Source organism: Lithobates pipiens, unplaced genomic scaffold (genome assembly GCF_037356315.1).
Source record: "Lithobates pipiens isolate NorthernLeopardFrog02 unplaced genomic scaffold, aLitPip1_a1.2 Scaffold_52, whole genome shotgun sequence".
NCBI lineage: Eukaryota > Metazoa > Chordata > Amphibia > Anura > Ranidae > Lithobates > Lithobates pipiens.
In genome coordinates, this window is record NW_027507875.1 from 3,888,877 (window position 1) to 4,031,979 (window position 143,103).

Below are 143,103 nucleotides of genomic sequence, written 5' to 3' on the forward strand. Positions count from 1 at the left end.
GGCCTCGGCACGGGAGGAAACTTTCAAAGGCTGTCCAGCCCGTGGAAGGCTAAAAGTAGTTCCATAAGCCTTCCACTTCCGGATGATGCTCCCAACAGTGGAGACAGGTAGGCCCAACTCCTTGGAAAGGGTTTTGTACCCCTTGCCAGCCTTGTGACCCTCCACGATCTTGTCTCTGATGGCCTTGGAATGCTCCTTTGTCTTTCCCATGTTGACCATGTATGAGTGCTGTTCACAAGTTTGGGGAGGGTCTTAAATAGTCAGAAAAGGCTGGAAAAACAGATAATTAATCCAAACATGTGAAGCTCATTGTTCTTTGTGCCTGAACTACTTCTTAATACTTTAGGGGAACCAAACAGAATTCTGTTGAATTGAGGGGTTGAATAATAATTGACCCTCTGAATAAACTTTTCACTATTTAAAAAAAAATTAAACAAAGAAATAACATTCTTTTTTGCTGCAGTGCATTTCACACTTCCAGGCTGATCTACAGTCCAAATGTCACAATGCCAAGTTAATTCCGAATGTGTAAACCTGCTAAATCTGCAGGGGGTTGAATACTACTTGTAGGCACTGTATATAGAAAACCCCACCCCAGAGAAACAAAAAATATGGATAGAGAAACAACGGGAACACAAGGTAGTGATCACCAGGAAAATAGAGAATAAAAGATTGTTCCAAAAACAAGTGGAGTATGGGGAAGGGGAAAAAGTTGGAAAGATGTTGGCACAGATTGTAAGAAGTAACTCCTCGCCATCCACCGTCCCAGTGATTAGGACTGAGAAGGGTGAAATCACAGCACAGAGATCAGTGATTATAGAAACCTTCAGGGGATTTTATGCTAAACTGTATACCTCACAGGGGACGGGAGAGGGCGAGGATATGGATAGGTTCTTTGCGAGTATTAAAATACCGTCCCTAACTAAGGAGGAGAGTGAGATAATGGAAGCCCCATTAACAATTGAGGAAATTCAATGCGCAGTGTCAGAAATGGCCAATAAGAAATCCCCAGGACCAGATGGTCTTCCTGTGGAAACCTATAAATATTACGGTAGAATATTGCTTCCAGAGCTCCTTAAAGTATTTAACTGGGCGAAAAAGGAGGGGAGATTGCCTACCTCAATGACTGAAGCAACAATAATAGTCTTGCACAAGGAGGGGAAAGATCCATTGGAAACTCAGTCTTACCGACCCATTTCCCTTCTATGTGCGGACGCTAAAATATTAGCCAAAGTATTAGCCATCAGATTGAATAAAATTATATCCAGGTTGATACATCCCGACCAAACAGGTTTTATCCCAGGCAGATCTACAAGTACGAACATAAGAAGATTATACCTTAACATGCAGGTACCAACTGAAAACGAAGGTAATAAGGCAATAATGGCTTTGGATGTAATCAATGCCTTCGATAGTTTAGAATGGAGTTACATCTGGCGGGTACTGGGGGAATTTGGGTTTGGCCCTAATTTTATTGCATGGGTAAAAACCCTGTATAACGGCCCCAGTGCCAGAATTAGGGTTAACAACGAATATTCAGATAGGATCTTATTAGAGAGGGGGACAAGACAGGGGTGCCCTTTGTCACCCCTGATCTTCGCCCTGGCAATAGAACCACTAGCTATTGCAATTAGATCCAATATGAATATGGTTGGTTTTCAAAGGAGGATGAGGGAAGAGAGGATAGCGCTATACGCGGACGATATTCTCCTCTTTCTGGGGGACACAGAGCAGTCCCTCAGACAAGGGATGAAACTTATTACGGATTTCGGGAGGTTTTCAGGCCTGGATATAAACTGGGAAAAATCAGCTTTAATGTTATTGGATAAAAGTAGGGCTCAAAGCCCAGTGATAGGTGTGCAGCTGGAAGTAGTGGAGCGCATGAGATATCTGGGGATACATATACAAAGAGATCCTAATAAATATATAAGTGACAATATGGTTCCATTAATAGCTAAATTTAAAAATAAAATCGAAATTTGGAAAAGACTTCCATTATCGACTGCAGGGAGATGTAATTTGATTAAAATGGTATGGATGCCCCAGTTATTGTATGTGTTACACAACTCCCCGATATGGGTAGATATAACGTGGTTCAGGAAAATGGAGGTATTATTTCGAGAGCTTATATGGAGAGGGGGAGTATCAAGGATTGCTTTACAAACTTTGCAATCACCAACAAGAAAAGGAGGAATGGCAGTTCCACACCCAAGGAGCTACTTTTTAGCTGCTCAACTACAACACTTGGGAATGAGCGAGGAGATAGGTGGTGGAAATAACAGGGCCCTAATGTTAATAGAGACACCCCATAAGAATATGGTAGACGCTCTGGAGGCAAATTTATTTCCCAAAAAAAAAATTCCTACAACAAAATTAGTAGTAAAAGTGTGGAAGGCAGTTAAGGCGATTAAAGGTCTGGGAGGCTTAACTCAATATACCCCTCTGTGGGATAATCGGAACCTGCAGGAAATGGAAGAAATAGGGGGATATAAAGAATGGGAAGTAAAGGGGATAAATAAGCTGGCCCAGTTATATACAGGGAAAATATTAAAGACATTTAGTGCTTTAAGATCAGAGTTTGACATATCAAAACAATCATTTTATAAATACCTTCAAATTAGACATGCTCTAGAGAAACAATTCAATAGGCAAGGCCCAGTGTGGAATAACTCCCCTATTTTTGGCAGATTAAATGCTCCAGTAAGGACAAAAGGATTTATAGCGGATGTATATCCAGCTATATGCGAAGGAAGTATAGGGAGTCCAGAAGGGTTTAAATGCAGAGGGAAATGGGAGGAGGAATTTGGAATCCTTACAGATGTACAGTGGATGAAAATACTGGAGGATGGATATTCAATTTCAGTTTCGCCTGCCCAGAAGATGTCACATTTAATGCTGCTTCATAGAGCCTATTATACACCAAAAAGACTGTTTAGCTTTGGATGCAGAGCAGATGACAAATGCCCTAGATGCCAAGAGTCTGGAGACCTGGCACACATGTTCTGGCGATGCCCAAAATTGTTCCGCTACTGGTCAGAGATTGTTACCACTCTGAATGAAACATTTAGAGTGGCGATCAAGGGGGATCCCAGGATATGTGTGCTGGGCCTGAGAGAAGTAATGGGAAGTTTGCGATATACAAATAAAGCAATACTGAGGTGTTTGTTCCAGGCAAGAAAATTGTTAGCACAAAGGTGGCAAGCAAAAAATGCCCCTTCAGTAGCGGACTGGCAGCTAGTAATTATGGAAACAATATGGAAAGAGAGGGTGATATACTTAAGGAGAGGAAATTTTAAAGAATTTAAAAAGATGTGGAAACCCTGGTTGGATAGAATGGGCCACCCAGTGTGAGGCATGGGAGAGGAGGAGGATGAGTAGAGAGAGTGGAAGGAAAAAGGGGAAGGAAGAATACCTGGGTAGTGAGTGAAAAGGGGGGCCAGACAGAATAATTATTGACACACTATGGATAGGAACGCTTCCTAAAGGCTTTATTCTGATCCATAGAACTACTGTATTTGTTAGGGTGAAATAAGTGTAATACGTGTTATAGAGAATGTTTCTCTTGCTTTTATTATGTAAAACAATGATGAAAATGAATAAAGATTATGAAATTTAAAAAAAAGACGTGAGTGTGTTTTGGGTAGCGATCAGGTGACTGACTTTCAACTAAGCCCCTATAGTGGGATGTGACATAAATTCTGTGGGTAAATACTTAGAGCACCACATGGCGCTTCTTAGCGGAATTCGGGAGTGAGCTTAGAAAGTTTGTTTCGATTCCAGTCCAATACACTCCCCAGATGGGAGGCCAGGTAGTAGCGTCGCAAGTCAGGGAGAACCAACCCTCCCTGTTGTTTAGACAATGTCAGCTGTGACCGCTTAAGTCTGGGATTTTTGTGGGCCCAGTTAAATTGAGTGAGCAAGGATTGAGCTTGCTTAAAAAACAGGACTGGAATCTGGATCGGGAGAGCTTGGAAAAGATAAGTAAATTTAGGGAGTATGTTCATTTTAATGAGATTGCATCTCCTGAACCAGGAATGGAGGCCAGAATGCCACCCGTGAAGCAAACTGCGGATCTTAGTGACAAGGGGTGCGGGGAAGTTCAACATAAACGTACGCACGATGTCCGGTGGAATGTTAGTACCTAAGTACTTAAGGGCTGTATGGGTCCATTTAAATCGAAAATTGGACTGCAAGTCTATTAACGTTTGCGGGGGGACTGCAACCCCCATGGCCTTTGATCTCAAGAAGTATCCCGTATATCTGGAATTCCCGAAGGAGATTTGGCAAGGAAACTCTGGGATTCGTCAGCGAGAACAGCATGTCATCCGCGTAGGCAGATATCTTGCACTCAATAGTACCCATTTGGAGTCCCGTTATGTCTGAGTTTTGTCTAATTTTGGAGAGAAAGGGTTCCAATGACAGTGCGAATAATAGGGGCGACAGGGGGCAACCCTGTCTGGTCCCATTCCCGATGTCAAGGGGAGATGAGAGAACCCCATTCGCTTTGACTTGAGCTGAAGGGCGTGAGTATATCTTACTTATCCATGCCAGCATCCGTTCACTCAGACCTATATGGCGAAGGACCGAGAACATTAATGTCCATTTGACTCGATCAAAAGCCTTCTCGGCATCAGTACTCATGAAAAGACAAGGGGTCCCAGATGACTTTGCTTTATGGATCAGGGTAAGCACCTTAATGGTGTTGTCCCTATCTTCCCTGGTGGGAATAAAACCTAACTGGTCAATATGTATAAGGGACTGCAAGTGATGTGCCAATCACGTGGCGAGGATTTTAGAGAATAGTTTTAGGACCAAATTTAGGAGGGAAATGGGTATGTAGCTCCCACATAGGCCCGGGTCTTTGCCCTCCTTAGGTATCAACGAGATGTGGGCTCTAAGGGTATCCTCAGGAAAATCCCCATTCGAGCTCAGAGTATTAAATAAATTCACCAAGCGCGGGCCGAGAATAGGGAGGAAGGTCTTAAAGTATTGTGCGGTATATCCATCAGGGCCCGGAGCCTTACCCACCTTCGGAGGTCCCACGGCCATCTGGATTTCTTCCAGTGTGATCGGGTCCTCCAAGTACTCCCGTGATTCCGATGAGAGGGTTGGTAGACCAGAACCGGTTACATATCTGTCTATATTGTCCTGTCCAGACCCTGAATCGGGCAGGTTGTAGAGATCAGAGTAACATTTTTCAAAGACTTCGGCTATTTGGGTTGGGGTAGAGGCCCTCTGGCCATTCTCACCTATCAACTGTGGTATGTAAGAGCCAGATTTCAACTCCTTTACCGACCTGGCTAAGATTTTTCCGCATTTGTCCCCGGACTCCTACGTCAGTTTACGACAAAACTGGAGTGCCGCTTTCGCTTTATAATGGAGTAGGTCAGCAATATGGGTACGGAGTGTCCCCAATTCAATCTCTAAGGTCCGTTAGGGGGTATGTTTATGTTTCGCTTCCACAGAGGCAAGTTCACGAAACAGATTAGCAAGCTGTTCCTTCCGTGTTCGTTTGATGCGCGCCCCGTGCCTGATAAGTACCCTGCGGAGTACTGACTTGTGAGCCTCCCAAATTATCCCCGGGTCACAGTCCTGCGTTTAGTTTTCTTGGAAATAAAGGTCCAATTCCCTGGTCACATCTGCTAAAACTTCCGGTATCTGGAGGAGGCTCTCATTAAGGTGCCAGAATAGGGACCTAGGTGAGGGATTCCTAGAGAGGGTGTAGGTACTAATTGGTCATTCAGTAAACACTTAGTAATCCGCTTTCTCAAGGAAATGAGGAGTGAGGAGCAAGAGGCAGAAGTGTCAACCGATGGCGAAAGGGGACATTAAAGTCCCCACCTAATATCAACTGGCCCTCCCGAAAGTCACATAATCTGTGCAGGGTAGTTCTGAGGAACGTGTCTTGGTGATCATTGGGAGCGTACACAGTGGCAAATGTAAAAAGGCGCTCTCCAATGTGGCCCCTAAGAAAAAGATATCGGCCCCCAGGGTCCACCAGAGAATCCTGAAGAACCCAGGGGAGCCTGCTAGAGATCAGAATGGAGACTCCCTTGGTCTTAGAGGAGGGGTTAGTAGAGTGGTAGACCTTAGGGAAGGATCTCGGCCATAGAAAGGGGAGGCTAGTATTTTTAAAATGTGTTTCTTGTATAAAGGCCACATCAGTACAGGAAGTCTTCAGTTCTCACAGGAGGATCCACCGTTTTTCAGGGGAGTTCAGTCCCTTAACGTTTAGAGAGGTGACCTTGACTGAGTCTGCCATCGCTCCTCGGGGAGGGGGGCGTCAGAGAAAAGCAAAGAAAGTTGAACCAAGGTAGGTTTTGGGTAGGTAATGCATGGCGGGAACTAAGGGGGAGAAAGGAAGGGCAAATGGAAGGAAAGGTAAAGGGAAAAAGAGGCCGGGCACCTCAACCCCAGGGGGAGAGGGAAATTAAGGGTTGTCCGCACTCAACAGTACAGGAAGGGTATACTAAAACAGCACAATTATGCTATAGCGCTTACCAGATGTACACTGGGTTTAAAGCGCTGTCTTACTTGGGTTGGTGGGTAGACAGGTCGGAGAGGGAGCCCCCGAATCCTAGTCCCCCCAGTCCCGGCAGTGGTAAATGTCACGTCTGATACCGGTATGCAAATAAAAGACAATCAGTAACATCATAGAACAAAAAAAACAATAGTATAACCAAAACAGAGGTAGAGCATATAACTCTGGGGGGAAAAGGGGCAGGGAAGGGGGGAAAGGGGGAGTGGAAGGGGGAAAGGGGGAGGGAAAGGAGGGAAGGGAAGGGTGGGAAGGGGGGGAAGGGAGGGGGGAAACAGGGGAGAGGGGACAAAAGTGCGGAAATGTCAAGTCCTTTAGCGCACTCCCACCAGCAAACACCCGGACCCCATAAATTTCAACTCCTCCCCTCCATGGTCACCACATCAAGATGAAAGAGGAGCAGCCCTGGTCGGTGCATGGAAAATCCGGCAGGCAAGGGGCTGGGGCCACCATCCCTCCATCCAACGGGAGACTTCACCCGAGCAGCAGTCCTGGGGCCCGCCAATTAGTGTCTCTCCTGCATCGCCATCGGGGGCTGTGTAGAGCATCCAGAGGGAGGCTGGGACCGCCCAAACAGTAAGGGGTAAATCCTCCAGGGGGTTCCAGAGTCACCCTGGAGGGAAGCAGTGTCTCGTACCAATAGGCTCGATAAATAAGTCATCCAGGGTCCCCGAAAGCTGCAGAAGGCAATGTCGGCAAAGAGTAGGTGGGAGCCAGAGGGGGGGACGAGGGGCGCAACCAGGGGGAGGGGACACATATGCGGGAATGTCAAGCCCTTCCAGTACAGCGCACTAGGTATCACTCAGCCCCCCCAAAGTGGCACTCTCAACCCTCTTGACAAATGCCAAGATGGTCACCTTGGGAAACAAGCGAAAAAAAAAAAAAACGAATCAACGCCAACAACATAAAAAGAAGCCTACAATAACTGGTATTCCCAGGTTGTCTCCCATCCAGGTACTAACCAGGCCTGACTCTTCTTAGCCTCCAAGATCAGACGAGATTGGGTGCTTTCAGAGTGCTCGGACTCTTTCCCCATCACTAATGGGACGAGGCGGGGGTTCCCTCTGTCTCCCCTAATTTTTATTCTGACACTGGAACCACTTATGTGTCACGTTCGGAATGACCCGAATATTACTGGCATATCCAAACCTTCGGCACACCACAAAATTGTGGCGTACGCTAACGATCTAATTTTTTTCGTCTCCAATCCACACATTTCGCTTCCCAATATACTCGCGGCTCTCCGGCGATACGGCAGCCTATCAAACTATAAAATCAATTGCACCGTCGGCTGTATTGAATATATCGGTCCCGGATGGTGAGGCCAAGAGGCTACGCTCCGCTTTTCCATTCTACTGAGCTGAAAAATCTATACGTTACCTGGGCGTTGACATCGCAGCGGATTTGGCGCAATTGTACCCGCTTAATTTTGTCCCTCTCCTGAATAGCCTGAAATCTGATTTGGGAAACTGGCATGCTTTAACACTGACCTGGTTCGGGCGCTGTAATGCATTCAAAATGACGGCCCTCCCACGGATCTTATACTTGTTCCAGACATTACCGATCCGGTTACCCCCAATTTTTTTCAGACAACTGCAGGTGCTGCTCCGGGACTTTATTTGGGCGCGCAAACCGCCCAGAGCCCGTTTGCAATTGCTTGCCAGACCAAAGGACAAGGGCGGTCTGGGTCTCCCAGATCTGAGACAATACTACAGAGCGACTCTGCTAGCGAGAGTCGTTGATTGGCATTGTAATGGCCCACACAAGCAGTGGGTGGAGATGGAGATTGAGGATAGATCCATTCCCCTATTGGCTCCTGTCCTCCCTACCAAAAGACCTCAGAGATCACCCCGTAGTGGGAGCTACATTGGCTGTTGTGCGGAGGTTGTTCCGCTGCACACACATTGCTCCCCTGCCGTCACCAATGACTCCGGTTATAGGTAATTAAGACTTCCCACCAGGATTTACCAACAAGAAACTGCGACAGTTGACAGTGGTGGGGAAACAGCGTCTGGGAGAGGTGTGGCCCTCGGGAGGGCTCCCGACCACGCAAACTGTCGCCGAGCTTTCTGACCCTCCGCTTGACTTGTTTAGTGCTTATCAACTTCGTCACTTTCTTCTGGCCATACAAAGGGCCCCCTACACTCCTAGAGACCTGACGCCCTATGAATCCATCTGTCACAAAAAGGAACCTGTGCGACACACCCTCTCCCTCCTGTACAACCTATTAAGTAGTCAGGAGGAGGAGTCGACCCCACCATTTATCCACAAATGGGAGAGGGACTTTGGCATCACATTTACCCCACAACAGATAGGGAAGATCCTGACATTAGTACATAAAGCTTCCATCGCAAACCAATATCAAGAATCAGGATACAAGATAGTCTCACGCTGGTATAGAGTTCCATACCTTCTGAATAAAATGAATAGATCGATCCCGGATGTTTGTTGGAGGTGCAATTCAGATACGGGGACCATGGGACACATTTTCTGGGCATGCCCGGCCTTGAGGAACTTTTGGATGGAGGTGACCGGGACGATAAAAACTCTCCGAAATTTAGATATCGCAGACAACCCAGCAGCGTGCCTTCTACACTTGACCGAACAGCCTGTTCGAAAATACAAAAAAACCCTCACGATGCAACTCCTGAACACCGCCCGGGCCTGCATTCCCACTCTGTGGAGGCAGCCTCAGCCCCCATCCAAGGTGCTGTGGTATTCCAAAGTCAATTATATTCTCAGGATGGAAGAATTGACCGCCACCCTTCACAACACTGAAGAGGCATTTAGTGTAACATGGAGGCCCTGGAGGTATTTTACTGATACTTGAGACTACATTCGGGAGGTGAGCAGCGCCCCTGTCCCAGAAAAAGACTGAACATCTAACGTTTACCTACGTAGGCCATGTCTGCCATTGGTGGCATTCCCCCCCCCCCCCCCCTCCTTTTTGTCTTTATTTTTCTATTTTTCCCCGCCGCCATCCCCCCCCTCCTCTCAATCCGTCTTTGCACTCTCTTCTTCCCCCGTCCTCCCTTTTGACTATGCCTTGTCTCCTTACTAGCCTTTGGGACCCAGAAGAACCCCAGGGTTCTGGACACGACCGGCTCATATTTTACTCTGGTTCACATAGGTCATGAAAAGCTGGCTCGCTGTGGTCCCAGTTGTTCTCCATGATTACATTTGTCCGAACGGAGCTGCATTAGTTATACTGTACTACATGTCCGAGGTGGGGTTTCTCTTTTTTCTGCATGAAACTGTAGGACTCCCCTCTGAGAACCCAGAGTTATTTGGCTGCCTATTTTTTGTTACCATGTAATTGTGACCCTGGGTCATGCTGTATGGTTGACTGTTATATTTATGTTGTTCTACTTATACTTAATAAAAGAATAAAACAAAAAAAAAAAATAAGTCAATGCCAACAACTTAAAAAAAAAGCCTATGGCATAGAGAAATCCCAGGCAGTCTCCCATCCAGGTACTAACCAGGTCCCAACCCTGCTTAGCCTCTGAGATCAAATGAGATTTGCCTCTTTCAGGTTGATGCACCCATAGTAGATTTTTTCAGGCACGCTCAACCCTCTTGACAAACACCAAGATGGTCACCTTGGGAAACAAACAAAAAAAACAAGTCAATGCCAACAACATAAAAAGAAGCCTACCGCACCTAGTATTTCCAGGCGGTCTCCCATCCAGGTATTAACAAGGCGCGACCCTTTCTAGCCTCTGAGATCAGCGGAGATTGGGCGCTTTCAGGGTGTTGTGCTCGTAGGCAATTTCTTTGTGCACTCTCAACCCTCTTGACACATGCCAAGATGGTCACCTTGGGAAACAAGGGAAAATAAAACAGGTCAACGCCGACAACATAATGAGAAGCCTACAGCACCTGGTATTCCCAAGCTGTCTCCCATCCAGGTACTAACCAGGCCCATCGCTGCGTAGCCTCCGAGATCAGATGAGATTGGGCTCTTTCAGGGTGATTTGGCCGTAGGCACTCTCTTTGGACACTCTGAAGCCTCTTGACAAAGGCCAAGATGGTCACCTTGGGAAACAAGCTAAAAAAAACAGGTCAAAGCCAACAACATAAAAAGAAGCCTACGGCATCCAGTATTCCCAGGCGATCTCCCAATCAAGACACTAACCAGACCAGATCCTTCAATGCACCTGGTCTTCCCAGGCAGTCTCCCATCCAGGTACTAACCAGGCCTGACACTGCTTAGCCTCTGAAATCAGACGAGATCGGGTGCTTTCAGGTTGATGTGGCCCGTAAGCGTTCTCCTCAAGACACGCCCAACCCTCTTGACAAACGCCAAGATGGTCGCCTTGAGAAACAAGCAAAAAAAGCAGGTCAAAGCCAACAACATAAAAAGAAGCCTATGGGCTTACAGCGAACCTTAAAAGATGGGACCCACTAGCTCTGTCATGGTTCGGACGCTGTAATGTGTTGAAGATGAACGCGATGCCACGACTTCTGTATCTACTACAAGCCTTACCTATCAAAATACCCCAGACTTTCTTTCATGCGGTTCGCTCAATCTTTATCAAGTTCCTCTGGCGCGGAAAACATATGCGTATTGGTAGGGCAATGCTATTGCGACCGAAATTGCGGGGAGGTATTGGCTTCCCGGACCCTGCTCTATATTACACAGCGACGCACATGACACCGGTGGTTGACTGGTGTCGGTGTTCTGCCATATACTGTCCGGCCATGATATACTGTCCGCACCGTACTGCGCATGCGCAGTACGGAGCAGACGAAGCTTCGGAAAATATCCGAAGCTGAACGGCGCCTGCGCGGTGAGTGGAGGTGATAGCCCCACCATCCAAGCGGACATAGGGTTGTGAATATTAGAGGGCCCCTCGCAGGCGAGCTTTGCTCGCCACGCTTCGGGCTCGGCCTCGCTGCGCTCGGCTCTTTTATATTTTTACTCTATGTCCACTTGGATAGTGGGGATAGAACATGGACTCAGTGTGCAGGCGCCATTCATGCTCGGCAATTTTCGGAATCTGTGTTGCTGTGTACTGCGCACGCGCAGTACACAGCGGACACTATCCGATGGGGGACCATATGTGATAAGACACCGGCATGGGGAACTGAAGCTATGGGTCAAGCTAGAGCAGGAGATGGCGCGGGTTCCACTGGCTGGTCTGCCTTGGGCGGGGAGGCCATTGGAGCCCTGTGTGACTACTCACCCGTTAATTGGCCCCTCGCTCGCCGAGATGGATAGTTTTTTTCACCTTTCCCACCTGACTAACTTCCCTTCTCCTATGACCCCAATTATTGGACATCCTAGATTCCCTCCGGGCCTGTCTGACCAGGCCTTTACCAGGCAAGCCCCGAAAGGGCTTCTGAGAGCAGCCCTATTTCTTGGACCCACGGGCTTGATTCCCATGGGGACCATACTGCTAGAGCAAGTAGCTGTTGCATTGGATAGCTGGAGAGCTAGACAGCTAATCCATTTCCTCAGATCACTACCTAACCATTCGTTCTTCTCTAGACACTTCCACCCCTTCGAGGAACTTTGCCTGGATGATGGCCCAATTCGTGGTTCCCTCTCTAGGTCCTACCAAATCCTGACAGACGCACAATCCTCCACGGATCCACCCTTCCTAGCTGAATGGAAAAGGGACTTACAAACTACATTCGCCAAACCACAGAAGGACAGAATACTCTTTTTCGCCCATAAGTCGTCACTCTGCAGTAAATATCAGGAGATCTCATATCAGCTGATCACACGCTGGTATCATACACCGGTGGTGTTGGCCAAAATATTCCCCGGTCAATCTGACCGCTGCTGTCGCTGTGGGTAACAGGCTGGCACCATTTTCCACATTTTCGGGGAATGTCCTTAATTACAAACATTCCGGCAGCCTGTCCTGAGACTCATCCACAAGTTCACAGACATTTCCTTAGCCAATGATCCTGCAGCAGTTGTTTTCAATCTAACTCCTATGTCGAGAAAGCGTTATCATAAGTCCTTATTTAAACATCTCCTCAATGCAGCTAGGGCCTGCATCCCAAGTCAGTGGAAAGAGCAATCTGCTCCAATGGTGACCCAGTGGTTCGCAAGGGTAAATGATATTGAACAAATGGAAGACCTGACTGCCACAATGAGGGATAAAACGGAGGAGCATGGGAACAGATGGTTCTACTGGACCCAGTTTTGCTTTTCGGAAGAATACCTTCGCGAGACATAGTAAGCTCATGGTGATCGTTGGAGATCGCTGTTCCAAACGTTGGACAGCTGATGAGCTGGTGAGCCGAGGGCGTCTCTTGCTCCCTGGGAGAGGACCCCACCCTATCCATTCTCTACCCACGACACCCCCTTACTCCTTCTTTTCCTTTTCTGCCATTTCCTTCCCCAATCTTCTCTTTCCCCTTCTCCCTCCTTTCAGTTCTACTATTTCCCTTCTTAACTCAAAAAAGGGAAAAGAAAATGGTATGTTCCGACCCCATTTGACTACTACACAATACTCTTCCCCTATCTATGGATATCTTAACTCTTCGAGGGTAGCAGGGCTAGTATCAATAATATTTTAAGTGGTAGAGGATCCCAACGAGATGGAGCTTTAATCTCATCTTGATATGACCGCAAAGCTGTACACGTGATATTCTCCTCGGACTTCTTACCATTGGCTCTGATATCCATGCAATATGATCGTTTGTTTGTAACTATTTGTATCACACAATCTGTGAAGTTGCCTTTGCATTGTATGTCGCATACTACTAAATAAAAAAAAAAAAAAAAAAAGAAGCCTATGGCACCTGGTATTCCCAGGCAGTCTCCCATCCAGGTACTAACCAGGCCTGACACTGTTTAGCATCCGAGATCAGACGAGATTGGGCGCTTTCAGGGTGATGGGGCCGTATGTGATCTCTTTGGGCACTCTCAACCCTCTTGACAAATGCCAAGATGGTCACCTTGAGATACAAGCGAAAAAAAAACAGGTCAATGTCAACAACGTAAAAAGAAGAATACGGCACCTGGTATTCCAACACCATCTCCCATCCAGGTACTAACTAGGCCCAACCCTTCTTAGCCTAAGAGAAGAGATAGGGATCTTTCAGGGTGATGCTGCTGTAAGCGATCTCTTTGGGCACTCTCAACCCTCTTGACAAATGCCAAGATGGTCACCTTGAGAAACAAGCAAAAAAAAAAACGAATCAACGCCAACAACATAAAAAGAAGCCTACAATAACTGGTATTCCCAGGTGGTCTCCCATCCAGGTACTAACCAGGCCCGACTCTTCTTAGCCTCCAAGATCAGATGAGATTGGGTGCTTTCAGAGTGATGTGGCCATAGGCAATCTCTTCAGGCACTCTCAACCCTCTTGACAAACACCAAGATGGTCACTTTGGGAAATAAGCGAAGAAAAAAACAGGTCAACGCCAACAACATAAAAAGAAGTCTACGACACCTGGTATTCCCAGGCAGTCTCCCATCCAGGTACTAACAAGGCCCGACTCTTCTTAGCCTCCAACATCAAACGAGATCGGGTGCTTTCAGGGTGATGTGCCCGTAGGCAATCTCTTCACGCACTTTCAACCCTCTTGACAAACGCCAAGATGGTCACCTTGGGAAACAAGCAAAAAGATAAAAATAAGTCGGAAGCTAGAGACAATACGGCCCGAGTCCTCAATTTAATCCATGCGGCGCATGTACAGGGAAGGCCCTTGCTTATGTTGTCAACGGACGCGGAGAAGGCCTTTGACAGGGTGGCCTGGCACTTTATGCAGGCCACCCTGGAACATATAGGTCTTGGCCCCAACATGATGAGCTGGGTAATGTCGTTTTACTCCACGCCGTCGGCAGCGGTACGGGTGACCGAGTGGTGCTCGGACTCTTTCCCCATCACTAATGGGACGAGGCAGGGGTGCCCTCTGTCTCCCCTAATTTTAATTCTGACACTGGAACCACTTATGTGTCACGTTCGGAATGACCCGAATATTACTGGCATATCCAAACCCTCGGCACACCACAAAATTGCGGCGTACGCTGACGATCTAATTTTTTCCGTCTCCAATCCACACATTTTGCTTCCCAAAATACTTGCGTCTCTACAGCAACACGGCAGCCTATCAAACTATAAAAACAATCGCGCCAAGTCGGCTGTATTGATATATCGGTCCCCGATGGTGAGGCCAAGAGGCTCTGCTCCGCTTTTCCATTCTACTGGGCTGAAAAATCTATACGTTACCTGGGCGTTGACATCGCAGCGGATTTAGCGCAATTGTACCCGCTTAATTTTGTCCCTCTCCTGGATAGACTGAAATCTGATTTGGGAAACTGGCATGCTTTAACACTGACCTGGTTCGGGCGCTGTAATGCATTCAAAATGACGGCCCTCCCTCGGATCTTATACATGTTAAAGACATTACCGATCCGGTTACCCCCAATTTTTTTCAGACAACTGCAGGTGCTGCTCCGGGCCTTTATTTGGGCGCGCAAACCGCCCAGAGCCCATTTGCAATTGCTTGCCAGACCAAAGGACAAGGGGGGTCTGGGTCTCCCAGATCTCATACAATACTACAGAGTGACTCTGCCAGCGAGAGTCATTGATTGGCATTGTAATGGCCCACACAAGCAGTGGGTGGAGATGGAGATTGAGGATGGATCCATTCCCCTATTGACCTCCCCTCCCTTCTGTCCTCCCTACCAAAAGACCTCAGAGGTCACCCTGTAGTGGGAGCTACGTTGGCTGTTGTGCGGAGGTTGTTCCGCTGCACACACATTGCTCCCCTGCCATCACCAATGACTCCGGTTATAGGTAATCCAGACTTCCCACCGGGATTTACCAACAAGAAACTGCGACAGTTGACAGTGGTGGGGAAACAGCGTCTTGGAGAGGTGTGGCCCTCAGGAGGGCTCCTGACCACGCAAACTGTCGCCGAGCTTTCTGACCCTCCGCTTGACTTGTTTAGTGCTTATCAACTTCGTCACTTTCTTCTGGCCATACAACGGGCCCCCTACACTCCTAGAGACCTGACACCCTATGAATCCATCTGTCACAAAAGGGAACCTGGGTGACACACCCTCTACCTCCTGTACAACCTATTGAGTAGTCAGGAGGAGGGACACAAATGGGAGAGGGACTTAGGCATCACATTTACCCCACAACAGATAGGGAAGATCCTGACCTTAGTACATAAAGCAGACCAATATCAAGAATCAGGATACAAGATAGTCTCACGCTGGTATAGAGTCCCATACCTTCTGAATAAAATGGATAGATCGATCCCGGATGTTTGTTGGAGGTGAAATTCAGATACGGGGACCATGGGACACCTTTTCTGGGCATGCCCGGCCTTGAGGAACTTTTGGATTCCAAGCAGCGTGCCTTCTACACTTGACCGAACAGCCTGTTCGAAAATACAAAAAAACCCTCACGATGCAACTCCTGAATGCCGCCCGGGCCTGCATTCCCGCACTGTGGAGGCAGCCTCAGCCCCCATCCAAGGTCCTGTGGTATTCCAAAGTCAATCATATTCTCCGGATGGAAGAATTGACCGCCACCCTTCACAACACTGAAGAGGCATTTAGTGTTACATGGAGGCCCTGGAGGTATTTTACTGGTACTCGTGAGTACATTCGGGAGGTGAGCAGTGCCTTTGTCCCAGAAAACGACTGAACATCTAACGTTTACCTACGTAGGCCATGTCTGCCCTGGGTGGCCTTCCCCCCTCCCTTTTTGTCTTTATTTTTCTTTTTTTCCCCGCCGCCATCCCCCCACCTCCTCTCTCTCCGTCTTTGCACTCTCTTCTTCCCCCGTCCTCCCTTTTGACTATGCCTTGTCTCCTTACTAGCCTTCGGGACCCAGAAGAACCCCAGGGTTCTGGACATGACCGGCTCATATTTTACTCTGGTTCACATAGGTCATGATAAGCTGGCTCGCTGTGGTCCCAGTTGTTCTCCATGATTACATTTGTCCGAACGGAGCTGCACTAGTTATACTGTACTACATGTCGGAGGTGGGGTTTCTCTCTTTTCTGCATGAAACTGTAGGACTCCCCTCTGAGAACCCAGAGTTATTTGGCTGCCTATTTTTTGTTAGCATGTAATTGTGACCCTGGGTCATGCTGTATGGTTGACTGTTATATTTATGTTGTTCTACTTAATAAAAGAATAATAAAAATAAAAAAAATAAGTCAATGCCAACAACTTAAAACTAAAGCCTATGGCATCGAGAAATCCCAGGCGGTCTCCCATCCAGGTACTAACCATGTCCCAACCCTGCTTAGCCTCTGAGATCAAATGCACGCTCAACCCTCTTGACAAACGCAAAGATGGGAAACAAACAAAAAAAACAAGTCAATGCCAACAACATAAAAAGAAGCCTGCGGCATCTGGAAAACCCAGGCGGTCTCCCATCCAGGTACAAACCAGGCCCAGCCCTGCTTAGCCTCTGAGACCAAACGAGATTGGGTGCTTTCAGGGTGTTGTGCAATTTCTTTGTGCACTCTCAACCCTCTTGACAAATGCCAAGATGGTCACCTTGGGAAACAAGGGAAAAAAAACAGGTCAAAGCCAACAACATAAAAAGAATCCTACGGCATCCGGTATTCCCAGGCGATCTCCCAATCAAGACACTAACCAGGCCAGATCCTTCTATGTCACCTGGTCTTCCCAGGCAGTCTCCCATCCAGGTACTAACCAGGCCTGATGCTGCTAAGCCTCTGAAATCAGACAAGATCGGGTGCTTTCAGGGTGATGTGGCCGTAAGCGTTCTCTTCAAGACACGCCCAACCCTCTTGACAAACGCCAAGATGGTCGCCTTGAGAAACAAGCGAAAAAAACAGTTCAAAGCCAACAACAAAAAAAGAAGCCTATGGCACCTGGTATTTCCAGGCGGTCTCCCATCCAGGTACTAACCAGGTCCGACTCTGTTTAGCCTCTGAGATCAGATGAGATTGGGCGCTTTCAGGGTGATGGGGCTGTAGGTGATCTCTTTGGCCACTCTCAACCCTCTTGTTAAACGGCAAGATGGTCACCTTGGGAAACAAGCGAAAATAAACAGGTAAACGCAAACAACATAAAAAGAAGCCTACGGCACCTGGTATTCACAGATGGTCTCCCATACAGGTATTAACCAGGCCGTACACTGCTAGGCCTCTGAGATCAGATGAGATTGTGCGCTTTCAGGGTGATGTGGCCATAGGTGTTCTATTTAGACACTCTCAACCCTCTTGACAAATACCAAGATGGTTATCTTGGGAAACAAGTGAAAAAAAACAGGTCAACGCCAACAACATAGAGCCTGTTGGTCTCCCATCTGACCCAGACCCTGCTTAGCCTCTGAGATCGGGCGCTTTCACGGTGATGTGACCTCAGGCTAACACTTTGGGACATATTCAAAACTCTTGACTGATGCTAAAATGGTCACCTTGGGAAACAAGCGAAAGAAAAACAGGTCAAAGCCAACAATATGAAAAGATTCCTACGGCACCTTTAATTAGGTACTATCCAGGCCGGACCCTGCTTAGCCTCTGAGATCAGATGAGATCGGGCTCTTTCAGGGGGATGTGGCCGTAGGAGATTTCTTTGGGATCTCTCAGCCCTCTTGACAAATGCCAAGATGATCACCTTGGTAAACAAGCGGAAAAAAAAACCATGTCAACGCCAACAGCATAAAAAGAATCCTACGGCACCTGGTATTCCCAGTTGGTCTCCCATCCAGTTACTAATCAGGCCTGACAATGCTTAGCCTCCGAGATCAGACAAGATCAGGCACTTTCAAGGTGATGGGGCCATAGGCGATCTCTTCGGGCCCTCTCAACCATCTTGACAAACGCCAACATGGTCATCTTGGGAAACAAGCGAAAAAAACCAAGTCATTGCCAACATTGAAGGCTAAGCAGGGTTGGGCAATCAGTTTCCTTGCCTGAAATAGGCATCTCAGAACTGCCATCTGGCTACTTCCCGGGTTTTCAACTACTTCAACTAATCCCAGGAGACAATACTTTGCCTCCATCCTGGTGGAGGTTCCAAACACCCGATCAATGGTTCCTGTCACCTCTGTCCAGTAGCGGATCAACTTCGGGCATCTCCAAAACATGTGCATCATGTCTCCCCCCATGTTCCCGCACCGGGGGCAACTTGCGTCCGGCCGTTCGGCCAAACTGAAAAAGTTTACGAGGAGCATAATAGGTTCTATATAATAAGAACAGATGTGACATCCTCTGTGAGGAGAGCCACAATTCACCACAGGCAGGATTCCTGTGGCCAATTATAGCTCAGGGGGGTTTAGTACACACCCCACACTATATAAGGCCGCCAGTGTGGCGGCCTTGTATAGTGTGTTGCGGTGGTCAGGGAAAGAGGACGATAGGCAGGGACAGTGTCTTTACTGCTTGGGAACCTAGCACTGTTACAGTGGGTGTTATGTGCCTCCTGCACAGTACACACCTGAAGCTACCCTTTATTACTGGTGTTCAATTTCTGCAATACATGCATCTGCAGTGCAGAAGTTAGAGTGGGTGTTGTGTGCCTCCTGCACAGTATACACCTTGTTGCTGGTGTTCTGTTTCTGTAATACAGGAACCTAGCACTGTTACAGTGCTAGGGTGTACAGAAAAGCTGGTATATATAGAAGACTACAGCATACAGAAGAAAGGCTAGTGAATACAGAATAAAGACTCGTGTATGTAGATAGGCTTGAGTATACAGAGATGCTAGAGTAAACAGTGAGGCTGGGGTACACAGAGAGGCTAATTTAAAGAGAGGCTAGTATATACAAAGATGTTAGTGTATATAGAGAGGTTAATGTATAGAGAGGGTCGAGAGTATACAAAACGGACAGTGCATATAGAGAAACTAGTGTATACAGAAGACAGGCTTGGGTATACATCAAAGCTGACAGTGTATACAGAAGACTGGGTAGTGCATACAGAGAGTCTAGTGGGTAGTGTATTACAGAGATGCAAGGGTGTACAGAGAAGCTAGGTATAGAAGACTACAGCATACAGAAGAAAGGCTAGTGAATACAGAATAAAGGCTGGCTTCTACGGAGAGGCTACCACTACGGAGATGCAGAACACTATCTAGAGTATATAGAGAGGCTAGATTATACAGAGAGGCTAGTGCATAGAGTGAAGCTATTGTATATAGAAGCCTGGTTAGTGTATACAGAGAAGCTAGTGTGTACAGAAGAAAGGCTAGAAGGGCTATAAAGAGAGACAAGTTTTTACAGAAGACAGTTTGGGGTATACAGAGATGCTAGTTTATACAGAGAGACTAATGTATACAGAAGACAGGCTAGGGCATACAGAAGACAGAAGACGGGCTAGTGTATTCAGAACATAGGCTAGTGTATATCGAAGACCGGCTATTGTATGCAGAAGACCGGCTAGTGTAAACATGCTGGTGTATATAGAGAGGCTAGTGAATTTAGAGGGTAGGCTAAGTGATAACAGAAGACAATCTGGGCTATACAGAGACATTTCATCATTTCATCTAGCTCACATCTCTAATGGAGTTTGTCTCATTGCCATGTTATGCCTTTTCATTCTTATGCTAAATATAGATCACTACACGATTTTAATCATCCACATCAAGCATGCAATAAAACTATCATACATATAAATAAACCATGTACTCTTTTGCTCTATTTTGCATATTTGTAATTCTCCACATCAACTGTCACATTGAGTATGTGACAGTCCTGACACACCATCCTGACTTATTTTATTAGAAATAGAGAGTACTATCTCAAAATCCGGTTACATCTATTCACTTCGATGAGTTCTACCGCTAATTGTACGGTAATGCAAAATGTTCACAAAACCATCCATTTGCTACCAGACATGCTGCACATACTAAGAGTTATGTAACTATCGCTCGCTAACGATGTAAACAGTTTTATTGCTTTTCTGATATTAACCGAGTATCTCTGACATTAACTGAGTATCTCTCTGCACTATGATCTTAATAATAATAATAATAATAGGATTGTGTAATGCAAAGATCAACTAGTCTAATATAAGCTTTCTCATTGGTACCGGCATATCCTTTAAATTTAGACTAACGCAACTATTTCTCGGCCATTTTCAAGCTAATCTTTCAATCTCTTACCTTTGAACAGCGATACTTCCTCCCTACAATATTAAGCCATTTAAATGTCCTATTGGTCGCCTATATTATACAACTCTCTGAAAAGTCTATATGTAGAGAATAAAACTAGTCTTACATCTTAATAAAACAGTTTTATTGCTCAACCAGTATCAGTTGTCATGACAAATAAACGTTTCCATTGTTTGCAACACATTTTTTAACAGCAGCAAAATGTGAGAAAAGCAGTGGGACGGTTTACTTGACTGAGAAGTGGTTGCAGTAGCAAAGCATAGCAATACAGTTTGATTACATTAATAACACATAATGCAACTATTTTACATTCACATCATGCATACATCCTAATGTAAGCTGTCTATCACTATTAATGTTCATGGTTACTGATACATTATGCCGATGACCAGTGGAAACGGAAAACAGTCCGTGTAAGCCGTCTTCGTGCGTAACATAATTAATGGAACGATTTACACGTTGGAATTTTCAAGCTACGTCAATTTACTCTTAAATACCCTTTTGCTGCTTAGCTCACACTTTGCTGTATGTAGCCGCGTTTACATGTAAGTAACCAATGGGGATTGACATTTCATGTCCATCTCACATATCTAATGCAATTTGTCTCTTTGCCATGTCATACTTTGCCAGTTATTATACTTTCTCATCCGATAGAAACCTAGTCGTTGCTGATATTTCATGATTACAGCAATCATCTCATCTAATTGCTATTCCGACATTCTGCCTTGGTATTACTTTGCAACGCTCTATTGAACAATGTGAGCTAGATATTTTGTGTATTTCCACTTAAACTCGACCTGTATATACTGTCTCAATATTATCCTTTCTAATTTTGCTGAATTAGATTATAGAGTTTGCTATGTCTAAATCCAGGTTACCTACTCACCTTTATTACGTATACTGCTAATTTTACGATAATACAAAACCATCTTATTGCTTCGTTACACGCTGCACATATTAAGAGTAATACAATGCTACCGATGTGAACAGTTTAATTGCTCTTCTCACATTTAGCTGGTATCTCTCTGCTATAGGAAACTGAATTGGTACCACAACGATCACTCATCTAATATCAGTCCACTCAGTGCTACCGGGATATCTTTTACATTTAGAGTAATGAAATGATTTCTCAGTCATTTTGAAGCTACTGCAACCAACGCTTCCGATCTCTTTTCAACTGCAATACTTAATCTCTGCAATATTAAGTAATATTTAGCTGCTTAGCTCACACTTTGCTGTACGTAGCCGTGTTAACTATATTAATGGTAACCTGTAAGTAACCAATTGTGATTGACATTTCATCTCTAATTCACATTCACATTCCTAATGCAGTTTGTCTCTTTGCCATATCATACTTTGCCAGTTATTATACGTTCTCATCCTTAAAGACACGTAAGGATCATCAAAACGATAGAAACCTTGTTACGTCGTTGCTGATATTTCATGATTACAGCAATCATCTCATCTAATTGCTATTCCGACATTCTGCCTTGGTATTACTTTGCAACGCTCTATTGAACAATGTAAAGGTAAGCTATATATTTTGTGTATTTCCACTTAAACTCGACCTGTATATACTGTCTCAATATTATCCTTTCTAATTTTGCTAAATTAGATTATAGAGTTTGCTATGTCTAAATCCAGGCTCTCCTTTATTACGTATACTGCTAATTTTAGGATAATACAAAACCATCTTATTGCTTCTTTGAACGCTGCACATATTAAGAGTAATGCAATGCTACCGTGAACAGTTTAATTGCTCGTCTCACATTTAGCTGGTATCTCTCTGCTATAGGAAACTGAATTTGTACTACAACGATCACTCATCTAATATCAGTCCACTCAGTGCTACCGGGATAACTTTTACATTTAGTAATGAAATGATTTCTCAGTCATTTTGGAGCTACTGCCACTAACGCTTCCGATCTCATTTCGACTGCAATACTTAATCTCTGCTATTGCAGAATATTTAGCTGCTTTGCTCACACTTTGCTGAACGTAGCCGTGGGGATTGGCATTTCATCTCTAATTCATATTCACATTTCTAATGCAGTTTGTCTTTTTGCCATGTCATCCTCTGCCAGTTATTATCCTTTCTCATCCTTATGCTATACACTTTTTAACAGCACCAAAATATGAAAAAAGCACTTTACATGTTTCAGAAGTAGTTGCATTAGCAAAAAATAAAGTCCTGTCTTCTTTACACGCTAGCTTTTCTGTATACATTAATCTCTCTGTGTATATAGACTAGCCTCTCTGTCTTCTGTATACACGTGCCCGTAATCTATATACACTAGCCTGCCTTCTTTTTACAATAGTCTCGGTGTCCCAGCCTCTCTGCATACACTAGCCTCACTGTTTACCCCAGACTGCCTTCTGTATACACAAGCCTATCTGTAAAAAAAATAGCCGGTCTTCTGCATACTCTAGCCTCTCTGTGTAACACAGTCTCTCTCTGGATTCCCTAGCCTCCATCTCTGCATATCCAGGTCCTTCCTCTGTATAATCTAGCCTATCTGTATACACTAGCCTGTCTTTTGTACAAATTAGCCTCTCTGTAGCCGGTCTTCTGTATACACGAGCCTCACTGTCTACTCTTGGTTGTCTTTTGTATACACTAACATCTCTTTATACATTAGCTCTCTGTATACCCAAGCCTCTCTGTATACACTAGTCCACCGGTATACACTAGCAAGTCTGCATACACTAGCCTCTCTTTGTAACCCAACTTCTCTCTCTGTATACCTTAGCCTCCATCTCTGCATACCCAGGATGTTCTTCTCTATAATCCAGCCTATGTGTATACACTAGCCGGTCTTCTGTAGACATTAGCCTCCCTGTATAAACTAGCTGGTCTACTGTATACACTACTCCGTCTGTATACACTAGCAAGCTTGTATACACTAGCCTCTCTGTGTAACCCAGCCTCCATCTCTGCATACCCAGGACGTTCTTCTCTATAATCTAGCCTATTTGTATACACTAGCCTGTCTTTTGTAGACATTAGCCTCTCTGTATAAACTAGCCGGTCCTCTGTATACACTAGCAAGTATGCGTACTCTAGCCTCTCTCTCTGTATACCTTAGCCTCCATCTCTGCATAGCCAGGACGTTCTTCTGTATAATCTAGCCTATCTGTATAATCTAGCCTATCTGTATACACTAGCCTGTCTTTTGTACACATTTGCCTCTCTGTATAAACTAACCGGTCTTCTGTATATACTAGTCTGCCTGTATACACTAGCAAGTATGCATACTCTAGCCTCTCTCTCTGTATACCCTAGCCTCCATCTCTGCATACCCAGGACGTTCTTCTGTATAATCTAGCCTATCTGTATACACTAGCCTGTCTTTTGTACACATTTGCCTCTCTGTATAAACTAACCGGTCTTCTGTATACACTAGTCCGCCTGTATACACTAGCAAGTATGCATACTCTAGCCTCTCTCTCTGTATACCCTAGCCTCCATCTCTTGCATAAACCAGGACCTTCTTCTGTATAATCTAGCCTATCTGTATACACTAGCCTGTCTTTTGTACACATTAGCCTCTCTGTGTAAACTAGCCGGTCTACTGTATACACTAGTCCATCTGTATAGACTAGCAAGTCTGCATACACCTGCCTCTCTGTGTAACCCAGCCTCTCTCTCTCTGTATACCCTAGCCTCCATCTCTGCATACCCAGGACGTTCTTCTGTATAATCTAGCCTATCTGTATAAACTAGCCTGTCTTTTGTACACATTAGCCTCTCTGTATAAACTAGCTGGTCTTCTGTATACACTAGTCCATCAGTATACACTAGCAAGTCTGCATACTCTAGCCTCTCTGTGTAACACAGTGTCTCTCTCTGTATACCCTAGCCTCCATCTCTGCATACCCAGGACATTCTTCTGTATAATCTAGCCTATCTATATACACTAGCCTGTGTTTTGTACACTTTAGCCTCTCTGTATAAACTAGCCGGTCTTCTGCATACACCAGTCTCTCTGTATACCCTTGGATGTCTTTTGTATACACTAGCTGCTCTTTATACATTAGCTCTCTGTATACCCAAGCCTCTCTGTATACACTAGCAAGTCTGCATACACCAGCCTCTCTGTGTAACCCAGCCTCTCTCTCTGCATACCAGGTGCCGTATTCTTCTTTTTATGTTGTTGACATTGACCTGTTTTTTTTCACTTGTATCTCAAGGTGACTATCTTGGCATTTGTCAAGAGGGTTGAGAATGCCCAATGAGATTGCCTATGGGCACATAACCCTGAAAGCGCCCTATCTCCTCTGATCTCAGAAGCTAAACATGGTTGGGCCTTGCTAGTACCTGGATTGGAGACCACCTGGGAATACTAGGTGCTGTAGGCTTCCTTTTATGTTGTTGGCCTTGACCTGTTTTTTTTTTCACTTGTTTCCCAAGGTGACCATCTTGGCGTTTGTCAAGAGGGTTGAAAGTGCCTGAAGAGATTGCCTACGGGCACATCACCCTGAAAGCACCCGATCTCGTTTGATGTTGGAGGCTAAGAAGAGTCGGGCCTTGTTAGTACCTGGATGGGAGACCGCCTGGGAATACCAGGTGTCATAGACTTCTTTTTATGTTGTTGGCGTTGACCTGTTTTTTTTTTTCGCTTGTTTCCCAAAGTGACCATCTTTGTGGTTGTCAAGAGGGTTGAGAGTGCCTGAAGAGATTGCCTATGGCCACATCACTCTGAAAGCACCTAATCTCGTCTGATCTTGGAGGCTAAGAAAAGTCGGGCCTGGTTAGTACCTGGATGGGAGACCACCTGGGAATACCAGTTATTGTAGGCTTCTTTTTTTTTTTTTCAAATAACTTTTTTATTATTATAAGATGAAACATTACATATCATTCACTTCAATACAGCAGTGGCGGAGCCAAAGGAGAAAAAAGGGAACATACAATAAGAGCTTATCGGCCTACAGAATATAGCCACTTGGAGTAGGTACAAACCAGGCCAGGTAGAGCTATCCACAGGCAGTATGTTCTGCAACATATGTAAGTCAGGGATAAAGTCCAACCAATAATAAACTAGTCCTCAAAACTCTACAGCCAGTGAAGAGTGGCATTCCGAGGATACAGGTATCGACTAAAAGTGTAAGATACTTGTACTACAAATTAACCCAGTCAAACACCCTCCCTTGGGGGGGTTTGGAAGAAAGATAGAAATAAGAGAGGAGAAAAAAGGGAAAAAGAAAAAGAAGAAGGGGGGAAGAGGGGGCGAAAAGAGGGGGATACCAAAAAGGGTAGAAAGAAAGGTAGGGAGGAAAAGGGGGGAATAGAGATGGGTAGTCATCCGAAATATTCTGCTTGCCTGTCAGGGTCGATCGCCCTTAAGAGTCCAGGGATTCCAAACCACGTCATGCGCTTCCAGCCGGTCCTGTATCCTGGCGGTCATCCTCTCCATAAGCTCCACGTCTCTAATTCGAGCGTATAATGCGTCCGGGGTAGGGGGGTGCGTCCTTTTCCAATGAAGTGCAACAAGACACCGCGCTGCGGTCAGGATATGTCGGGATAGTTTCTGTAGGGATCTGGACAGTTTTGGGAAAGGGACTCCCAATAAAAAGTGCTTGGGGTTCAAGTCCAGGGGTTGGTCCAGGACACTGGCCAGGAGAGTACGGACTTCTGACCAGAAGGGGACTATACGGGGGCATTGCCAGTATATGTGCAGGAGGGTGCCCTTATGCTCCACACAGCGCCAGCACCGGTCTGTTGTAGAAGGGTAAATAGCGTGTAGGACATCCGGGGTCATGTACCAGAAGAATACAATTTTGTATGCATTCTCCTGGTAGAGCGTACACATGGAGCTCTTGAATGCCTGTGACCAAATCACCTGCCATTGCTCCTCCGTGAACACTTCACCCAGAGCTTCCTCCCATTTAAGCATATATGTATGTTTGCCTTTAAGACCCATAGGAAAGGCTTTAAGTATTTTATAAATATCTGAGATCATCCCTCTCTGTGCCGTACCTGCTGAAACAACTATTTCAAATGAGGTAGGCGGGGAGAAACGGAGGTCTGATGAGATGGTCTGGGCAAAGTGACGGATTTGTAAATAACTACAGAAGCTCTGCCGGGGAGGTCAAACCGAGATTGGAGTTCAGTGTAAGTCAGTAGTCTCCTAGATCTGGGGTCCACCAGAGATCTCAGATGGAAGAGGTTCCGGGAGGACCAAGGGTGTTGCATCTGGCGGGATAGGCTATCTGGCACTTGAGGGTTGGATATAAAAGAGGTCAGGAGCGATTTATCCGAGGTCAGGCCAAACGCCTTGGAGGACCTACGCCATAGGCTCTGCAGATGGGACATGGGGCCCAACAGTTGGGACTGGGGAACCAATGCCGCCGCACTCCAGAGCATACTGTTAGGGTGTATAGGGGCCAACCACCAGGATTCAATTTCCGACCAGCGGTTGTGAGACCTCTGGGTAAACCAAGAAGCAACCGCGCGGAGTTGGGCAGCCTGATAGTACCTGACTAGATCCAGGAACGCTAACCCCCATCCGATCGGGAGGCGGTCATGACCGAGCGAGGTATTCTGTGCCTTTTATAGTTCCACGTGAATCGAAGTAGGTCCCTTTGCAATTTTTTCAGGTGGGAAGAGGGTATGGGAATGGGGAGGGTCTGAAAAAGATAGAGGAGTTTCGGGGAGGATTGCCATTTTCACAGAGGCTATCCTACCAAGAAGAGAAATTTGGTGTTTCCGCCATTGTAAAAGCAGACGCCTAATATCTCCATAAAGGGATGGATAGTTTGCCTGATAGAGGGAGGTATAGGTTGGGGTGATGTTTACCCCCAGGTACCGAAGGGAAGTGGACTTCCAGTGGTAGGGAAAGTTAGATCGTAGATGGTCCACCTCCAGCGGTGGGATGTTAATTGGAAGGGCTTCTGACTTCGACGCGTTAAGTTTGTAGCCCGATAGTGCACTGTAACGATCTAATTCCATATGCAGGTTGGGCAGGGATATCCTGGGTTGGGTAAGGGTAAGAATTACGTCGTCCGCAAATAGCGAAATCTTAAATTCCTGGCCTCGCACCGGAACCCCTCTAATAGCTTGGTTCCGCCTAATGGACGCCGCCAGGGGTTCGATACAGAGGGCGAATAGCAAGGGTGACAGCGGGCATCCCTGACGCGTACCGTTAGAGATGGAAAAGGGTGAAGAGGTGGCAAAGGGGGTCTTTACTTGAGAAGATGGGTTGGAGTAAAGATGTTGTATGGCCCGCAAAAAAGGTCCCTCCATCCCTATGTGGGTCAGCGTGGCGAACAGGAAGGGCCACCCCAATCTATCAAATGCCTTTTCTGCGTCCAAACTTAGGAGCAAGGACGACACTCCCTCCCTGTTCGCCACGTCGACCAGGTCTATTACCTTCCGGGTGTTATCCCCTGCTTGGCAGAGGGGGACAAAACCCACTTGGTCCTTGTGGATCAGGGAGGGTAGGACCCTGTTAAGGCGCAGAGATAACAATTTAGTAAAAATTTTCAGGTCTGCGTTCAACAGCGCAATGGGTCTATAATTCGCGCAAAGGCTGGGGTCCTTATCTGGCTTGGGGATTAAGGTAAGGAAGGAGCGTTGCATATCCGAGGGAACGAGTGTATTCTGTAGAAAAGCGTTAAAGAGGCTACTCATGTGCGGGGTCAGGAGGGGGGAAAATGCCTTATAGTATTTGTAGGGCAGACCGTCCGGACCCGGGGATTTATGTGCGGGGAGGGATTTGATGGTCCGTTCCACTTCTTCCTCCGTGATGGACATGTTCAAAATGAGCAAGTCCGATTCACTAATATTGGGGATGGTGCTGTCGGACAGGTACTGCTGTATACGCTGCAAAATCTCCACCGACACAGGGTTACTAGGGATGTCAGGACTATTATAGAGCTCCGCATAAAAGCCTGCAAACGTATCAACTATGTCTTTGGGGTGGGAAACAACCGCTTTAGTTTTAGTTTTGATCTGGTGCGGGGTGGAGAGAAGAGTTTTGTCTTTGAGCTTCCTAGCTAAGAGGGAGTGTGCCTTATTGCCCCTATCATAGTACGTCTGTTTGATCCTCAGCAGAGCTTTCTCAACCCGGCGAAGCGCCAGGTCCGCAAGCGCCATGCGCAAATTGACAATTTTCCTAAGAAGTGGCACTGTCGGTGAGGCCTGCAGTTTCTGTTCTAACTGTCTACGTTCCTTCTCGGTGTTTAGCTTGGTGGCCGCGACATCCCGCTTCAAGGCCGAGGAAAGCGCAATGCATCTACCACGCATTACCGCCTTGTGGGCTTCCCACACAGTGGGGAGGGGGACGTCTGGGGTCAAATTCTCAACAAAATAGTGGCGCAGGGTCGAGGCTAATTCCGATTGGGAGGGAAGGTGCTGCAGAAGGAAAGTGTTCAGCTTCCAGTTATATGGCCGAGTTACCGGGGGGCCAGGAGATCGGCAGGATAGACGCGCCACGCGTCGCTCTCAACGTAGCATTATTGGTAAAGAAATAATCAATACGAGAGTGCATATGGTGGGGGGCTGAGTAGTATGTGTACTGCCGATCCCCAGGACGGAGAGCTCGCCAGGCGTCAAACAGTGCATAACGGCGAGTAAGCTGCCGAAAAAGCCTCGAGTCCCGGAGGGCTCTGGGCGAGGACACGCGGGTGGGCGCCATCTGACGATCAGCCATGGCCGAGTGAGCCAAATTAAAGTCTCCCCCCACCACCAGATAGCCATGGTCCTCTTTAAATAAACGTGCAAAAACCCTGGAGAGGAAGCTATGCTGATGGACATTATGAGCGTATAGCGTACACAGGGTAATCGGTCGTGACTGCCACGTACCCTTAAGTATCAGGAAGCCCCCCCGGGGATCGCTGTAATGATCAGTATAAGTAAATGGTGCTCCTTGTCGGATCAGGATAGCCACCCCTGCTCTCTTATGGGACCCCGAGGATTGATACGCAAGCGGGAAGCTCCTGGAGGCGAAGGCAAAAGATCCCCCCCTGTCAAAATGTGTCTCCTGAACCAGGACAATATCTGCCCCCGACTGTTTAAACTCCCTTAGTGCCAGATGCCGTTTCCGGTTTGAATTTAGGCCATGGACATTCATGGATAGAATCTTAGCCATCAGTCAAGTCTGGGGGGGGGGGGGGGTAGGAGTGCGGTCTGTGTCTAATAAATCTTACCCGGTAGCAACGTCCAAGAGGGACCGCCAGGAGCCAGGAGCAGACGTTTTCCGGCCGTAGGGCCCCGCCACTACGTTTCCAGTCCCTGCAGACAGCGGAATGATGACAGAGGAGAGAAGAGAGGGGGAGATAGAAAGAGAGAGAAGGGAGAAAAACGTTAGAACAACAAGAAAGGTATCGCAAAGAAAACATGGGCCCATAATTGGACCAAACATAGGGCAATATTCGACCCCGGTTAAAAAGGTCATCCGGGTCTGCACGGATTCCCAGGGGGCCACCCGACCCAGCGCACGAGACGTGGGCCCGGCGGTCACATAGGAGTCCAGGTCTCCTCATTCAGGCCAGGGCCCTGTCGCTTAGACTTGTTTTGCGTTTCCCAGTTTCTGGGTCATTGGCGTGAAGGAACCTTCTGCCACAGCGTCGGAGGTGTGGGTTGAGTAGCGATAAGGTCCCAATCGGGGATCCGGGGGGGCGGATGCCCAGATCTTCACTGAAAGTCGGCAGATCTTCAGGATACCGCAGAGAGGCCGATTTGCCCTGATGTTTGGCAGTGAGGCTAAATGGGAAACCCCATCGGTAAGGGATCTGGGCGTCTTGCAAGGTACGGAGCAAGGGTTGGAGAAGTCTACGTTTTTGCAGCGTAATCCAGGAGAGGTCCGGAAAAAGTTGCATTGGGTGGTTCCGGAAAGTCACCTCACGGACTAAACGGGCTTGTCTCAGAATATCTTCTTTAAGGTGGAACGAGTTGACTCTACAGATAATGTCCCTGGGGCCAGAGTTAGCATTTTTGGGGCGTAGGGCCCTATGAGCTCTGTCCATCTCAATAAATTTAGTGGGGGGTTCTCCAAGGAGAGTGTTAAATAATTCCTGCAAGATAATCTGAGCGTCCTCCGGGCCCTCAGACTCCGGGACCCCTCGCACTCTGATGTTATGCCGGCGCCCCCTGTTATCCAAGTCCTCCACATGATGCTGCATATCTCTCAGGAACAGATGGTGTTCAGCCCCTTGCGTTTGGGTCTTGTGGACCGATATCTTGGCCTCTTGTATCTCCTCCTCAGCCATCTCCACCCGGTCCGCAAGGTGCTTAAGGCCAGAGTGGAGCATTTGTATTTCCGCCCGACACGTGGATTTGACATCTTCAATCAATTGTTTAAAATCCTCTTTGGTAGGGATCGCTTGTAAGTATAACTGCCATTGAGGGTGCAGTGGTGGCGTGGTTAAGTCTCCCGGATCGTCCCGAACCATGTGATGACGTGGCGACAGTGGTCTAGGGTCCACAGGTCCAGCAGTGCAGGAGGAGGGAGCATGCTCAGGGGGAGAATCCCACACCCCCGTCCACTCAGAGGTATGGACCAAGAGAGGTGGCCGGTATCGTCCCCTGTCATCCTGGGGAGGAAGGGCTACGGGTCCCCCAGGGTATGCTGACACCCCTGGTTGTCCCCTGCGGCCGCGGCGGGGGGGGAGGGGGGCCCCGAGGGACCCATTTTCTGAGTCTTAGAAGGGGGCGACCCCGAGACAGGGTTCAGCAGGGGTCCGTCCATTCCCCCGGGCCCCTGGTACGCCCAGGATAGTGGCTCCTCGGGGGGGGGGGGGGAAGTCCTCAGCAGCAAAAGAGAGGGGGGACCCCTCGGATACAGCACAGGTGTCTGGGGGCGTCCGGAGCATCCTAGGCAGAGCCGGAGAGCACTGAGTGTCCGGAGGAAGGGGGGACCTACTTCCAGAGGGCCCCAGGCCTAGTCCACCCCCCTCCCTGATCCGTCCGGTCTCGCACGGGACCCCCCGCTGGCGTCCAGAGCTGCAGGCGGGCGGGGGGGGGGGACTGTGGTGCCGAGCAGCATGGGGATAGAGAGGATCCCAGGAGGGGCCTGGTCGTGTGCCCTGGTGGCGGCGTGGGTGGCGTGGTAGGCCACAGGCCTAGCTGGACGGCCTCAGAGGCGGGGGGGACCGGGGATCGACTCACCGCACCGGAGGCCTCCGGGGCCGGGGATGTCTGCCGCGGTGTCCCTCGATCCCCCGGTCCGTGCTGGTGGCTCGGATGGGCCCTGCGGGCCGGAGAAGGAGCCCGCGACAGGGCGGTTGTGGCCGCCGGCGCCATTTTGGGAGGTCTATCGGTCGGGACCTCCGTCATTAAAAAGAAGGACCGGAGGTCCGTGGCGGTGCCCAACGAGGTAGCGAGAGGTCCCCTGGAGCTGGAGGACCTTGTGGCCCTGGATTTCCCCATCGGATGGGGCTGGATTATCCCCGTAGGTGCAGTAGAGCGGAGGCTGGAGGGAGAGCGAGAGGATTAGGCTGCCATCCGGGTCGACTTCCGGTCACGCCCCGTAGGCTTCTTTTTATGTTGTTGGCGTTGATTCGTTTTTTTTTTTGCTTGTTTCCCAAGGTGACCATCTTGGCATTGATCAAGAGGGTTGAGAGTGCCCAAAGAGATCGCTTAAAGCAGCATCACCCTGAAAGAGCCCTATCTCTTCTCTTCTCTGAGGCTAAGAAGGGTTGGGCCTAGTTAGTACCTGGATGGGAGATGGCGTTGGAATACCAGGTGCCGTATTCTTCTTTTTATGTTGTTGACATTGACCTGTTTTTATTCGCTTGTATCTCAAGGTGACTATCTTGGCATTTGTCAAGAGGGTTGAGAATGCCCAAAGAGATTGCCTATGGGCACATAACCCTGAATGCGCCCGATCTCCTCTGATCTCAGAAGCTAAACAGGGTTGGGCCTTGCTAATACCTGGATTGGAGACCACCTGGGAATACTAGGTTCTGTAGGCTTCCTTTTATGTTGTTGGCCTTGACCTGGTTTTTTTTTCACTTGTTTCCCAAAGTGACCATCTTGGCGTTTGTCAAGAGGGTTGAAAGTGCCTGAAGAGATTGCCTACGCGCACATCACCCTGAAAGCACCCGGTCTCGTTTGATGTTGGAGGCTAAGAAGAGTCGGGCCTTGTTAGTACCTGGATGGGAGACCGCCTGGGAATACCAGGTGTCGTAGACTTCTTTTTATGTTGTTGGCGTTGATTCGTTTTTTTTTTTTTGCTTGTTTCCCAAGGTGACCATCTTGGCATTTGTCAAGAGGGTTGAGAGTGCCCAAAGAGATCGCTTACAGCAGCATCACCCTGAAAGAGCCCTATCTCTTCTCTTCTCTGAGGCTAAGAAGGGTTGGGCCTAGTTAGTACCTGGATGGGAGATGGCGTTGGAATACCAGGTGCCGTATTCTTCTTTTTATGCTGTTGACATTGACCTGTTTTTTTTATCTTGTATCTCAAGGTGACTATCTTGGCATTTGTCAAGAGGGTTGAGAATGCCCAAAGAGATTGCCTATGGGCACATAACCCTGAAAGCACCCGATCTCCTCTGATCTCAGAAGCTAATCTGATCTCGAAGGCTAAGCAGCGATGGGCCTGGTTAGTTCCTGGATGGGAGACAGCTTGGGAATACCAGGTGCCGTAGGCTTCTCATTATGTTGTCGGCGTTGACCTGTTTTATTTTGCCTTGTTTCCCAAGGTGACCATCTTGGCATGTGTCAAGAGGGTTGAGAGTGCACAAAGAAATTGCCTACGAGCACAACAACCTGAAAGCGCCCAATCTCACTTGGTCTCAGAGGCTAAGCAGGGTTGGGCCTGGTTTGTACCTGGATGGGAGACCGCCTGGGTTTTCCAGATGCCGCAGGCTTCTTTTTATGTTGTTGGTGTTGACCTGTTTTTTTCGCTTGTTTCCCAAAGTGATCATCTTGGCATTTGTCAAGAGGGTTGAGAGTGCCTAAAGAGATCGCTTACAGCCACATCACCCTGAAAGCACCCTATCTCTTCTGATCTCAGAGGCTAAGAAGGGTTGGGCCTAGTTAGTACTTGAATGGGAGACGGCCTTGGAATACCAGGTGCCGTATTCTTCTTCTTATGTTCTTGGCGTTGACCTGTTTTTTTTCGCTTGTTTCCCAGGGTTTTGGCATTTTTCAAGAGGGATGAGAGTGCCCAAAGAGATTGCCTATGGACACATCACCCTGAAAGCGCCCAATCTCCACTGATCTCAGAGGCTAGAAAGGGACGCGCCTTGTTAATACCTGGATGGGAGACCGCATGGAAATACTAGGTGCGGTAGGCTTCTTTTTATGTTGTTGGCATTGACTTGTTTTTTTTGTTTGTTTCCCAAGGTGACCATCTTGGCGTTTGTCAAGAGGGTTGAGCGTGCCTGAAAAAATCTACTATGGCTGCATCACCCTGAAAGAGCCAAATCTCATTTGATCTCAGAGGCTAAGCAGGTTTGGGACCTGGTTAGTACCTGGATGGGAGACCGCCTGGGATTTCTCGATGCCATAGGCTTTTTTTTTAAGTTGTTGGCATTGACTTATTTTTTATTTTTTGTTTTATTCTTTTACTAAGTATAAGTAGAACAACATAAATATAACAGTCAACCATACAGCATGACCCAGGGTCACAATTACATGGTAACAAAAAATAGGCAGCCAAATAACTCTGGGTTCTCAGAGGGGAGTCCTAGAGTTTCATGCAGAAAAGAGAGAAACCCCACCTCCGACATGTAGTACAGTATAACTAATGCAGCTCCGTTCGGACAAATGTAATCATGGAGAACAACTGGGACCACAGCGAGCCAGCTTATCATGACCTACGTGAACCAGAGTAAAATATGAGCCGGTCGTGTCCAGAACCCTGGGGTTCTTCTGGGTCCCAAAGGCTAGTAAGGAGACAAGGCATAGTCAAAAGGGAGGACGGGGGAAGAAGAGAGTGCAAAGACGGAGAGAGAGGAGGGGGGGGATGGCGGCGGGGAAAAATAGAAAAATAAAGACAAAAAGGGAGGGGGGGAATGCCACCCAGGGCAGACATGGCCTACGTAGGTAAACGTTAAATGTTCAGTCGTTTTCTGGGACAGGGGCGCTGCTCACCTCCCGAATGTAGTCTCAAGTACCAGTAAAATACCTCCAGGGCCTCCATGTAACACTAAATGCCTCTTCAGTGTTGTGAAGGGTGGCGGTCAATTCTTCCATCCGGAGAATATGATTGACTTTGGAATACCACAGCACCTTGGATGGGGGCTGAGGCTGCCTCCACAGTGTGGGAATGCAGACCCGGGCGGCGTTCAGGAGTTGCATCGTGAGGGTTTTTTTGTATTTTCGAACAGGCTTTTCGGTCTTAAGTGTAGAAGGCACGCTGCTGGGTTGTCTGCGATATCTACATTTCTGAGAGTTTTTATCGTCCCGGTCACCTCCACCCAAAAGTTCCTCAAGGCCGGGCATGCCCAGAAAATGTGTCCCATGGTCCCCGTATCTGAATTGCACCTCCAACAAACATCCGGGATCGATCTATTCATTTTATTCAGAAGGTATGGGACTCTATACCAGCGTGAGACTATCTTGTATCCTGATTCTTGATATTGGTTTGCGATGGAAGCTTTATGTAGTAATGTCAGGATATTCCCTATCTGTTGTGGGGTAAATGTGATGCCAAATGCAATCTCCCATTTGTGGATAAATGGTGGGGTCGACTCTTCCTCCTGACTACTTAATAGGTTGTACAGGAGGGAGAGGGTGTGTCGCACAGGTTCCTTTTTGTGACAGATGGACTCATAGGGCGTCAGGTCTCTAGGAGTGTAGGGGGCCCTTTGTATGGCCAGAAGAAAGTGACGAAGTTGATAAGCATTAAACAAGTCAAGCGGAGGGTCAGAAAGCTCGGCGACAGTTTGCGTGGTCGGGAGCCCTCCCGAGGGCCACACCTCTCCACGACGCTGTTTCCCCACCACTGTCAACTGTCGCAGTTTCTTGTTGGTAAATCCCGGTGGGAAGTCTGGATTACCTATAACCGGAGTCATTGGTGACGGCAGGGGAGCAATGTGTGTGCAGCGGAACAACCTCCGCACAACAGCCAACGTAGCTCCCACTACGGGGTGATCTCTCAGGTCTTTTGGTAGGGAGGACAGGAGCCACGGGGAGGTCAATAGGGGAATGGATCCATCCTCAATCTCCATCTCCACCCACTGCTTGTGTGGGCCATTACAATGCCAATCAACGACTCTCGCTAGCAGAGTCGCTCTGTTGTATTGTCTCAGATCTGGGAGACCCAGACCCCCCTTGTCCTTTGGTCTGGCAAGCAATTGCAAACGGGCTCTGGGCGGTTTGCGTGCCCAAATAAAGTCCCGGAGCAGCATCTGCAGTTGTCTGAAAAAAATTGGGGGTAACCGGATCGGTAATGTCTGGAACAAGTATAAGATCCGCGGGAGGGCCGTCATTTTGAATGCATTACAGCGCCCGAACCGGGTCAGTGTTAAAGCATGCCAGTTTCCCAAATCAGATTTCAGTCTATTCAGGAGAGGGACAAAATTAAGCGGGTACAATTGCGCCAAATCCGCTGCGATGTCAACGCCCAGGTAACGTATAGATTTTTCAGCTCAGTAGAATGGAAAAGCGGAGCGTAGCCTCCTGGCCTCACCATCCGGGACCGATATATTCAATACAGCCGACGGTGCAATTGATTTTATAGTTTGATGGGTTGTCTGCGATATCTACATTTCTGAGAGTTTTTATCGTCCCGGTCACCTCCACCCAAAAGTTCCTCAAGGCCGGGCATGCCCAGAAAATGTGTCCCATGGTCCCCGTATCTGAATTGCACCTCCAACAAACATCCGGGATCGATCTATTCATTTTATTCAGAAGGTATGGGACTCTATACCAGCGTGAGACTATCTTGTATCCTGATTCTTGATATTGGTTTGCGATGGAAGCTTTATGTAGTAATGTCAGGATATTCCCTATCTGTTGTGGGGTAAATGTGATGCCAAATGCAATCTCCCATTTGTGGATAAATGGTGGGGTCGACTCTTCCTCCTGACTACTTAATAGGTTGTACAGGAGGGAGAGGGTGTGTCGCACAGGTTCCTTTTTGTGACAGATGGACTCATAGGGCGTCAGGTCTCTAGGAGTGTAGGGGGCCCTTTGTATGGCCAGAAGAAAGTGACGAAGTTGATAAGCATTAAACAAGTCAAGCGGAGGGTCAGAAAGCTCGGCGACAGTTTGCGTGGTCGGGAGCCCTCCCGAGGGCCACACCTCTCCACGACGCTGTTTCCCCACCACTGTCAACTGTCGCAGTTTCTTGTTGGTAAATCCCGGTGGGAAGTCTGGATTACCTATAACCGGAGTCATTGGTGACGGCAGGGGAGCAATGTGTGTGCAGCGGAACAACCTCCGCACAACAGCCAACGTAGCTCCCACTACGGGGTGATCTCTCAGGTCTTTTGGTAGGGAGGACAGGAGCCACGGGGAGGTCAATAGGGGAATGGATCCATCCTCAATCTCCATCTCCACCCACTGCTTGTGTGGGCCATTACAATGCCAATCAACGACTCTCGCTAGCAGAGTCGCTCTGTTGTATTGTCTCAGATCTGGGAGACCCAGACCCCCCTTGTCCTTTGGTCTGGCAAGCAATTGCAAACGGGCTCTGGGCGGTTTGCGTGCCCAAATAAAGTCCCGGAGCAGCATCTGCAGTTGTCTGAAAAAAATTGGGGGTAACCGGATCGGTAATGTCTGGAACAAGTATAAGATCCGCGGGAGGGCCGTCATTTTGAATGCATTACAGCGCCCGAACCGGGTCAGTGTTAAAGCATGCCAGTTTCCCAAATCAGATTTCAGTCTATTCAGGAGAGGGACAAAATTAAGCGGGTACAATTGCGCCAAATCCGCTGCGATGTCAACGCCCAGGTAACGTATAGATTTTTCAGCTCAGTAGAATGGAAAAGCGGAGCGTAGCCTCCTGGCCTCACCATCCGGGACCGATATATTCAATACAGCCGACGGTGCAATTGATTTTATAGTTTGATGGGCTGCCGTATCGCCGGAGAGCCGCAAGTATATTGGGAAGTGAAATGTGTGGATTGGAGAGGAAAAAAATTAGATCGTCAGCGCATGCCGCAATTTTGTGGTGTGCCGAGGGTTTGGATATGCCAGTAATATTCGGGTCATTCCAAACGTGACACATAAGTGGTTCCAGTGTCAGAATAAAAATTAGGGGAGACAGAGGGCACCCCTGCCTCGTCCCATTAGTGATGGGGAAAGAGTCCGAGCACTCTGAAAGCACCCAATCTCGTTTGATCTTGGAGGCTAAGAAGAGTCAGGCCTGGTTAGCACCTGGATGGGAGACCACCTGGGACAACCAGTTATTGTAGGCTTCTTTTTATGTTATTGGCGTTGATTCGTTTTTTTTTTTTTTGCTTGTTTCTAAAGGTGACCATCTTGGCATTTGTCAAGAGGGTTGAGAGTGCCCAAAGAGATCGCTTACAGCAGCATCACCCTAAAAGAGCCCTATCTCTTCTCTTCTCTGAGGCAAAGAAGGGTTGGGCCTAGTTAGTACCTGGATGGGAGATGGCGTAGGAATACCAGGTGCCGTATTCTTCTTTTTATGTTGTTGACATTGACCTGTTTTTTTTCGCTTGTATCTCAAGGGGATTATCTTGGCATTTGTCAAGAGGGTTGAGAGTGCCCAAAGAGATTGCCTATGGGCACATCAGCCTGAAAGCACCCGATCTCCTCTGATCTCAGAGGCTAAACAGGGTTGGGCCTTGCTAGTACCTGGATTGGAGACCACCTGGGAATACTAGGTGCTGAAGGCTTCTTTTTATGTTGTTGGCGTTGACTTGTTTGTTTTTTTTGTTTGTTTACCAAGGTGACCATCTTGGTGTTTGTCAAGAGGGTTGAGAGTGCCTGAAGAGCTCGCCTATGGCCACATAACCCTGAAAGCACCAGATCTCGTCTGATCTCAGAGACTAAACAGGGTCGGGCCTTGTTAATACCTGGATGGGAGACCACCTGGGAATACTAGGTGCTGTAGACTTCTTCTCATGTTGTTGGCGTTGACTTGATTTTTTTGTTTGTTTCCCAAGGTGACCATATTGGCGTTAGTCAAGGTTGAGAGTGCCTGAAGAAATCTCCTACGGCCACATCACCCTGAAAGAGCCCAATCTCATCTGATCTCAGAGGCTAAGCAGGGTTGGGACCAGTTTAGTACCTGGATGGGAGACCGCCTGGGATGTCCAGATGCCGTAGGCTTCTTTTTATGTTGTTGCCGTTGACCAATTTTTTTCCGCTTGTTTCCAAGGTGACCATCTTGGTGTTTGTCAAGAGAGTTGAGAGTGCCTGAAGATATTGGCTACAGCCACATCACCCTGAATCTGTTCCATCTTGTCTGATCTTGGAGGCTAAGCAGGGTCAGGCCTGGTTAATGCCTGGATGGGAGACGGCCTGGGAATACCAGGTGTCGTAGGCTTCTTTTTTTTTTCAAATAGGGGAAGACGGTCCCCCGAGTACATAATGCAACAGAGAAATACAGAGCAAAAAGCAGCTGAACAATACTTGATACAGGTATATTCGCAACTGTGAGTCTGCCTTCCATCAATCACAATGATTCTAGGCACGGATAAAGTACTGTACCAAGATCCAGGGTCACACAAACCCCAGGTCCCTCCAGCATAATCCATCCAGAGGGGGGTGTGGGGCTGTCATTCCCAATTTTCCACTTTTTCCAAAAGAGAGAGGGGGTGGAGGGGGTGAGAGATAGGGGAGGAAGGCAGAAAAGAGAAGGATGGAAAGATCAGGAAAGGAGAAGAGGGGACGAGACACGATGGCAGCCACTGTCCAAGGGGACAGTCAAGGAAAGCTCAGAGCACTAAGGCGATAGCAGGCGACATCCTTCCAGCGAGAATATAAAGGTATTCCAGATGTTTTAGGTTTGTTTTAAAAATTCTTGCTTACCTTGTGATGTGAGGATCAAGTCCTCCATTTTTTTAATGTCCTCTATTTTCCTAAGCCAGTGAGTAATGAAAGGGGGGCAACATTTTTCCAATAGAGAGGGATGCAGGATTTCGCCGCATTTATCACATGCCGTAAAATTTATTTTTTTTGTACTTCTTAATGGGAATCTGTGAATGGTGCAAGAGAAAGAATGCAGCCTCTTCCTGGATGGAGAAGTCTGTGAATTTTTGTGTTATGCATCGGATCTCTGTCCAGAAGTCCACCAAGCTGGGGCAGGACCAAAAAATGTGCAGCAACATGCCCTCTTCTTCTCCACACCTCCAGCATATGTTCGAGGAAGAGGGGAAACATTTCTGCAGCTTTGATGGTGTCAAATACCACCTGGTGAGAAGTTTAAAATTCGTCTCCTGTATCTTCGTGCACAGCGACATTTTGAGAGCCAAAGTGATAATGCGTTGTCTCTGTGCTGGGGAAAATGAGCAATTAAGGTCCTTTTCCCAGTTGGACAGACATGTTAAGTGTGGGTAATCTGTTTGAGCGAGAATGTGGGCCAAAGGGCCTTCGCTCCTGCATAGAGTCTCAAACTCCGTCTGAGGGCGGGCAAATGTTTGAGGATTGGGGATGGAATGGAGAAAATGATGTCGTTGCGCCGCTCTCCAAAAAGGCAGTTGGAAAAGCTCTGTCGGATCTGTTAGGGTTGAGAAAGAAGGCCATTTTCCATCAATGACGAATTTAGACGCATTGTCTAGGTTGGAATTTCTAAGTGGGTCCCCAGTTCAAAGGTTGGATGGCCACGTATAGGGAATAGGGGGGAAGTCAAAGACGTGAGTGTGTTTTGGGTAGCGATCAGGTGACTGACTTTCAACTAAGCCCCTATAGTGGGATGTGACATAAATTCTGTGGGTAAATACTTATAGCACCACATGGCGCTTCTTAGCGGAATTCGGGAGTGAGCTTACAAAGTTTGTTTCGATTCCAGTCCAGGAGCGTGGTCGGACCAAGTAATATGGCCAATGGAGGAAGAGCTCACCAAGTGCAGTTGGTCATGTGGATTCTAGAAGAAGTCTATCCTCAAGTATGATTTGTGAGGGGAAGAGCAAAAAGAGTAGTCCCTTTCCCCAGAGTGTTGCAGACGACAGACATCAACTAATTGGTCATTCAGTAAACACTTAGTAATCCGCTTTCTAGAGGAAATGAGGAGCGAGGAGCAAGAGGCAGAAGTGTCAACCGATGGCGAAAGGGGACATTAAAGTCCCCAACTAATATCAACTGGCCCTCCCAAAAGTCACATAATCTGTGCAGGGTAGTTCTGAGGAACGTGTCTTGGTGATCATTGGGAGCGTACACAGTGGCAAATGTAAAAAGGCGCTCTCCAATGTGGCCCCTAAGAAAAAGATATCGGCCCCCAGGGTCCACCAGAGAATCCTGGAGAACCCAGGGGAGCCTGCTAGAGATCAGAATGGAGACTCCTTTGGTCTTAGAGGAGGGGTTAGTAGAGTGGTAGACCTTAGGGAAGGATCTCGACCATAGAAAGGGGAGGCTAGTATTTTTAAAATGTGTTTCTTGTATAAAGGCCACATCAGTACAGGAAGTCTTCAGTTCTCACAGGAGGATCCACCGTTTTTCAGGGGAGTTCAGTCCCTTAACGTTTAGAGAGGCGACCTTGACTGAGTCTGCCATCGCTCCTCGGGGAGGGGGAGGGGGACGTCAGAGAAAAGCAAAGAAAGTTGAACCAAGGTAGGTTTTGGGTAGGTAATGCATGGTGGGAACTAAGGGGGAGAAAGGAAGGGCTAATGGAAGGAAAGGTAAAGGGAAAAAGAGGCCGGGCACCTCAACCCCAGGGGGAGAGGGAAATTAAGGGTTGTCCGCACTCAACAGTACAGGAAGGGTATACTAAAACAGCACAATTATGCTATAGCGCTTACCAGATGTACACTGGGTTTAAAGCGCTGTCCTACTTGGGTTGGTGGGTAGACAGGTCGGAGAGGGAGCCCCCGAATCCTAGTCCCCCCAGTCCCGGCAGTGGTAAATGTCACGTCTGATACCGGTATGCAAATAAAAAGACAATCAGTAACATCATAGAACCAAAAAACAATAGTATAACCAAAACAGAGGTAGAGCATATAACTGTCAGCACTGAGGGGTCTCCTCGGCTCGCCCTAAACATAGGTATGCACGAGGGAGCCCGTCACAACAGAAAAGGCATCACAGAATTGGATCCACCACCCCCCATCCCATACCCCTAAAGTACATGCAGTCCCCGAACAAATGCATTTCTCCCTTTGGCAGATTGTCCTCTCCTTACCCCCTCACCCCCGCCCACGCCCTGGGGGGAAAAGGGGCAGGTAAGGGGGGAAGAAGGAGTGGAAGGGGGAAAAGGGGGAGTGGAAGGGGGAAAAGGGGGAGTGGAAGGGGGGAAAGGGGGAGTGGAAGGGGGGAAAGAGGGAGGGAAAGGAGGGAAGGGTGGGAAGGGGGGGAAGGGAGGGGGGAAACAGGGGAGAGGGGACAAACATGCGGAAATGTCAAGTCCTTTAGCGCACTCCCACCAGCAAACACCTGGACCCCATAAATTTAAACTCCTCCCCTCCATGGTCACCACATCAAGATGAAAGAGGAGCAGCCCTGGTCAGTGCATGGAAAATCCGGCAGGCAAGGGGCTGGGGCCACCATCCCTCCATCCAACGGGAGACTTCACCCGAGCAGCAGTCCTGGGGCCCGCCAATTAGTGTCTCTCCTGCATCGCCATCGGGGGCTGTGTAGAGCATCCAGTAAGGGGTAAATCCTCCAGGGGGGTCCAGAGTCACCCTGGAGGGAAGCAGTGTCTCGTACCAATAGGCTCAATAAATAAGTCATCCAGGGTCCCCGAAAGCTGCAGAAGGCAATGTCGGCAAAGAGTAGATGGGAGCCAGAGGGGGGGACGAGGGGCGCAACCAGGGGGAGGGGACACATATGCGGGAATGTCAAGCCCTTCCAGTACAGCGCACTAGGTATCACTCAGACCCCCAAAGTGCAACTCCCCCATCTAAGGTCAAGACTCCAGAAGGGAAGATGAGCCGCCCTGGTCTGTACATGAAAGAACCTGCTGCCAAGGGGTTGGGGCCATCATCCCTTCCTCCAATGGGAGATGCCACCGTCATGACAGCCCCGTGTGCTGTCAAGTGGTGCCCCTCTGACAATGTCGTTATGGTATATGCGGAGCATCCAGGGAGAGGCAGGGACCACCTAAACAGTGAGGGCCTCCAAGGGGGACCGGTGTCAGACAGGAGGATAGCGGTGTCTTGTTAATTAGACAAGTCATCCAGTGTGTTCCTGTGAGCAGCGGAAGGAAAGGTCGGTAAGGATTATGAATGGGTGGGGGCCCGGGTGTGCATAAAACTGCCACCAGATGACCGGGGCAGAGAGGGCAAGGGGATGAAAGTCAGATCTGGTAGGTGGGGGCGGGGGTGAGGAGTGTCCCTCATATTACTCACGTTGGCCATACCTTGAAGCTGAGCACTCTGCATACCCAGGACGTTCTTCTGTATAATCTAGCCTATCTGTATACATTAGCCTGTCTTTTGTACACATTAGTCGGTCCTCTGTATACACTAGTCTGTCTGTATACACTAGTGTATACAGATAGGCTAGATTATACAGAAGAAAGTCCTGGGTATGCAGAGATGGAGGCTAGGGTATACAGAGAGAGAGGCTAGAGTATGCATACTTGCTAGTGTATACAGACGGACTAGTGTATACAGAAGACCGGCTAGTTTATATAGGGAGGCTAATGTGTGCAAAAGACAGGCTAGTGTATACAAATAGGCTAGATTATAGAGAAGAACATCTTGGTTATGCAGAGAGAGAGGCTGGGTTACACAGAGAGGCTGGTGTATGCAGACTTGCTAGTGTATACAGACGGACTAGTGTATACAGAGAGGCTTGGGTATACAGAGAGCTAATGTATAAAGAGAGAGAGAGAGGCTGGGTTACACAGAGAGGCAGAAGTATGCAGACTTGCTAGTGTATACAGATGGACTAGTGTATACAGTAGACCGGCTAGTTTATACAGAGAGGCTAATGTGTACAAAAGACAGGCTAGTGTATACAGATAGGCTAGATTATACCGAAGAAGGTCCTGGTTATGCAAGAGATGGAGGCTAGGGTATGCAGAGAGACTTGCTAGTGTATACAGACGGACTAGTGTATACAGAGGACCGGCTAGTTTATACAGAGAGGCTAATGTGTACAAAAGACAGGCTAGTGTATACAGATAGGCTAGATTATACAGAAGAACGTCCTGGGTATGCAGAGATGGAGGCTAGGGTATACAGAGAGAGAGGCTACAGTATGCATACTTGCTAGCGTATACAGGCGGACTAGTGTATACAAAAGACCGGTTAGTTTATACAGAGAGGCAAATGTGTACAAAAGACAGGCTAGTGTATACATATAGGCTAGATTATACAGATAGGCTAGATTATTCAGAAGAACGTCCTGGGTATGCAGAGATGGAGGCTAAGGTATACAGAGAGAGAGGCTAGAGTACGCATACTTGCTAGTGTATACAGATGGACTAGTGTATACAGAAGACCGGTTAGTTTATACAGAGAGGCAAATGTGTACAAAAGACAGGCTAGTGTATACAGATAGGCTAGATTATACAGATAGGCTAGATTATACAGAAGAACGTCCTGGGTATGCAGAGATGGAGGCTAAGGTATACAGAGAGAGAGGCTAGAGTACGCATACTTGCTAGTGTATACAGATGGACTCGTGTATACAGAGGACCGGCTAGTTTATACAGAGAGGCTAATGTGTACAAAAGACAGGCTAGTGTATACAAATAGGCTAGATTATAGAGAAGAACGTCCTGGGTATGCAGAGATGGAGGCTAAGGTATACAGAGAGAGAAGTTGGGTTACAAAGAGAGGCTAGTGTATGCAGACTTGCTAGTGTATACCGGTGGACTAATGTATACAGAGAGGCTTGGGTATACAGAGAGCTAATGTATAAAGAGATGCTAGTGTATACAAAAGACAACCAAGAGTAGACAGTGATACAGAAGACCGGCTACAGAGAGGCTAATTTGTACAAAAGACAGGCTAGTGTATACAAATAGGCTAGATTATACAGAGGAAGGTCCTGGGAATGCAGAGATGGAGGCTAGGGAATCCAGAGAGAGACTGTGTTACACAGAGAGGCTAGAGTATGCAGAAGACCGGCTATTTTTTTTTTTACAGATAGGCTTGTGTATACAGAAGACAGTCTGGGGAATTCAGTGAGGCTAGTGTATGCAGAGAGGCTGGGACACCGAGACTAAAAAGGAGGCAGGCTAGTGTATATAGATTATGGGCACGTGTATACAGAAGACAGAGAGGCTAGTCTATATAGAGTGGCAGGTGTACACAGAGAGATTAATGTATACAGAAAAGCTAGCGTGTAAAGAAGACAGGACTTTATTTTTTGCTAATGCAACTACTTCTGAAACATGTAAAGTGCTTTTTTCATATTTTGGTGCTGTTAAAAAGTGTATAGCATCAGGATGAGAAAGGATAATAACTGACAGAGGATGACATGGCAAAAAGACAAACTGCATTAGAAATGTGAATTATGAAGTAGAGATGAAATGCCAATCCCCACGGCTACGTACAGCAAAGTGTGAGCTAAGCAGCTAAATATTCTGCAATAGCAGAGATTAAGTATTGCAGTCGAAATGAGATCGGAAGCGTTAGTTGCAGTAGCTCCAAAATGACTGAGAAATCATTTCATTACTCTAAATGTAAAAGTTATCCCGGTAGCACTGAGTGGACTGATACAAATTCAGTTTCCTATAGCAGAGAAATACCAGCTAAATGTGAGACGAGCAATTAAACTGTTCACGGTAGCATTGCATTACTCTTAATATGTGCAGCGTTCAAAGAAGCAATAAGATGGTTTTGTATTATCCTAAAATTAGCAGTATACGTAATAAAGGAGAGTAGGTAACCTGGATTTAGACATAGCAAACTTTTTAATCTAATTTAGCAAAATTAGAAAGGATAATATTGAGACAGTATATACAGGTCGAGTTTAAGTGGAAATACACAAAATATATAGCTTACCTTTACATTGTTCAATAGAGCGTTGCAAAGTAATACCAAGGCAGAATGTCGGAATAGCAATTAGATGAGATGATTGCTGTAATCATGAAATATCAGCAACGACGTGACAAGGTTTCTATCGTTTTCAGGATCCTTACGTGTCTTTAAGGATGAGAACGTATAATAACTGGCAAAGTATGACATGGCAAAGAGACAAACTGCATTGGAAATGTGAATGTGAATTAGAGATGAAATGTCAATCCCCATTGGTTACTTACAGGTTACCATTAATACAGTTATCACGGCTACGTACAGCAAAGTGTGAGCTAAGCAGCTAAATATTACTTAATATTGCAGAGATATTGAAAAGAGATCGGAAGCGTTCGTTGCAGTAGCTTCAAAATGACTGAGACATCATTTCATTACTCTAAATGTAAAAGTTATCCCGGTAGCACTGAGTGGACTGATATTAGATGAGTGATCGTTGTGGTACCAATTCAGTTTCCAATAAGCAGAGAGATACCAGCTAAATGTGAGAAGAGCAATTAAACTGTTCACATAGGTAGCATTGTATTACTATTAATATGTTCAGCGTGTAACGAAGCAATAAGATGGTTTTGTATTATCCTAAAATTAGCAGTATACGTAATAAAGGTCAGTAGGTAACCTGGATTTAGACATAGCAAACTCTATAATCTAATTTAGCAAAATTAAAAAGGATGATATTGAGACAGTATATACAGGTCGAGTTTAAGTGGAAATACACAAAATATCTAGCTTACCTTTACATTGTTCAATAGAGCGTTGCAAAGTATTCCAAGGCAGAATGTCGGAATAGCAATTAGATGAGATGATTGCTGTAATCATGAAATATCAGCAACGACTAGGTTTCTATCGGATTAGAAAGTGTAATAACTGGCAAAGTATGACATGGCAAAGAGACAAATTGCATTAGAGATGTGAGATGGACATGAAATGTCAATCCCCATTGGTTACTTACATGTAAACGCGGCTACATACAGCAAAGTGTGAACTAAGCAGCTAAAGGGTATTTAATAGTAAATTGACGTAGCTTGAAAATTCCAACGTGAAAATTGTTCCATTAATTTTGTTACGCACGAAGACGGCTTACACTGACTGTTTTCCGTATCCACTGGTTATCGGCATAATATATCAGTAACCATGAACATTAATAGTGATAGACAGCTTACATTAGGATGTATGCATGATGTGAATGTAAAATAGTTGCATTATGTGTTATTAATGTAATCAAACTGTATTGCTATGCTTTGCTACTGCAACCACTTTTCAATCAAGTAAACCGTCCCACTGCTTTTCTCACATATTGCTGCTGTTAAAAAATGTGTTGCAAGTGTTATGTGTTACAAATGGTTATCAGTGTGATAGTTAATGTGGAGAAGAAGTAATACACAAAATAGAGTCAGAAAGAGAATCCTATTGCATAGAGGTAGCGAGAGATGGTTGCATTACTCTTAATGTGCAGTGTGTAAAAGGTTTTAAAAAGATGGTTTTGTGTGACTTTTGCTTTAACGTAAAATTAGCTGTAGACATTATAACTTGTTACAATGATTTAGAGATAGTAATCTCTATAAAATAATAATAATAAGTATAGCAAAACAAATTAGGAAAATATTGAGGCAGTAAGTATAGGTCGAGATATAGTGAATACACAAAAGGGATCAAGGGATAGTTGCAAAGTCAAGGGATAAATGCAAAGGTCCATTATTTAGGAGTAAATTGACGTAGCTTGCAAATTCCAACGTGTAAATCGTTCCATTAATTTTGTTACGAACGAAGACGGCTTACACTGACTGTTTTCCGTTTCCACTGGAAAGAGAATCCTATATCCTCTATGCAAGAAGTAGCGAGAGATGGTTGCATTACTCTTAATGTGTAAAGGTTTTAAAAAGATGGTTTTGTGTGAATTTTGTTTTAACGTAAAATTAGCTGTAGACATTATGGTTAGGTTTACAATGATTTAGAGTTAGTAATCTCTATAATATAATAATAATAAGTATGGAGGCAGTATATTTAGGTCGAGAAAAAGGGAATACACAAAAGGGATCAAGGGATAGTTGCAAAGTAATATCCTCATTAAGGCAGAATGTCGGAATAGCAATGAGATTCGATAGTTGCAACATAAAACGAAATATGAGAACGGCTAAAATACAGAACAACAGTACATAATTTAAGAGTACTGTAGAATATAGTATAAATTATTTAAGATTAAATAGACTTAGATTGAAAAAAAAATCTAAGTTTAAATCATTGAGTAAATCGATGAGTAAATCGTAAATTTATCAGCTAAGTTAACGCTGAGATTATGATTAATTTCACAGTTCCATTACGCGGTCCTTTTCCACTGGTATAGTCATAATGTAATATCAGTAATTGCTATCAGTAAATGATAAAATTGTAAGACGGTTCACGGTTATGTGGAATTGATATGGATTTAAAAGCGGTACATTAATTTTCTGAAGCATAAGGCAGAAAGACGGCTTACACTGCTTTTCTCACATTTTGCTGCGGTAAAAAGAATTGTTTTGTCACTGTGTTTTAACTGTGACAGTTAAGGTGGAGAAAAAGAAGTAATACAGAAAATAGAGTCAAACAGTGGAAACGTTTATTTGTCATGACAAGGTGATACTGATTGAGCAATAAAACTGTTTTATTAAGATGTAAGACTAGTTTTATTCTCTACATATAGGCTTTTCAGAGAGTTGTATAATATAGACGACCAATAGGACATTTAAGTGGCTTAATATTGTAGGGAGGAAGAATGGCTGTTCAAAGGTAAGAGATTGAAAGCTTAGTTTAAAAATGGCCGAGAAATAGTTGCGTTAGTCTAAATTTAAAGGATATGCCGGTTCCAATGAGAAAGCTTATATTAGACTAGTTGATCTTTGCATGACACAATCCTATTATTATTATTATTAAGATCATAGTTCAGAGACATACTCAGTTAATGTCAGAGATACTCGGTTAATGTCAGAAAAGCAATAAAACTGTTTACATCGTTATCGAGCGATAGTTACATTACTCTTACTATGTGCAGCATGTCTGGTAGCAAATGGATGGTTTTGTGAACATTTTGCATTACCGTACAATTAGCGGTAGAACTCATCGAAGTGAATAGATTTAACCGGATTTTGCGATAGTACTCTCTATTTCTAATAAGAAATAAAGAAAAATAAGTCAGGATGGTGTGTCAGGACTGTCACATACTCATTATGACAGTTGATGTGGAGAACTACAAATATGCAAATTAGAGCAAAAGAGTACACGGTTTATTTATATGTATGATAGTTTTATTGCATGCTTGATGTGGATGATTAAAATCGTGTAGTGAGTATAATCTATATTTAGCATAAGAATGAAAAGGCATAACATGGCAATGAGACAAACTCCATTAGAGATGTGAGCTAGATGAAATGATAAAATGTCTCTGTATAGCCCAGATTGTCTTTTGTTATCACTTAGCCTACCCTCTAAATTCACTAGCCTCTCTATATACACCAGCATGTTTACACTAGCCGGTCTTCTGCATACAATAGCCTGTCTTCGATATACACTAGCCTATGTTCTAAATACACTAGCCCATCTTCTGTCTTCTGTATGCCCTAGCCTGTCTTCTGTATACATTAGTCTCTCTGTATAAACTAGCATCTCTGTGTACCCCAAACTGTCTTCTGTAAAAACTTGTCTCTCTTTATAGCCTGTCTAGCCTTTCTTCTGTACACACTAGCTTCTCTGTATACACTAACCAGGCTTCTATATATACAATAGCTTCACTCTATGCACTAGCCTCTCTGTATAATCTAGCCTCTCTATATACCCTAGATAGTGTTCTGCATACACTAGCCTCTCCGTAGAAGCCAGCCTTTATTCTGTATTCACTAGCCTTTCTTCTGTATGCTGTATATATATATATATATATATGTATATATACTAGCTTCTCTGTACACCCTTGCATCTCTGTAATACACTAAACCCTCTGTATACCACAGCCTGTCTTCTGTATACACGAGACTGTAAAAACTAGCTAGAATACACCAGCTACCCACTAGTACCCACTAGAATCTCTGTATACACTACCCAGTCTTCGGTATACACTGTCAGCTTGACAGAGAGAGGAGGTGGGGGGATGGCGGCGGGGAAAAAAAAGAAAAATAAAGACAAAAAGGGAGGGGGGGAATGCCACCCAGGGCAGACATGGCCTACGTAGGTAAACGTTAGATGTTCAGTCGTTTTCTGGGACGGAGGCACTGCTCACCTCCCGAATGTAGTCTCGAGTAACAGTAAAATACCTCCAGGGCCTCCATGTAGCACTAAATGCCTCTTCAGTGTTGTGAAGGGTGGCGGTCAATTCTTCCATCCGGAGAATATGATTGACTTTGGAATACCACAGCACCTTGGATGGGGGCTGAGGCTGCCTCCACAGTGCGGGAATGCAGGCCCGGGCGGCATTCAGGAGGTGCATCGTGAGGGTTTTTTTGTATTTTCGAAACAGGCTGTTCGGTCAAGTGTAGAAGGCACACTACTGGGAACCCAAAAGTTCCTCAAGGTCGGGCATGCCCAGAAAAGGTGTCCCATGGTCCCCATATCTGAATTTCACCTCCAACAAACATCCGGGATCGATCTATCCATTTTATTCAGAAGGTATGGGACTCTATACCAGCGTGAGACTATCTTGTATCTTGATATTGGTTTGCGATGGAAGCTTTATGTACTAAGGTCAGGATCTTCCCTATCTGTTGTGGGGTAAATGTGATGCCTAAGTCCCTCTCCCATTTGTGGATAAATGGTGGGGGTCGACTCCTCCTCCTGACTACTCAATAGGTTGTACAGGAGGGAGAGGGTGTGTCGCACAGGTTCCCTTTTGTGACAGATGGATTCATAGGGTGTCAGGTCTCTAGGAGTGTAGGAGGCCTTTTGTATGGCCAGAAGAAAGTGACGAAGTTGATAAGCACTAAACAAGTCAAGCGGAGGGTCAGAAAGCTCGGCGACAGTTTGCGTGGTTGGGAGCCCTCCCGTGGGCCACACCTCTCCCAGACGCTGTTTCCCCACCACTGTCAACTGTCGCAGTTTCTTGTTGGTAAATCCCGGTGGGAAGTCTGGATTACCTATAACCGGAGTCATTGGTGATGGCAGGGGAGCAATGTGTGTGCAGCGGAACAACCTCCGCACAACAGCCAACGTAGCTCCCACTACGGGGTGACCTCTGAGGTCTTTTGGTAGGGAGGACAGGAGCCACGGGGAGGTCAATAGGGGAATGGATCCATCCTCAATCTCCATCTCCACCCACTGCTTGTGTGGGCCATTACAATGCCAATCAACGACTCTCGCTAGCAGAGTCACTCTGTAGTATTGTTTGAGTCCTGGGAGACCCAGACCCCCCTTGTCCTTTGGTCTGGCAAGCAATTGCAAACGGGCTCTGGGCGGTTTGCGCGCCCAAATAAAGTCCCGGAGCAGCACCTGCAGTTGTCTGAAAAAAATTGGGGGTAACCGGATCGGTAATGTCTGGAACATGTATAAGATCCGAGGGAGGGCCATCATTTTGAATGCATTACAGTGCCCGAACCAGGTCAGTGTTAAAGCATGCCAGTTTCCCAAATCAGATTTCAGTCTATCCAGGAGAGGGACAAAATTAAGCAGGTACAATTGCGCTAAATCCGCTGCGATGTCAACGCCCAGTTAACGTATAGATTTTTCAGCCCAGTAGAATGGAAAAGAGGAGCGGAGCCTCTTGGCCTCACCATCCGGGACCGATATATTCAATACAGCCGACTTGGCGCAATTGTTTTTATAGTTTGATAGGCTGCCGTGTCGCTGTAGAGACGCAAGTATTTTGGGAAGCAAAATGTGTGGATTGGAGAGGGAAAAAATTAGATCGTCAGCGTACGCCGCAATTTTGTGGTGTGCCGAGGGTTTGGATATGCCAGTAATATTCGGGTCATTCCGAACGTGACACATAAGTGGTTCCAGTGTCAGAATTAAAATTAGGGGAGACAGAGAGCACCCCTGCCTCGTCCCATTAGTGATGGGGAAAGAGTCCGAGCACCACTCGGTCACCCGTACCGCTGCCGATGGCGTGGAGTAAAGCGACATTACCCAGCTCATCATGTTGGGGCCAAGACCTATATGTTCCAGGGTGGCCTGCATAAAGTGCCAGGCCACCTTGTCAAAGGCCTTCTCCGCATCCGTTGACAACATAAGCAAGGGCCTTCCCTGTACATGCGCCGCATGGATTAAATTGAGGACTCGGGCCGTATTGTCTCTAGCTTCCGACTTATTTTTATTTTTTTGCTTCTTTCCCAAGGTGACCATCTTGGCGTTTGTCAAGAGGGTTGAAAGTGCCTGAAGAGATTGCCTACGGGCACATCACCCTGAAAGCACCCGATCTCGTTTGATGTTGGAGGCTAATAGAGTCGGGCCTTGTTAGTACCTGGATGGGAGACCGCCTGGGAATACCAGGTGTCGTAGACTTTTTTTTATGTTGTTGGCGTTGACCTGTTTTTTTTCCGCTTATTTTCCAAAGTGACCATCTTGGTGTTTGTCAAGAGGGTTGAGAGTGCCTGAAGAGATTGCCTATGGCCACATCACTCTGAAAGCACCCAATCTCGTCTGATCTTGGAGGCTAAGAAGAGTCGGGCCTGGTTAGTACCTGGATGGGAGACCACCTGGGATTACCAGTTATTGTAGGCTTCTTTTTATGTTGTTGGCGTTGATTCGTTTTCTTTTTTTTGCTTGTTTCCCAAGGTGACCATCTTGGCATTTGTCAAGAGGGTTGAGAGTTCCCAAAGAGATCGCTTACAGCAGCATCACCCTGAAAGAGCCCTATCTCTTCTCTTTTCTGAGGCTAAGAAGGGTTGGGCCTAGTTAGTACCTGGATGGGAGATGGCGTTGGAATACCAGGTGCCGTATTCTTCTTTTTATGTTGTTGACATTGACCTGTTTTTTATCGCTTGTATCTCAAGGTGACTATCTTGGCATTTGTCAAGAGGGTTGAGAATGCCCAAAGAGATTGCCTATGGGCACATAACCCTGAAAGCACCCGATCTCCTCTGATCTCAGAAGCTAAACAGGGTTGGGCCTTGCTAGTACCTGGATTGGAGACTACCTGGGAATACTAGGTGCTGTAGGCTTCTTTTTATGTTGTTGGCCTTGACCTGTTTTTTTTTTTCACTTGTTTCCCAAGGTGACCATCTTGGCGTATGTCAAGAGGGTTGAGAGTGCCCGAAGAGATTACCTACGGCCCCATCACCCTGAAAGCACCCAATCTCGTCTGATCTCGGATGCTAAACAGTGTCGGGCCTGGTTAGTACCTGGATGGGAGACCGCCTGGGAATACCAGGTGCCATAGGCTTCTTTTTTTTTTTTTTTTTTTATTTAGTAGTATGCAACATACAATGCAAAGGCAACTTCACAGAATGTGTGATACAAATAGTTACAAACAAACGATCATATTGCATGGATATCAGAGCCAATGGTAAGAAGTCCGAGGAGAATAGCATGTGTACAGCTTTGCGGTCATATCAAGATGAGATTAAAGCTCCATCTCGTTGGGATCCTCTACCACGTAAAATATTATTGATACTAGCCCTGCTATCCTCGAAGAGTTTAGATATCCATAGATAGGGGAAGAGTATTGTGTAGTAGTCAAATGGGGTCGGAACATACCATTTTCTTTTCCCTTTTTTGAGTTAAGAAGGGAAATAGTAGATCTGAAAGGAGGGAGAAGGGGAAAGAGAAGATTGGGGAAGGAAATGGCAGAAAAGGAAAAGAAGGGGTAAGGGGGTGTCGTGGGTAGAGTGGATAGGATGGGGTCCCCTCCCAGGGAGCAAGAGACGCCCTCGGCTCACCAGCTCATCAGCTGTCCAACGTTTGGAACAGCGATCTCTCCAACGATCACCATGAGCTTACTATGTCTCGCGGAGGTATTCTTCCGAAAAGCGAAACTGGGTCCAGTAGAACCATCTGTTCCCATGCTCCTCCGTTTTATCCCTCATTGTGGCAGTCAGGTCTTCCATTCGTTCAATATCATTTACCCTTGCGAACCACTGGGTCACCATTGGAGCAGATTGCTCTTTCCACTGACTTGGGATACAGGCCCTAGCTGCATTGAGGAGATGTTTAAGTAAGGACTTATGATAACGCTTTCTCGACATAGGAGTTAGATTGAGAAGAACTGCTGTGGGATCATTGGCTAAGGAAATGTCTGTGAACTTGTGGATGAGTCTCAGGACAGGCTGCCAGAATGTTTGTAATTTAGGGCATTCCCAGAAAATGTGGAGAATGGTGCCAGCCTGTTGCCCGCAACGACAGCAGCGGTCAGATTGACCGGGGAATATTTTGGCCAACACCACCGGTGTACGATACCAGCGTGTGATCAGCTTATATGAGATCTCCTGATATTTACTGCAGAGTGACGACTTATGGGCGAAAAAGAGTATTCTGTCCTTCTGTGGTTTGGAGAATGTAGTTTGTAAGTCCCTTTTCCATTTAGCTAGGAAGGGTGGATCCGTGGAGGATTGTGCGTCTGTCAGGATTTGGTAGGATATAGAGAGGAAACCACGAACTGGGCCATCATATAGGCAAAGTTCCTCGAAGGGGTGGAATTGTCTAGAGAAGAACGAATGGTTAGGTAGTGATCCGAGGAAATGGATTAGCTGTCTAGCTCTCCAGCTATCCAATGCAACAGGTACTTGCTCTAGCAGTATGGTCCCCATGGGAATCAAGCCCGTGGGTCCAAGAAATAGGGCTGCTCTCAGAAGCCCTTTCGGGGCTTGCCTGGTAAAGGCCTGGTCAGACAGGCCTGGAGGGAATCTAGGATGTCCAATAATTGGGGTCATAGGAGAAGGGAAGTTAGTCAGGTGGGAAAGGTGAAAAAAACTATCCATCTCGGCGAGCGAGGGGCCAATTAACGGGTGAGTAGTCACACAGGGCTCCAATGGCCTCCCCGCCCAAGGCAGACCAGCCAGTGGAACCCGCGCCATCTCCTGCTCTAGCTTGACCCATAGCTTCAGTTCCCCATGCCGGTGTCTTATCACATATGGTCCCCCATCGGATAGTGTCTGCTGTGTACTGCGCATGCGCAGTACACAGCAACACAGATTCCGAAAATTGCCGAGCATGAACGGCGCCTGCGCACTGAGTCCAGGTTCTATCCCCACTATCCAAGTGGACATAGAGTAAGAATATAAAAGAGCCGAGCGCAGCGAGGCCGAGCCCGAAGCGTGGCGAGCAAAGCTCGCCTGCGAGGGACCCTCTAATATTCACAACCCTATGTCCGCTTGGATGGTGGGGCTACCACCTCCACTCACCGCGCAGGCGCCGTTCGGCTTCGGAGATTTTCCGAAGCTTCGTCTGCTCCGTACTGCGCATGCGCAGTACGGCGCAGACACTATATCATGGCCGGACAGTATATGGCAGAACACCAGCACCAGTCAACCACCGGTGTCATGTGCGTCGCTGTGTAATATAGAGCAGGGTCCGGGAAGCCAATACCTCCCCGCAATTTCGGTCGCAACAGCATTGCCCTACCAATACGCATATGTTTTCCGCGCCAGAGGAACTTGATAAAGGTTGAGCGAACCATGACAGAGCTAGTGGGTCCCATCTCTTAGGGTCCGCTGTAAGCCCATAGGCTTCTTTTTATGTTGTTGGCTTTGACCTGTTTTTTTTTGCTTGTTTCTCAAGGCGACCATCTTGGCGTTTGTCAAGAGGGTTGGGCGTGTCTTGAAGAGAATGCTTACGGCCACATCAACCTGAAAGCACCCGTTCTCGTCTGATTTCAGAGGCTAAGCAGCGTCAGGCCTGGTTTGTACCTGGATGGGAGACTGCCTGGGAAGACCAGGTGCCATATAAGGATCTGGTCTGGTTAGTGTCTTGATTGGGAGATCGCCTGGGAATACTGGATGCCGTAGGCTTCTTTTTATGTTGTTGGCTTTGACCTGTTTTTTTTAGCTTGTTTCCCAAGGTGACCATCTTGGCCTTTGTCAAGAGGCTTCAGAGTGCCCAAAGAGAGTGCCTACGGCCAAATCACCCTGAAAGAGCCCAATCTCATCTGATCTCGGAGGCTAAGCAGCAATGGGCTTGGTTAGTACCTGGATGGGAGACAGCTTGGGAATACCAGGTGCCGTAGGCTTCTCATTATGTTGTCGGCGTTGACCTGTTTTATTTTCCCTTGTTTCCCAAGGTGACCATCTTGGCATGTGTCAAGAGGGTTGAGAGTGCACAAAGAAATTGCCTACGAGCACAACACCCTGAAAGCGCCCAATCTCGTTTGGTCTCAGAAGCTAAGCAGGGTTGGGCCTGGTTTGTACCTGGATGGGAGACCGCCTGGGTTTTCCAGATGCCGCAGGCTTATTTTTATGTTGTTGGTGTTGACCTGTTTTTTTCGCTTGTTTCCCAAAGTGATCATCTTGGCATTTGTCAAGAGGGTTGAGAGTGCCTAAAGAGATCGCTTACAGCCGCATCACCCTGAAGCACCCTATCTCTTCTGATCTCAGAGGCTAAGAAGGGTTGGGCCTAGTTAGTACTTGAATGGAATTGCCTTGGACGGCAATTCCATTCAAGTACTAAGGGTTGGGCCTAGTTAGTACTTGAATGGAATTGCCTTGGACGGCCTTGGAATACTAGGTGCCGTAGTCTTCTTTTTATGTTGTTGGCGTTGACCTGTTTTTTTTCGCTTGTTTCCCAGGGTGACTATCTTGGCATTTTTCAAGAGGGATGAGAGTGCCCAAAGAGATTGCCTATGGGCACATCACCCTGAAAGCGCCCAATCTCCGCTGATTTCAGAGGCTAGAAAGGGTCGCGCCTTGTTAATACCTGGATGGGAGACCGCCTGGAAATACTAGGTGCGGTAGGCTTCTTTTTATGTTGTTGGCGTTGACTTGTTTTTTTTTGTTTGTTTCCCAAGGTGACCATCTTGGCGTTTGTCAAGAGGGTTGAGCGTGCCTGAAAAAATCTACTATGGCTGCATCACCCTGAAAGAGCCAAATCTCATTTGATCTCAGAGGCTAAGCAGGGTTGGGACCTGGTTAGTACCTGGATGGGAGAACGCCTGGGATTTCTCGATGCCATAGGCTTTTTTTAAGTTGTTGGCATTGACTTATTTTTTATTTTATTGTTTTATTCTTTTATTAAGTATAAGTAGAACAACATAAATATAACAGTCAACCATACAGCATGACCCAGGGTCACAATTACATGGTAACAAAAAATAGGCAGCCAAATAACTCTGGGTTCTCAGAGGGGAGTCCTAGAGTTTCATGCAGAAATGAGAGAAACCCCACCTCGGACATGTAGTACAGTATAACTAATGCAGCCCTGTTCGGACAAATGTAATCATGGAGAGCAACTGGGACCACAGCGAGCCAGCTTATCATGACCTATGTGAACCAGAGTAAAATATGAGCCGGTCGTGTCCAGAACCCTGGGGCTTTTCTGGGTCCCAAAGGCTAGTAAGGAGACAAGGCATAGTCAAAAGGGAGGACGGGGGAAGAAGAGAGTGCAAAGACGGAGAGAGAGGAGGGGGGGGATGGCGGCGGGGAAAAATAGAAAAATAAAGACAAAAAGGGAGGGGGGGATGCCACCGAGGGCAGACATGGCCTACGTAGCTAAACGTTAGATGTTCAGTCTTTTTCTGGGACAGGGGCGCTGCTCACCTCCCGAATGTAGTCTCAAGTACCAGAAAAATACCTCCAGGGCCTCCATGTAACACTAAATGCCTCTTCAGTGTTGTGAAGGGTGGCGGTCAATTCTTCCATCCAGAGAATATGATTGACTTTGGAATACCACAGCACCTTGGATGGGGGGCTGAGGCTGCCTCCACAGTGTGGGAATGCAGGCCCGGGTGGCGTTCAGGAGTTGCATCGGGAGGGTTTTTTTGTATTTTCGAACAGGCTGTTCGGTCAAGTGTAGAAGGCACGCTGCTGGGTTGTCTGCGATATCTACATTTCTGAGAGTTTTTATCGTCTCGGTCACCTCCACCCAAAAGTTCCTCAAGGCCGGGCATGCCCAGAAAATGTGTCCCATGGTCCCCGTATCTGAATTGCACCTCCAACAAACATCCGGGATCGATCTATTCATTTTATTCAGAAGGTATGGGACTCTATACCAGCGTGAGACTATCGTGTATCCTGATTCTTGATATTGGTTTGCGATGGAAGCTTTATGTACTAATGTCAGGATCTTGCCTATCTGTTGTGGGGTAAATGTGATGCCAAAGTCCCTCTCCCATTTGTGGATAAATGGTGGGGTCGACTCCTCCTCCTGACTACTTAATAGGTTGTACAGGAGGGAGAGGGTGTGTCGCACAGGTTCCTTTTTGTGACAGATGGATTCATAGGGTGTCAGGTCTCTAGGAGTGTAGGGGGCCCTTTGTATGGCCAGAAGAAAGTGATGAAGTTGATAAGCACTAAACAAGTCAAGCGGAGGGTCAGAAAGCTTGGCGACAGTTTGCGTGGTCGGGAGCCCTCCCGAGGGCCACACCTCTCCCAGACGCTGTTTCCCCACCACTGTCAACTGTCGCAGTTTCTTGTTGGTAAATCCCGGTGGGAAGTCTGGATTACCTATAACCGGAGTCATTGGTGACGGCAAGGGAGCAATGTGTGTGCAGCGGAACAACCTCCGCACAACAGCCAACGTAGCTCCCACTACGGGGTGATCTCTGAGGTCTTTTGGTAGGGAGGACAGGAGCCACGGGGAGGTCAATAGGGGAATGGATCCATCCTCAATCTCCATCTCCACCCACTGCTTGTGTGGGCCATTACAATGCCAATCAACGACTCTCGCTAGCAGAGTCACTCTGTAGTATTGTCTCAGATCTGGGAGACCCAGACCCCCCTTGTCCTTTGGTCTGGCAAGCAATTGCAAACGGGCTCTGGGCTGTTTGCGCGGCCAAATAAAGTCCCGGAGCAGCACCTGCAGTTGTCTGAAAAAAATTGGGGGTAACCGGATCGGTAATGTCTGGAACAAGTATAAAATCCGCGGGAGGGCCGTCATTTTGAATGCATTACAGCGCCTGAACCAGGTCAGTGTTAAAGCATGCCAGTTTCCCAAATCAGATTTAAGTCTATTCAGGAGAGGGAGAAAATTAAGCAGGTACAATTGCACCAAATCCGCTGCGATGTCAACGCCCAGGTAACGTATAGATTTTTCAGCTCAGTAGAATGGAAAAGAGGAGCATAGCCTCTTGGCCTCACCATCCGGGACCGATATATTCAATACAGCCGATGGTGCAATTGATTTTATAGTTTGATAGGCTGCCGTATCACCGGAGAGCCGCGAGTATATTGGGAAGCGAAATGTGTGGATTGGAGACGAAAAAAATTAGATTGTCAGTGTACGCCGCAATTTTGTGGTGTGCCGAGGGTTTGGATATGCCAGTAATATTCGGCTCATTCCGAACGTGACACATAAGTGGTTCCAGTGTCAGAATAAAAATTAGGGGAGACAGAGGGCACCCCTGCCTCGTCCCATTAGTGATGGGGAAAGAGTCCGAGCACTCTGAAAGCACCCAATCTCGTCTGATCTTGGAGGCTAAGAAGAGTCAGGCCTGGTTAGTACCTGGATGGGAGACCACCTGGGAATACCAGTTATTGTAGGCTTCTTTTTATGTTGTTGGCCTTGATTCGTTTTTTTTTTTTTTTCGCTTGTTTCCCAAGGTGACCATCTTGGCATTTGTCAAGAGGGTTGAGAGTGCCCAAAGAGTTCGCTTACAGCAGCATCACCCTGAAAGAGCCCTATCTCTTCTCATCTCTGAGGCTAAGAAGGGTTGGGCCTAGTTAGTCCCTGGATGGGAGATGGCTTTGGAATACCAGGTGCCGTAGTCTTCTTTTTATGTTGTTGACATTGACCTGTTTTTTCGCTTGTTTCCCAAGGTGACTATCTTGGCATTTGTCAAGAGGGTTGAGAGTGCCCAAAGAGATTGCCTATGGGCACATAAGCCTGAAAGCGCCCAATCTCCTCTGATCTCAGAGGCTAAACAGGGTCGGGCCTTGCTAGTACCTGGATTGGAGACCACCTGGGAATACTAGGTGCTGAAGGCTTATTTTTATGTTGTTGGCGTTGACTTGTTTTTTTTTTTTGTTTGTTTACCAAGGTGACCATCTTGGTGTTTGTCAAGAGGGTTGAGAGTGCTTGAAGAGCTCGCCTATGGCCACATAACCCTGAAAGCACCAGATCTCGTCTGATCTCAGAGACTAAACAGGGTCGGGCCTTGTTAATACCTGGATGGGAGACCACCTGGGAATACTAGGTGCTGTAGACTTCTTCTCATGTTGTTGGCGTTGACTTGATTTTTTTGTTTGTTTCCCAAGGTGACCATATTGGCGTTAGTCAAGGTTGAGAGTGCCTGAAGAAATCTCCTACAGCCACACCACCCTAAAAGAGCCCAATCTCATCTGATCTCAGAGGCTAAGCAGGGTTGGGACCAGTTTAGTACCTGGATGGGAGACCGCCTGGGATTTCCAATTGCCGTAGGCTTCTTTTTATGTTGTGGCCGTTGACCTATTTTTTTACGCTTGTTTCCAAGGTGACCATCTTGGTGTTTGTCAAGAGAGTTGAGAGTGCCTGAAGATATTGGCTACGGCCGCATCACCCTGAATCTGTTCCATCTCGTCTGATCTTGGAGGCTAAGCAGGGTCGGGCCTGGTTAATGCCTGGATGGGAAACCGCCTGGGAATACCAGGTGTCGTAGGCTTCTTTTTTTTTCAAATATAATTTTTTCTCCAAATAGGGGAAGATGGTCCCCCGAGTACATAATGCAACAGAGAAATACAGAGCAAAAAGCAGCTGAACAATACTTGATACAGGTATATTCGCAACTGTGAGTCTGCCTTCCATCAATCACAATGATTCGAGGCACGGATAAAGTACTGTACCAAGATCCAGGGTCACACAAACCCCCAGGTCCCTCCGGCATAATCCATCCAGAGGGGGGTGTGGGGCCGTCATTCCCAATTTTCCACTCTTTCCAAAAGAGAGAGGGGTGGAGGGGGTGAGAGATAGGGGAGGAAGGCCGAAAAGAGAAGGGTTGAAAGATCAGAAAAGGAGAAGAGGGGACGAGACACGATGGCAGCCACTGTCCAAGGGGCCAGTCAAGGAAAGCTCAGAGCACTAAGGCGATAGCAGGCGACATCCTTCCAGCGAGAATATAAAGGTATTCCAGATGTCTCAGGTTTGTTTAAAAAATTCTTGTATACCTTGTGATGTGAGGATCAAGTCCTCCATTTTTTTTAATGTCCTCTATTTTCCTAAGCTAGTGAGTAATGAAAGGGGGGCAACATCCAATAGAGAGGGATGCAGGATTTCGCCACATTTATCACATGCCGTAAAATAGATTTTTTTGTACTTCTTAATGGGAATCTGTGAATGGTGCAAGAGAAAGAATGCAGCCTCTTCCTGGATGGAGAAGTCTGTGAATTTTTGTGTTATGCATTAGATCTCTGTCCAGAAGTCCACCAAGCTGAGGCAGGACCAAAAAATGTGCAGCAACGTGCCCTCTTCTTCTCCACACCTCCAGCATATGTTCGAGGAAGAGGAGAAACATTTCTGCAGCTTTGATGGTGTCAAATACCACCTGGTGAGAAGTTTAAAATTCGTCTCCTGTATCTTCGTGCACAGCGACATTTTGAGAGCCAAAGTGATAATGCGTTGTCTCTGTGCTGAGGAAAATTAGCAATTAAGGTCCTTTTCCCAGTTGGCCAGACAGGTTAAGTGTGGGTAATCTGTTTGAGAGAGAATGTGGGCCAAAGGGCCTTCGCTCCTGCATAGAGTCTCAAACTCCGTCTGAGGGCGGGCGAACGTTTGAGGATTGGGGATGGAATGGAGAAAATGATGTAGTTGCGCCGCTCTCCAAAAAGGCAGTTGGAAAAGCCCTGTCGGATCTGTTAGGGTTGAGAAAGAAGGCCATTTTCCATCAATGACGAATTTAGACGCATTGTCTAGGTTGGAATTTCTAAGTGGGTCCCCAGTTCAAAGGTTGGATGGCCACGTATAGGGAATAGGGGGGAAGTCAAAGACGTGAGTGTGTTTTGGGTAGCGATCAGGTGACTGACTTTCAACTAAGCCCCTATAGTGGGATGTGACATAAATTCTGTGGGTAAATACTTATAGCACCACATGGCGCTTCTTAGCAGAATTCGGGAGTGAGCTTAGAAAGTTTGTTTCGATTCCAGTCCAATACACGCCCCAGATGGGAGGCCAGGTAGTAGCGTCGCAAGTTAGGGAGAACCAACCCTCCTTGTTGTTTAGACAATGTCAGCTGTGACCGCTTAAGTCTGGGATTTTTGTGGGCCCAGTAAAATTGAGTGAGCAAGGATTGAGCTTGCTTAAAAAACAGGACTGGAATCTGGATCGGGAGAGCTTGGAAAAGATAAGTAAATTTAGGGAGTATGTTCATTTTAATGAGATTGCATCTGCTGAACCAGGAATGGAGGCCAGAATGCCACCCGTGAAGCAAACTGCGGATCTTAGTGACAAGGGGTGGGGGGAAGTTCAACATAAACGTACGCGCGATGTCCGGTGGAATGTAAGTACGTGAGTATATCTTACTTATCCATGCCAGCATCCGTTCACTCAGACCTATATGGCGAAGGACCGAGAACATTAATGTCCATTTGACCCGATCAAAAGCCTTCTCGGCATCAGTACTCATGAAAAGACAAGGGGTCCCAGATGACTTTGCTTTACGGATCAGGGTAAGCACCTTAGTGGTGTTGTCCCTATCTTCCCTGGTGGGAATAAAACCTAACTGGTCAATATGTATAAGGGACTACAAGTGATGTGCCAATCACGCGGCGAGGAGTTAGAGAATAGTTTTAGGACCGAATTTTGGAGGGAAATGGGTCTGTAGCTCCCACATAGGCCCAGGTCTTTGCCCTCCTTAGGTATCAATGAGATGTGGGCTCTAAGGGTATCCTCAGGAAAATCCCCATTCGAGCTCAGAGTATTAAATAAATTCACCAAGCGCGGGCCGAGAATAGGGAGGAAGGTCTTAAAGTATTGTGCGGTATATCCGTCAGGGCCCGGAGCCTTACCCACCTTCGGAGGTCCCACGGCCGTCTGGACTTATTCCAGTGTGATCGGGTCCTCCAAGTACTCCCGTGATTCCGATGAGAGGGTTGGTAGACCAGAACCGGTTACATATCTGTCTATATTGTCCTGTCCAGACCCTGAATCGGGCAGGTTGTAGAGATCAGAGTAACATTTTTCAAAGACTTCGACTATTTGGGTTGGGGTAGAGGCCCTCTGGCCATTCTCATCTATCAACTGTGGTATGTAAGAGCCAGATTTCAACTCCTTTACCGACCTGGCTAAGATTTTTCTGACTCCTACGTCAGTTTACGACAAAACTGGAGTGCCGCTTTCGCTTTATAATGGAGTAGGACAGCAATATGGGTATGGAGTGTCCCCAATTCAATCTCTAAGGTCCGTAAGGGGGTATGTTTATGTTTCGCTTCCACAGAGGCAAGTTCACGAAACAGATTAGCAAGCTGTTCCTTCCGTGTTCGTTTGATGCGTGCCCCATGCCTGATAAGTACCCTGCGGAGTACTGACTTGTGAGCCTCCCAAATTATCCCCGGGTCACAGTCCTGCTTTAGTTTTCTTGGAAATAAAGGTCCAATTCCCTGGTCACATCTGCTAAAACTTCCGGTATCTGGAGGAGGCTCTCATTAAGGTGCCAGAATAGAGACCTAGGTGAGGGGTAGGGAGCGAGAAGCAAGAGGCAGAAGTGTCAACCGATGGCGAAAGGGGACATTAAAGTCCCCACCTAATATCAATTGGCCCTCCCGAAAGTCACATAATCTGTGCAGGGTAGTTCTGAGGAACGTGTCTTGGTGATCATTGGGAGCGTACACAGTGGCAAATGTAAAAAGGCGCTCTCCAATGTGGCCCCTAAGAAAAAGATATTGGCCCCCAGGGTCCACCAGAGAATCCTGGAGAACCCAGGGGAGCCTGCTAGAGATCAGAATGGAGAGGAGGGGTTAGTAGAGTGGTAGACCTTAGGGAAGGATCTCGACCATAGAAAGGGGAGGCTAGTATTTTTAAAATGTGTTTCTTGTATAAAGGCCACATCAGTACAGGATGTGTTCAGTTCTCACAGGAGGATCCACCGTTTTTCAGGGGAGTTCAGTCCCTTAACGTTTAGAGAGGTGACCTTGACTGAGTCTGCCATCGCTCCTCGGGGAGGGGGAGGGGGACATCAGAGAAAAGCAAAGAAAGTTGAACCAAGGTAGGTTTTGGGTAGGTAATGCATGGCGGGAACTAAGGGGGAGAAAGGAAGGGCAAATGCAAGGAAAGGTAAAGGGAAAAAGAGGCCGGGCACCTCAACCCCAGGGGGAGAGGGAAATTAAGGGTTGTCCGCACTCAACAGTACAGGAAGGGTATACTAAAACAGCACAATTATGCTATAGCGCTTACCGGATGTACACTGGGTTTAACGCGCTGTCCTACTTGGGTAATTGGGTAGACAGGTTGGAGAGGGAGCCCCCGAATCCTAGTCCCCTCAGCCCCGGCAGTGGTAAATGTCACGTCTGATACCGGTATGCAAATAAAAGACAATCAGTAACATTAAAGAAACAAAAAACAATAGTATAACCAAAACAGAGGTAGAGCATATAACTGTTAGCACTGAGGGGTCTCCTCGGCTCGCCCTAAACGTAGGCATGCACGAGGGAGCCCGTCACAACAGAAAAGGCATCACAGAATGGGATCCACCACCCCCCGTCCCATACCCCTAAAGTACATGCAGTCCCCGAACAAACGCATTTCTCCCTTTGGCAGATTGTCCTCTCCTTACCCCCTCTCCCCTGTCCACGCCCCGGGGGGAAAAGGGGCAGGGAAGGGGGGAAAGAGGGAGTGGAAGGGGGGAAAGGGGGAGTGGAAGGGGGAAAGGGGGAGGGAAAGGAGGGAAGGGAAGGGTGGGAAGGGGGGAAGGGAGGGGGGAAACAGGGGAGAGGGGACAAACATGCAGAAATGTCAAGTCCTTTAGCGCACTCCCACCAGCAAACACCCGGACCCCATAAATTTCAACTCCTCCCCTCCATGGTCACCACATCAAGATGAAAGAGAAGCAGCCCTGGTCGGTGCATGGAAAATCCGGCAGGCCAGGGGCTGGGACCACCATCCCTCCATCCAATGGGAGACTTCACCCGAGCAGCAGTCCTGGGGCCCGCCAATTAGTGTCTCTCCTGCATCTCCAGAGGGAGGCTGGGACTGCCCAAACAGTAAGGGGTAAATCCTCCAGGGGGGTCCAGAGTCACCCTGGAGGGAAGCAGTGTCTCGTACCAATAGGCTCAATAAATAAGTCATCCAGGGTCCCCGAAAGCTGCAGAAGGCAATGTCGGCAAAGAGTGGGTGGGAGCCAGAGGGGGGGACAAGGGGCGCATCCAGGGGGAGGGGACACATATGCGGGAATGTCAAGCCCTTCCAGTACAGCGCATTAGGTATCACTCAGACCCCCCAAAGTGCAAATCCCCCATCTAAGGTCAAGACTCCAGAAGGGAAGATGAGCCGCCCTGGTCTGTACATGAAAGAACCTGCTGCCAAGGGGTTGGGGCCATCATCCCTTCCTCCAATGGGAGATGCCACCGGCATGACAGCCCCGTGTCCTGTCAAGTGGTACCCCTCTGACAATGTCGTTGTGGTATATGTGGAGCATCCAGGGAGAGGCAGGGACCACCCAAACAGTGAGGGGTAAAGCCTCCAAGGGGGACCGGTGTCAGACAGGAGGATAGCGGTGTCTTGTACAAGTTGGTTAATTAGACAAGTCATCCAGTGTGTTTCTGTGAGCAGCGGAAAGAAAGGTCGGTAAGGATTATGAATGGGTGGGGGCCAGGGAGTGCATAAAACTGCCACCAGATGACCGGGGCAGAGAGGGCAAGGGGATGAAAGTCATATCTGGTAGGTGGGGGCGGGGGTGAGGAGTGTCCCTCATATTACTCACGTTGGCCATACCTTGAAGCTGAGCGCTCTGCATACCCAGGACGTTCTTCTGTATAATCTAGCCTATCTGTACACATTAGTCGGTCCTCTGTATACACTAGTCTGTCTGTATACACTAGTGTATACAGATAGGCTAGATTATAGAGAAGAACATCTTGGGTATGCAGAGAGAGAGGCTGGGTTACACAGAGAGGCTGGTGTATGCAGACTTGCTAGTGTATACAGACGGACTAGTGTATACAGAGAGGCTTGGGTATACAGAGAGCTAATGCATAAAGAGCAGCTAGTGTATACAAAAGACATCCAAGGGTATACAGAGAGACTCGTGTATGCAGAAGACCGGCTAGTTTATACAGAGAGGCTAAAGTGTACAAAACACAGGCTAGATTATACAGAAGAACGTCCTGGGTATGCAGAGATGGAGGCTAGGGTATACAGAGAGAGAGACTGTGTTACACAGAGAGGCAGGAGTATGCAGACTTGCTATTGTATACAGATGGACTAGTGTATACAGTAGACCGGCTAGTTTATACAGAGAGGCTAATGTGTACAAAAGACAGGCTAGTTTATACAGATAGGCTAGATTATACAAAAGAACGTCCTGGGTATGCAGAGATGGAGTGAGGCTGGGTTACACAGAGAGGCAGGAGTATGCAGACTTGCTAGGGTATACAGAGAGAGAGTGAGGCTGGGTTACACAGAGAGGCAGGAGTATGCAGACTTGCTAGGGTATACAGAGAGAGAGGCTAGAGTATGCATACTTGCTAGTGTATACAGGCGGACTAGTGTATACAGAAGACCGGTTAGTTTAAACAGAGAGGCAAATGTGTACAAAAGACAGGCTAGTGTATACAAATAGGCTAGATTATAGAGAAGAACGTCCTGGGTATGCAGAGATGGATGGCTAGTGTATACAGATAGGCTAGATTATACAGATAGGCTAGATTATACAGAAGAACGTCCTGGGTATGCAGAGATGGAGGCTAAGGTATACAGAGAGAGAGGCTAGAGTACGCATACTTGCTAGTGTATACAGATGGACTAGTGTATACAGAGGACTGGCTAGTTTATACAGAGAGGCTAATGTGTACAAAAGACAGGCTAGTGTATACAAATAGGCTAGATTATAGAGAAGAACGTCCTGGGTATGCAGAGAGAGAAGTTGGGTTACAAAGAGAGGCTAGTGTATGCAGACTTGCTAGTGTATACCGGTGGACTAGTGTATACAGAGAGGCTTGGGTATACAGAGAGCTAATGTATAAAGAGATGCTAGTGTATACCGACGGACTAGTGTATACAGAGGACCGGCTAGTTTATACAGAGAGGTTAATGTGTACAAAAGACAGGATAGTTTATACAGATAGGCTAGATTATACAGAAGAACGTCCTGGGTATGCAGAGATGGAGGCTAGGGTATACAGAGAGAGAGAGCGAGGCTGGGTTACACAGAGAGGCAGGAGTATGCAGACTTGCTAGTGTATACAGATGGACTAGGGTATACAGTAGACCGGCTAGTTTACACAGAGAGGCTAATGTGTACAAAAGACAGGCTAGTGTATACAGATAGGCTAGATTATACAGAAGAAGGTCCTGGTTTATGTAAGAGATGGAGGCTAGGGTATGCAGAGAGAGAGGCTTGGTTCCACAGACTTGCTAGTGTATACAGACGGACTAGTGTATACAGAGGACCGGCTAGTTTATACAGAGAGGCTAATGTGTACAAAAGACAGGCTAGTGTATACAGATAGGCTAGATTATACAGAAGAACGTCCTGGGTATGTAGAGATGGATGCAACTACTTTTGAAACATATAAAGTGCTTTTTTCATATTTTGGTGCTGTTAAAAAGTGGTGTGTTGTCAGTGGTGATATCAATGTGACAGTTAATGTGGAGAACTACAACTATTCAAAATAGAGCAAAAGAGTGCTAAAGTTTATTTTGTTAAGTCATTGACTGATAGACGTTAAGTAATTGGCCGTTATTGGTTTGGCAGTACATGGTTTATTTTGATGTAAGATAGTTTTATTCTCTACTTATAGCCGAGTTTTAGACGACTTTTTTATTAGCATTATTCGCATTATTCATATATATTATGCAGAGTGTAAGTATTGCAGTGAGACGATATTGCTTTTAAAAGATTTGTATTATTATACATAGCATTGTTAGCAGACCAATAGGACAATTTACATGGCTTAATATTGCAGAGCGTAATTTATCAGGAAAGAGATCCAAAGCGTTAGTTGCAGTAGCTTCATAAAACTGAGATATCGTTGCATTACTCTAAATTTAAAAGTTGTTCCGGTAGCACTGAAAAGACGATATTAGATAAGTGATCTACACATTTCGTTTACTATTTCACTATACCGGCTAAATGTTAATATGTTAATATGTGCTGCGTGTAAGGTAGAAATTAGATGGTTTAGTGTGAGCTGGTTTACCAGGATTTAGAGATAGTAATCTGTTTATACTAGTAATAAATATAGCAAAATAACTATAACGGGTTTAAGTGGAAATACACGAAATAACAGCAACAACGTGTGTAGGTTTTTATCAATCAAGTTAATTACGTGTCAGCAGCTAAATATTCTGCAATAGCAGAGATTAACTATTGCAGTCGAAATGAGATCGGAAGCGTTAGTTGCAGTAGCTCCAAAATGACTGAGAAATCATTTCATTACTCTAAATTTAAAAGTTATCCCGGTAGCACTGAGTGGACTGATATTAGATGAGTGATCGTTCTAGTACAAATTCAGTTTCCTATAGCAGAGAGATACCAGTTACTGTGAGACGAGTAATTAAACTGTTCACGGTAGCATTGCATTACTCTTAACATGTGCAGCGTGTAAAGAAGCAATAAGATGGTTTTGTATTATCCTAAAATTAGCAGTATACGTAATAAAGGTGAGTAGGTAACCTGGATTTAGACATAGCAAACTCTATAATCTAATTTAGCAAAATTAGAAAGAATAATATTGAGACAGTATATACAGGTAGAGTTTAAGTGGAAATACACAAAATATCGTGCTTACCTTTACATTGTTCAATAGAGCGTTGCAAAGTAATATAAAGGCAAAATGTCGGAATAGCAATTAGATGAGATGATTGCTGTAATCATGAAATATCAGCAACGACTAGGTTTCTATCGGATGAGAAAGTATAATAACTGGCAAAGTATGACATGGCAAAGAGACAAATTGCATTAGAGATGTGAGATGGACATGAAATGTCAATCCCCATTGGTTACTTACATGTAAACGCGGCTACATAGAAGACGGCTTACACTGACTGTTTTCCGTGGAAACTGGTCATCGGCATAATGTATCAGTAACCATGAACATTAATAGTGATAGACAGCTTACATTAGGATGTATGCATGATGTGAATGTAAAATGAATGTAAAATAGTTGCATTATGTGTTATTAATGTAATCAAACTGTATTGCTTTGCTTTGCTACTGCAACCACTTCTCAATCAAGTAAACCGTCCCACTCCTTTTCTCACATTTTGCCGCTGTTAAAAAATGTGTTGCAAGTGGTATGTGTTACAAATGGTTATCAGTGTGACAGTTAATGTGGAGAAGAAGTAATACACAAAATAGAGTCAGAAAGAGAATCCTATTGCATAGAGGTAGCGAGAGATGGTTGCATTAATCTTAATGTGCAGTGTGTAAAAGGTTTTAAAAAAGATGGTTTTGTGTGACTTTTGCTTTAACGTAAAATTAGCTGTAGACTTTATAACTTGTTACAATGATTTAGAGATAGTAATCTCTATAAAATAATAATAATAAGTATAGCAAAACAAATTAGGAAAATTTTGAGGCAGTATGTATAGGTCGAGATATAGTGAATACACAAAAGGGATCAAGGGATAGTAGCAAAGTCAAGGGATAAATGCAAAGGTACTCTATTTAACAGTAAGTTGACGTAGCTTGCAAATTTCAACGTGTAAATCGTTCCATTAATTTTGCTGCGCACGAAGACGGCTTACACTGACTGTTTTCCGTTTCCACTGGAAAGAGAATCCTATTGCATAGAGGTAGCGAGAGATGGTTGCATTAATCTTAATGTGCAGTGTGTAAAAGGTTTTAAAAAGATGGTTTTGTGTGAATTTTGCTTTAACGTAAAATTAGCTGTAGACATTATAACTATGGTTAGGTTTACAAAGATTTAGAGTTAGTAATCTCTATAATATAATAATAATAAGTATAGCAAAACAAATTAGGAAAATATTGAGGCAGCATATATAGGTCGAGATAAAGTGAATACACAAAAGGGATCAAGGGATAGTTGCAAAGTCAAGGGATAAATGCAAAGGTACTCTATTTAATAGTAAATTGACGTAGCTTGCAAATTCTAACGTGTAAATCGTTCCATTAATTTTGTTACGCACGAAGACGGCTTACACTGTCTGTTTTCCGTTTCCACTGGAAAGAGAATCCCATTGCATAGAGGTAGCGAGAGATGGTTGCATATGGCAGAAAGACGGCTTACAACTGCTTTTCTCACATTTTGCTGCGGTAAAAAGAAATGTTTTGTCACTGTGTTTTAACTGTGACAGATAAGGTGGAGAAAAAGAAGTAATACAGTACATGACAGCTGATACTTTCATTCTTTACATATAGGCTTTTCAGAGAGTTGTATAATATAGGACATTTAAATGGCTTAATATTGTAGGGAGGAAGTATCGCAGTTCAAAGGTAAGAGATTGAAAGCTTAGCTTGAAAATGGCCGAGAAATAGTTGCGTTAGTCTAAATTTAAAGGATATGCCGGTACCAATGAGAAAGCTTATATTAGACTAGTTGATCTTTGCATTACACAATCCTATTATTATTATTATTATTATTATTATTATTAAGATCATAGTGCAGAGAGATACTCAGTTAATGTCAGAGATACTCGGTCAATGTCAGAAAAGCAATAAAACTGTTTACATCGTTAGAGAGCGATAGTTACATTACTCTTAGTATGTGCAGCATGTCTGGTAGCAAATGGATGGTTTTGTGAACATTTTGCATTAAGGTACAATTAGCGGTAGAACTCATGGAAGTGAATAGATTTAAGCGGATTTTGAGATAGTACTCTCCATTTCTAATAAGAAATAAAGAAAAATAAGTCAGGATGGTGTGTCAGGACTGTCACATACTCACAGTTCCGGTACAAATATGCAAAATAGAGCAAAAGAGTACATGGTTTATTTTGATGTATGATAGTTTTATTGCATGCTTGATGTGGATGATTAAAATCGTGTAGTGATCTATATTTAGCATAAGAATGAAAAGGCATAACCTGGCAATGAGACAAACTCCATTAGAGATGTGAGCTAGATGAAATGATGAGATGTCTCTGTATAGCCCAGATTGTCTTCTGTTCTCACTTAGCCTACCCTCTAAATTCACTAGCCTCTCTATATACACCAGTATGTTTACACTAGCCGGTCTTCTGCATACAATAGCCTGTCTTCGATATACACTAGCCTATGTTCTGAATACACTAGCCCGTCTTCTGTCTTCTGTATGCCCTAGCCTGTCTTCTGTATACATTAGTCTCTCTGTATAAACTAGCATCTCTGTATACCCCAAACTGTCTTCTGTAAAAACTTGTCTCTCTTTATAGCCTGTCTAGCCTTTCTTCTGTACACACTAGATTCTCTGTATACACTAACCAGGCTTCTATATACAATAGCTTCACTCTATGCACTAGCCTCTCTGTATAATCTAGCCTCTCTATATACCCTAGATAGTGTTCTGCATCTCCGTAGTGGTAGCCTCTCCGTAGAAGCCAGCCTTTATTCTGTATTCACTAGCCTTTCTTCTGTATGCTGTAGTCTTCTATATATACTAGCTTCTCTGTACACCCTTGCATCTCTGTAATACACTAAACCCTCTGTATACCACAGCCTGTCTTCTGTATACACTAGACTGTAAACACTAGCTAGAATACACCAGCCTGTCTTCTGTACCCACTAGAATCTCTGTATACACTACCCAGTCTTCTGTATACACTGTCAGCTTGGATGTATACCCAAGCCTGTCTCCTGTATACACTAGTCTCTCTAGATGCACGGTCCTATCTGTATACACTCGACTCTCTCTATACACTAACCTATCTATATACACTAACATCTTTGTATATACTAGCCTCTCTTTAAATTAGCCTCTCTGTGTACCCCAGCCTCATTGTTTACTCTAGCATCTCTGTATACTCAAGCCTATCTGCTTACACGAGTCTGTATTCTGTATTCACTAGCCTGTATTCACTAGCCTTATATATACTAGCTTCTCGCTTCTCTGTACACCCTTGCATCTCTGTACACTAGACTCTCTGAATACACTAAACCCTCAGTATACCACAGCCTGTCTTCTTTATACATTAGACTGTAAAAACTAGCTAGAATACACCAGCCTGTCTTCTTTACCCAATAGACTCTCTGTATGCACTACTCAGTCTTCTGTATACACGGTCAGCTTTGATGTATACCCAAGCCTGTCTTCTGTATACACTAGTTTCTCTATATGCACTGTCCTTTCTGTATACTCTCGACCCTCTCTATACATTAACCTCTCTATATACACTAACATCTTTGTATATACTAGCCTCTCTTTAAATTAGCCTCTCTGTGTACCCCAGCCTCACTGTTTACTCTAGCATCTCTGTATACTCAAGCCTATCTACATACACAAGTCTTCTGTATTGTGTATTAACTAGCCTTTCTTCTGTATGCTGTAGTCTTCTATATATACCAGCTTCTCTGTACACTCTTGCATCTCTGTAAACACTGTGTAAACTAGCCAGTCTTATGTATACACTCACCGACTGTATACACTAGACTCTCTGAATACACTAAACTCTCTGTATACCACAGCCTGTCTTCTGTATACACTAGACTGTAAAAACTAGCTAGAATACACCAGCCTGTCTTCTGTACCCACTAGACTCTCTGTATACACTACCCAGTCTTCTGTATAGAATGTCAGCTTTCATGTATACCCTTTCTGTATACACTAGCTTCTCTATATGCACTGTCCTTTCTGTATACACTCGACTCTCTCTATACACTAACCTCTCTATATACACTAACATCTTTGTATTTGTCTTTAAACTAGCCTCTCTGTGTACCCCAGCCTCACTGTTTACTCTAGCATCTCAGTATACTCAAGCCTATCTACATACACGAAACCTGTATTCTGTATTCAGTAGCCTTTCTTCTGTATGCTGTAGTCTTCTATATATACCAGCTTCTCTGTACACCCTAGCACTGTAACAGTACTAGGTTCCTGTATTACAGAAACAGAACACCAGCAATAAGGTGTATACTGTGCAGGAGGCACACAACACCGACTCTAACTTCTGCACTGCAGATGCATGTATTGCAGAAATTTAACACCAGTAATAAAGGGTAGCTTCAGGTGTGTACTGTGCAGGAGGCACATAACACCCACTGTAACAGTGCTAGGTTCCCAAGCAGTAAAGACACTGTCCCTGCCTATAGTCCTCTTTCCCTGACCACCGCAACACACTATACAAGGCCGCCGCGCTGGCGGCCTTATATAGTGTGGGGTGTGTACTAAACCCCCCTGAGCTATAATTGGCCACAGGAATCCTGCCTGTGGTGAATTGTGGCTCTCCTCACAGAGGATGTCACATCTGTTCTTATTATATAGAACCTATTATGCTCCTCGTAAACTTTTTCAGTTTGGCCGGACGCAAGTTGCCCCCGGTGCGGGAACATGGGGGGAGACATGATGCACATGTTTTGGAGATGCCCGAAGTTGATCCGCTACTGGACAGAGGTGACAGGAACCATTGATCGGGTGGTTGGAACCTCCACCAGGATGGAGGCGAAGTATTGTCTCCTGGGATTAGTTGAAGGAGTTGGAAACCCGGGAAGTAGCCAGATGGCAGTTCTGAGATGCCTATTTCAGGCAAGGAAACTGATTGCTCAACCCTGCTTAGCCTCCAATGTTGGCAATGACTTGGTTTTTTCGCTTGTTTCCCAAGATGACCATGTTGGCGTTTGTCAAGATGGTTGAGAGTGCCCGAAGAGATCGCCTATGGCCCCATCACGTTGAAAGTGCCTGATCTTGTCTGATCTCGGAGGCTAAGCATTGTCGGGCCTGATTAGTAACTGGATGGGAGACCAACTGGGAATACCAGGTGCCGTAGGATTCTTTTTATGTTGTTGGCGTTGACATGGTTTATTTTTTCCGCTTGTTTCCCAAGGTGATCATCTTGGCATTTGTCAAGAGGGCTGAGAGAGTCCAAAGAAATCTCCTACGGCCACATCCCCCTGAAAGCGCCCGATCTCATCTGATCTCAGAGGCTAAGCAGGGTCCGGCCTGGATAGTACCTAATTAAAGGTGCCGTAGGAATCTTTTTATATTGTTGGCTTTGACCTGTTTTTCTTTCGCTTGTTTCCCAAGGTGACCATTTTAGCATCAGTCAAGAGTTTTGAATATGTCCCAAAGTGTTAGCCTGAGGTCACATCACCGTGAAAGCGCCCGATCTCAGAGGCTAAGCAGGGTCTGGGTCAGATGGGAGACCAACAGGGTCTATGTTGTTGGCGTTGAACTTTTTTTTTTTCACTTGTTTCCCAAGATAACCATCTTGGTATTTGTCAAGAGGGTTGAGAGTGTCTAAATAAAACACATATGGCCACATCACCCTGAAAGCGCACAATCTCATTGATCTCGGAGGCCTAGCAGTGTACGGCCTGGTTAATACCTGTATGGGAGACCATCTGTGAATACCAGGTGCCGTAGGCTTCTTTTTATGTTGTTGGCGTTTACCCGTTTATTTTCGCTTGTTTCCCAAGGTGACCATCTTGGCGCTTAACAAGAGGGTTGAGAGTGCCCAAAGAGATCACCTACGGCCCCATCACCCTGAAAGCGCCCAATCTCATCTGATCTCAGAGGCTAAACAGTGTCGGGCCTGGTTAGTACCTGGATGGGAGACCGCCTGGAAATACCAGGTGCCATAGGCTTCTTTTTTTGTTGTTGGCTTTGACCTGGTTTTTTTCCCTTGTTTCCCAAGGTGACCATCTTGGCATTTGTCAAGAGGGTTGAGAGTGCACAAAGAAATTGCCTACGGGCACAACACCCTGAAAGCGCCCAATCTCGTTTGGTCTCAGAGGCTAAGCAGGGTTGGGCCTGGTTTGTACCTGGATGGGAGACCGCCTGGGTTTTCCAGATGCCGCAGGCTTCTTTTTATGTTGTTGGCGTTGACTTGTTTTTTTTGTTTGTTTCCCAAGGTGACCATCTTGGCGTTTGTCAAGAGGGTTGAGCGTGCATTTGATCTCAGAGGCTAAGCAGGGTTGGGACATGGTTAGTACCTGTATGGGAGACCGCCTGGGATTTCTCAATGCCATAGGCTTTAGTTTTAAGCTGTTGGCATTGACTTATTTTTTTTATTTTTATTATTCTTTTATTAAGTAGAACAACATAAATATAACAGTCAACCATACAGCATGACCCAGGGTCACAATTACATGCTAACAAAAAATAGGCAGCCAAATAACTCTGGGTTCTCAGAGGGGAGTCCTACAGTTTCATGCAGAAAATAGAGAAACCCCACCTCCGACATGTAGTACAGTATAACTAATGCAGCTCCGTTCGGACAAATGTAATCATGGAGAACAACTGGGACCACAGCGAGCCAGCTTATCATGACCTACGTGAACCAGAGTAAAATATGAGCCGGTCATGTCCAGAACCCTGGGGTTCTTCTGGGTCCTGAAGGCTAGTAAGGAGACAAGGCATAGTTAAAAGGGAGGACGGGGGAAGAAGAGAGTGCAAAGACGGAGAGAGAGGAGGTGGGGGGATGGCGGCGGGGAAAAAAAGAAAAATAAAGACAAAAAGGGAGGGGGGGAATGCCACCCAGGGCAGACATGGCCTACGTAGGTAAACGTTAGATGTTCAGTCGTTTTCTGGGACGGGGGCACTGCTCACCTCCCGAATGTAGTCTCGAGTACCAGTAAAATACCTCCAGGGCCTCCATGTAACTCTAAATGCCTCTTCAGTGTTGTGAAGGGTGGCGGTCAATTCTTCCATCCGGAGAATATGATTGACTTTGGAATACCACAGCACCTTGGATGGGGGCTGAGGCTGCCTCCACAGTGCGGGAATGCAGGCCCGGGCGGCATTCAGGAGTTGCATCGTGAGGTTTTTTTTGTATTTTCGAACAGGCTGTTCGGTCAAGTGTAGAAGGCACGCTACTGGGAACCCAAAAGTTCCTCAAGGTCGGGCATGCCCAGAAAAGGTGTCCCATGGTCCCCATATCTGAATTTCACCTCCAACAAACATCCGGGATCGATCTATCCATTTTATTCAGAAGGTATGGGACTCTATACCAGCGTGAGACTATCTTGTATCTTGATATTGGTTTGCGATGGAAGCTTTATGTACTAAGGTCAGGATCTTCCCTATCTGTTGTGGGGTAAATGTGATGCCTAAGTCCCTCTCCCATTTGTGGATAAATGGTGGGGTCGACTCCTCCTCCTGACTACTCAATAGGTTGTACAGGAGGGAGAGGGTGTGTCGCACAGGTTCCCTTTTGTGACAGATGGATTTATAGGGTGTCAGGTCTCTAGGAGTGTAGGGGGCCCTTTGTATGGCCAGAAGAAAGTGACGAAGTTGATAAGCACTAAACAAGTCAAGCAGAGGGTCAGAAAGCTCGGCGACAGTTTGCGTGGTCGGGAGCCCTCCCGTGGGCCACACCTCTCCCAGACGCTGTTTCCCCACCACTGTCAACTGTCGCAGTTTCTTGTTGGTAAATCCCAGTGGGAAGTCTGGATTACCTATAACCGGAGTCATTGGTGATGGCAGGGGAGCAATGTGTGTGCAGCGGAACAACCTCCGCACAACAGCCAACGTAGCTCCCACTACGGGGTGACCTCTGAGGTCTTTTGGTAGGGAGGACAGGAGCCACGGGGAGGTCAATAGGAGAATGGAACCATCCTCAATCTCCATCTCCACCCACTGCTTGTGTGGGCCATTACAATGCCAATCAACGACTCTCGCTAGCAGAGTCACTCTGTAGTATTGTCTGAGATCTGGGAGACCCAGACCCCCCTTGTCCTTTGGTCTGGCAAGCAATTGCAAACGGGCTCTGGGCGGTTTGCGCGCCCAAATAAAGTCCCGGAGCAGCACCTGCAGTTGCCTGAAAAAAATTGGGGGTAACCGGATCGGTAATGTCTGGAACATGTATAAGATCCGAGGGAGGGCCATCATTTTGAATGCATTACAGCGCCCGAACCAGGTCAGTGTTAAAGCATGCCAGTTTCCCAAATCAGATTTCAGTCTATCCAGGAGAGGGACAAAATTAAGCAGGTACAATTGCGCTAAATCCGCTGCGATGTCAACGCCCAGTTAACGTATAGATTTTTCAGCCCAGTAGAATGGAAAAGCGGACCGGAGCCTCTTGGCCTCACCATCCGGGACCAATATATTCAATACAGCCGACTTGGCGCAATTGTTTTTATAGTTTGATAGGCTGCCGTGTCACTGTAGAGACGCAAGTATTTCGGGAAGCAAAATGTGTGGATTGGATACGGAAAAAATTAGATCGTCAGCGTACGCTGCAATTTTGTGGTGTGCCGAGGGTTTGGATATGCCAGTAATATTCGGGTCATTCCGAACGTGACACATAAGTGGTTCCAGTGTCAGAATTAAAATTAGGGGAGACAGAGGGCACCCCTGCCTCGTCCCATTAGTGATGGGGAAAGAGTCTGAGCACCCCTCGGTCACCCGTACCGCTGCCGACGGCGTGGAGTAAAGCGACATTACCCAGCTCATCATGTTGGGGCCAAGACCTATATGTTCCAGGGTGTCCTGCATAAAGTGCCAGGCCACCCTGTCAAAGGCCTTCTCCGCGTCCGTTGACAACATAAGCAAGGGCCTTCCCTGTACATGCGCCGCATGGATTAAATTGAGGACTCGGGCCGTATTGTCTCTAACTTCCGACTTATTTATATTTTTTTGCTTGTTTCCCAAGGTGACCATCTTGGCGTTTGTCAAGAGGGTTGAAAGTGCCTGAAGAGATTGCCTGCGGGCACATCACCCTGAAAGCACCCGATCTCATTTGATGTTGGAGGCTAATAGAGTCGGGCCTTGTTAGTACCTGAATGGGAGACCGCCTGGGAATACCAGGTGTCGTAGACTTCTTTTTATGTTGTTGGCGTTGACCTGTTTTTTTTTCGCTTATTTCCCAAAGTGACCATCTTGGTGTTTGTCAAGAGGGTTGAGAGTGCCTGAAGAGATTGCCTATGGCCACATCACTCTGAAAGCACCCAATCTCGTCTGATCTTGGAGGCTAAGAAGAGTCGGGCCTGGTTAGTACCTGGATGGGAGACCACCTGGGATTACCAGTTATTGTAGGCTTCTTTTTATGTTGTTGGCGTTGATTCGTTTTCTTTTTTTTGCTTGTTTCCCAAGGTGACCATCTTGGCATTTGTCAAGAGGGTTGAGAGTGCCCAAAGAGATCGCTTACAGCAGCATCACCCTGAAAGAGCCCTATCTCTTCTCTTCTCTGAGGCTAAGAAGGGTTGGGCCTAGTTAGTACCTGGATGGGAGATGGCGTTGGAATACCAGGTGCCGTATTCTTCTTTTTATGTTGTTGACATTGACCTTGACATTCCCGCATATGTGTCCCCTCCCCCTGGATGCGCCCCTTGTCCCCCCCTCTGACTCCCACCTACTCTTTGCTGACATTGCCTTCTGCAGCTTTCGGGGACCCTGGATGACTTATTTATTGAGCCTATTGGTACGAGACACTGCTTCCCTCCAGGGTGACTCTGGACCCCCCTGGAGGGTTTACCCCTTACTGTTTGGGCGGTCCCAGCCTCCCTCTGGATGCTCTACACAGCCCCCGATGGCGATGCAGGAGAGACACTAATTGGCGGGCCCCAGGACTGCTGCTCGGGTGAAGTCTCCCGTTGGATGGAGGGATGGTGGCCCCAGCCCCTTGCCTGCCGGATTTTCCATGCACCGACCAGGGCTTCTCCTCTTTCATCTTGATGTGGTGACCATGGAGGGGAGGAGTTGAAATTTATGGGGTCCGGGTGTTTGCTGGTGGGAGTGCACTAAAGGACTTGACATTTCTGCATGTTTGTCCCCTCTCCCCTGTTTCCCCCCTCCCTTCCCCCCCTTCCCACCCTTCCCTTCCCTCCTTTCCCTCTCCCTTTCCCCCTTCCACTCCCCCTTTCCCCCCTTCCCTGCCCCTTTCCCCCCCGGGGCGTGGACGGGGGAGAGGGGGGTAAGGAGAGGACAATCTGCCAAAGGGAGAAATGCATTTGTCCGGGGACTGCATGTACTTTAGGGGTATGGGACGGGGGGTGGTGGATCCTATTCTGTGATGCCTTTTCTGTTGTGACGGGCTCCCTCGTGCATGCCTATGTTTAGGGCGAGCCGAGGAGACCCCTCAGTGCTGACAGTTATATGCTCTACCTCTGTTTTGGTTATACTATTGTTTTTTGTTTCTTTGATGTTACTGATTGTCTTTTATTTGCATACCGGTATCAGACGTGACATTTACCACTGCCGGGACTGGGGGGACTAGGATTCGGGGGCTCCCTCTCCGACCTGTCTACCCAATAACCCAAGTAGGACAGCGCTTTAAACCCAGTGTACATCTGGTAAGCGCTATAGCATAATTGTGCTGTTTTAGTATACCCTTGCTGTACTGTTGAGTGCGGACAACCCTTAATTTCCCTCTCCCCCTGGGGTTGAGGTGCCCGGCCTCTTTTTCCCTTTACCTTTCCTTCCATTTGCCCTTCCTTTCTCCCCCTTAGTTCCCGCCATGCATTACCTACCCAAAACCTACCTTGGTTCAACTTTCTTTGCTTTTCTCTGATGTCCCCCTCCCCCTCCCCGAGGAGCGATGGCAGACTCAGTCAAGGTCACCTCTCTAAACGTTAAGGGACTGAACTCCCCTGAAAAACGGTGGATCCTCCTGTGAAAACTGAACACATCCTGTACTGATGTGGCCTTTATACAAGAAACACATTTTAAAAATACTAGCCTCCCCTTTCTATGGTCGAGATCCTTCCCTAAGGTCTACCACTCTACTAACCCCTCCTCTCCATTCTGATCTCTAGCAGGCTCCCCTGGGTTCTCCAGGATTCTCTGGTGGACCCTGGGGGCCAATATCTTTTTCTTAGGGGCCACATTGGAGAGCGCCTTTTTACATTTGCCACTGTGTACGCTCCCAATGATCACCAAGACACGTTCCTCAGAACTACCCTGCACAGATTATGTGACTTTCGGGAGGGCCAATTGATATTAGGTGGGGACTTTAATGTCCCCTTTCGCCATCGGTTGACACTTCTGCCTCTTGCTCCTCGCTCCCTACCCCTCACCTAGGTCTCTATTCTGGCACCTTAATGAGAGCCTCCTCCAGATACCGGAAGTTTTAGCAGATGTGACCAGGGAATTGGACCTTTATTTCCAAGAAAACTAAAGCAGGACTGTGACCCGGGGATAATTTGGGAGGTTCACAAGTCAGTACTCCGCAGGGTACTTATCAGGCACGGGGCGCGCATCAAACGAACACGGAAGGAACAGCTTGCTAATCTGTTTCGTGAACTTGCCTCTGTGGAAGCGAAACATAAACATACCCCCTTACGGACCTTAGAGATTGAATTGGGGACACTCCATACCCATATTGCTGTCCTACTCCATTATAAAGCGAAAGCGGCACTCCAGTTTTGTCGTAAACTGACGTAGGAATCAGAGGACAAATGCAGAAAAATCTTAGCCAGGTCGGTAAAGGAGTTGAAATCTGGCTCTTACATACCACAGTTGATAGATGAGAATGGCCAGAGGGCCTCTACCCCAACCCAAATAGTCGAAGTCTTTGAAAAATTTTACTCTGATCTCTACAACCTGCCCGATTCAGGGTCTGGACAGGACAATATAGACAGATATGTAACCGGTTCTGGTCTACCAACCCTCTCATCGGAATCACGGGAGTACTTGGAGGACCCGATCACACTGGAAGAAGTCCAGACGGCCGTGGGACCTCCGAAGGTGGGTAAGGCTCCGGGCCCTGACGGATATACCGCACAATACTTTAAGACCTTCCTCCCTATTCTCGGCCTGCGCTTGGTGAATTTATTTTCCTGAGGATACCCTTAGAGCCCACATCTCGTTGATAACTAAGGAGGGCAAGGACCCAGGCCTATGTGGGAGCTACAGACCCATTTCCCTCCAAAATTCGGTCCTAAAACTATTCTCTAACTCCTCGCCACGTGATTGGCACATCACTTGTAGTCCCTTATACATATTGACCAGTTAGGTTTTATTCCCACCAGGGAAGATAGGGACAACACCACTAAGGTGCTTACCCTGATCCGTAAAGCAAAGTCATCTGGGACCCCTTGTCTTTTCATGAGTACTGATGCCGAGAAGGCTTTTGATCGGGTCAAATGGACATTAATGTTCTCGGTCCTTCGCCATATAGGTCTGAGTGAACGGATGCTGGCATGGATAAGTAAGATATACTCACGTACTTACATTCCACCGGACATCGCGCGTACGTTTATGTTGAACTTCCCCCCACCCCTTGTCACTAAGATCCGCAGTTTGCTTCACGGGTGGCATTCTGGCCTCCATTCCTGGTTCAGCAGATGCAATCTCATTAAAATGAACATACTCCCTAAATTTACTTATCTTTTCCAAACTCTCCCGATCCAGATTCCAGTCCTGTTTTTTAAACAAGCTCAATCCTTGCTCACTCAATTTAACTGGGCCCACAAAAATCCCAGACTTAAGCGGTCACAGCTGACATTGTCTAAACAACAGGGAGGGTTTGTTCTCCCTAACTTGCGACGCTACTACCTGGCCTCCCATCTGGGGCGTGTATTGGACTGGAATCGAAACAAACTTTCTAAGCTCACTCCCGAATTCCACTAAGAAGCGCCATGTGGTGCTATAAGTATTCCCCCACAGAATTTATGTCACATCCCACTATAGGGGCTTAGTTGAAAGTCAGTCACCTGATCGCTACCCAAAACACACTCACGTCTTTGACTTCCCCCCTATTCCCTATACGTGGCCATCCAACCTTTGAACTGGGGACCCACTTAGAAATTCCAACCTAGACAATGCGTCTAAATTCGTCATTGATGGAAAATGGCCTTCTTTCTCAACCCTAACAGATCCGACAGGGCTTTTCCAACTGCCTTTTTGGAGAGCGGCGCAACTACATCATTTTCTCCATTCCATCCCCAATCCTCAAACGTTCGCCCGCCCTCAGTCGGAGTTTGAGACTCTATGCAGGAGCGAAGGCCCTTTGGCCCACATTCTCTCTCAAACAGATTACCCACACTTAACCTGTCTGTCCAACTGGGAAAAGGACCTTAATTGCTAATTTTCCCCAGCACAGAGACAACGCATTATCACTTTGGCTCTCAAAATGTCGCTGTGCACGAAGATACAGGAGACGAATTTTAAACTTCTCACCAGGTGGTATTTGACACCATCAAAGCTGCAGAAATGTTTCTCCTCTTCCTCGAACATATGCTGGAGGTGTGGAGAAGAAGAGGGCACGTTGCTGCACATTTTTTGGTCCTGCCTCAGCTTGGTGGACTTCTGGACAGAGATCCGATGCATAACACAAAAATTCACAGACTTCTCCATCCAGGAAGAGGCTGCATTCTTTCTCTTGCACCATTCACAGATTCCCATTAAAGTGGAGGGCCGGTTATAAAAAAAAAAAAAAAAAAGTCAGCAGCTGCAAACACTGCAGCTGCTGACTTAATAAACACACTCACCTGTCCAGGGCGCCCGCGATGTCGGCCGCCCGAGGCCGACCCGTCCCTCGGCTCTCGGGTCCCGGCGCCGCCATCCCTTGTAAGGGAAACAGGCAGCGGAGCCTTATGGCTTCACTGCCCGTTTCCTACTGCGCATGCGCGAGTCCCGCAGCTACTGCGCATGCGCGAGTCCCGCAGCGCTTTCTGAATGGGACGCGCTGTGTTCTGGAACACACAGTTCCCAGAACACAGCGCGACTCATTACCCAGAAGACGCCGCGACGAAGACAGAAGACAAAAGATCTCCGCGGAGGAGGAAGAGGAAGATTAGGAGAAAGTGCCTAGCAACAGGCATTTCTGGTAAGTAAAAAAAAAAAAAATTTTTTCATTTTTTTTTTTTTTAGATTTTTTGTAATTTTTAACATTTTTTTGTTTTTCAGGGTGGCCCTCCCCTTTAAGAAGTACAAAAAAATCTATTTTACGGCATGTGATAAATGCGGCGAAATCCTGCATCCCTCTCTATTGGAAAAAATGTTCCCCCCCTTTCATTACCCACTGGCTTAGGAAAATAGAGGACATTAAAAAAAATGGAGGACTTGATACTCACATCACAAGGTATACAAGAATTTCTGTTGCATTATGTACTCGGGGGACCGTCTTCCCCTATTTGGAGAAAAAATTATATTTGAAAAAAAAAAAAGAAGCCTACGACACCTGGTATTCCCAGGCGGTTTCCCATCCAGGCATTAACCAGGCCCGACTCTGCTTAGCCTCCAAGATCAGACGAGATGGAACAGATTCAGGGTGATGTGGCCGTAGCCGATATCTTCAGGCACTCTCAACTCTCTTGACAAACACCAAGATGGTCACCTTGGAAACAAGCGGAAAAAAATAGGTCAATGGCCACAACATAAAAAGATGCCTACGGCATCTGGAAATCCCAGGCGGTCTCCCATCCAGGTACTAAACTGGTCCCAACCCTGCTTAGCCTCTGAGATCAGATGAGATTGGGCTCTTTTAGGGTGGTGTGGCCGTAGGAGATTTCTTCAGGCACTCTCAACCTTGACTAACGCCAATATGGTCACCTTGGGAAACAAACAAAAAAATCAAGTCAACGCCAACAACATGAGAAGAAGTCTACAGCACCTAGTATTCCCAGGTGGTCTCCCATCCAGGTATTAACAAGGCCCGACCCTGTTTAGTCTCTGAGATCAGACGAGATCTGTTGCTTTCAGGGTTATGTGGCCATAGGCGAGCTCTTCAAGCACTCTCAACCCTCTTGACAAACACCAAGATGGTCACCTTGGTAAACAAACAAAAAAAAAAAAACAAGTCAACGCCAACAACATAAAAATAAGCCTTCAGCACCTAGTATTCCCAGGTGGTCTCCAATCCAGGTACTAGCAAGGCCCGACCCTGTTTAGCCTCTGAGATCAGAGGAGATCGGGCGCTTTCAGGCTTATGTGCCCATAGGCAATCTCTTTGGGCACTCTCAACCCTCTTGACAAATGCCAAGATAGTCACCTTGGGAAACAAGCGGAAAAAAAACAGGTCAATGTCAACAACATAAAAAGAAGACTACGGCACCTGGTATTCCAAAGCCATCTCCCATCCAGGGACTAACTAGGCCCAACCCTTCTTAGCCTCAGAGATGCGAAGAGATAGGGCTCTTTCAGGGTGATGCTGCTGTAAGCGAACTCTTTGGGCACTCTCAACCCTCTTGACAAATGCCAAGATGGTCACCTTGGGAAACAAGCGAAAAAAAAAAAAAACGAATCAAGGCCAACAACATAAAAAGAAGCCTACAATAACTGGTATTCCCAGGTGGTCTCCCATCCAGGTACTAACCAGGCCTGACTCTTCTTAGCCTCCAAGATCAGATGAGATTGGGTGCTTTCAGAGTGCTCGGACTCTTTCCCCATCACTAATGGGACGAGGCAGGGGTGTACTCTGTCTCCCCTAATTTTTATTCTGACACTGGAACCACTTATGTGTCACGTTCGGAATGACCCGAATATTACTGGCATATCCAAACCCTCGGCACACCACAAAATTGCGGCATGCGCTGACGATCTAATTTTTTTCGTCTCCAATCCACACATTTCACTTCCCAATATACTCGCGGCTCTCCGGCGATACGGCAGCCTATCAAACTATAAAATCAATTGCACCGTCGGCTGTATTGAATATATCGGTCCCGGATGGTGAGGCCAGGAGGCTACGCTCCACTTTTCCATTCTACTGAGCTGAAAAATCTATACGTTACCTGGGCGTTGACATCGCAGCGGATTTGGCGCAATTGTACCCGCTTAATTTTCTCCCTCTCCTGAATAGACTGAAATCTGATTTGGGAAACTGGCATGCTTTAACACTGACCCGGTTCGGGCGCTGTAATGCATTCAAAATGACGGCCCTCCCGCGGATCTTATACTTGTTCCAGACATTACCGATCCGGTTACCCCCAATTTTTTTCAGACAACTGCAGGTGCTGCTCCGGGACTTTATTTGGGCACGCAAACCGCCCAGAGCCCGTTTGCAATTGCTTGCCAGACCAAAGGACAAGGGGGGTCTGGGTCTCCCAGATCTGAGACAATACAACAGAGCGACTCTGCTAGCGAGAGTCGTTGATTGGCATTGTAATGGCCCACACAAGCAGTGGGTGGAGATGGAGATTGAGGATGGATCCATTCCCCTATTGACCTCCCCGTGGCTCCTGTCCTCCCTACCAAAAGACCTCAGAGATCACCCCGTAGTGGGAGCTACGTTGGCTGTTGTGCGGAGGTTGTTCCGCTGCACACACATTGCTCCCCTGCCGTCACCAATGACTCCGGTTATAGGTAATCCAGACTTCCCACCGGGATTTACCAACAATAAACTGCGACAGTTGACAGTGGTGGGGAAACAGCGTCTGGGAGAGGTGTGGCCCTCGGGAGGGCTCCCGACCACGCAAACTGTCGCCGAGCTTTCTGACCCTCCGCTTGAATTGTTTAATGCTTATCAACTTCGTCACTTTCTTCTGGCCATACAAAGGGCCCCCTACACTCCTAGAGACCTGACGCCCTATGAGTCATCTGTCACAAAAAGGAACCTGTGCGACACACCCTCTCCCTCCTGTACAACATATTAAGTAGTCAGGAGGAAGAGTCGACCCCACCATTTATCCACAAATGGGAGATTGCATTTGGCAACACATTTACCCCACAACAGATAGGCAAGATCCTGACATTAGTACATAAAGCTTCCATCGCAAACCAATATGAAGAATCAGGATACAAGATAGTCTCACGCTGGTATAGAGTCCCATACCTTCTGAATAAAATGAATAGATCGATCCCGGATGTTTGTTGGAGGTGCAATTCAGATACGGGGACCATGGGACACACTTTCTGGGCATGCCCGGCCTTGAGGAACTTTTGGGTGGAGGTGACCGGGACGATAAAAACTCTCAGAAATGTAGATATCGCAGACAACCCAGCAGCGTGCCTTCTACACTTGACCGAACAGCCTGTTCGAAAATACAAAAAAACCCTCACGATGCAACTCCTGAACGCCGCCCGGGTCTGCATTCCCACACTGTGGAGGCAGCCTCAGCCCCCATCCAAGGTGCTGTGGTATTCCAAAGTCAATCATATTCTCCGGATGGAAGAATTGACTGCCACCCTTCACAACACTGAAGAGGCATTTAGTGTTACATGGAGGCCCTGGAGGTATTTTACTGGTACTTGAGACTACATTCGGGAGGTGAGCAGCGCCCCTGTCCCAGAAAACGACTGAACATTTAACGTTTACCTACGTAGGCCATGTCTGCCCTGGGTGGCATTCCCCCCCCCTCCCTTTTTGTCTTTATTTTTCTATTTTTCCCCGCCGCCATCCCCCCCCCTCCTCTCTCTCCGTCTTTGCACTCTCTTCTTCCCCCGTCCTCCCTTTTGACTATGCCTTGTCTCCTTACTAGCCTTTGGGACCCAGAAGAACCCCAGGGTTCTGGACACGACCGGCTCATATTTTACTCTGGTTCACGTAGGTCATGATAAGCTGGCTCGCTGTGGTCCCAGTTGTTCTCCATGATTACATTTGTCCGAACGGAGCTGCATTAGTTATACTGTACTACATGTTGGAGGTGGGGTTTCTCTCTTTTCTGCATGAAACTCTAGGACTCCCCTCTGAGAACCCAGAGTTATTTGGCTGCCTATTTTTTGTTACCATGTAATTGTGACCCTGGGTCATGCTGTATGGTTGACTGTTACATTTATGTTGTTCTACTTATACTTAGTAAAAGAATAAAACAAAAAATAAAAAATAAGTCAATGCCAACAACTTAAAAAAAAAGCCTATGGCATCGAGAAATCCCAGGCGGTCTCCCATCCACGTACTAACCAGGTCCCAAACCTGCTTAGCCTCTGAGATCAAATGAGATTTGGCTCTTTCAGGGTGATGCAGCCATAGTAGATTTTTTCAGGCACGCTCAACCCTCTTGACAAACGCCAAGATGGTCACCTTGGGAAACAAACAAAAAAAACAAGTCAATGCCAACAACATAAAAAGAAGCCTACCGCACCTAGTATTTCCATGCGGTCTCCCATCCAGGTATTAACAAGGCGCGTCCCTTTCTAGCCTCTGAGATCAGCGGAGATTGGGCGCTTTCAGGGTGATGTGTCCATAGGCAATCTCTTTGGGCACTCTCATCCCTCTTGAAAAATGCCAAAACCCTGGGAAACAAGCGAAAAAAAACAGGTCAACGCCAACAACATAAAAAGAAGAATACGGCACCTGGTATTCCAAGGCCGTCTCCCATTCAAGTACTAACTAGGCCCAACCCTTCTTAGCCTCTGAGATCAGAAGAGATAGGGTGCTTTCAGGGTGATGTGGCTGTAAGCGATCTCTTTAGGCACTCTCAACCCTCTTGACAAATGCCAAGATGATCACTTTGGGAAACAAGCGAACAAAACAGGTCAACACCAACAACATAAAAAGAAGCCTGCGGCATCTGGAAAACCCAGGCGGTCTCCCATCCAGGTACAAACCAGGCCCAACCCTGCTTAGCCTCTGAGACCAAGCGAGATTGGGTGCTTTCAGGTTGTTGTGCTCGTAGGCAATTTCTTTGTGCACTCTCAACCCTCTTGACACATGCCAAGATGGTCACCTTGGGAAACAAGGGAAAATAAAACAGGTCAACGCCGACAACATAATGAGAAGCCTACGGCACCTGGTATTCCCAAGCTGTCTCCCATCCAGGAACTAACCAGGCCCATCGCTGCTTAGCCTTTGAGATCAGATGAGATTGGGCTCTTTCAGGGTGATTTGGCCGTAGGCACTCTCTTTGGGCACTCTGAAGCCTCTTGACAAAGGCCAAGATGGTCACCTTGGGAAACAAGCTAAAAAAAACAGGTCAAAGCCAACAACATAAAAAGAAGCCTACGGCATCCAGTATTCCCAGGTGATCTCCCAATCAAGACACTAACCAGACCAGATCCTTCTATGGCACCTGGTCTTCCCAGGCAGTCTCCCATCCAGGTACTAACCAGGCCTGACGCTGCTTAGCCTCTGAAATCAGACGAGATCGGGTGCTTTCAGGTTGATGTGGCCGTAAGCGTTCTCTTCAAGACACGCCCAACCCTCTTGAGAAACGGCAAGATGGTCGCCTTGAGAAACAAGCAAAAAAAACAGGTCAAAGCCAACAACATAAAAAGAAGCCTATGGGCTTACAGTGGACCCTAAAAGATGGGACCCACTAGCTCTGTCATGGTTCGGACGCTGTAATGTGTTGAAGATGAACGCGTTGCCACGACTTCTGTATCTACTACAAGCCTTACCTATCAAAATACCCCAGAATTTCTTTCCTGCGGTTCGCTCAATCTTTATCAAGTTCCTCTGGCGTGGAAAACATATGCGTATTGGTAGGGCAATGCTATTGCGACCGAAATTGCGGGGAGGTATTGGCTTCCCGGACCCTGCTCTATATTACACAGCGACGCACATGATACCGGTGTTGACTGGTGCCGGTGTTCTGCCATATACTGTCCGGCCATGATATAGTGTCTGCGCCGTACTGCGCATGCGCAGTACGGAGCAGACGAAGCTTCGGAGATTTTCATGCGTGGTGAGTGGAGGTGGTAGCCCCACCATCCAAGTGGACATAGGGTTGTGAATATTAGAGGGCCCCTCGCAGGCGAGCTTCGCTCGCCACGCTTCGGGCTTGGCCTCGCTGCGCATGCGCAGTACACAGCGGACACTATCCGATGGGGGACCATATGTGATAAGACACCGGCATGGGGAACTGAAGCTATGGGTCAAGCTAGAGCAGGAGATGGTGCGGGTTCCACTGGCTGGTCTGCCTTGGGCGGGGAGGCCATTGGAGCCCTGTGTGACTACTCACCCGTTAATTGGCCCCTCGCTCGCCGAGATGGATAGTTTTTTTCACCTTTCCCACCTGACTAACTTCCCTTCTCCTATGACCCCAATTATTGGACATCCTAGATTCCCTCCGGGCCTGTCTGACCAGGCCTTTACCAGGCAAGCCCCGAAAGGGCTTCTGAGAGAAGCCCTATTTCTTGGACCCACGGGCTTGATTCCCATGGGGACCATACTGCTAGAGCAAGTACCTGTTGCATTGGATATATATATATATATTGGACCTATATGTTTCAGGGTGGCCTGCATAAAGTGCCAGGCCACCCTGTCAAAGGCCTTCTCCACGTCCGTTGACAACATAAGCAAGGGCCTTCCCTGTACATGCGCAGCATGGATTAAATTGAGGACTCGGGCCGTATTGTCTCTAGCTTCCGACTTATTTTTATTTTTTTGCTTGTTTCCCAAGGTGACCATCTTGGCGTTTGTCAAGAGGGTTGAAAGTGCCTGAAGAGATTGCCTACAGGCACATCACCCTGAAAGCACCCGATCACGTTTGATGTTGGAAGCTAAGAAGAGTCAGGCCTTGTTAGTACCTGGAGGGGAGACCGCCTGGGAATACCAGGTGTCGTAGACTTCTTTTTATGTTGTTGGCGTTGACCTGTTTTTTTTCCGCTTGTTTCCCAAAGTGACCATCTTGGTGTTTGTCAAGAGGGTTGAGAGTGCCTGAAGAGGTTGCCTATGGCCACATCACTCTGAAAGCACCCAATCTCGTCTGATCTTGGAGGCTAAGAAGAGTCGGGCCTGGTTAGTACCTGGATGGGAGACCACCTGGGAATACCAGTTATTGTAGGCTTCTTTTTATGTTGTTGGCGTTGATTCGTTTTTTTTTTTCCGCTTGTTTCCCAAGGTGACCATCTTGGCATTTGTCAAGAGGGATGAGAGTGCCCAAAGAGATCGCTTACAGCAGCATCACCCTGAAAGAGCCCTATCTCTTCTCTTCTCTGAGGCTAAGAAGGGTTGGGCCTAGTTAGTACCTGGATGGGAGATGACGTTGGAATACCAGGTGCCGTATTCTTCTTTTTATGTTGTTGACATTGACCTGTTTTTTTTCGCTTGTATCTCAAGGTGACTATCTTGGCATTTGTCAAGAGGGTTGAGAATGCCCAAAGAGATTGCCTATGGGCACATAACCCTGAAAGCGCCCGATCTCCTCTGATCTCAGAAGCTAAACAGGGTTGGGCCTTGCTAGTACCTGGATTGGAGACCACCTGGGAATACTAGGTGCTGTAGGCTTCTTTTTATGTTGTTGGCCTTGACCTGGTTTTTTTTTCACTTGTTTCCCAAGGTGACCATCTTGGCGTTTGTCAAGAGGGTTGAGAGTGTCCAAAGAGATAACCTACGGCCCCATCACCCTGAAAGCGCCCAATCTCGTCTGATCTCGGATGCTAAACAGTGTCGGGCCTGGTTAGTACCTGGATGGGAGACCGCCTGGGAATACCAGATGCCATAGGCTTTTTTTTTTTTTATTTTTTTTATTTAGTAGTATGCGACATACAATGCAAAGGCAACTTCACAGAATGTGTGATACAAATAGTTACAAACAAACGATCATATTGCATGGATATCAGAGCCAATGGTAAGAAGTCCGAGGAGAGTAGCACGTGTACAGCTTTGCGGTCATATCAAGATGAGATTAAAGCTCCATTTCGTTGGGATCCTCTACCACTTAAAATATTATTGATACTAGCCCTGCTACCTTCGAAGAGTTTAGATATCCATATATAGAGGAAGAGTATTGTGTAGTAGTCAAATGGGGTCGGAACATACCATTTTCTTTTCCTTTTTTGAGTTAAGAAGGGAAATAGTAGAACTGAAAGGAGGGAGAAGGGGAAAGAGAAGATTGGGGAAGGAAATTGGGGAAGGGGTAAGGGGGTGTCGTGGGTAGAGTGGATAGGATGGGGTCCCCTCCCAGGGAGCAAGAGACGCCCTCGGCTCACCAGCTCATCAGCTGTCCAACGTTTGGAACAGCGATCTCCAACGATCACCATGAGCTTACTATGTCTCGCGGAGGTATTCTTCCGAAAAGCGAAACTGGGTCCAGTAGAACCATCTGTTCCCATGCTCCTCCGTTTTATCCCTCATTGTGGCAGTCAGGTCTTCCATTCGTTCAATATCATTAACCCTTGCGAACCACTGGGTCACCATTGGAGCAGATTGCTCTTTCCACTGACTTGGGATGCAGGCCCTAGCTGCCTTGAGGAGATGTTTAAGTAAGGACTTATGATAACGCTTTCTCGACATAGGAGTTAGATTGAGAAGAACTGCTGCGGGATCATTGGCTAAGGAAATGTCTGTGAACTTGTGGATGAGTCTCAGGACAGGCTGCCCGAATGTTTGTAATTTAGGGCATTCCCAGAAAATGTGGAGAATGGTGCCAGCCTGTTGCCCACAGCGACAGCAGCGGTCAGATTGACCGGGGAATATTTTGGCCAACACCACCGGTGTACGATACCAGCATGTGATCAGCTTATATGAGATCTCCTGATATTTACTGCAGAGTGACGACTTATGGGCGAAAAAGAGTATTCTGTCCTTCTGTGGTTTGGAGAATGTAGTTTGTAAGTCCCTTTTCCATTTAGCTAGGAAGGGTGGATCCGTGGAGGATTGTGCATCTGTCAGGATTAGGTAGGACCTAGAGAGGGAACCATGAATTGGGCCATCATCCAGGCAAAGTTCCTCGAAGGGGTGGAATTGTCTAGAGAAGAACGAATGGTTAGGTAGTGATCCGAGGAAATGGATTAGCTGTCTAGCTCTCCAGCTATCCAATGCAACAGGTACTTGCTCTAGCAGTATGGTTCCCATGGGAATCAAGCCCGTGGGTCCAAGAAATAGGGCTGCTCTCAGAAGCCCTTTCGGGGCTTGCCTGGTAAAGGCCTGGTCAGACAGGCCCGGAGGGAATCTAGGATGTCCAATAATTGGGGTCATAGGAGAAGGGAAGTTAGTCAGGTGGGAAAGGTAAAAAAAACTATCCATCTCGGCGAGCGAGGGGCCAATTAATGGGTGAGTAGTCACACAGGGCTCCAATGGCCTCCCCGCCCAAGGCAGACCAGCCAGTGGAACCCGCGCCATCTCCTGCTCTAGCTTGACCCATAGCTTCAGTTCCCCATGCCGGTGTCTTATCACATATGGTCCCCCATCGGATAGTGTTCGCTGTGTACTGCGCATGCGCAGTACACAGCAACACAGATTCCGAAAATTGCGAGCATGAACGGCACCTGCGCACTGAGTACAGGTTCTATCCCCACTATCCAAGTGGACATAGAGTAAGAATATAAAAGAGCCGAGCGCAGCGAAGCCAAGCCCGCAGCGTGGCGAGCGAAGCTCGCCTGCGAGGGGCCCTCTAATATTCACAACCCTATGTCCGCTTGGATGGTGGGGCTACCACCTCCACTCACCGCGCAGGAGCCGTTCAGCTTCGGAGTACACAGCGGACACTATATCATGGCCGGACAGTATATGGCAGAACACCGGCACCAGTCAACCACCGGTGTCATGTGCCTCGCTGTGTAATATAGAGCAGGGTCCGGGAAGCCAATACCTTCCCGCAATTTCGGTCGCAATAGCATTGCCCTACCAATACGCATATGTTTTCCGCGCCAGAGAAACTTGATAAAGATTGAGCGAACCGAATGAAAGAAAGTCTGGGGTATTTTGATAGGTAAGGCTTGTAGTAGATACAGAAGTCGTGGCAACGCGTTCATCTTCAACACATTACAGCGTCCGAACCATGACAGAGCTAGTGGGTCCCATCTTTTAAGGTCCGCTGTAAGCCCATAGGCTTCCTTTTATGTTGTTGGCTTTGTCTGTTGTTCTCAAGGCGACCATCTTGGCGTTTGTCAAGAGGGTTAGGCGTGTCTTGAAGAGAACGCTTACGGCCACATCAACCTGAAAGCACCCGATCTCGTCTGATTTCAGAGGCTAAGCAGCGTCAGGCCTGGTTAGTACCTGGATGGGAGACTGCCTGGGAAGACCAGGTGCCATAGAAGGATCTGGTCTGGTTAGTGTCTTGATTGGGAGATCGCCTGGGAATACTGGATGCCGTAGGCTTCTTTTTATGTTGTTGGCTTTGACCTGTTTTTTTTAGCTTGTTTCCCAAGGTGACCATCTTGGCCTTTGTCAAGAGGCTTCAGAGTGCCCAAAGAGAGTGCCTACAGCCAAATCACCCTGAAAGAGCCTAATCTCATCTGATCTCGGAGGCTAAGCAGCGATGGGCCTGGTTAGTACCTGGATGGGAGAAAGCTTGGGAATACCAGGTGCCGTAGGCTTCTCATTATGTTGTCGCGTTGACCTGTTTTTTTTCCCTTGTTTCCCAAGGTGACCATCTTGGCATGTGTCAAGAGGGTTGAGAGTGCACAAAGAAATTGCCTATGGGCACAACACCCTGAAAGCGCCCAATCTCGTTTGGTCTCAGAGGCTAAGCAGGGTTGGGCATGGTTTGTACCTGGATGGGAGACCGCCTGGGTTTTCCAGATGCCGCAGGCTTCTTTTTATGTTGTTGGTGTTGACCTGTTTTTTTCGCTTGTTTCCCAAAGGGATCATCTTGGCATTTGTCAAGAGGGTTGAGAGTGCCTAAAGAGATCGCTTACAGCCACATCACCCTGAAAGCACCCTATCTCTTCTGATCTCAGAGGCTAAGAAGGGTTGGGCCTAGTTAGTACTTGAATGGGAGACGGCCTTGGAATACCAGGTGCCGTATTCTTCTTTTTATGTTGTTGGCGTTGACCTGTTTTTTTTCGCTTGTTTCCCAGGGTGACTATCTTGGCATTTTTCAAGAGGGATGAGAGTGCCCAAAGAGATTGCCTATGGGCACATCCCCCTGAAAGCGCCCAATCTCTGCTGATCTCAGAGGCTAGAAAGGGTCGCGCCTTGTTAATACCTGGATGGGAGACCGCCTGGAAATACTAGGTGCGGTAGGCTTCTTTTTATGTTGTTGGTGTTGACTTGTTTTTTTTGTTTGTTTCCTAAGGTGACCATCTTGGCATTTGTCAAGAGGGTTGAGCATGCCTGAAAAAATCTACTATGGCTGCATCACCCTGAAAGAGCCAAATCTCATTTGATCTCAGAGCAGGGCCGGCGCTACCACTAGGCGAAGTAGGCAGCCGCCTAGGGCGCACTACCACCTAGGGCGCAACTACGGCCTCTGCCCAGTGTGAGCTCCTCTTCTGCTCTCTCGCCCCCCCTGTGGTGTTCCACCGGCGCCACCAATCCCCCATGTTTCCCGCTGAGCGCCCCACCGTACTCATCTCACAGCGCCGCTCCGGGACTCCTTTGCTCCAGCCTGTCCCTCTGGAGCGGCGCTGTGTGTCTGTGTGAGTGCAGCGGAGGGGCGGGGCTCGGCGGAGATGGGAGCTTCGAGAGGTCGGTCAGCTGACCTCCTGCCCGGCGGGGACATCATGGAGCGGGGTTGACGGCGCTGGCCTGGTTCCGGCGGGGATATGATGGAGGCGGAGCGGATGGATGGCGCTGGTGTGGCCCCGGCGGAGCGGGTGGACGGCGCTGGTGTGGCCCCGGCGGAGCGGATGGATGGCGCTGGCGTGGCCCCGGCGGAGCGGGTGGACGGCGCTGGCAGTGCGGAGGAGTCGGAGAGGCCCGGTGGGATGATGGTCGCTGAAGGCAGCATCAAAGAGCAGAGGTAAGGAGGAGGATGGATCCATTGAGCTGTATGGAGGGGGTTTGTGTGTGAGTAATGCAGGAAGTAGGAGTCAGGTAGGCCAGTGTGGTGTGTCTGTGTATGTGTCATGTCAGTGTGATGTGTCTGTGTATGTGTCATGTCAGTGTGATGTGTCTGTGTATGTGTCATGCCAGTGTGATGTGTCTGTGTATGTGTCATGTCAGTGTAATGTGTCTGTGTATGTGTCATGTCAGTGTGATGTGTCTGTGTATGTGTCATGTCAGTGTAATGTGTCAGTGTATGTGTCATGTCAGTGTAATGTGTCAGTGTATGTGTCATGCCAGTGTGATGTGTCAGTGTATGTGTCGTGTCAATGTATGTGTCATGTCAGTGTAATGTGTCAGTGTATGTGTCATGTCAGTGTAATGTGTCTGTGTATGTGTCATGTCAGTGTGATGTGTCTGTGTATGTGTCATGTCAGTGTGATGTGTCTGTGTATGTGTCATGTCATTGTGATGTGTCTGTGTATGTGTCATGCCAGTGTGATGTGTCAGTGTATGTGTCGTGTCAGTGTATGTGTCATGTCAGTGTAATGTGTCAGTGTATGTGTCATGTCAGTGTGATGTGTCAGTGTATGTGTCATGTCAGTGTGATGTGTCTGTGTATGTGTCATGTCAGTGTATGTGTCATGTCAGTGTGATGTGTCTGTGTATGTGTCATGCCAGTGTGATGTGTCTGTGTATGTGTCATGCCAGTGTGATGTGTCAGTGTATGTGTCATGCCACTGTATGTGTCATGCCAGTGTGATGTGTCGTGTCAGTGTATGTGTCGTGTCAGTGTAATGTGTCAGTGTATGTGTCGTGTCAGTGTATGTGTCATGTCAGTGTATGCGTCAGTGTATGCGTCAGTGTATGCGTCAGTGCCATTTTATGTGTCAGGGTATGTGTTTTCAGGGTATGTGTTTTCAGGGTATGTGTTTTCAGGGTATGTGTTTTCAGGGTAGGTGTCAGCGTGATGGTCAGTGTAGGTGTCAGCGTGATGGTCAGTGTAGGTGTCAGCGTGATGGTCAGTGTAGGTGTCAGCGCGATGGTCAGTGTAATTGGCAGTGTAGGTGCCAGGTGGGTTGGTGTAGGTGCCAGGTGGGTCGGTGTAATTATCAGGTGGGTCAGTGTAGGGGTCAATGTGATGTGAGTAGTGCAGGAAGTAGGAGTCAGGTGGATTCGTTTATGTGTCAGGGGGTCAGTGTAGGGGTCAGATAGGTCATGTGTAGCAAGGGCAGGGTAAGGTGGAGTCATGGGCGCAGCCGGGGGGGGGGTGGCAAAATTAGGTTTTCGCCTAGGGTGTCAACGATCCTTGCACCAGCCCTGTCTCAGAGGCTAAGCAGGGTTGGGACCTGGTTAGTACCGGGATGGGAGACCGCCTGGGATTTCTCGATGCCATAGGCTTTTTTTTTAAGTTGTTGGCATTGACTTTTTTTTTTTTTTTGTTTTATTCTTTTATTAAGTATAAGTAGAACAACATAAATATAACAGTCAACCATACAGCATGACCCAGGGTCACAATTACATGGTAACAAAAAATAGGCAGCCAAATAACTCTGGGTTCTCAGAGGGGAGTCCTAGAGTTTCATGCAGAAAAGAGAGAAACCCCACCTCCGACATGTAGTACAGTAAAACTAATGCAGCTCCGTTCGGACAAATGTAATCATGGAGAACAACTGGGACCACAGCGAGCCAGCTTATCATGACCTACGTGAACCAGAGTAAAATATGAGCCGGTCGTGTCCAGAACCCTGGGGTTCTTCTGGGTCCCAAAGGCTAGTAAGGAGACAAGGCATAGTCAAAAGGGAGGACGGGGGAAGAAGAGAGTGCAAAGACGGAGAGAGAAGAGGGGGGGGGGGATGGCGGCAGGGAAAAAAAGAAAAATAAAGACAAAAAGGGAAGGGGGGGAATGCCACCCAGGGCAGACTTGGCCTACGTAGGTAAACGTTAGATGTTCAGTCGTTTTCTGGGACAGGGGCGCTGCTCACCTCCCAAATGTAGTCTCAAGTACCAGTAAAATACCTCCAGGGCCTCCATGTAACACTAAATGCCTCTTCAGTGTTGTGAAGGGTGGCGGTCAATTCTTCCATCCGGAGAATATGATTGACTTTGGAATACCACAGCACCTTGGATGGGGGCTGAGGCTGCCTCCACAGTGTGGGAATGCAGGCCCGGGCGGCGTTCAGGAGTTGTATCGTGAGGGTTTTTTTGTATTTTCGAACAGGCTGTTTTTATTGTCCCGGTCACCTCCACCCAAAAGTTCCTCAAGGCCGGGCATGCCCAGAAAATGTGTCCCATGGTCCCCGTATCTGAATTGCACCTCCAACAAACATCCGGAATCGATCTATTCATTTTATTCAGAAGGTATGGGACTCTATACCAGCGTGAGACTATCTTGTATCCTGATTCATGATATTGGTTTGCGATGGAAGCTTTATGTACTAATGTCAGGATCTTCCCTATCTGTTGTGGGGTAAATGTGATGCCAAATGCAATCTCCCATTTGTGGATAAATGGTGGGGTCGACTCCTCCTCCTGACTACTTAATAGGTTGTACAGGAGGGAGAGGGTGTGTTGCACAGGTTCCTTTTTGTGACAGATGGATTCATAGGGCGTCAGGTCTCTAGGAGTGTAGGGGGCCCTTTGTATGGCCAGAAGAAAGTGACGAAGTTAATAAGCATTAAACAATTCAAGCGGAGGGTCAGAAAGCTCGGCGACAGTTTGCGTGGTCGGGAGCCCTCCCGAGGGCCACACCTCTCCCAGACGCTGTTTCCCCACCACTGTCAACTGTCGCAGTTTCTTGTTGGTAAATCCCGGTGGGAAGTCTGGATTACCTATAACCGGAGTCATTGGTGACAGCAGGGGAGCAATGTGTGTGCAGCGGAACAACCTCCGCACAACAGCCAACGTAGCTCCCACTACGGGGTGATCTCTGAGGTCTTTTGGTAGGGAGGACAGGAGCCACGGGGAGGTCAATAGGGGAATGGATCCATCCTCAATCTCCATCTCCACCCACTGCTTGTGTGGGCCATTACAATGCCAATCAACGACTCTCGCTAGCAGAGTCGCTCTGTTGTATTGTCTCAGATCTGGGAGACCCAGACCCCCCTTGTCCTTTGGTCTGGCAAGCAATTGCAAACGGGCTCTGGGCGGTTTGCGCGCCCAAATAAAGTCCCGGAGCAGCACCTGCAGATGTCTGAAAAAGATTGGGGGTAACCGGATCAGTAATGTCTGGAACAAGTATAAGATCCGCGGGAGGGCCGTCATTTTGAATGCATTACAGCGCCCGAACCAGGTCAGTGTTAAATCATGCCAGTTTCCCAAATCAGATTTCAGTCTATTCAGGAGAGGAAGAAAATTAAGCGGGTACAATTGCACCAAATCCGCTGCGATGTCAACGCCCAGGTAACGTATAGATTTTTCAGCTCAGTAGAATGGAAAAGCGGAGCATAGCCTCTTGGCCTCACCATCCGGGACCGATATATTCAATACAGCCGATGGTGCAATTGATTTTATAGTTTGATAGGCTGCCGTATCGCCGGAGAGCCACGAGTATATTGGGAAGCGAAATGTGTGGATTGGAGACGAAAAAAATTAGATCGTCAGCGTACGCCGCAATTTTGTGGTGTGCCGAGGGTTTGGATATGCCAGTAATATTCGGGTCATTCCGAACGTGACACATAAGTGGTTCCAGTGTCAGAATAAAAATTAGGGGAGACAGAGGGTACCCCTGCCTCGTCCCATTAGTGATGGGGAAAGAGTCCGAGCACTCTGAAAGCACCCAATCTCGTCTGATCTTGGAGGCTAAGAAGAGTCAGGCCTGGTTAGTACCTGGATGGGAGACCACCTGGGAATACCAGTTATTGTAGGCTTCTTTTTATGTTGTTGGCCTTGATTCGTTTTTTTTTTTTTTTCGCTTGTTTCCCAAGTTGACCATCTTGGCATTTGTCAAGAGGGTTGAGAGTGCCCAAAGAGATTGCCTATGGGCACATAAGCCTGAAAGCGCCCGATCTCCTCTGATCTCAGAGGCTAAACAGGGTCGGGCCTTGCTAGTACCTGGATTGGAGACCACCTGGGAATACTAGGTGCTGAAGGCTTATTTTTATGTTGTTGGCGTTGACTTGTTTTTTTTTTTTGTTTGTTTACCAAGGTGACCATCTTGGTGTTTGTCAAGAGGGTTGAGAGTGCTTGAAGAGCTCGCCTATGGCCACATAACCCTGAAAGCACCAGATCTCGTCTGATCTCAGAGACTAAACAGGGTCGGGCCTTGTTAATACCTGGATGGGAGACCACCTGGGAATACTAGGTGCTGTAGACTTCTTCTCATGTTGTTGGCGTTGACTTGATTTTTTTGTTTGTTTCCCAAGGTGACCATATTGGCGTTAGTCAAGGTTGAGAGTGCCTGAAGAAATCTCCTATGGCCACACCACCCTAAAAGAGCCCAATCTCATCTGATCTCAGAGGCTAAGCAGGGTTGGGACCAGTTTAGTACCTGGATGGGAGACCGCCTGGGATTTCCAGATGCCGTAGGCTTCTTTTTATGTTGTGGCCGTTGACCTATTTTTTTCCGCTTGTTTCCAAGGTGACCATCTTGGTGTTTGTCAAGAGAGTTGAGAGTGCCTGAAGATATCTGCTACGGCCACATCGCCCTGAATCTGTTCCATCTCGTCTGATCTTGGAGGCTAAGCAGGGTCAGGCCTGGTTAATGCCTGGATGGGAAACCGCCTGGGAATACCAGGTGTCGTAGGCTTCTTTTTTTTTTCAAATATAATTTTTTCTCCAAATAGGGGAAGACGGTCCCCCGAGTACATAATGCAACAGAGAAATACAGAGCAAAAAGCAGCTGAACAATACTTGATACAGGTATATTCGCAACTGTGAGTCTGCCTTCCATCAATCACAATGATTCGAGGCACGGATAAAGTACTGTACCAAGATCCAGGGTCACACAAACCCCCAGGTCCCTCCGGCATAATCCATCCAGAGGGGGGTGTGGGGCCGTCATTCCCAATTTTCCACTCTTTCCAAAAGAGAGAGGGGGTGGAGGGGGTGAGAGATAGGGGAGGAAGGCAGAAAAGAGAAGGGTTGAAAGATCAGAAAAGGAGAAGAGGGGACGAGACACGATGGCAGCCACTGTCCAAGGGGCCAGTCAAGGAAAGCTCAGAGCACTAAGGCGATAGCAGGCGACATCCTTCCAGTGAGAATATAAAGGTATTCCAGATGTCTCAGGTTTGTTTAAAAAATTCTTGTATACCTTGTGATGTGAGGATCAAGCCCTCCATTTTTTTTAATGTCCTCTATTTTCTTAAGCCAGTGATTAATGAAAGGGGGGGAACTTTTTTTCCAATAGAGAGGGATGAAGGATTTCGCCGCATTTATCACATGACGTAAAATAGATTTTTTTGTACTTCTTAATGGGAATCTGTGAATGGTGCAAGAGAAAGAATGCAGCCTCTTCCTGGATGGAGAAGTCTCTGAATTTTTGTGTTATGCATCGGATCTCTGTCCAGAAGTCCACCAAGCTGAGGCAGGACCAAAAAATGTGCAGCAACGTGCCCTCTTCTTCTCCACACCTCCAGCATATGTTCGAGGAAGAGGAGAAACATTTCTGCAGCTTTGATGGTGTCAAATACCACCTGGTGAGAAGTTTAAAATTCGTCTCCTGTATCTTCGTGCACAGCGACATTTTGAGAGCCAAAGTGATAATGCGTTGTCTCTGTGCTGGGGAAAATTAGCAATTAAGGTCCTTTTCCCAGTTGGACAGACAGGTTAAGTGTGGGTAATCTGTTTGAGAGAGAATGTGGGCCAAAGGGCCTTCGCTCCTGCATAGAGTCTCAAACTCCGTCTGAGGGCGGGCGAACGTTTGAGGATTGGGGATGGAATGGAGAAAATGATGTCGTTGCGCCGCTCTCCAAAAAGGCAGTTGGAAAAGCCCTGTCGGATCTGTTAGGGTTGAGAAAGAAGGCCATTTTCCATCAATGACGAATTTAGACGCATTGTCTAGGTTGGAATTTCTAAGTGGGTCCCCAGTTCAAAGGTTGGATGGCCACGTATAGGGAATAGGGGGGAAGTCAAAGACGTGAGTGTGTTTTGGGTAGCGATCAGGTGACTGACTTTCAACTAAGCCCCTATAGTGGGATGTGACATAAATTCTGTGGGTAAATACTTATAGCACTACATGGCGCTTCTTAGCGGAATTCGGGAGTGAGCTTAGAAAGTTTGTTTCGATTCCAGTCCAATACACGGCCCAGATGGGAGGCCAGGTAGTAGCGTCGCAAGTTAGGGAGAACCAACCCTCACTGTTGTTTAGACAATGTCAGCTGTGACCGCTTAAGTCTGGGATTTTTGTGGGCCCAGTTAAATTGAGTGAGCAAGGATTGAGCTTGCTTAAAAAACAGGACTGGAATCTGGATCGGGAGAGCTTGGAAAAGATAAGTAAATTTAGGGAGTATGTTCATTTTAATGAGATTGCATCTGCTGAACCAGGAATGGAGGCCAGAATGCCACCCGTGAAGCAAACTGCGGATCTTAGTGACAAGGGGTGGGGGGAAGTTCAACATAAACGTACGCGCGATGTCCGGTGGAATGTAAGTACGTGAGTATATCTTACTTATCCATGCCAGCATCCGTTCACTCAGACCTATATGGCAAAGGACCGAGAACATTAATGTCCATTTGACCCGATCAAAAGCCTTCTCGGCATCAGTACTCATGAAAAGACAAGGGGTCCCAGATGACTTTGCTTTACGGATCAGGGTAAGCACCTTAGTGGTGTTGTCCTTATCTTCCCTGGTGGGAATAAAACCTAACTGGTCAATATGTATAAGGGACTACAAGTGATGTGCCAATCACGTGGCGAGGAGTTATAGAATAGTTTTAGGACCGAATTTTGGAGGGAAATGGGTCTGTAGCTCCCACATAGGCCCGGGTCTTTGCCCTCCTTAGGTATCAACGAGATGTGGGCTCTAAGGGTATCCTCAGGAAAATCCCCATTTGAGCTCAGAGTATTAAATAAATTCACCAAGCGCGGGCCGAGAATAGGGAGGAAGGTCTTAAAGTATTGTGCGGTATATCCGTCAGGGCCCGGAGCCTTACCCACCTTCGGACGTCCCACGGCCGTCTGGACTTCTTCCAGTGTGATCGGGTCCTCCAAGTACTCCCGTGATTCCGATGAGAGGGTTGGTAGACCAGAACCGGTTACATATCTGTCTATATTGTCCTGTCCAGACCCTGAATCGGGCAGGTTGTAGAGATCAGAGTAACATTTTTCAAAGACTTCAACTATTTGGGTTGGGGTAGAGGCCCTCTGGCCATTCTCATCTATCAACTGTGGTATGTAAGAGCCAGATTTCAACTCCTTTACCGACCTGGCTAAGATTTTTCTGCATTTGTCCTCTGACTCCTACGTCAGTTTACGACAGAACTGGAGTGCCGCTTTCGCTTTATAATGGAGAAGGACAGCAATATGGGTATGGAGTGTCCCCAATTCAATCTCTAAGGTCCGTAAGGGGGTATGTTTATGTTTCGCTTCCACAGAGGCAAGTTCACGAAACAGATTAGCAAGCTGTTCCTGATAAGTACCCTGCGGAGTACTGACTTGTGAGCCTCCCAAATTATCCCCGGGTCACAGTCCTGCTTTAGTTTTCTTGGAAATAAAGGTCCAATTCCCTGGTCACATCTGCTAAAACTTCCGGTATCTGGATGAGGCTCTCATTAAGGTGCCAGAATAGAGACCTAGGTGAGGGGTAGGGAGCGAGGAGCAAGAGGCAGAAGTGTCAACCGATGGCGAAAGGGGACATTAAAGTCCCCACCTAATATCAATTGGCCCTCCCGAAAGTCACATAATCTGTGCAGGGTAGTTCTGAGGAACGTGTCTTGGTGATCATTGGGAGCGTACACAGTGGCAAATGTAAAAAGGCGCTCTCCAATGTGGCCCCTAAGAAAAAGATATTGGCCCCCAGGGTCCACCAGAGAATCCTGGAGAACCCAGGGGAGCCTGCTAGAGATCAGAATGGAGAGGAGGGGTTAGTAGAGTGGTAGACCTTAGGGAAGGATCTCGACCATAGAAAGGGGAGGCTAGTATTTTTAAAATGTGTTTCTTGTATAAAGGCCACATCAGTACAGGATGTGTTCAGTTCTCACAGGAGGATCCACCGTTTTTCAGGGGAGTTCAGTCCCTTAACGTTTAGAGAGGTGACCTTGACTGAGTCTCCCATCGCTCCTCGGGGAGGGGGAGGGGGACGTCAGAGAAAAGCAAAGAAAGTTGAACCAAGGTAGGTTTTGGGTAGGTAATGCATGGAGGGAACTAAGGGGGAGAAAGGAAGGGCAAATGGAAGGAAAGGTAAAGGGAAAAAGAGGCCGGGCACCCCAACCCCAGGGGGAGAGGGAAATTAAGGGTTGTCCGCACTCAACAGTACAGGAAGGGTATACTAAAACAGCACAATTATGCTATAGCGCTTACCAGATGTACACTGGGTTTAAAGCGCTGTCCTACTTGGGTTATTGGGTAGACAGGTTGGAGAGGGAGCCCCCGAATCCTAGTCCCCCCAGTCCCGGCAGTGGTAAATGTCACGTCTGATACCGCTATGCAAATAAAAGACAATCAGTAACATCAAAGAAACAAAAAACAATAGTATAACCAAAACAGAGGTAGAGCATATAACTGTCAGCACTGAGGGGTCTCCTCGGCTCGCCCTAAACATAGGCATGCACGAGGGAGCCCGTCACAACAGAAAAGGCATCACAGAATGGGATCCACCACCCCCCATCCCATACCCCTAAAGTACATGCAGTCCCCGAACAAATGCATTTCTCCTTTTGGCAGATTGTCCTCTCCTTACCCCCTCTCCCCTGTCCACGCCCCGGGGGGAAAAGGGGCGGGGAAGGGGGGAAAGGGGGAGTGGAAGGGGGGAAAGGGGGAGTGGAAGGGGGAAAGGGGGAGGGAAAGGAGGGAAGGGAAGGGTGGGAAGGGGGGGAAGGGAGGGGGGAAACAGGGGAGAGGGGACAAACATGCAGAAATGTCAAGTCCTTTAGCGCACTCCCACTAGCAAACACCCGGACCCCATAAATTTCAACTCCTCCCCTCCATGGTCACCACATCAAGATGAAAGAGGAGCAGCCCTGGTCGGGGCATGGAAAATCCGGCAGGCAAGGGGCTGGGGCCACCATCCCTCCATCCAATGGGAGACTTCACCCGAGCAGCAGTCCTAGGGCCCGCCAATTAGTGTCTCTCCTGCATCGCCATCGGGGGCTGTGTAGAGCATCCAGAGGGAGGCTGGGACCGCCCAAACAGTAAGGGGTAAATCCTCCAGGGGGGTCCAGAGTCACCCTGGAGGGAAGCAGTGTCTCGTACCAATAGGCTCAATAAATAAGTCATCCAGGGTCCCCGAAAGCTGCAGAAGGCAATGTCGGCAAAGAGTAGGTGGGAGCCAGAGGGGGGGACAAGGGGCGCATCCAGGGGGAGGGGACACATATGCGGGAATGTCAAGCCCTTCCAGTACAGCGCATTAGGTATCACTCAGACCCCCCAAAGTGCAACTCCCCCATCTAAGGTCAAGACTCCAGAAGGGAAGATGAGCCGCCCTGGTCTGTACATGAAAGAACCTGCTGCCAAGGGGTTGGGGCCATCATCCCTTCCTCCAATGGGAGATGCCACCGGAATGAAAGCCCTGTGTCCTGTCAAGTGGTGCCCCTCTGACAATGTCGTTGTGGTATATGTGGAGCATCCAGGGAGAGGCAGGGACCACCCAAACAGTGAGGGGTAAAGCCTCCAAGGGGGACCGGTGTCAGACAGGAGGATAGCTGTGTCTTGTACAAGTTGGTTAATTAGACAAGTCATCCAGTGTGTTCCTGTGAGCAGCGGAAAGAAAGGTCGGTAAGGATTATGAATGGGTGGGGGCCAGGGAGTGCATAAAACTGCCACCAGATGACCGGGGCAGAGAGGGCAAGGGGATGAAACTCAGATCTGGTAGGTGGGGGCGGGGGTGAGGAGTGTCCCTCATATTACTCACGTTGGCCATACCTTGAAGCTGAGCGCTCTGCATACCCAGGACGTTCTTCTGTATAATCTAGCCTATCTGTATACATTAGCCTGTCTTTTGTACACATTAGTCGGTCCTCTGTATACACTAGTCTGTCTGTATACACTAGTGTATACAGATAAACTAGATTATACAGAAGAACGTCCTGGGTATGCAGAGATGGAGGCTAGGGTATACAGAGAGAGAGGCTAGAGTATGCATACTTGCTAGTGTATACAGACGGACTAGTGTATACAGAAGACCGGCTAGTTTATATAGGGAGGCTAATGTGTGCAAAAGACAGGCTAGTGTATACAAATAGGCTAGATTATAGAGAAGAACATCTTGGGTATGCAGAGAGAGAGGCTGGGTTACACAGAGAGGCTGGTGTATGCAGACTTGCTAGTGTATACAGACGGACTAGTGTATAGAGAGGCTTGGGTATACAGAGAGCTAATGTATAAAGAGCAGCTAGTGTATACAAAAGACATCCAAGGGTATAAAGAGAGACTCGTGTATGCAGAAGACCGGCTAGTTTATACAGAGAGGCTAAAGTGTACAAAACACAGGCTAGATTATACAGAAGAACGTCATGGTTATGCAGAGATGGAGGCTAGGGTATACAGAGAGAGAGACTGTGTTACACAGAGAGGCAGGAGTATGCAGACTTGCTAGTGTATACAGATGGACTAGTGTATACAGTAGACCGGCTAGTTTATACAGAGAGGCTAATGTGTACAAAAGACAGGCTAGTGTATACAGATAGGCTAGATTATACATAAGAAGGTCCTGGTTATGCAAGAGATGGAGGCTAGGGTATGCAGAGAGAGAGGCTTGGTTACACAGACTTGCTAGTGTATACAGACGGACTAGTGTATACAGAGGACCGGCTAGTTTATATAGAGAGGCTAATGTGTACAAAAGACAGGCTAGTTTATACAGATAGGCTAGATTATACAAAAGAACGTCCTGGGTATGCAGAGATGGAGGCTAGGGTATACAGAGAGAGAGTGAGGCTGGGTTACACAGAGAGGCAGGAGTATGCAGACTTGCTAGGGTATACAGAGAGAGAGGCTAGAGTATGCATACTTGCTAGTGTATACAGGGGGACTAGTGTAATACAGAAGACCGGTTAGTTTATACAGAGAGGCAAATGTACGTCCTGGGTATGCAGAGATGGATGGCTAGTGTATACAGATAGGCTAGATTATACAGATAGGCTAGATTATAGAGAAGAACGTCCTGGGTATGCAGAGAGAGCAGTTGGGTTACAAAGAGAGGCTAGTGTATGCAGACTTGCTAGTGTATACCGGTGGACTAGTGTATACAGAGAGGCTTGGGTATACAGAGAGCTAATGTATAAAGAGATGCTAGTGTATACCGACGGACTAGGTTACTGGGTTACACAGAGAGGCAGGAGTATGCAGACTTGCTAGTGTATACAGATGGACTAGTGTATACAGTAGACCGGCTAGTTTACACAGAGAGGCTAATGTGTACAAAAGACAGGCTAGTGTATACAGATAGGCTAGATGTGTACAAAAGACAGGCTAGTTTATACAGATAGGCTAGATTATACAGAAGAACGTCCTGGGTATGCAGAGATGGATGGCTAGTGTATACAGATAGGCTAGATTATACAGATAGGTTAGATTATACAGAAGAACGTCCTGGGTATGCAGAGATGGAGGCTAAGTTATACAGAGAGAGAGGCTAGAGTACGCATACTTGCTAGTGTATACAGATGGACTAGTGTATACAGAGGACCGGCTAGTTTATACAGAGAGGCTAATGTGTACAAAAGACAGGCTAGTGTATACAAATAGGCTAGATTATAGAGAAGAACGTTCTGGGTATGCAGAGATGGAGGCTGGGTTACACAGAGAGGCTAGTGTATGCAAGCTTGCTAGTGTATACAGACGGACTAGTGTATACAGTAGACCAGCTAGTTTATACAGGGAGGCTAATGTCTACAGAAGACCGGCTAGTGTATACACATAGGCTAGATTATAGAGAAGAACGTCCTGGGTATGCAGAGATGGAAGCTAAGGTATACAGAGAGAGAAGTTGAGTTACAAAGAGAGGATAGTGTAGGCAGACTTGCCAGTGTATACCGGTGGACTAGTGTATACAGAGAGGCTTGGGTATACAGAGAGCTGTATATGTATATGTATAAAGAGATGCTAGTGTATACAAAAGACAACCAAGAGTAGACAGTGAGGATCGTGTATACAGAAGAACGGCTACAGAGAAGCTAATTTGTACAAAAGACAGGCTAGTGTATACAGATAGGCTAGATTATACAGAGGAAGGTCCTGGGTATGCAGAGATGTAGGCTAGGGAATCCAGAGAGAGACTGTGTTACACAGAGAGGCTAGAGTATGCAGAAGAACGGCTATTTTTTTTTACAGATAGGCTTGTGTATACAGAAGACAGTCTGGGGAATTCAGTGAGGCTAGTGTATGCAGAGAGGCTGGGACACCGAGACTATTGTAAAAAGAAGGCAGGCTAGTGTATATAGATTACGGGCACCTGTATACAGAAGACAGAGAGGCTAGTCTATATTGAGTGGCTGGTGTACACAGAGAGATTAATGTATACAGAAAAGCTAGCGTGTAAAGAAGACAGGACTTTATTTTTTGCTAATGCAACTACTTTTGAAACATATAAAGTGCTTTTTTCATATTTTGGTGCTGTTAAAAAGTGGTGTATTGTCAGTGGTGATATCAATGTGACAGTTAATGTGGAGAACTACAACTATTCAAAATAGAGCAAAAGAGTGCTAAGTTTATTTTGTTAAGTCATTGACTGATAGACGTTAAGTAATTGGCCGTTATTGGTTTGGCAGTACATGGTTTATTTTGATGTAAGATAGTTTTATTCTCTACTTATAGCCGAGTTTTAGACGACTTTATTATTAGCATTATTCGCATTATTCATATATATTATGCAGAGTGTAAGTATTGCAGTGAGACGATATTGCTTTTAAAAGATTTGTATTATTATACATAGCATTGTTAGCAGACCAATAGGACAATTTACATGGCTTAATATTGCAGAGCGTAATTTATCAGGAAAGAGATTCAAAGCGTTAGTTGCAGTAGCTTCATAAAACTGAGAAATCGTTGCATTACTCTAAATTTAAAATATGTTCCGGCAGCACTGAAAAGACGATATTAGATGAGTGATCTACACATTTCGTTTACTATTTCACTATACCGGCTAAATGTTAATATGTTAATATGTGCTGCGTGTAAGGTAGAAATTTGATGGTTTAGTGTGAGCTGGTTTACCAGGATTTAGAGATAGTAATCTGTTTATACTAGTAATAAATATAGCAAAATAACTATATCGGGTTTAAGTGGAAATACACGAAATAACAGCAACAACGTGTGTAGGTTTTTATCAATCAAGTTCATTACGTGTCTTTAATCATGTAGTGAATATACCCCAATATTGGAGCACAAGGATGAGAAAGCATAATAACTAACAGAGGATGACATGGCAAAAAGACAAACTGCATTAGAAATGTGAATATGAATTAGAGTTGAAATGCCAATCGCCACGGCTACGTACAGCAAAGTGTGAGCTAAGCAGCTAAATATTCTGCAATAGCAGAGATTAAGTATTGCAGTCGAAATGAGATCGGAAGCGTTAGTTGCAGTAGCTCCAAAATGACTGAGAAATCATTTCATTACTCTAAATGTAAAAGTTATCCCGGTAGCACTGAGTGGACTGATATTAGATGAGTGATCGTTGTAGTACAAATTCAGTTTCCTACAGCAGAGAGATACCAGCTAAATGTGAGACGAGCAATTAAACTGTTCACGGTAGCATTGCATTACTCTTAATATGTGCAGCGTGTAAAGAAGCAATAAGATGGTTTTGTATTATCCTAAAATTAGCAGTATACGTAATAAAGGTGAGTAGGTAACCTGGATTTAGACATAGCAAACTCTATAATCTAATTTAGCAAAATTAGAAAAGATAATATTGAGACAGTATATACAGGTCGAGTTTAAGTGGAAATACACAAAATATCTAGCTTACCTTTACATTGTTCAATAGAGCGTTGCAAAGAAATACCAAGGCAGAATGTCGGAATAGCAATTAGATGAGATGATTGCTGTAATCATGAAATTTCAGCAACGCCTAGGTTTCTATCGGATGAGAAAGTATAATAACTGGCAAAGTATGACATGGCAAAGAGACAAATTGCATTAGAGATGTGAGATGGACATGAAATGTCAATCCCCATTGGTTACTTACATGTAAACGCGGCTACATACAGCAAAGTGTGAGCTAAGCAGCTAAAGGGTATTTAAGAGTAAATTGACGTAGCTTGAAAATTCCAACGTGTAAATCGTTCCATTAATTATGCTACGCACGAAGACGGCTTACACTGACTGTTTTCCGTTTCCACTGGTCATCGGCATAATGTATCAGTAACCATGAACATTAATAATGATAGACAGCTTACATTAGGATGTATGCATGATGTGAATGTAAAATGAATGTAAAATAGTTGCATTATGTGTTATTAATGTATTGCTATGATTTGCTACTGCAACCACTTCTCAATCAAGTAAACCGTCCCACTGCTTTTCTCACATTTTGCCGCTGTTAAAAAATGTGTTGCAAGTGTTATGTGTTACAAATGGTTATCAGTGTGACAGTTAATGTGGAGAAGAAGTAATACACAAAATAGAGTCAGAAAGAGAATCCTATTGCATAGAGGTAGCGAGAGATGGTTGCATTAATCTTAATATGCAGTGTGTAAAAGGTTTTAAAAAGATGGTTTTGTGTGACTTTTACTTTAACGTAAAATTAGCTGTAGACATTATAACTTGTTACAATGATTTAGAGATAGTAATCTCTATAAAATAATAATAATAAGTATAGCAAAACAAATTCGGAAAATTCTGAGGCAGTATGTATAGGTCGAGATATAGTGAATACACAAAAGGGATCAAGGGATAGTAGCAAAGTCAAGGGATAAATGCAAAGGTACTCTATTTAACAGTAAATTGACGTAGCTTGCAAATTCCAACGTGTAAATCGTTCCATTCATTTTGCTGCTCAAGAAGACGGCTTACACTGACTGTTTTCCGTTTCCACTGGAAAGAGAATCCTATTGCATAGAGGTAGCGAGAGATGGTTGCATTACTCTTAATGTGTAAAGGTTTTAAAAAGATGGTTTTGTGTGAATTTTGCTTTAACGTAAAATTAGCTGTGGACATTATAACTATGGTTAGGTTTACAATGATTTAGAGTTAGTAATCTCTATGATATTATAATAATAAGTATAGCAAAACAAATTAGGAAAATATTGAGGCAGTATATATAGGTCGAGATAAAGTGAATACACAAAAGGGATCAAGGGATAGTTGCAAAGTCAAGGGATAAATGCAAAGGTACATTATTTAAGAGTAAATTGACGTAGCTTGCAAATGCTCCAACGTGTAAATCGGTCCATTAATTTTGTGACGCACGAAGACGGCTTACACTGACTGTTTTCCGTTTCCACTGGAAAGAGAATCCTATTGCATAGAGGTAGCGAGAGATGGTTGCATATGGCAGAAAGACGGCTTACACTGCTTTTCTCACATTTTGCTGCGGTAAAAAGAAATTTTTTGTCACTGTGTTTTAACTGTGACAGATAAGGTGGAGAAAAAGAAGTAATACAGAAAATAGAGTCAAAACGTGGAAACGTTTATTTGTCATGACAGCTGATACTGGTTGAGCAATAAAACTGTTTTATTAAGATGTAAGACTAGTTTTATTCTCTACATGTAGGCTTTGAACCGAGTTGTATAATATAGGCGACCAATAGGACATTTAGATGGCTTAATATTGTAGGGAGGAAGTATCGCTGTTCAAAGGTAAGAGATTGAAAGCTTAGCTTGAAAATGGCCGAGAAATAGTTGCGTTAGTCTAAATTTAAAGGATATGCCGGTACCAATGAGAAAGCTTATTGATTGACTAGTTGATCTTTGCATTACACAATCCTATTATTATTATTATTATTAAGATCATAGTGCAGAGAGATACTCAGTTAATGTCAGAGATACTCGGTCAATGTCAGAAAAGCAATAAAACTGTTTACATCGTTAGAGAGCGATGGTTACATTACTCTTAGTATGTGCAGCATGTCTGGTAGCAAAAAGCGGTAGAAGTGAATAGATTTAAGCGGATTTTGAGATAGTACTCTCCATTTCTAATAAGAAATAAAGAAAAATAAGTCAGGATGGTGTGTCAGGACTGTCACATACTCAAGGTCCCGGTACAAATATGCAAAATAGAGCAGAAGAGTACATGGTTTTTTTTGATGTATGATAGTTTTATTGCATGCTTGATGTGGATGATTAAAATCGTGTAGTGATCTATATTTAGCATAAGAATGAAAAGGCATAACATGGCAATGAGACAAACTCCATTAGAGATGTGAGCTAGATGAAATGATGAAATGTCTCTGTATAGCCCAGATTGTCTTCTGTTATCACTTAGCCTACCCTCTAAATTCACTAGCCTCTCTATATACACCAGTATGTTTACACTAGCCGGTCTTCTGCATACAATAGCCTGTCTTCGATATACACTAGCCTATGTTCTGAATACACTAGCCCGTCTTCTGTCTTCTGTATGCCCTAGCCTGTCTTCTGTATACATTAGTCTCTCTGTATAAACTAGCATCTCTGTATACCCCAAACTGTCTTCTGTAAAAACTTGTCTCTCTTTATAGCCTGTCTAGCCTTTCTTCTGTACACACTAGCTTCTCTGTATACACTAACCAGGCTTCTATATACAATAGCTTCACTCTATGCACTAGCCTCTCTGTATAATCTAGCCTCTCTATATACCCTCTCGCTATATATAGTGTTCTGCATCTCCGTAGTGGTAGCCTCTCCGTAGAAGCCAGCCTTTATTCTGTATTCACTAGCCTTTCTTCTGTATGCTGTAGTCTTTTATATATACTAGCTTCTCTGTACACCCTTGCATCTCTGTAATACACTAAACCCTCTGTATACCACAGCCTGTCTTCTGTATACACTAGACTGTAAACACTAGCTAGAATACACCAGCCTGTCTTCTGTACCCACTAGAATCTCTGTATACACTACCCAGTCTTCTGTATACACTGTCAGCTTGGATGTATACCCAAGCCTGTCTTCTGTATACACTAGTCTCTCTATATCCACTGTCCTATCTGTATACACTCGACTCTCTCTATACACTAACCTCTCTATATACACTAACATCTTTGTATATACTAGCCTCTCTTTAAATTAGCCTCTCTGTGTACCCCAGCCTCATTGTTTACTCTAGCATCTCTGTATACTCAAGCCTATCTGCATTCACTAGCCTGTATTCACTAGCCTTATATATACTAGCTTCTCGCTTCTCTGTACACCCTTGCATCTCTGTACACTAGACTCTCTGAATACACTAAACCCTCAGTATACCACAGCCTGTCTTCTGTATACATTAGACTGTAAAAACTAGCTAGAATACACCAGCCTGTCTTCTTTACCCAATAGACTCTCTGTATGCACTACCCAGTCTTCTGTATACACTGTCAGCTTTGATGTATACCCAAGCCTGTCTTCTGTATACACTAGTCTCTCTATATCCACTGTCCTATCTGTATACACTCGACTCTCTCTATACACTAACCTCTCTATATACACTAACATCTTTGTATATACTAGCCTCTCTTTAAATTAGCCTCTCTGTGTACCCCAGCCTCACTGTTTACTCTAGCATCTCTGTATACTCAAGCCTATCTACATACACGAGTCTTCTGTATTGTGTATTAACTAGCCTTTCTTCTGTATGCTGTAGTCTTCTATATATACCAGCTTCTCTGTACACCCTTGCATCTCTGTAAACACTGTGTAAACTAACCAGTCTTATGTATACACTCGCCGACTGTATACACTAGACTCTCTGAATACACTAAACTCTCTGTATACCACAGCCTGTCTTCTGTATACACTAGACTGTAAAAACTAGCTAGAATACACCAGCCTGTCTTCTGTACCCACTAGACTCTCTGTATACACTACCCAGTCTTCTGTATAGAATGTCAGCTTTCATGTATACCCTTTCTGTATACACTAGCTTCTCTATATGCACTGTCCTTTCTGTATACACTCGACTCTCTCTATACACTAACCTCTCTATATACACTAACATCTTTGTATTTGTCTTTAAACTAGCCTCTCTGTGTACCCCAGCCTCACTGTTTACTCTAGCATCTCTGTATACTCAAGCCTATCTACATACACGAAACCTGTATTCTGTATTCACTAGCCTTTCTTCTGTATGCTGTAGTCTTCTATATATACCAGCTTCTCTGTACACCCTAGCACTGTAACAGTACTAGGTTCCTGTATTACAGAAACAGAACACCAGCAATAAGGTGTATACTGTGCAGGAGGCACACAACACCGACTCTAACTTCTGCACTGCAGATGCATGTATTGCAGAAATTGAACACCAGTAATAAAGGGTAGCTTCAGGTGTGTACTGTGCAGGAGGCACATAACACCCACTGTAACAGTGCTAGGTTCCCAAGCAGTAAAGACACTGTCCCTGCCTATAGTCCTCTTTCCCTGACCACCGCAACACACTATACAAGGCCGCCGTGCTGGCGGCCTTATATAGTGTGGGGTGTGTACTAAACCCCCCTGAGCTATAATTGGCCACAGGAATCCTGCCTGTGGTGAATTGTGGCTCTCCTCACACAGGATGTCACATCTGTTCTTATTATATAGAACCTATTATGCTCCTCGTAAACTTTTTCAGTTTGGCCGAACGGCCGGACGCAAGTTGCCCCCGGTGCGGGAACATGGGGGGAGACATGATGCACATGTTTTGGAGATGCCCGAAGTTGATCCGCTACTGGACAGAGGTGACAGGATCGGGTGGTTGGAACCTCCACCATGATGGAGGCAAAGTATTGTCTCCTGGGATTAGTTGAAGGAGTTGGAAACCCGGGAAGTAGCCAGATGGCAATTCTGAGATGCCTATTTCAGGCAAGGAAACTGATTGCCCAACCCTGCTTAGCCTCCAATGTTGGCAATGACTTGGTTTTTTTCGCTTGTTTCCCAAGATGACCATGTTGGCGTTTGTCAAGATGGTTGAGAGTGCCCGAAGAGATCGCCTATGGCCCCATCACCTTGAAAGTGCCTGATCTTGTCTGATCTCGGAGGCTAAGCATTGTCGGGCCTGATTAGTAACTGGATGGGAGACCAACTGGGAATACCAGGTGCCGTAGCATTCTTTTTATGTTGTTGGCGTTGACATGCTTTTTTTTTTCCGCTTGTTTCCCAAGGTGATCATCTTGGCATTTGTCAAGAGGGCTGAGAGAGCCCAAAGAAATCTCCTACGGCCACATCCCCCTGAAAGCGCCCGATCTCATCTGATCTCAGAGGCTAAGCAGGGTCCGGCCTGGATAGTACTTTGACCTGTTTTTCTTTCGCTTGTTTCCCAAGGTGACCATTTTAGCATCAGTCAAGAGTTTTGAGTATGTCCCAAAGCGTTCGCCTGAGGTCACATCACCCTGAAAGCGCCCGATCTCAGAGGCTAAGCAGGGTCTGAGTCAGATGGGAGACCGCCAGGGTCTATGTTGTTGGCGTTGACCTTTTTTTTTTCACTTGTTTCCCAAGATAACCATCTTGGTATTTGTCAAGAGGGTTGAGAGTGTCTAAATAGAACACCTATGGCCACATCACCCTGAAAGTGCACAATCTCATCTGATCTCGGAGGCCTAGCAGTGTACGGCCTGGTTAATACCTGTATGGGAGACCATCTGTGAATACCAGGTGCCGTAGGCTTCTTTTTATGTTGTTGGCGTTTACCTGTTTATTTTCGCTTGTTTCCCAAGGTGACCATCTTGGTGTTTAACAAGAGGGTTGAGAGTGCCCAAAGATATCACCTACGGCCCCATCACCCTGAAAGCGCCCAATCTCATCTGATCTCAGAGGCTAAACAGTGTCGGGCCTGGTTAGTACCTGAATGGGAGACCGCCTGGAAATACCAGGTGCCATAGACTTCTTTTTTTGTTGTTGGCTTTGAACTGTTTTTTTCGCTTGTTTCTCAAGGCGACCATCTTGGCGTTTGTCAAGAGGGTTGGCCGTGTCTTGAAGAGTACGCTTACGGCCACATCACACTGAAAGCACCCGATCTCGTCTGATTTCAGAGGCTTAGCAGCATCAGGCCTGGTTAGTACCTGGATGGGAGACTGCCTGGGAAGACCAGGTTACATAGAAGGATCTGGTCTGGTAGTGTCTTGATTGGGAGATCGCCTGGGAATACCGGATGCCGTAGGATTCTTTTTATGTTGTTGGCTTTGACCTGTTTTTTTTCCCTTGTTTCCCAAGGTGACCATCTTGGCATTTGTCAAGAGGGTTGAGAGTGCACAAAGAAATTGCCTACGGGCACAACACCCTGAAAGCGCCCAATCTCGTTTGGTCTCAGAGGCTAAGCAGGGTTGGGCCTGGTTTGTACCTGGATGGGAGACCGCCTGGGTTTTCCAAATGCTGCAGGCTTCTTTTTATGTTGTTGGCGTTGACTTGTTTTTTTTGTTTGTTTCCCAAGGTGACCATCTTGGCGTTTGTCAAGAGGGTTGAGCGTGCATTTGATCTCAGAGGCTAAGCAGGGTTGGGACCTGGTTAGTACCGGGATGGGAGACCGCCTGGGATTTCTCGATGCCATAGGCTTTTTTTTTAAGTTGTTGGCATTGACTTATTTATTTTTTTTGTTTTATTCTTTTATTAAGTATAAGTAGAACAATATAAATATAAAAGTCAACCATACAGCATGACCCAGGGTCACAATTACATGCTAACAAAAAATAGGCAGCCAAATAACTCTGGGTTCTCAGAGGGGAGTCCTACAGTTTCATGCAGAAAATAGAGAAACCCCACCTCCGACATGTAGTACAGTATAACTAGTGCAGCTCCGTTCGGACAAATGTAATCATGGAGAACAACTGGGACCACAGCGAGCCAGCTTATCATGACCTACGTGAACCAGAGCAAAATATGAGCCGGTCATGTCCAGAACCCTGGGGTTCTTCTGGGTCCCGAAGGCTAGTAAGGAGACAAGGCATAGTCAAAAGGGAGGACGGGGGAAGAAGAGAGTGCAAAGACGGAGAGAGAGGAGGTGGGGGGATGGCGACGGGGAAAAAAAGAAAAATAAAGACAAAAAGGGAGGGGGGGAATGCCACCCAGGGCAGACATGGCCTACGTAGGTAAACGTTAGATGTTCAGTCGTTTTCTGGGACGGAGGCACTGCTCACCTCCCGAATGTAGTCTCGAGTACCAGTAAAATACGTCCAGGGCCTCCATGTAACACTAAATGCCTCTTCAGTGTTGTGAAGGGTGGCGGTCAATTCTTCCATCCGGAGAATATGATTGACTTTGGAATACCACAGCACCTTGGATTGGGGGCTGAGGCTGCCTCCACAGTGCGGGAATGCAGGCCCGGGCGGCATTCAGGAGTTGCATCGTGAGGGTTTTTTTGTATTTTCGAACAGGCTGTTCGGTCAAGTGTAGAAGGCACGCTACTGGGAACCCAAAAGTTCCTCAAGGTCGGGCATGCCCAGAAAAGGTGTCCCATGGTCCCCATATCTGAATTTCACCTCCAACAAACATCCGGGATCGATCTATCCATTTTATTCAGAAGGTATGGGACTCTACCAGCGTGAGACTATCTTGTATCTTGATATTGGTTTGCGATGGAAGCTTTATGTACTAAGGTCAGGATCTTCCCTATCTGTTGTGGGGTAAATGTGATGCCTAAGTCCCTCTCCCATTTGTGGATAAATGGTGGGGGTCGACTCCTCCTCCTGACTACTCAATAGGTTGTACAGGAGGGAGAGGGTGTGTCGCACAGGTTCCCTTTTGTGACAGATGGATTTATAGGGTGTCAGGTCTCTAGGAGTGTAGGGGGCCCTTTGTATGGCCAGAAGAAAGTGACGAAGTTGATAAGCACTAAACAAGTCAAGCGGAGGGTCAGAAAGCTCGGCGACAGTTTGCGTGGTCGGGAGCCCTCCCGTGGGCCACACCTCTCCCAGACGCTGTTTCCCCACCACTGTCAACTGTCGCAGTTTCTTGTTGGTAAATCCCGATGGGAAGTCTGGATTACCTATAACCGGAGTCATTGGTGATGGCAGGGGAGCAATGTGTGTGCAGCGGAACAACCTCCGCACAACAGCCAACGTAGCTCCCACTACGGGGTGACCTCTGAGGTCTTTTGGTAGGGAGGACAGGAGCCACGGGGAGGTCAATAGGGGAATGGATCCATCCTCAATCTCCATCTCCACCCACTGCTTGTGTGGGCCATTACAATGCCAATCAACGACTCTCGCTAGCAGAGTCACTCTGTAGTATTGTCTGAGATCTGGGAGACCCAGACCCCCCTTGTCCTTTGGTCTGGCAAGCAATTGCAAACGGGCTCTGGGCGGTTTGCGCGCCCAAATAAAGTCCCGGAGCAGCACCTGCAGTTGTCTGAAAAAAATTGGGGGTAACCGGATCGGTAATGTCTGGAACATGTATAAGATCCGAGGGAGGGCCATCATTTTGAATGCATTACAGCGCCCGAACCAGGTCAGTGTTAAAGCATTCCAGTTTCCCAAATCAGATTTCAGTCTATCCAGGAGAGGGACAAAATTAAGCAGGTACAATTGCGCTAAATCCGCTGCGATGTCAACGCCCAGTTAACGTATAGATTTTTCAGCCCAGTAGAATGGAAAAGAGGAGCGGAGCCTCTTGGCCTCACCATCCGGAACCGATATATTCAATACATATAGGCTGCCGTGTCGCTGTAGAGACGCAAGTATTTTGGGAAGCAAAATGTGTGGATTGGAGACGGAAAAAATTAGATCGTCAGCGTACGCCGCAATTTTGTGGTGTGCCGAGGGTTTGGATATGCCAGTAATATTCGGGTCATTCCGAACGTGACACATAAGTGGTTCCAGTGTCAGAATTAAAATTAGGGGAGACAGAGGGCACCCCTGCCTCGTCCCATTAGTGATGGGGAAAGAGTCCGAGCACCACTCGGTCACCCGTACCGCTGCCGATGGCGTGGAGTAAAGCGACATTACCCAGCTCATCATGTTGGGGCCAAGACCTATATGTTCCAGGGTGGCCTGCATAAAGTGCCAGGCCACCCTGTCAAAGGCCTTCTCCGTGTCCGTTGACAACATAAGCAAGGGCCTTCCCTGTACATGCGCCGCATGGATTAAATTGAGGACTCGGGCCGTATTGTCTCTAGCTTCCGACTTATTTTTATTTTTTTGCTTGTTTCCCAAGGTGACCATCTTGGCGTTTGTCAAGAGGGTTGAAAGTGCCTGAAGAGATTGCCTACGGGCACATCACCCTGAAAGCACCCGATCTCATTTGATGTTGGAGGCTAATAGAGTCGGGCCTTGTTAGTACCTGGATGGGAGACCGCCTGGGAATACCAGGTGTCGTAGACTTCTTTTTATGTTGTTGGCGTTGACCTGTTTTTTTTTCGCTTATTTCCCAAAGTGACCATCTTGGTGTTTGTCAAGAGGGTTGAGAGTGCCTGAAGAGATTGCCTATGGCCACATCACTCTGAAAGCACCCAATCTCGTCTGATCTTGGAGGCTAAGAAGAGTCGGGCCTGGTTAGTACCTGGATGGGAGACCACCTGGGATTACCAGTTATTGTAGGCTTCTTTTTATGTTGTTGGCGTTGATTCGTTTTTTTTTTTGTGCTTGTTTCCCAAGGTGACCATCTTGGCATTTGTCAAGAGGGTTGAGAGTGCCCAAAGAGATCGCTTACAGCAGCATCACCCTGAAAGAGCCCTATCTCTTCTCTTTTCTGAGGCTAAGAAGGGTTGGGCCTTGTTAGTACCTGGATGGGAGATGGCGTTGGAATACCAGGTGCCGTATTCTTCTTTTTATGTTGTTGACATTGACCTGTTTTTTTTTTCACTTGTTTCCCAAGGTGACCATCTTGGCATTTGTCAAGAGGGTTGAGAGTGCCCAAAGAGATCACCTACGGCCCCATCACCCTGAAAGCGCCCAATCTCGTCTGATCTCGGATGCTAAACAGTGTCGGGCCTGGTTAGTACCTGGATGGGAGACCGCCTGGGAATACCAGGTGCCATAGGCTTCTGTTTTTTTTGTTTTTTTATTTAGTAGTATGCGACATACAATGCAAAGGCAACTTCACAGAATGTGTGATACAAATAGTTACAAACAAACGATCATATTGCATGGATATCAGAGCCAATGGTAAGAAGTCTGAGGAGAATAGCACGTGTACAGCTTTGCGGTCATATCAAGATGAGATTAAAGCTCCATCTCGTTGGGATCCTCTACCACTTAAAATATTATTGATACTAGCCCTGCTACCCTCGAAGAGTTTAGATATCCATAGATAGGGGAAGAGTATTGTGTAGTAGTCAAATGGGGTCGGAACATACCATTTTCTTTTCCCTTTTTTGAGTTAAGAAGGGAAATAGTAGAACTGAAAGGAGGGAGAAGGGGAAAGAGAAGATTGGGGAAGGAAATGGCAGAAAAGGAAAAGAAGGGGTAAGGGGGTGTCGTGGGTAGAGTGGATAGTGTGGGGTCCCCTCCCAGGGAGCAAGAGACGCCCTCGGCTCACCAGCTCATCAGCTGTCCAACGTTTGGAACAGCGATCTCCAACAATCACCATGAGCTTACTATGTCTCGCGGAGGTATTCTTCCGAAAAGCGAAACTGGGTCCAGTAGAACCATCTGTTCCCATGCTCCTCCGTTTTATCCCTCATTGTGGCAGTCAGGTCTTCCATTCGTTCAATATCATTTACCCTTGCGAACCACTGGGTCACCATTGGAGCAGATTGCTCTTTCCACTGACTTGGGATGCAGGCCCTAGCTGCATTGAGGAGATGTTTAAGTAAGGACTTATGATAACGCTTTCTCGACATAGGAGTTAGATTGAGAAGAACTGCTGCGGGATCATTGGCTAAGGAAATGTCTGTGAACTTGTGGATGAGTCTCAGGACAGGCTGCCAGAATGTTTGTAATTTAGGGCATTCCCAGAAAATGTGGAGAATGGTGCCAGTCTGTTGCCCACAGCGACAGCAGCGGTCAGATTGACCGGGGAATATTTTGGCCAACACCACCGGTGTACGATACCAGCGTGTGATCAGCTTATATGAGATCTCCTGATATTTACTGCAGAGTGACGACTTATGGGCGAAAAAGAGTATTCTGTCCTTCTGTGGTTTGGAGAATGTAGTTTGTAAGTCCCTTTTCCATTTAGCTAGGAAGGGTGGATCCGTGGAGGATTGTGTGTCTGTCAGGATTTGGTAGGACCTAGAGAGGGAACCACGAATTGGGCCATCATCCAGGCAAAGTTCCTCGAAGGGGTGGAATTGTCTAGAGAAGAACGAATGGTTAGGTAGTGATCCGAGGAAATGGATTAGCTGTCTAGCTCTCCAGCTATCCAATGCAACAGGTACTTGCTCTAGCAGTATGGTCCCCACGGGAATCAAGCCCGTGGGTCCAAGAAATAGGGCTGCTCTCAGAAGCCCTTTCGGGGCTTGCCTGGTAAAGGCCTGGTCAGACAGGCCCGGAGGGAATCTAGGATGTCCAATAATTGGGGTCATAGGAGAAGGGAAGTTAGTCAGGTGGGAAAGGTGAAAAAAACTATCCATCTCGGCGAGCGAGGGGCCAATTAACGGGTGAGTAGTCACACAGGGCTCCAATGGCCTCCCCGCCCAAGGCAGACCAGCCAGTGGAACCCGCGCCATCTCCTGCTCTAGCTTGACCCATAGCTTCAGTTCCCCATGCCGGTGTCTTACCACATATGGTCCCCCATCGGATAGTGTCCGCTGTGTACTGCGCATGCGCAGTACACAGCAACACAGATTCCGAAAATTGCGGAGCATGAACGGCGCCTGCGCACTGAGTCCAGGTTCTATCCCCACTATCCAAGTGGACATAGAGTAAGAATATAAAAGAGGCGAGCGCAGCGAGGCCGAGCCCGAAGCGTGGCGAGCAAAGCTCGCCTGCGAGGGACCCTCTAATATTCACAACCCTATGTCCGCTTGGATGGTGGGGCTACCACCTCCACTCACCGCGCAGGCGCCGTTCAGCTTCGGAGATTTTCCGAAGCTTCGTCTGCTCCGTACTGCGTATGCGCAGTACGGCGCGGACACTATATCATGGCCGGACAGTATATGGCAGAACACCGGCACCAGTCAACCACCGGTGTCATGTGCGTCGCTGTGTAATATAGAGCAGGGTCCGGGAAGCCAATACCTCCCCGCAATTTCGGTCACAATAGCATTGTCCTACCAATACGCTTATGTTTTCCGCGCCAGAGGAACTTGATAAAGATTGAGCGAACCGCATGAAAGAAAGTCTGGGGTATTTTGATAGGTAAGGCTTGTAGTAGATACAGAAGTCGTGGCATCGCGTTCATCTTCAACACATTACAGCGTCCGAACCATGACAGAGCTAGAGGGTCCCATCTTTTAAGGTCCGCTGTAAGCCCATAGGCTTCTTTTTATGTTGTTTTTTGCTTGTTTCTCAAGGCGACCATCTTGGCTTTTTTAAAGAGGGTTGGGCGTGTCTTGAAGAGAATGCTTACGGCCACATCAACCTGAAAGCACCCGATGTCGTCTGATTTCAGAGGCTAAGCAGCGTCAGGCCTGGTTAGTACCTGGATGGGAGACTCCCTGGGAAGACCAGGTGCCATAGAAGGATCTGGTCTGGTAAGTGTCTTTTTTTTTTTTTTATTCTTTATTTACGGATTGCAGGTAATACAGAGACAAACTTTAAAAGACATAGATCCCTCAGTTTTCCAGGTTAACAAAAATACATAGTTAATACTTCGTGGGGGACCGGGGGAAACCTAACAACTTATGTCAGCAGCAGCCCCAGCCGTGGCTAGGCCACCACATTATCCCACTCTAATGATCTGGCACCCCAGTGTCTACTTATAAACCAGGGCAGTCCGCGGGGCGATCCCCCTCAAGGCCCAGATTGAGGGGCCTCTAACATCGGTCACCTTCATTCTATTGGTCAAAGAGCTCAGCCGGGACCACCCCGAGGGCCGCCAACCCCTGGCTGGGAAATCGAGGGAACAAAACGAAAAGATCCTTGCAATCACCATGTATTTTAATTATACTTGGGAGTTAGGGGGTAGGGAAAGAGGGGGGAGCAAATGGGCAGGAGAAGGGGATGGGGGGCTCCAAGACAACCAACGACAACCAACGAGCAGTGTGCTCTTCCTCCCTGTCGCCTAACGCTGATGTGAGCTGTTCCATACGGTAGATGTCGCAAACTCTTGCAAACCAGTGAGACACCAGTGGAGCGGCCTGCTGTTTCCACATGCTAGGTATACATGCCCTGGCCCCACTCAGAAGATGTTTTAAGAGAGATTTATGGTACTTCTTGCTCGAGAGTGGGGTCAGATTGAGGAAGATCGCAGCTGGGTTGTTCTGGAGATCAATAGCCGTGAGGTCATAAATGATATTGAGAACCTGTCTCCAGAAATGGGCCAGTTGAGGGCATTCCCAGAAGATATGTAGTAACGTGCCGGCTTGTTCACCGCATCTCCAGCACAAAGGGCTGTGACCGGGAAACATAGCCGCCAGGACAGTGGGGGTCCTGTACCATCGGGTCAAAATTTTATAAGCTATTTCCTGGTATTTACTACATAGGGATGACTTGTGCGCAAAAAGAAGCGTGCAGTTCTTCTGGTCTGGCGAGAGCCAGACATGCAGGTCTCGCTCCCATTTTTCCACGAACACCAGGTTACCCTGGGAGAGTTGGTCAAGTAGGATGCGATATGACAGGGAAAGAGACCCTCGGGTCGGTCCCTCTCCTGAGCATACCTCCTCAAACGATGTTAGGGGTCTGCGGAATTCGCCACTGTTTGGCAAAGATTTCAAGAAGTGGGAGAGTTGGGCAAGCTTCCACTGTCCCAGGGCAGTGGTTGCTAACGCCTCGTACATAGTGGAGACCGCTGTCCACGTCCTAGGGCCAAGAAAAGAAGAGGCCCGCACAAGGTCCCGGTCAGGGTCGAGGCGGAAATACTTTTCCGTCATGCCGGGTTCAAAGCGTGGGTGTCCAATAATAGGAGTCATGGGCGAAGGGAAACTGGGCACGCCCATCAGGGTAAAATATCTGTCTAGCTCTTGTAACATTGGCTCAATGAGTGGGTGTGCCTGCGTCGCTCCCGACCAGCCCGATCCACTCCAGGGCAAACCTGGAAATGGTACGGATTCACGCTCCAGACGAACCCACAGCTTATCCTTCAGGTGTCTGCACCAGTCAACTACTCTGTTCATGTGCACCGCCGTATAGTACCATGCCGGATCTGGGAGGCCAATCCCTCCCTTGTCTTTTGATCTGAGCAGTAATGTTCGGCTGAGTCTTGGAGGCCTGCCCTGCCATACGTATCGAATAAAGATGGAGCGCATGGCTTTAAAAAATGATTGGGGGATTTTTATCGGTAAGGCTTGTAATAGGTACAAGAGTCTGGGCATTACATTCATTTTGAGCACATTGCATCTCCCAAACCAAGAGGTCGCCAACTTTGACCACCTCTCTAGATCTACGGCAAAATTTTTTAGAAGCGGCTGGAAATTCAATTGGAAAATCAGATGTGGGTCCGGGGGAACCTTGGTACCCAGATATTGTATAGCCCCAGTTGCCCAACGAAAGGGAAAATTAGTGCTTAGACTCGTCTGGGCGTTGGTAGACAGGGAGACGTTGAGTGCTTCCGATTTCTGTAAGTTAATTTAAAAATTTGACAGGGTGCCATATCGTCTTATTTCCGCTAAGAGATTCGGCAATGTAATGTGAGGCTCCGAGACATAGAACAAGAGGTCATCTGCAAAGGCTGCGACCTTATGGTGGTGTGAGGGGGTGTCCAGTCCCTTGATGTCTATATTCTGCCTGATGTGGTGCAGCAAGGGTTCAAGCGATAGGACAAACAAAAGGGGGGACAACGGGCATCCCTGCCTCGTTCCATTGCCAATAGTGAAACGCGACGAGGCAAACCCATTGACCCTAACCATCGCCGTCGGTGACGAGTAAAGAGCTGTAACCCATGAAAGCATGGGGGGGTACACCCAAGCTTCGCAGGGTGGCTAGCAAAAAAGGCCAGCTCACCCTGTCAAACGCTTTTTCTGCGTCCACAGAGAGCAACATAATCGGTAGTTTAAGGCGTCTGGCGCGTTCTATAACATTGATTGTCCTGGTAGTGTTGTCTCGGGCTTCCCTGTTACGAATAAACCCCACCTGATCCAGAGGTATCAGGCGTTGGAGAATGGGCACCAACCGCTCCGCCAGTATCTTAGTGAAGAGCTTAAGGTCGCTGTTTAATAAGGAGATGGGCCTGTAGTTCGCACAGAGAAGCGGATCCTTCTCCGGCTTGAGTATGACCGAGATGCTTGCCTGCAACAGCTCCGGTGGAAAGGTCTGGCCCTCCAATAGGGCGTTAAAAGCTGACACAAACGGCGTGGACAACAGGGAGAGGAAGGCCTTATAATAAGGGACCGTAAACCCATCTGGGCCTGGTGCTTGCCCTTGGGTGAGTCTCTTAACGCTGCCGACAATTCCTCCGGGGAGATAGGTTGCGAGAGAAGCTCTATCTCTTCCTGTGTCAGCGACGGGAGGTTTGCCGAAGCTAGGTACTCGTCAATGGCCGCTGTGCCGGCCTGGAGGGCGTCTCCTGAGTCCCGGGGGTGCAAGTTATAAAGGGCTTCATAGAAAGATCGGAAACACTCCGCTATCTCCCGTGAATCATAAAGCTTGGCACCCGAAGGGGAGGTTATGGTTGGAATGAAGGACGCGTTGCGTTGGGCACGCAGGGAGTTCGCTAGGGACCTACTACACTTGTCTCCATATTCATAATACTTCCTGCGGACCCACATGAGTCTGGTTCTAGCCTGAAAGAGAGAGAAATCTCTGATTTGTTCTCTAAGATCTCTCACCTCCACCTCCAGCGCAGCAGTCGGCTGGGATTTGTGTCGTTGTTCACACGCATGCAACTTGGCAATAAGTTTGGAGAGAGCCTCAGTTTTGGCCACTTTGAGTCTATGACCATGTTTAATAAGAATGCCCCTAATGTAGCATTTATGAGCCGCCCATAACATGAGGGGGTTGGAAACAGAATCACGGTTATGATCAAAGTAACTTTCTAATTCCCTAAGCAGGTCTGCGTGGGTCTCAGGGTCCTTCAGGAGAGACTCGTTCAGTCTCCACCAGGACTGACCACGCGACTCCTGTTGTAGCTTCAGCATCAAAGAAATCGGGGCATGGTCAGACAGGGCTATGTGGCCTATCTGAGCGTCTGTGACCGCCGGGATAGCATTGTGGGTGACTAAAAACATATCTATACGTGAGTAAGAACCATGAGCGGTGAAAAAGAATGTATAGTCCCTATCCTGTGGGTGAAGCGTACGCCACACATCGATCAGTCGGTGGGAGTGTAGCAGGTCTCTTATGTGTGAACGCGTTCTCGCAGAAATCGCAGAGGTGCCCGATGATGAGTCTCTGCGGGGGTCCAAGGTGAGGTTAAAGTCCCCCCCAACGATCAAAGTACCCTCCGAGAATGCAGCCAGGGCATCCAAGCATGCTTCTAAGGCCAGCAGCTGGTCCACATTCGGCATGTATAGGTTGGCAAGAGTAAAAGTTTGCGAGTGGAGAGTTCCCTTAATGAAGAGATATCTCCCTTCACTATCGGCTTGGACAGCTAACAGGCGCCATGGCAAGTTTTTAGCAAGAAGAACACACACTCCTCTCGATTTGGAAGTAGGGGACGTGCTGTGGTGGGCCAGGGGGAAGTGCTTACTATAAAGCCGTGGTATTTGGTCTGTCCTGAAATGGGTCTCCTGGAGGAAAACTATTTGGGGCTTCATCCGCCACAATTCTGTTAGGCAGCTGGACCTTTTTTTCAGGTACATTCAGCCCTTTCACATTCCAGGAAACCAGCTTCAGGGCCATGACGGCAGTGGTACCCGGCCGGCGGTCTCCACCAGAGTCAGTAGTAGATATAGAGTTCAAGCACAGAGGAAGAGGAGGAGAAAAAGGAAAAGCAGTAACGAAGCGGAGAAGGTCCGGAGTTAGTAGGGAGGAGGAGGGTAGGAGGGGTGGGGATAGATCGGGGAATTGCTAAAGCTCCTATCGGACAGAACCTGCCGGTTAGGGCAGAGGGGCCTAGTGGGGGAAGAGGTAAGGCACTGCAGAGGGAGGAACTCATCGGTGCAGTACCCCTCCAGCATCCCATGGTCCATGCAGTCGCAATCGGGCGTGCACAGAGCTTCTTTGGCATCTTAACTACGACATCAAACGCATTATAGAACATCACTGCAGCAGGTATCGGGCAGTTAACAACAGTAGAACAGTGCATAATTAGACCAACATATTAAACTTTTCAACACAGAGTATAGATAACTTTATACCACCCAGGCACCCGCCCCTCCCCCCCCCCAAAAAAATGGAAAAAAGGGGGGGGGGAGGAGAGGGGGAGGGAGCGGGAACGCCGCCCAGGGGCACCCGGGGGGCACCACCAGGCAGTCCAAAAACACAAAGAGCGCCGAGACTAGGGCAAGTGTAGATAAACAGTAACGAGAATGGTGAACAGTACCGCCAATAACTCAGGGCTTCGTCCAGGAAGTGCAGTGTCCAACTCTGTTCTTCCAATGTCCTTCCTCTCCCCTAGCGGGGGCGCTGGGAACAATGGCCCGTGGCATGGTAAACAACACAAAGCTGGATACTCCAGCCGTCTATGTTGGTAGAGAAAAAGAAAACCAAAAAAAAAAGGGTATAACACAGGAATAACGGAAAATTACTGTACTCTCTCAGGGTTCACGATCTTGAGGGGCCTGCGATCTCTGACGTTGGGATCGATGGTGGCGTCTCACTCTCTGTGGCCTGGTTGAGGGGTTGTTCGTCGGGGCCACTGCTCCCTGGGGGACAACAGGAGCCAACCAGTCGGGGACCTGAACCGAGGGCAGGCCCAAAAGCCTCCAGAAAAGAAGGGACTTCCGAAGGGTGTCGTAGCGCAAGGGGCCTCCCATTTTTGCGCACTATAAGGTGAAACGGATGGCCCCACTTGTATGGAATCCTCCGTTCAGTTAGGTGTTCCAGAAGGGGTCGCAGACAGCGTCTCATCTGGAAGGTCTTGCGGGATACATCTGGCAGAAGGGTGACTTGGGCCCCGTCAAAATCAATGCTGCCTTTGCGCCACGACGCTTGCAGGACATCCTCCCTAACTGAGTAATTGTGGAGACAGCATAAAACGTCACGTGGCCGGTTCTCTGTGGGGCTCCTGGGGCCCTGGGTCCTGTGGACTCTATCAATGGCTATTACTGTGTCAGCAGCGCGGTCCAGACAGGCGTTAAATATAGCTGTAACTGTGGCTTTGAGGTCTGCCTGGCCAGTGGCTTCGGGCAAGTCTCTGATCCTGATGTTGCGTCTGCGGTTGCGATTCTCAAGGTCATCCACTAGGAGTTGCAACTGTGCCACTCTGTCAGCAAGGGTATCATGTGCGGCTTGCAGGCCAGAAACATCAGTGGTCAGGGAGGTCACATCCGATGCCAGGGTGGTCACCCGCTCGTTCGTAGCCGACACGTCACGTTTGACCCCTGCGATTTCATGTCGCAAGGTCGTTTCAATCCTGGCTGCCATACAGCTAAAGTCTGCTTTAGTGGGAAGGTTTTGGAGTATAGCTAGGATGGCCTTGTCCCCCAATAATGCCGGTGCTGGTGGCAGCGGTGGGTCCCCCTGTGTGTCTGAGGCGAGAGCAGCCTGGCCATTCGGTCCTGGGATGAGGCTTCCACTGCGGGAGGGTCTCTGGGACAGTTGGGAGTTGTGAGGGAACCAGGGTGGCAGGCCGCTATGGTCCGGGCTGTCAAGCGAGGCCATGGACAGTGAGCGTGGGAGACATGGGGACAAGTCACTAGGCGGGGAGAACGGGGGCATGTCGTGTCCCTGCATAGCAGTCTGCTCACCTTCCCTCTGTGCCTGGAGCGCCGGAGGCCGCGGGCGCCATCTTGGCTGGATCCGGCGTGGAGGCCGGAGGCTGCAGCGGGACCAAGTACCTGTCCATGGCAGCAGCGGCGGACCCCGCTCGGCTGGCTGTGTTCCGCCGAAGCGCGGGGATGTCGGCGATGCCGAAATATGCGACCAGACTGTGGTAAAGGGGTGCGGAGGGGTCACGGACCGGGAGCTCCGGAAAAGAGCGTCCTCACTCCTTCATGCCTAGGCCACGCCCCCCTGGTTAGTGTCTTGATTGGGAGATCGCCTGGGAATACTGGATGCCGTAGGCTTCTTTTTATGTTGTTGGCTTTGACCTGTTTTTTTTAGCTTGTTTCCCAAGGTGACCATCTTGGCCTTTGTCAAGAGGCTTCAGAGTGCCCGAAGAGAGTGCCTACGGCCAAATCACCTATATAGTATCTTATATATAATAACTAAAAATATTATTTATTATTATAGATATAGATATATAGTATAGTGATTTGGTCGTAGGCACTCTCTTTGGGCACTCTGAAGCCTCTTGACAAAGGCCAAGATGGTCACCTTGGGAAGCAAGCTAAAAAAAACAGGTCAAAGCCAACAACATAAAAAGAAGCCTACGGCATCCAGTATATTCCCAGGCGATCTCCCAATCAAGACACTAACCAGACCAGATCCTTCTATGGCACCTGGTCTTCCCAGGGAGTCTCCCATCCAGGTACTAACCAGGCCTGACGCTGCTTAGCCTCTGAAATCAGACGAGATCGGGTGCTTTCAGGTTGATGTGGCCGTAAGCGTTCTCCTCAAGACACGCCCAACCCTCTTGACAAACGCCAAGATGCTCACCTTGAGAAACAAGCAAAAAAAAAACAGGTCAAAGCCAACAACATAAAAAGAAGCCCATGGGCTTACAGCGGACCTTAAAAGATGGGACCCACTAGCTCTGTCATGGTTCGGACGCTGTAATGTGTTGAAGATGAACGCGATTCCACGACTTCTGTATCTACTACAAGCCTTACCTATCAAAATACCCCAGACTTTCTTTCATGCGGTTCGCTCAATCTTTATCAAGTTCCTCTGGCGCGGAAAACATATGCGTATTGGTAGGGCAATGCAATTGCGACCGAAATTGTGGGGAGGTATTGGCTTCCCGGACCCTGCTCTATATTACACAGCGACGCACATGACACCGGTGGTTGACTGGTGCCAGTGTTCTGCCATATACTGTCCGGCCATGATATAGTGTCCGCGCCGTACTGCGCATGCGCAGTACGGAGCAGACGAAGCTTCGGAAAATCTCTGAAGCTGAACGGTGCCTGCGCGGTGAGTGGAGGTGGTAGCCCCACCATCCAAGCGGACATAGGGTTGTGAATATTAGAGGGCCCCTCGCAGGCGAGCTTCGCTCGCAGGCGAGCTTCGCTCGCCACGCTTCGGGCTCGGCCTCGCTGCGCTCGGCTCTTTTATATTCTTACTCTATGTCCACTTGGATAGTGGGGATAGAACCTGGACTCAGTGCGCAGGCGCCGTTCATGCTCGGCAATTTTCGGAATCTGTGTTGCTGTGTACTGCGCATGCGCAGTACACAGCGGACACTATCCGATGGGGGACCATATGTGATAAGACACCGGCATGGGGAACTGAAGCTATGGGTCAAGCTAGAGCAGGAGATGGCACGGGTTCCACTGGCTGGTCTGCCTTGGGCGGGGAGGCCATTGGAGCCCTGTGTGACTACTCACCCGTTAATTGGCCCCTCGCTCGCCGAGATGGATAGTTTTTTTCACCTTTCCCACCTGACTAACTTCCCTTCTCCTATGACCCCAATTATTGGACATCCTAGATTCCCTCCGGGCCTGTCTGACCAGGCCTTTACCAGGCAAGCCCCGAAAGGGCTTCTGAGAGCAGCCCTATTTCTTGGACCCACGGGCTTGATTCCCACGGGGACCATACTGCTAGAGCAAGTACCTGTTGCATTGGATAGCTGGAGAGCTAGACAGCTAATCCATTTCCTCGGATCACTACCTAACCATTCGTTCTCCTCTAGACAATTCCACCCCTTCGAGGAACTTTGCCTGGATGATGGCCCAATTCGTGGTTCCCTCTCTAGGTCCTACCAAATCCTGACAGACGCACAATCCTCCACGGATCCACCCTTCCTAGCTAAATGGAAAAGGGACTTACAAACTACATTCTCCAAACCACAGAAGGACAGAATACTCTTTTTCGCCCATAAGTCGTCACTCTGCAGTAAATATCAGGAGATCTCATATAAGCTGATCACACGCTGGTATCGTACACCGGTGGTGTTGGCCAAAATATTCCCCGGTCAATCTGACCTCTGCTGTCACTGTGGGCAACAGACTGGCACCATTCTCCACATTTTCTGGGAATGCCCTAAATTACAAACATTCTGGCAGCCTGTCCTGAGACTCATCCACAAGTTCACAGACATTTCCTTAGCCAATGATCCCGCAGCAGTTCTTCTCAATCTAACTCCTATGTCGAGAAAGCGTTATCATAAGTCCTTACTTAAACATCTCCTCAATGCAGCTAGGGCCTGCATCCCAAGTCGTGGAAAGAGCAATCTGCTCCAATGGTGACCCAGTGGTTCGCAAGGGTAAATGATATTGAACGAATGGAAGACCTGACTGCCACAATGAGGGATAAAACGGAGGAGCATGGGAACAGATGGTTCTACTGGACCCAGTTTCGCTTTTCGGAGGAATACCTCCGCGAGACATAGTAAGCTCATGGTGATCGTTGGAGATCGCTGTTCCAAACGTTGGACAGCTGATGAGCTGGTGAGCCGAGGGCGTCTCTTGCTCCCTGGGAGGGGACCCTACCCAGCCGAGGGCATCTCTTGCTCCCTGGGAGGGGACCCCACCCTATCCACTCTACCCACGACACCCCCTTACCCCTTCTTTTCCTTTTCTGCCATTTCCTTCCCCAATCTTCTCTTTCCCCTTCTCCCTCCTTTCAGTTCTACTATTTCCCTTCTTAACTCAAAAAAGGGAAAAGAAAATGGTATGTTCCGACCCCATTTGACTACTACACAATACTCTTCCCCTATCTATGGATATCTAAACTCTTCGAGGGTAGCAGGGCTAGTATCAATAATATTTTAAGTGGTAGAGGATCCCAACGAGATGGAGCTTTAATCTCATCTTGATATGACCGCAAAGCTGTACACGTGCTATTCTCCTCAGACTTCTTACCATTGGCTCTGATATCCATGCAATATGATCATTTGTTTGTAACTATTTGTATCACACATTCTGTGAAGTTGCCTTTGCATTGTATGTCGCATACTACTAAATAAAAAAAAAAAAAAACAGAAGCCTATGGCACCTGGTATTCCCAGGCGGTCGCCCATCCAGTTACTAATCAGGCCCGACACCGTTTAGCATCCGAGATCAGACGAGATTGGGCGTTTTCAGGGTGATGGGGCCATAGGTGATCTCTTCGGGCACTCTCAACCCTCTTGACGAATGCCAAGATGGTCACCTTGGGAAACAAGTGAAAAAAAAAACAGGTCAATGTCAACAACATAAAAAGAAGAATACGGCACCTGGTATTCCAACGCCATCTCCCATCCAGGTACTAACTAGGCCCAACCCTTCTTAGCCTCAGAGAAGAGAAGAGATAGGGCTCTTTCAGGGTGATGCTGCTGTAAGCGATCTCTTTGGGCACTCTCAACCCTCTTGACAAATGCCAAGATGGTCACCTTGGGAAACAAGCAAAAAAAAGAAAACGAATCAACGCCAACAACATAAAAAGAAGCCTACAATAACTGGTAATCCCAGGTGGTCTCCCATCCAGGTACTAACCAGGCCCGACTCTTCTTAGCCTCCAAGATCAGACGAGATTGGGTGCTTTCAGAGTGATGTGGCCATAGGCAATCTCTTCAGGCACTCTCAACCCTCTTGACAAACACCAAGATGGTCACTTTGGGAAATAAGCGAAAAAAAAACAGGTCAACGCCAACAACATAAAAAGAAGTCTACGACACCTGGTATTCCCAGGCGGTCTCCCATCCAGGTACTAACAAGGCCCGACTCTATTAGCCTCCAACATCAAACGAGATCGGGTGCTTTCAGGGTGATGTGCCCGCAGGCAATCTCTTCAGGCACTTTCAACCCTCTTGACAAACGCCAAGATGGTCACCTTGGGAAACAAGCAAAAAAATATAAATAAGTCGGAAGCTAGAGACAATACGGCCCGAGTCCTCAATTTAATCCATGCGGCGCATGTACAGGGAAGGCCCTTGCTTATGTTGTCAACGGACGCGGAGAAGGCCTTTGACAGGGTGGCCTGGCACTTTATGCAGGCCACCCTGGAACATATAGGTCTTGGCCCCAACATGATGAGCTGGGTAATGTCGCTTTACTCCACGCCGTCGGCAGCGGTACGGGTGACCGAGGGGTGCTCGGACTCTTTCCCCATCACTAATGGGACGAGGCAGGGGTGCCCTCTGTCTCCCCTAATTTTAATTCTGACACTGGAACCACTTATGTGTCACGTTCGGAATGACCCGAATATTACTGACATATCCAAACCCTCGGCACACCACAAATTTGCGGCGTACGCTGACGATCTAATTTTTTCCGTCTCCAATCCACACATTTTGCTTCCCAAAATACTTGTGTCTCTACAGCGACACGGCAGCCTATCAAACTATAAAAACAATTGCGCCAAGTCGGCTGTATTGAATATATCGGTCCCGGATGGTGAGGCCAAGAGGCTCCGGTCCGCTTTTCCATTCTACTGGGCTGAAAAATCTATACGTTAACTGGGCGTTGACATCGCAGCGGATTTAGCGCAATTGTACCTGCTTAATTTTGTCCCTCTCCTGGATAGACTGAAATCTGATTTGGGAAACTGGCATGCTTTAACACTGACCTGGTTCGGGCGCTGTAATGCATTCAAAATGATGGCCCTCCCTCGGATCTTATACATGTTCCAGACATTACCGATCCGGTTACCCCCAATTTTTTTCAGACAACTGCAGGTGCTGCTCCGGGACTTTATTTGGGCGCGCAAACCGCCCAGAGCCCGTTTGCAATTGCTTGCCAGACCAAAGGACAAGGGGGGTCTGGGTCTCCCAGATCTCAGACAATACTACAGAGTGACTCTGCTAGCGAGAGTCGTTGATTGGCATTGTAATGGCCCACACAAGCAGTGGGTGGAGATGGAGATTGAGGATGGTTCCATTCTCCTATTGACCTCCCCGTGGCTCCTGTCCTCCCTACCAAAAGACCTCAGAGGTCACCCCGTAGTGGGAGCTACGTTGGCTGTTGTGCGGAGGTTGTTCCGCTGCACACACATTGCTCCCCTGCCATCACCAATGACTCCGGTTATAGGTAATCCAGACTTCCCACCGGGATTTACCAACAAGAAACTGCGACAGTTGACAGTGGTGGGGAAACAGCGTCTGGGAGAGGTGTGGCCCACGGGAGGGCTCCCGACCACGCAAACTGTCGCCGAGCTTTCTGACCCTCCGCTTGACTTGTTTAGTCCTTATCAACTTCGTCACTTTCTTCTGGCCATACAAAGGGCCCCCTACACTCCTAGAGACCTGACACCCTATAAATCCATCTGTCACAAAAGGGAACCTGTGCGACACACCCTCTCCCTCCTGTACAACCTATTGAGTAGTCAGGAGGAGGAGTCGACCCCACCATTTATCCACAAATGGGAGAGGGACTTAGGCATCACATTTACCCCACAACAGATAGGGAAGATCCTGACCTTAGTACATAAAGCTTCCATTGCAAACCAATATCAAGATACAAGATAGTCTCACGCTGGCATAGAGTCCCATACCTTCTGAATAAAAGATCGATCCCGGATGTTTGTTGGAGGTGAAATTCAGATATGGGGACCATGGGACACCTTTTCTGGGCATGCCCGACCTTGAGGAACTTTTGGGTTCCCAGTAGCGTGCCTTCTACACTTGACCGAACAGCCTGTTCGAAAATACAAAAAAAACCTCACGATGCAACTCCTGAATGCCGCCCGGGCCTGCATTCCCGCACTGTGGAGGCAGCCTCAGCCCCCATCCAAGGTGCTGTGGTATTCCAAAGTCAATCATATTCTCCGGATGGAAGAATTGACCGCCACCCTTCACAACACTGAAGAGGCATTTAGTGTTACATGGAGGCCCTGGAGGTATTTTACTGGTACTCGAGACTACATTCGGGAGGTGAGCAGTGCCCCCGTCCCAGAAAACGACTGAACATCTAACGTTTACCTACGTAGGCCATGTCTGCCCTGGGTGGCATTCCCCCCCTCCCTTTTTGTCTTTATTTTTCTTTTTTTCCCCGCCGCCATCCCCCCACCTCCTCTCTCTCCGTCTTTGCACTCTCTTCTTCCCCCGTCCTCCCTTTTAACTATGCCTTGTCTCCTTACTAGCCTTCAGGACCCAGAAGAACCCCAGGGTTCTGGACATGACAGGCTCATATTTTACTCTGGTTCACGTAGGTCATGATAAGCTGGCTCGCTGTGGTCCCAGTTGTTCTCCATGATTACATTTGTCCGAACGGAGCTGCACTAGTTATACTGTACTACATGTCGGAGGTGGGGTTTCTCTATTTTCTGCATGAAACTGTAGGACTCCCCTCTGAGAACCCAGAGTTATTTGGCTGCCTATTTTTTGTTAGCATGTAATTGTGACCCTGGGTCATTCTGTATGGTTGACTGTTATATTTATGTTGTTCTACTTAATAAAAGAATAATAAAAATAAAAAAAATAAGTGAATGCCAACAGCTTAAAACTAAAGCCTATGGCATTGAGAAATCCCAGGCGGTCTCCCATACAGGTACTAACCATGTCCCAACCCTGCTTAGCCTCTGAGATCAAATGCACGCTCAACCCTCTTGACAAACGCCAACATGGTCACCTTGGGAAACAAACAAAAAAAACAAGTCAACGCCAACAACATAAAAAGAAGCCTGCGGCATCTGGAAAACCCAGGCGGTCTCCCATCCAGGTACAAACCAGGCCCAACCCTGCTTAGCCTCTGAGACCAAACGAGATTGGGCGCTTTCAGGGTGTTGTGCCCGTAGGCAATTTCTTTGTGCACTCTCAACCCTCTTGACAAATGCCAAGATGGTCACCTTGGGAAACAAGGGAAAAAAAACAGGTCAAAGCCAACAACAAAAAAAGAAGCCTATGGCACCTGGTATTTCCAGGCGGTCTCCCATCCAGGTACTAACCAGGCCCGACACTGTTTAGCCTCTGAGATCAGATGAGATTGGGCGCTTTCAGGGTGATGGGGCCGTAGGTGATCTCTTTGGGCACTCTCAACCCTCTTGCTAAGCGCCAAGATGGTCACCTTGGGAAACAAGCGAAAATAAACAGGTAAACACCAACAACGTAAAAAGAAGCCTACGGCACCTGGTATTCACAGATGGTCTCCCATACAGGTATTAACCAGGCCGTACATTGCTAGGCCTCCGAGATCAATGAGATTGTGCGCTTTCAGGGTGATGTGGCCATATGTGTTCTATTTAGACACTCTCAACCCGCTTGACAAATACCAAGATGGTTATCTTGGGAAACAAGTGAAAAAAAAAGGTCAACGCCAACAACATAGACCCTGCCGGTCTCCCATCTGACCCAGACCCTGCTTAGCCTCTGAGATTGGGCGCTTTCAGGGTGATGTGACCTCAGGCGAACGCTTTGGGACATACTCAACCCTCTTGACAAATGCCAAGATGGTCATCTTGGGAAACAAGCGAAAAAAAACAAGTCATTGCCAACATTGGAGGCTAAGCAGGGTTGAGCAATCAGTTTCCTTGCCTGAAATAGGCATCTCAGAACTGCCATCTGGCTACTTCCCGGGTTTCCAACTCCTTCAACTAATCCCAGGAGACAATACTTCGCCTCCATCCTGGTGGAGGTTCCAACCACCCGATCAATGGTTCCTGTCACCTCTGTCCAGTAGCGGATCAACTTCGGGCATCTCCAAAACATGTGCATCATGTCTCCCCCCATGTTCCCGCACCGGGGGCAACTTGCGTCCGGCCGTTTGGCCAAACTGAAAAAGTTTACGAGGAGCATAATAGGTTCTATATAATAAGAACAGATGTGACATCCTCTGTGAGGAGAGCCACAATTCACCACAGGCAGGATTCCTGTGGCCAATTATAGCTCAGGGGGGTTTAGTACACACCCCACACTATATAAGGCCGCCAGCGCGGCGGCCTTGTATAGTGTGTTGCGGTGGTCAGGGAAAGAGGACTATAGGCAGGGACAGTGTCTTTACTGCTTGGGAACCTAGCACTGTTACAGTGGGTGTTATGTGCCTCCTGCACAGTACACACCTGAAGCTACCCTTTATTACTGGTGTTAAATTTCTGCAATACATGCATCTGCAGTGCAGAAGTTAGAGTCGGTGTTGTGTGCCTCCTGCACAGTATACACCTTATTGCTGGTGTTCTGTTTCTGTAATACAGGAACCTAGTACTGTTACAGTGCTAGGGTGTACAGAGAAGCTGGTATATATAGAAGACTACAGCATACAGAAGAAAGGCTAGTGAATACAGAATACAGGTTTCGTGTATGTAGATAGGCTTGAGTATACAGAGATGCTAGAGTAAACAGTGAGGCTGGGGTACACAGAGAGGCTAGTTTAAAGACAAATACAAAGATGTTAGTGTATATAGAGAGGTTAGTGTATAGAGAGAGTCGAGTGTATACAGAAAGGACAGTGCATATAGAGAAGCTAGTGTATACAGAAAGGGTATACATGAAAGCTGACATTCTATACAGAAGACTGGGTAGTGTATACAGAGAGTCTAGTGGGTACAGAAGACAGGCTGGTGTATTCTAGCTAGTTTTTACAGTCTAGTGTATACAGAAGACCGGCTGTGGTATACAGAGAGTTTAGTGTATTCAGAGATTCTAGTGTATACAGTCGGCGAGTGTATACATAAGACTGGCTAGTTTACACAGTGTTTACAGAGATGCAAGAGTGTACAGAGAAGCTGGTATATATAGAAGACTACAGCATACAGAAGAAAGGCTAGTTATTACACAATACAGAAGACTCGTGTATGTAGATAGGCTTGAGTATACAGAGATGCTAGAGTAAACAGTGAGGCTGGGGTACACAGAGAGGCTAATTTAAAGAGAGGCTAGTATATACAAAGATGTTAGTGTATATAGAGAGGTTAATGTATAGAGAGGGTCGAGAGTATACAGAAAGGACAGTGCATATAGAGAAACTAGTGTATACAGAAGACAGGCTTGGGTATACATCAAAGCTGACAGTGTATACAGAAGACTGAGTAGTGCATACAGAGATTCTAGTGGGTACAGAAGACAGGCTGGTGTATTCTAGCTAGTGTTTACAGTCTAATGTATACAGAAGACAGGCTGTGGTATACTGAGGGTTTAGTGTATTCAGAGAGTCTAGTGTACAGAGATGCAAGGGTGTACAGAGAAGCGAGAAGCTAGTATATATAAGGCTAGTGAATACAGGCTAGTGAATACAGAATACAGACTCGTGTACGCAGATAGGCTTGAGTATACAGAGATGCTAGAGTAAACAATGAGGCTGGGGTACACAGAGAGGCTAATTTAAAGAGAGGCTAGTATATACAAAGATGTTAGTGTATATAGAGAGGTTAGTGTATAGAGAGAGTCGAGTGTATACAGATAGGACCGTGCATCTAGAGAGACTAGTGTATACAGGAGACAGGCTTGGGTATACATCCAAGCTGACAGTGTATACAGAAGACTGGGTAGTGTATACAGAGATTCTAGTGGGTACAGAAGACAGGCTGGTGTATTCTAGCTAGTGTTTACAGTCTAGTGTATACAGAAGACAGGCTGTGGTATACAGAGGGTTTAGTGTATTACAGAGATGCAAGGGTGTACAGAGAAGCTAGTATATATAGAAGACTACAGCATACAGAAGAAAGGCTAGTGAATACAGAATAAAGGCTGGCTTCTACGGAGAGGCTACCACTACGGAGATGCAGAACACTATCTAGCGTATATAGAGAGGCTAGATTATACAGAGAGGCTAGTGCATAGAGTATATTGTATATAGAAGCCTGGTTAGTGTATACAGAGAAGCTAGTGTGTACAGAAGAAAGGCTAGACAGGCTATAAAGAGAGACACGTTTTTACAGAAGACAGTTTGGGGTATACAGAGATGCTAGTTTATACAGAGAGACTAATGTATACAGAAGACAGGCTAGGGCATACAGAAGACAGAAGACGGGCTAGTGTATTCAGAACATAGGCTAGTGTATATCGAAGACAGGCTATTGTATGCAGAAGACCGGCTAGTGTAAACATACTGGTGTATATAGAGAGGCTAGTGAATTTAGAGGGTAGGCTAAGTGATAACAGAAGACAATCTGGGCTATACAGAGACATCTCATCATTTCATCTAGCTCACATCTCTAATGGAGTTTGTCTCATTGCCAGGTTATGCCTTTTCATTATTATGCTAAATATAGATCACTACACGATTTTAATCATCCACATCAAGCATGCAATAAAACTATCATACATCAAAATAAACCATGTACTCTTTTGCTCTATTTTGCATATTTGTACCGGAACTGTGAGTATGTGACAGTCCTGACACACCATCCTGACTTATTTTTCTTTATTTCTTATTAGAAATGGAGAGTACTATCTCAAAATCCGCTTAAATCTATTCACTTCCATGAGTTCTACCGTTAATTGTACCTTAATGCAAAATGTTCACAAAACCATCCATTTGCTAACCAGACATGCTGCACATACTAAGAGTAATGTAACTATCGCTCTCTAACGATGTAAACAGTTTTATTGCTTTTCTGACATTGACCGAGTATCTCTGACATTAACTGAGTATCTCTCTGCACTATGATCTTAATAATAATAATAATAATAATAATAGGATTGTGTAATGCAAAGATCAACTAGTCTAATATAAGCTTTCTCATTGGTACCGGCATATCCTTTAAATTTAGACTAACGCAACTATTTCTCGGCCATTTTCAAGCTAAGCTTTCAATCTCTTACCTTTGAACAGCGATACTTCCTCCCTACAATATTAAGCCATTTAAATGTCCTATTGGTCGCCTATATTATACAACTCTTTGAAAAGCCTATATGTAGAGAATAAAACTAGTCTTACATCTTAATAAAACAGTTTTATTGCTCAACCAGTATCAGCTGTCATGACAAATAAACGTTTCCACGTTTTGACTCTATTTTCTGTATTACTTCTTTTTCTCCACCTTATCTGTCACAGTTAAAACACAGTGACAAAACATTTCTTTTTACCGCAGCAAAATGTGAGAAAAGCAGTATAAGCCGTCTTTCTGCCATATGCAACCATCTCTCGCTACCTCTATGCAATAGGATTCTCTTTCCAGTGGAAACGGAAAACAGTCAGTGTAAGCCGTCTTCGTGCGCAGCAAAATTAATGGAACGATTTACACGTTGGAATTTGCAAGCTACGTCAATTTACTGTTAAATAGAGTACCTTTGCATTTATCCCTTGACTTTGCTACTATCCCTTGATCCCTTTTGTGTATTCACTATATCTCGACCTATACATACTGCCTCAAAATTTTCCTAATTTGTTTTGCTATACTTATTATTATTATTTTATAGAGATTACTATCTCTAAATCATTGAAACAAGTTATAATGTCTACAGCTAATTTTACGTTAAAGCAAAAGTTACACAAAACCATCTTTTTAAAACCTTTTACACACAGCACATTAAGATTAATGCAACCATCTCTCGCTACCTCTATGCAATAGGATTCTCTTTCTGACTCTATTTTGTTTATTACTTCTTCTCCACATTAACTGTCACACTGATAACCATTTGTAACACATAACACTTGCAACACATTTTTTAACAGCGGCAAAATGTGAGAAAAGCAGTGGGACGGTTTACTTGATTGAGAAGTGGTTGCAGTAGCAAAGCATAGCAATACAGTTTGATTACATTAATAACACATAATGCAACTATTTTACATTCATTTTACAATCACATCATGCATACATCCTAATGTAAGCTGTCTATCACTATTAATGTTCATGGTTACTGATACATTATGCCGATGACCAGTGGAAGCGGAAAACAGTCAGTGTAAGCCGTCTTCGTGCGTAACATAATTAATGGAACGATTTACACGTTGGAATTTTCAAGCTACGTCAATTTACTCTTAAATACCCTTTAGCTGCATAGCTCACACTTTGCTGTATGTAGCCGCGTTTACATGTAAGTAACCAATGGGGATTGACATTTCATGTCCATCTCACATCTCTAATGCAATTTGTCTCTTTGCCATGTCATACTTTGCCAGTTATTATACTTTCTCATCCGATAGAAACCTAGGCGTTGCTGATATTTCATGATTACAGCAATCATCTCATCTAATTGCTATTCCGACATTTTGCCTTGGTATTACTTTGCAACGCTCTATTGAATAATGTAAAGGTAAGCTAGATATTTTGTGTATTTCCACTTAAACTCGACCTGTATATACTGTCTCAATATTATACTTTCTAATTTTGCTAAATTAGATTATAGAGTTTGCTATGTCTAAATCCAGGTTACCTACTCACCTTTATTACGTATACTGCTAATTTTAGGATAATACAAAACCATCTTATTGCTTCTTTACACGCTGCACATATTAAGAATAATGCAATGCTACCGTGAACAGTTTAATTGCTCGGGATAACTTTTACATTTAGAGTAATGAAATGATTTCTCCGTTTTTTTGGAGCTACTGCAACTATCGCTTCCGATCTCATTTCGACTGCAATACTTAATCTCTGCTATTGCAGAATATTTAGCTGCTGACACGTAATTAACTTGATTGATAAAAACCTAAACACGTTGTTGCTGTTATTTCATGTATTTCCACTTAAACTCGTTATAGTTATTTTGCTATATTTATTACTAGTATAAACAGATTACTATCTCTAAATCCTGGTAAACCAGCTCACACTAAACCATCTAATTTCTACCTTACACGCAGCACATATTAACATATTAACATTTAGCCGGTATAGTGAAATAGTAAACGAAATGTGTAGATCACTCATCTAATATCGTCTTTTCAGTGCTACCGGAACAACTTTTAAATTTAGAGTAATGCAACGATTTCTCAGTTTTATGAAACTACTGCAACTAACGCTTTGGATCTCTTTCCTGATAAATTACGCTCTGCAATATTAAGCCATGTAAATTGTCCTATTGGTCTGCTAACAATGCTATGTATAATAATACAAATCTTTTAAAAGCAATATCGTCTCACTGCAATACTTACACTCTGCATAATATATATGAATAATGCGAATAATGCTAATAATAAAGTCGTCTAAAACTCGGCTTTAAGTAGAGAATAAAACTATCTTACATCAAAATAAACCATGTACTGCCAAACCAATAACGGCCAATTACTCAACGTCTATCAGTCAATGACTTAACAAAATAAACTTTTTGCTCTATTTTGAATAGTTGTAGTTCTCCACATTAACTGTCACATTGATATCACCACTGACAACACACCACTTTGTAACAGCACCAAAATATGAAAAAAGCATTTTACATGTTTCAGAAGTAGTTGCATTAGCAAGAAATAAAGTCCTGTTTTCTTTACACGCTAGCTTTTCTGTATACATGAATCTCTCTGTGTACACCAGCCACTCAATATAGACTAGCCTCTCTGTCTTCTGTATACAGGTGCCCGTAATCTATATACACTAGCCTGCCTTCTTTTTACAATAGTCTCGGTGTCCCAGCCTCTCTGCATACACTAGCCTTACTGAATTCCCCAGACTGTCTTCTGTATACACAAGCCTATCTGTAAAAAAAATAGCCGGTCTTCTGCATACTCTGTGTAACACAGTCTCTCTCTGGATTCCCTAGCCTACATCTCTGCATACCCAGGACCTTCCTCTGTATAATCTAGCCTATCTGTATACACTAGCCTGTCTTTTGTACAAATTAGCTTCTCTGTAGCCGGTCTTCTGTATACACGAGCCTCACTGTCTACTATTGGTTGTCTTTTGTATACACTAGCATCTCTTTATACATTAGCTCTCTGTATACCCAAGCCTCTCTGTATACACTAGTCCACCGGTATACACTAGCAAGTCTGCATACACTAGCCTCTCTTTGTAACTCAACTTCTCTCTCTGTATACCTTAGCCTCCATCTCTGCATACCCAGGACGTTCTTCTCTATAATCTAGCCTATGTGTATACACTAGCCGGTCTTCTGTAGACATTAGCCTCCCTGTATAAACTAGCTGGTCTACTGTATACACTAGTCCGTCTGTATACACTAGCAAGCTTGCATACACTAGCCTCTCTGTGTAACCCAGCCTCCATCTCTGCATACCCAGGACGTTCTTCTCTATAATCTAGCCTATTTGTATACACTAGCCTGTCTTTTGTACACATTAGCCTCTCTGTATAAACTAGCCGGTCCTCTGTATACACTAGTCCATCTGTATACACTAGCAAGTATGCGTACTCTAGGCTCTCTCTCTGTATACCTTAGCCTCCATCTCTGCATACCCAGGACGTTCTTCTGTATAATCTAGCCTATCTGTATAATCTAGCCTGTCTTTTGTACACATTTGCCTCTCTGTATAAACTAACCGGTCTTCTGTATACACTAGTCCGCCTGTATACACTAGCAAGTCTGTGTAACCAAGCCTCTCTCTCTGCATACCCTAGCCTCCATCTCTTGCATAAACCAGGACCTTCTTCTGTATAATCTAGCCTATCTGTATACACTAGCCTGTATGCATACTCTAGCCTCTCTCTCTGTATACCCTCGCCTCCATCTCTGCATACCCAGGACGTTCTTCTGTATAATCTAGCCTATCTGTATACAATTGCCTGTCTTTTGTACACATTAGACTCTCTGTATAAACTAGCCGGTCCTCTGTATACACTAGTCCGTCTGTATACACTAGCAAGTCTGTGTAACCAAGCCTCTCTCTCTGCATACCCTAGCCTCCATCTCTTGCATAAACCAGGACCTTCTTCTGTATAATCTAGCCTATCTGTATACACTAGCCTGTCTTTTGTACAGATTAGCCTCTCTGTGTAAACTAGCCGGTCTACTGTATACACTAGTCCATCTGTATACACTAGCAAGTCTGCATACTCCTGCCTCTCTGTGTAACCCAGCCTCGCTCTCTCTCTCTGTATACCCTAGCCTCCATCTCTGCATACCCAGGACGTTCTTCTGTATAATCTAGCCTATCTGTATAAACTAGCCTGTCTTTTGTACACATTAACCTCTCTGTATAAACTAGCCGGTACTCTGTATACACTAGTCCGTCTGTATACATTAGCAAGTCTGTGTAACCAAGCCTCTCTCTCTGCATACCCTAGCCTCCATCTCTTGCATAACTAGGACCTTCTTATGTATAATCTAGCCTATCTGTATACACTAGGCTGTCTTTTGTACACATTAGCCTCTCTGTATAAACTAGCCGGTCTACTGTATACACTAGTCCATCTGTATACACTAGCAAGTCTGCATACTCCTTCCTCTCTGTGTATCACAGTCTCTCTCTCTGTATACCCTAGCCTCCATCTCTGCATACCCAGGACGTTCTTCTGTATAATCTAGCCTGTGTTTTGTACACTTTAGCCTCTCTGTATAAACTAGCCGGTCTTCTGCATACACGAGTCTCTCTGTATACCCTTGGATGTCTTTTGTATACACTAGCTGCTCTTTATACATTAGCTCTCTGTATACCC

General features: G+C 46.7%; 35 pseudogenes; 24 read left to right on the forward strand and 11 right to left on the reverse strand.

The window, feature by feature from the left end:
- Nucleotides 1-10,408: 10,408 nt before the first annotated feature.
- On the reverse strand, nt 10,409-10,527 carry LOC143957353 (5S ribosomal RNA; annotated as a pseudogene).
- Nucleotides 10,528-13,288: 2,761 nt separating this feature from the next.
- Nucleotides 13,289-13,407, reverse strand: LOC143957520 (5S ribosomal RNA; annotated as a pseudogene).
- Nucleotides 13,408-13,722: 315 nt separating this feature from the next.
- Nucleotides 13,723-13,841, reverse strand: LOC143957289 (5S ribosomal RNA; annotated as a pseudogene).
- Nucleotides 13,842-13,942: 101 nt separating this feature from the next.
- LOC143957628 (5S ribosomal RNA) lies at nt 13,943-14,061 on the reverse strand (annotated as a pseudogene).
- Nucleotides 14,062-17,357: 3,296 nt separating this feature from the next.
- Nucleotides 17,358-17,476, reverse strand: LOC143957637 (5S ribosomal RNA; annotated as a pseudogene).
- A 7,597-nt stretch (nt 17,477-25,073) lies between these two features.
- LOC143957653 (5S ribosomal RNA) lies at nt 25,074-25,192 on the forward strand (annotated as a pseudogene).
- A 102-nt stretch (nt 25,193-25,294) lies between these two features.
- Nucleotides 25,295-25,413, forward strand: LOC143957305 (5S ribosomal RNA; annotated as a pseudogene).
- Nucleotides 25,414-32,407: 6,994 nt separating this feature from the next.
- On the forward strand, nt 32,408-32,526 carry LOC143957508 (5S ribosomal RNA; annotated as a pseudogene).
- Nucleotides 32,527-32,627: 101 nt separating this feature from the next.
- Nucleotides 32,628-32,746, forward strand: LOC143957648 (5S ribosomal RNA; annotated as a pseudogene).
- A 5,499-nt stretch (nt 32,747-38,245) lies between these two features.
- LOC143957573 (5S ribosomal RNA) lies at nt 38,246-38,364 on the forward strand (annotated as a pseudogene).
- A 102-nt stretch (nt 38,365-38,466) lies between these two features.
- Nucleotides 38,467-38,585, forward strand: LOC143957410 (5S ribosomal RNA; annotated as a pseudogene).
- Nucleotides 38,586-38,680: 95 nt separating this feature from the next.
- On the forward strand, nt 38,681-38,800 carry LOC143957537 (5S ribosomal RNA; annotated as a pseudogene).
- Nucleotides 38,801-52,168: 13,368 nt separating this feature from the next.
- LOC143957276 (5S ribosomal RNA) lies at nt 52,169-52,287 on the forward strand (annotated as a pseudogene).
- A 321-nt stretch (nt 52,288-52,608) lies between these two features.
- LOC143957310 (5S ribosomal RNA) lies at nt 52,609-52,727 on the forward strand (annotated as a pseudogene).
- A 102-nt stretch (nt 52,728-52,829) lies between these two features.
- On the forward strand, nt 52,830-52,948 carry LOC143957583 (5S ribosomal RNA; annotated as a pseudogene).
- A 2,662-nt stretch (nt 52,949-55,610) lies between these two features.
- Nucleotides 55,611-55,729, forward strand: LOC143957371 (5S ribosomal RNA; annotated as a pseudogene).
- Nucleotides 55,730-59,738: 4,009 nt separating this feature from the next.
- On the forward strand, nt 59,739-59,857 carry LOC143957411 (5S ribosomal RNA; annotated as a pseudogene).
- Nucleotides 59,858-73,582: 13,725 nt separating this feature from the next.
- LOC143957483 (5S ribosomal RNA) lies at nt 73,583-73,701 on the forward strand (annotated as a pseudogene).
- A 695-nt stretch (nt 73,702-74,396) lies between these two features.
- LOC143957399 (5S ribosomal RNA) lies at nt 74,397-74,515 on the forward strand (annotated as a pseudogene).
- A 3,275-nt stretch (nt 74,516-77,790) lies between these two features.
- Nucleotides 77,791-77,909, forward strand: LOC143957278 (5S ribosomal RNA; annotated as a pseudogene).
- A 5,288-nt stretch (nt 77,910-83,197) lies between these two features.
- On the reverse strand, nt 83,198-83,317 carry LOC143957607 (5S ribosomal RNA; annotated as a pseudogene).
- A 95-nt stretch (nt 83,318-83,412) lies between these two features.
- On the reverse strand, nt 83,413-83,531 carry LOC143957556 (5S ribosomal RNA; annotated as a pseudogene).
- A 3,938-nt stretch (nt 83,532-87,469) lies between these two features.
- LOC143957572 (5S ribosomal RNA) lies at nt 87,470-87,588 on the reverse strand (annotated as a pseudogene).
- A 1,772-nt stretch (nt 87,589-89,360) lies between these two features.
- LOC143957400 (5S ribosomal RNA) lies at nt 89,361-89,479 on the forward strand (annotated as a pseudogene).
- Nucleotides 89,480-89,800: 321 nt separating this feature from the next.
- LOC143957373 (5S ribosomal RNA) lies at nt 89,801-89,919 on the forward strand (annotated as a pseudogene).
- A 101-nt stretch (nt 89,920-90,020) lies between these two features.
- LOC143957332 (5S ribosomal RNA) lies at nt 90,021-90,139 on the forward strand (annotated as a pseudogene).
- Nucleotides 90,140-92,832: 2,693 nt separating this feature from the next.
- LOC143957612 (5S ribosomal RNA) lies at nt 92,833-92,951 on the forward strand (annotated as a pseudogene).
- A 5,586-nt stretch (nt 92,952-98,537) lies between these two features.
- Nucleotides 98,538-98,656, forward strand: LOC143957414 (5S ribosomal RNA; annotated as a pseudogene).
- A 95-nt stretch (nt 98,657-98,751) lies between these two features.
- On the forward strand, nt 98,752-98,871 carry LOC143957640 (5S ribosomal RNA; annotated as a pseudogene).
- A 15,424-nt stretch (nt 98,872-114,295) lies between these two features.
- Nucleotides 114,296-114,414, forward strand: LOC143957580 (5S ribosomal RNA; annotated as a pseudogene).
- Nucleotides 114,415-117,943: 3,529 nt separating this feature from the next.
- LOC143957279 (5S ribosomal RNA) lies at nt 117,944-118,062 on the forward strand (annotated as a pseudogene).
- Nucleotides 118,063-118,385: 323 nt separating this feature from the next.
- LOC143957240 (5S ribosomal RNA) lies at nt 118,386-118,504 on the forward strand (annotated as a pseudogene).
- A 12,182-nt stretch (nt 118,505-130,686) lies between these two features.
- Nucleotides 130,687-130,805, reverse strand: LOC143957360 (5S ribosomal RNA; annotated as a pseudogene).
- A 323-nt stretch (nt 130,806-131,128) lies between these two features.
- On the reverse strand, nt 131,129-131,247 carry LOC143957281 (5S ribosomal RNA; annotated as a pseudogene).
- Nucleotides 131,248-134,516: 3,269 nt separating this feature from the next.
- LOC143957402 (5S ribosomal RNA) lies at nt 134,517-134,635 on the reverse strand (annotated as a pseudogene).
- Between the last annotated feature and the right edge of the window lie 8,468 nt (nt 134,636-143,103).